General features: G+C 52.3%; 8 protein-coding genes and 3 long non-coding RNA genes across 23 annotated transcripts; 5 read left to right on the top strand and 6 right to left on the bottom strand.

Annotated features, from left to right (window-relative positions):
* Positions 1–2,411: 2,411 nt before the first annotated feature.
* Positions 2,412–5,288, top strand: LOC136374585 (uncharacterized). The gene is made up of 4 exons (XR_010745925.1): positions 2,412–2,497; positions 2,742–2,789; positions 4,301–4,348; positions 5,203–5,288. It is a non-coding gene; the product is annotated as an uncharacterized lncRNA (long non-coding RNA).
* A 1,202-nt stretch (positions 5,289–6,490) lies between these two features.
* Positions 6,491–9,599, top strand: LOC136374586 (uncharacterized). Its single transcript, XR_010745926.1, has 4 exons — positions 6,491–6,619; positions 6,965–7,080; positions 7,408–7,606; positions 9,466–9,599. It is a non-coding gene; the product is annotated as an uncharacterized lncRNA (long non-coding RNA).
* A 1,599-nt stretch (positions 9,600–11,198) lies between these two features.
* Positions 11,199–13,292, top strand: LOC136374648 (uncharacterized). Its single transcript, XR_010745942.1, has 3 exons — positions 11,199–11,463; positions 11,689–11,762; positions 12,856–13,292. It is a non-coding gene; the product is annotated as an uncharacterized lncRNA (long non-coding RNA).
* Positions 13,293–33,896: 20,604 nt separating this feature from the next.
* Positions 33,897–49,210, top strand: LOC136373659 (carbonic anhydrase 9-like). The gene is made up of 12 exons (XM_066338595.1): positions 33,897–34,106; positions 40,934–40,957; positions 42,096–42,266; positions 44,399–44,541; positions 45,192–45,284; positions 45,543–45,609; positions 45,843–46,000; positions 46,139–46,274; positions 48,395–48,418; positions 48,597–48,623; positions 48,723–48,816; positions 48,953–49,210. Exons 1-12 carry the CDS (start codon positions 33,968–33,970, stop codon positions 49,014–49,016), a joined length of 1,140 nt encoding a protein of 379 aa, XP_066194692.1. The 5' UTR covers positions 33,897–33,967; the 3' UTR covers positions 49,017–49,210.
* Positions 49,211–49,856: 646 nt separating this feature from the next.
* LOC136373552 (gamma-secretase subunit Aph-1b-like) lies at positions 49,857–54,500 on the bottom strand. Of its 2 annotated transcripts, XM_066338473.1 has the most exons (7): positions 54,307–54,500; positions 53,268–53,438; positions 52,124–52,197; positions 51,830–51,952; positions 51,344–51,471; positions 50,993–51,116; positions 50,583–50,759 (listed from the first exon to the last, which is right to left on the bottom strand). In XM_066338473.1, the coding sequence occupies exons 1-7, from the start codon at positions 54,417–54,419 to the stop codon at positions 50,722–50,724; spliced, it is 771 nt and encodes a 256-aa protein (XP_066194570.1). In that variant the 5' UTR covers positions 54,420–54,500; the 3' UTR covers positions 50,583–50,721. The 2 variants fall into 2 exon arrangements, with proteins under 2 accessions (XP_066194569.1, XP_066194570.1); XM_066338472.1 differs by lacking the exon at positions 50,993–51,116 and having other exon boundaries at positions 49,857–50,759.
* Positions 54,501–59,881: 5,381 nt separating this feature from the next.
* Positions 59,882–73,122, bottom strand: TPM2 (tropomyosin 2). Of its 9 annotated transcripts, none has more exons than XM_066339497.1 (9): positions 72,922–73,119; positions 71,953–72,078; positions 65,736–65,869; positions 64,622–64,739; positions 64,429–64,499; positions 63,608–63,683; positions 63,414–63,476; positions 63,028–63,097; positions 59,882–60,008 (listed from the first exon to the last, which is right to left on the bottom strand). In XM_066339497.1, exons 1-9 carry the CDS (start codon positions 73,033–73,035, stop codon positions 59,926–59,928), a joined length of 855 nt encoding a protein of 284 aa, XP_066195594.1. In that variant the 5' UTR covers positions 73,036–73,119; the 3' UTR covers positions 59,882–59,925. The 9 variants fall into 9 exon arrangements, with proteins under 9 accessions (XP_066195594.1, XP_066195592.1, XP_066195598.1 ...); XM_066339495.1 differs by lacking the exon at positions 63,608–63,683 and adding an exon at positions 64,128–64,203 and having other exon boundaries at positions 72,922–73,116; XM_066339499.1 differs by lacking the exon at positions 59,882–60,008 and adding an exon at positions 61,926–62,699 and having other exon boundaries at positions 72,922–73,122.
* A 3,269-nt stretch (positions 73,123–76,391) lies between these two features.
* On the bottom strand, positions 76,392–110,930 carry TLN1 (talin 1). 4 transcript variants are annotated; one of them, XM_066339493.1, is made up of 58 exons: positions 110,858–110,930; positions 105,160–105,326; positions 102,832–102,929; positions 102,466–102,595; positions 102,082–102,234; positions 101,654–101,796; positions 101,169–101,296; positions 100,605–100,665; positions 100,225–100,329; positions 99,745–99,900; positions 99,404–99,505; positions 99,127–99,203; positions 98,787–98,967; positions 98,006–98,119; positions 97,570–97,678; positions 97,183–97,391; positions 96,967–97,065; positions 96,727–96,777; positions 94,857–95,024; positions 94,292–94,586; positions 94,031–94,197; positions 93,542–93,670; positions 93,132–93,245; positions 92,819–92,932; positions 92,532–92,666; positions 92,260–92,388; positions 92,058–92,160; positions 91,777–91,985; positions 91,563–91,682; positions 91,202–91,399; positions 90,740–90,879; positions 90,557–90,650; positions 90,319–90,408; positions 90,026–90,148; positions 89,703–89,846; positions 89,211–89,372; positions 88,982–89,122; positions 88,566–88,747; positions 88,081–88,213; positions 87,860–87,961; positions 87,598–87,768; positions 87,289–87,438; positions 87,057–87,158; positions 86,834–86,953; positions 86,394–86,540; positions 85,486–85,652; positions 85,061–85,244; positions 84,688–84,813; positions 84,285–84,401; positions 84,020–84,205; positions 83,812–83,919; positions 80,750–80,855; positions 80,489–80,613; positions 80,065–80,190; positions 79,873–79,935; positions 79,015–79,197; positions 78,219–78,344; positions 76,392–77,612 (listed from the first exon to the last, which is right to left on the bottom strand). In XM_066339493.1, the coding sequence occupies exons 2-58, from the start codon at positions 105,287–105,289 to the stop codon at positions 77,481–77,483; spliced, it is 7,677 nt and encodes a 2,558-aa protein (XP_066195590.1). In that variant the 5' UTR covers positions 105,290–105,326; positions 110,858–110,930; the 3' UTR covers positions 76,392–77,480. The 4 variants fall into 4 exon arrangements, with proteins under 4 accessions (XP_066195590.1, XP_066195589.1, XP_066195588.1 ...); XM_066339492.1 differs by having other exon boundaries at positions 105,160–105,323; positions 110,858–110,926; XM_066339491.1 differs by lacking the exon at positions 110,858–110,930 and adding an exon at positions 105,401–105,547 and having other exon boundaries at positions 105,160–105,323.
* A 534-nt stretch (positions 110,931–111,464) lies between these two features.
* CREB3 (cAMP responsive element binding protein 3) lies at positions 111,465–118,512 on the top strand. Its single transcript, XM_066339858.1, has 11 exons — positions 111,465–111,573; positions 111,924–112,353; positions 113,043–113,180; positions 113,262–113,520; positions 113,740–113,852; positions 114,072–114,164; positions 114,687–114,793; positions 116,105–116,173; positions 116,341–116,425; positions 116,559–116,640; positions 117,073–118,512. The coding sequence occupies exons 3-11, from the start codon at positions 113,043–113,045 to the stop codon at positions 117,411–117,413; spliced, it is 1,287 nt and encodes a 428-aa protein (XP_066195955.1). The 5' UTR covers positions 111,465–111,573; positions 111,924–112,353; the 3' UTR covers positions 117,414–118,512.
* Positions 118,513–120,745: 2,233 nt separating this feature from the next.
* LOC136374283 (avidin-like) lies at positions 120,746–123,157 on the bottom strand. Its single transcript, XM_066339582.1, has 4 exons — positions 123,068–123,157; positions 122,325–122,535; positions 122,091–122,223; positions 120,746–120,818 (listed from the first exon to the last, which is right to left on the bottom strand). Exons 1-4 carry the CDS (start codon positions 123,137–123,139, stop codon positions 120,746–120,748), a joined length of 489 nt encoding a protein of 162 aa, XP_066195679.1. The 5' UTR covers positions 123,140–123,157.
* A 1,823-nt stretch (positions 123,158–124,980) lies between these two features.
* LOC136373682 (avidin-like) lies at positions 124,981–126,750 on the bottom strand. The gene is made up of 4 exons (XM_066338629.1): positions 126,599–126,750; positions 125,867–126,080; positions 125,321–125,441; positions 124,981–125,161 (listed from the first exon to the last, which is right to left on the bottom strand). The coding sequence occupies exons 1-4, from the start codon at positions 126,668–126,670 to the stop codon at positions 125,062–125,064; spliced, it is 507 nt and encodes a 168-aa protein (XP_066194726.1). The 5' UTR covers positions 126,671–126,750; the 3' UTR covers positions 124,981–125,061.
* A 3,683-nt stretch (positions 126,751–130,433) lies between these two features.
* Positions 130,434–132,679, bottom strand: LOC136374493 (avidin-like). The gene is made up of 5 exons (XM_066339877.1): positions 132,462–132,679; positions 131,485–131,601; positions 131,168–131,381; positions 130,696–130,816; positions 130,434–130,614 (listed from the first exon to the last, which is right to left on the bottom strand). The coding sequence occupies exons 1-5, from the start codon at positions 132,534–132,536 to the stop codon at positions 130,581–130,583; spliced, it is 561 nt and encodes a 186-aa protein (XP_066195974.1). The 5' UTR covers positions 132,537–132,679; the 3' UTR covers positions 130,434–130,580.
* Between the last annotated feature and the right edge of the window lie 1,390 nt (positions 132,680–134,069).

Here is a 134,069-nt window from a genome sequence, read left to right as displayed (position 1 = left end):
GAAACTGATGAATTTCATTTCTACTCTCCACTGTGTTTTTCAGCTACTACTCAGGACTGTCTTTCTTCATTACCATTTCTGCACTTTTACTGGAGCTATTTGCCTTGTCCGAACTCTTTAAAGTTCATAAACACCAGACGTAACCTGTTCTCAGGCTGGTTGTCCAGTCTGGGCAATGGCTTTAGGTGCTGAACAAAGGGTTTGGTCCAGATAACCTCCAGAGGACTCTGCCAACCTGATTTTGTGATTTTATGATTCACATGAAGCCATTCCATCAAGGGTGCACAAGACTCTTACTAGATCCTTTAGTAAATTAAACTTCTCTGATTTTTGCATCCTGTCACTGAATTACTTATAAGCTATCTGACTTTAAATAACCTCCTGAGTGCTGTAGATGAGCTCCCCATTTGCTGCCTGTGCCATTTTTTCTGCACTGTTAGACACCCATTGATGATAATTCTGTTGTAAGTCATTTAGGTTTATTTAATAACCTAATTATCACGCCTTCTCAGTGGCAGAAGTTAGCACCTGCCTTGTGTTCGTATACATTTACATTTTCTTCTTCCTTTTTTTGCCTCTTTCCTTGTAGTTCTACATGGTGAAACCTAACACCCTGAGATTCAGTATTTGTAAGGAGGTTTGTGTGTGAAGTGGGGTTTGAATGTTTAGCCCTAGTGGATTGCAAGCAAAGGTATAAAATCAACTAATTGTTTCTGTTCTTCCAGCTACTATCTCCAGGACAGGGACCCTGATGCCTCATCTGAAAGCCAAGGTATTGCACTTCAGGTCCACATCACAATTGATAAATGTTATCTGATAATTATTATTTGAGAAACTGGCTGAAAAAGGGCAGACAGAAATTGGTTTAAAATAAGAGCAGACAGCAGCTTGCAACAATTTCTCCTTTGTTTTTTACTGTGTTTGTGCTTGCTCCTGCCATTTATATGTTTAGCTTTTCATCTCTCCCCTTAAATCCATTCTCTCTTGTTTTTTGCCATCTGACTTCCAGCAGTGCTCCTTGGCTGTCAATCAAGCACTTCTTCCAGGGCTGATCCTTTGTTTTGGTCTGGTTTCAGGTCATACCAGGAGCAGATGACAAGTTCAACAGCACACGGAAACAGTCTGCTGGAGCTCAGTTCCGGGTATGGTATTGCTGCCCTGAGGTGCACCATGAGATGAAGGGAGTGATAATTTTATCACTGCAAATATCATGGTTAAAGCAAACATTATGTAGACAGGGGCTTTCCTGATTGCTGAGCAGGGCTGATTACAGTGGGACAGGCCTAGTTGTTGCCAGAACCCAGGAAGTTGCTGCGGGATGAGAAAACTGTTCTTGCTGCAGGATATTGAGCGTCTGGCAATGCTTTGGTTTGATGGACTGTTGATGTTCCTCTGTCCTTGCCAGCATTCTCTGATGGTGCTCATGGAGAGGATGTATTCTGCCAACCCACACTTTGTGCGCTGCATAAAGCCCAACAGCCAGAAGGAGCCAGGTGTGCTGGACAACGAGGTGGTCCTGCTGCAGGTGAGCAAAAACAGGGTCCTTTATCAGGGACTTCTGCCACATCTCAGTGGGAGGGCAGATTCCACTGAAAGGCTGTACAAGGTGACTTACTTGAGTCTCCCTTTGCAAGAGAAAGAGCACCCACCCTTTATATATGTGTAAAGATTCTCAGTACTTGGTTGTTTTTACGACACAGACTGCTAGGTCCAGATTTTGCAATCTTAAGATATCTCTCTTTTTTTTTTTTTCATGAATGCAATGAAATCTGTTTGTCAGGCGCTACGATTCATCTTTATGTGTCCCCCTGGATGAGACTGGTACAGACAGTACTCCAGAAAAATTGCTTCCCAGAGGAGACTGTTCTCAGCCCTCAGCCAGGGCAACTCTGAATAGAAACCAAGAGGGGATTGCTTTGATAGGATCTGAAATACACTGATATGACTGTATTTGGATATTCTGTCAGGTCTGAGGTCTAGATGCATTAAAGAATACTGAAAATGATTGGAAGCGTTCAGAAAGCTCAGCAGCCTCTTTAATGTATATAACAAAGAGTAGGATTAAGAGGAAGTTCATCCATGCCTCAGAGTACTTCTGTGTCGAGATTTGGAAATATGAAGCTAACCTCTAAGGGACAGAGGCAAAGCAGTACCCATGGCTGGAAGGTGAAGTTATTTCAGTCATTGGGTTTTATGGTTTCCGACTTCTAACTCAGTGGTTAATCATCAGAGTTACAGAATGAGGTAAATACAGTTCTTAACCAAGGAAACATTTCAGAAAAAACATTTTAATTTTGAACTGGAGAAGCTTAAGGCTGAATGAAGTAATTTCTGCCTGCAAAGGAGCAAACCAATGTCCTAATGACCTGTGTCTCTTTGTTTCTCTGATCCCCTTTGTGATGCTGCTTCAGCTCCGATACAATGGGCTGCTGGAGACTATCCGTATCCGAAGAGATGGTTTCTCCTGGAGACCCTCCTTTGAGGAATTTGCTGAAAGGTCCTTTAAAACTTCTGAATATTCCTTAGTAGATATTATCTGACCTGATAATGACCCTGATAACCAGATAAGAGCAAGGAGTAAAAGAGTCTCTTCAAAGTTCATGTGGTCTGAGATCATGGGGTTATTTGCTGTGGGAGGATGAATGGAAAATGTGTTGTTGTTTGGTGTCAGGGTGATGGGGATCAGCTCAGCCCATCAAGGATGTGGCTTTTATGTGTTTGTATTGGTTTGTTTTCCACAGATATGGAATTCTTCTTGTTAAACCTGATGTTCCCCTCATAAAAGAAAGGTAAGAACACTAACTTTGTTTGTCTGGTGTGTTCTTCAGAGGCTTTACTGAGTAGCACAGGAAACCAAATAAAAGGAATAGGCAAAAAAGGGTGGGATTTTGTGGTGATGGGGAACACAGATCCCAGACAAGGACATTTCATGCTTAAAGAGCATTTAAAGACCATGATGAATTAAATCTTTCTTGAATTGTTATGTAGCAACTAAATTCAATTATCATAAAACCTTATTGTGCTATAAAATGGAAACTGACCCATGTATTTAATTTAGGGAGTAACAATAGTGGTCAAGGGTGTCCACTGAACTCAGCATGGCAGGCAGTCATGTACTGCTGTCAGGTGCCTCTCTAGGCTTTTTCCTGATGGCCACATGGGAGAAGATAAAGACAATGCTGAGCAAGCACTGAATGTCTCCCAGGCTAGTGAAGATGTTTCTAAACCAAGGATTTGGTCTCTGTACAGGCAAAATATACCATCAGCACTTTTAGAACCTGACTATTACACACATAAACATCCTTCCAGCTCTGCAGAGGGACAGGGTTTTACTCTGCCAACGTTTTCCTTCCTACATCTAGGGCAGCAGTTCCCCACCTCCTCCTCTCCATTTTCCCAGCCTCTCCTTCCTGCCAGTGTCAACTGTGATTGATAGTGAGAATGAATCATGTAAAGAAGCCAACTGAGGGGGTTTTTTTTTAGTCATTTAAGAAAAGGATTTGAATGATTTCCTGGAACAATTCACTCCTGGCACTAGTTCCTCCTGCCTTCACAGTGCTTCCTTGAACTTCCTGATGCTTCCTGAATAGTAAGAATTTCAAATCCAAGTGAGGTCACAAGAGAGTGTCATAGGTGGAGGAGAGATCATTGTAAACAGGCAGTGTCATGTGTTTGGAGTGACAAAATTCGTGGGATGCATTTCATCCAATCAATAATTCAGTTCTGTGGACATGGATTATGGCACTGTGGAAGTTGGCCGAGATAGAAAGAAAAACACTTCTGCTTTCCTGTGTGAGATATTAGCAAGAAGTGCCACTATGATTTCACAGCCTGGATTAGCAGGAGAGGGAGGAAGCTGTCTGTGTGTTGCAGCTAGAGCTGCTTTCAGTTCCAAGCGTCAGGGAATCTTTCCGAGTGACCCAAATTTTATCGCTGGAGTCTGCAAAATGAAACTGGAATTGGAAAACAGACTTTCTCCCGGAAGTCTTGCTGTGCTGACCTTGCAACTTGTGTCCTCCAAAGGGCTTGGAAACAAAACGAGGAAAAGCACTTCTGAGAATAAAATAGGCTCTACAGAATTGCCTCCCAGGGAGTTGAAGTAAATCTGCCTATGGGAATCCCTTTGTGGATGTTCTTCCCAAGTGTGGTCCAAGCTGTATCTCAAGGTGCATTATGACTGACAGCCAGTTTACGACTATTGGGAATTGCTGAGGCACTTCATGCCCCTTTATGCAACTGAAAAAAATGGTGTTTGCTTTCCATGGAAAATTATTTATTTTACTTTTATTGTCTCTTTCAGTTGCTTGAAGATACTACAAAATACAGAGCTGAAAGGCTGGATCTGTGGGTAGGTGTGGATCACTGCTGTTTGGAATGTGAAGCCTAGGGTTTTACACATGTACGCTGTCACCTGGTTCTCTTCAGGGAGAATTCTGTGGTTGTAGGAATAGGCTCTTCAAAGAATGATGAATAAAAGTTTAGATAGTCTCGGGGAGGGTTTCCTCACCCAAGATTTAGATTGTTTACAGTCCTTAGCCCTCTAAAAGCCCGAGTTGTGTTGGTATAAAAAAGCGGAGTCTTTGAGGTTTGTTTCAGGTTTCTCGTGATGTTTATTATTTTATATCTCAGAATTTTCTCTGCTCCCATCCAAGGTCCAAACAGCAGCTGGGACATGAGGCGACTGCCTCCCGATGGGATGTTCCCTTACATTTATACAGATAACTAGTATTGGTTATTTACTGTTTTGTACCAATGCCCAGTGCCCACACTAAAAGTGTCATTTCTACTTTGCTCCAATCCACTCTAACTACTTTGTGCCATCACCACCCCAAAAGATGGAGGACAGGAAGAAGGAGAAGTACATGAGGTACCACCCAAATTCCACCCTTTGTCCCAATTTACCTCTATTCTATGAACCCTAAAACTACTGAATTTTGTATCTTCTACTGTGCTAAACTACTGTTTTCACATTGCAGTGGTTTGCAATTCCTTTCTCTGTGTCAGAGGCCTCTCCCATGGACTAGAATCAAACCCAGTGTTTTCCTGGGCTCTGTGCCAAGGTCTCCAAGCCCCCTGGACTGGCTCCACACCCCCTGTCCAGGGCTCAAATTCCCTTCCTTGGGACGCAGGTCATCGAGGGGGATGTCCTGGACTCCAACAAGATAGTGTCTCTCACTGCATCTTTCTCTTCCAACTTCACAGAAAATCACGACTTTTCTTTAAATATTGGCATCAGGAACAGCTGGCAAAGTGTGTGGAGCGACTGGAAAAAGCAGCAGTTATCATACAGAAAGGTGAGCACTGGGACAGGAGCTGATCTCAGACCAGGGGAAGGAAAACCTTTTCTGCAGTCCCTGCTCCACCTTTGCACCTTTGCAGAGGACAGAAGGGTAAGGCAGGTGCCGTTTCTGTGTCAAGGCTCTGTGAAGTCAAAGTGCTTGTTGCAATGCCCACATTCCCCGTGCTCATCCTGAATTAGGGAAAGCCCTCAGTGTCAGCCTTGGAAAGGGAAAATGTGTTCAAGCGAGCTGGGCTGAGCAGGGCACACACATGATTTGGCTGTGTCCTGAGGTCTGACTGACTGTCCCTCTGGAGTAAGAATTTTTTGTGAGTTGTGTTGAACTGGGGAGAGGAGAATGAGTGAAGCAGATCTCATTGCTGCTTTCAGAGACAGGCAAAATGGAGGTGAAATTTTGGTCTGATTTGGATTTTTCTTTTCTTTCCACGTAGCATCTGCTCCAGCAGCCTGTATTTTCAGAGTGGTTGTGGGCAGGTGGTACTTCCCCTTGCACAGGCTACATGAGAACTGTGCAGGCAGGAGGAGGAGACTGCTGTCACCCTGCTTAGCACCCCCTCTGTTGCACTTCTCTTCTGTATGGTTGTTGCAGTGCTGGAACATCTGAGCAAGTTCCAACTGTGCACCATACAGTGTGACAAACATCAGACTGTCACAAGCTGTGCACTGTTGTCATCCATGGGGAAGATGTGTAGGTAGTGGGAAATGAGAGGGCGCAGCTTTCATTTCATGTGTTTTAATTACTGGTAGAGTAGGTGGGATCACACAATGTCTGTAATGCTGCTAATGAGCCCTGTGATGGCTGCTTATGGGAAAGGCTTTCCCATGGGCTGGCATCAAGGAAATCCCGGTCTCCTTCACGGTGTCTAGAAGGACAGAGGACGGGGGGTTAACAGGCCCTTCTGTGAGGCTTTCATTTTTAGGTCTTCAGTGCCCTGGCATTAGAGATGAGAGCATAGATCTGGAGTTTGATTTCTATAAATCTATGATCTGGCAGTTTAGAGAGTAGAAGACAGTTCTCACTGGGTTTTGGCTACCTGCTCACAGTAGAGTTTCTGTTGCTCTTTCTTAATATGATTCAGATGTTGAGGGCTTTGCACTAGAAGAAGGACTGTCACCAGTGTTCTTCCCTGAAGAATTACAAAGGCATGAACAACATTATTTTCTAACCACAGTTTTTTTCTGTACAGTTTTTAGGGGATTCAGATGCAAGAGGAGTTTCCTAAAACAGTTGGCTGAGCTGAGAGCTCAAGCACAGCGGCTACAGAAGGAGGCAGAGGGAGGAAAGAATCCAGCAGCTGGCCCTGGCAGCAGAGCCCCGGAGTGAGTGCTACCACTTGCACTGACCCAGTGGTGTCCACTGGTGGGGTGATCACCTTGAAGGGCTGTAAGCTCCAGGTCATGATGGCCTGCCCTGAGACAGGAGCTCCACCAGTGTGGTGGGCAGGAAGCTGATGATGTTTCTGCTCTTTGGAAGTTTGGCTTTGTCTGTGGGGAGCAGAAGCAGCATGGTAAAGGTCATTTGCCTGGCTATACTGAAAGGAGGGCCAGGCTGTGGTTTTACCACATAACCTGTGCAGCAGAGCCTATCCAGTCCGAGGCCTGTAGAGGACAGATATCATGGATCTTTAATGCTAGATTTCACCTACGTATTTCTTCTTGTTGCAGAAAGAAATTCTCTTCCAGTCCCCATGCCACGAAAGAGGCACCCTCAGTCTCATCCTCACCCGTCTGATCAGAAACAACAGCCACCAGTGCCACGACCACGCAGCAAACTAACAGAGGTAGCAACACTGGCTCTGCTGGGGGTCCCTTAGCCAGATGTGCTGGTTCCCTGCTCCATCCACCTTCTGCATGCACATGTTCTCCTGCATGTGGTCACAAGAGAATATTGTCATCCTTGTTATGAGAAGTGTGAGTCCTGTCCTACTGTGGTTAGATAAAAAGCATAGTCAAGACCTCTGAGGAACTGAAAGCAAGCTTTTAGTAGTTGGTGATGATCTTCTCTTAAGGGACTTAGGAATGGGGTCACCTGCCAAAGTGATCTCTTCAAACGTCCCCTGCCTTTGACTTTGCTTTGGTGCTGACTTTCCCTCCCTCCTTCCTTTCAGTCCACTCCTTTTGATAACTTCTTGAACCCTTCTGTGCCTTGTCCTATTCTGGGAACTGAGGAACAGACTGGGGAAGAAGCAAAATGAGGAAACTCAAGAGAGGAGCAACTATTCGCTGGTTCAAAGAGACACAGGCCCCGAAGGTCATGCAGGATGATGGGGCCTTTCCAAGCTGGCTGCATGGGATGATCAGTCGAAGGTGAGTACTCTAGACACAGTGACCACAGGCAGAAGCCAGTGTGTCCTTAGGACTGTGTAGGTTGGATTGGCCAGACTTTGCTTAAGGAATGGGAGTAACCTGCATAACTTTTCCCTTTTAATCTCTGAAAGAAATTAGGGGAAAGCTTAGGAGACCCTGTGACAGACTGTAAGTGCTGAAACTTTATGTAGGTCCATGGAAAGACAATGGAAAGTCATAGTACATAAGTCCACTGTAGATCCCTAAATACAGATCCTAGTAGGAATGGAAGGCTTGTAAAGTAATCAGAGGGGAAATACACACATGCACTTTCCCTGTTCTGGACCATTTGCACAGACATGAAAGTGAACTTTTGGGTTGATTCATTATGACTATTTTTTGTATTTCAGTCTAGGTCAGGAGGAGACCCCAATTTAAGCAGGAGAACATAGAATTCAGCTTACTTTTATTTTTAAAAGTATTAAGAGGAGCTTTAGTGAGTACTAAATGGCAAAACTCTCCCGAAGCCCTCTGATACAGGAAAAGGAAGGGTTTTTGTTGATACCTCTGTCTGTCTAAGGAGGGTGCAGCATAGTTGGCATTTGCTTCTACTTAGTCAGAGACATCCACTAAGTCCTTCTTTCCCATTGAGTTGTTTCCAAGACTTTGTTTAAATGCTTGAAGTTTTTCTGCCAGGTCTTCACTCTCTTGGCTGAGTCAAGCAGTGGCATAAAGAGAGAAGTGCTGGTTATGCCGGTGTTCAGACAGGAGCAGGGTGGGCAGTATAGTCTCACCTGTGTGCAAATTGATCTGTGGTTCTCCACACTGTTAATTCTCAATATCCTGTAACTGGTGTGTCAATTCTATGTCAAGGTTGCTGCCATCTGAACACCCTCATCATCTTGCTCCAATTTCTAGCTTTTTTTCTGTTCAAACTGCAATCTTTCTTCAGTCTTATTAGGTCTGTGTTCTTGGATTTTTTTCAGGCTGTCAGTGTGAACATTTACTCAGAGACATTACAAAGCACATTAGCTTGGTAAAGGACACTACAGTAGCTCACAGCTCCCTGGTAGCTGCATTTCTTTTTAATTTTTAAGGTAGTTATTGAGGCCCTAACCTGTAATAATGCTTTTGTCCACAGATGAAAGGAGAGGAGTTAGTGTCTGGAAGACAAAATTGTCTAAATTCAAGTATAGACTAGCCATGAGCACTGCACAATGAAGGGCATGGGAGATCCTTCACGAAGACATTGGTGCTTAAGCAGAGACTTAAGTTTTAACAGAGCAGTGTAAGCTCAGCTTCATGAAATGGAGCAGCCAGAGCAACCCCAAATTGCCCTGGTGATTTGCAGTCACCTTTAGGCTCGAGCAAGGCACATGACAAGCACAAAGCAGGGCTTTGTCTGTTGGGCAGAGAAGGGGAAGACTTCCTTCCAGCAGGAAGTTTAGAAAGCCAGAATGTGTAATCCAAATTGGTATTTTTCCGAGGTGCTGGGCTTACCCAGTACCCCAGAGCATCCTGACTTCTTCATCTCTGGCCCATAGGAAGTGCACACATGCACAGATTCTCATCTCAGTGATGCTTTGTGACATGCTTGCTGCTGGAAGGCAGCTGTTGCTGTTGCAAAATCAGACTGCTGGAGCAGGTTTGGAGCAGGCCTACTTGGAAAAGCTTTGGCTGAGAGTATTGTGCTTCTTCAGCCTGTTAGCACATCCTGCACCAACAAGCCTGAATCAGGACACCTGTAGTCAGGAACACATGGGACAGATGCTGGGCTCCCTTGGCACTACTGGGGTTAGCACATGAGATAGGATGCAAATCCCTGCTGTGTGGCAAGGCAACTGCTGGCTCTTTGATGAAAAACTCTTTCCTGATTTCAGGGAAGCTGAAAACTTGCTGATTGACAAGCCTTTGGGTTGCTTCCTTGTTCGGATCAGCCAGAGCCGACCAGGCTACATCTTGACATACGGTAGGTAATGGGCAGAGGAGGCTCAGGGGAGACATTACTGGTCTCTACAACTCCTGGCAGGAGGTTGTAGCTAGGGTGAGGGTCAGCCTTTTCTTCCAGGCAACTGGCAACAGACAAGAAGACACAGCCTCAAGCTGTGACAGGGTAGGTTCAGGCTGAACATCAGGAGGAATTTCTTCACAGAAAGTGATGTCGAGCACAGAACAGGCTGCCAAGGCACTGGTGGAGGTCACCATCCCTGGAGGTATTTAAAAGATATGTAGATGTGGCACTTGAGGACATGGTTTAATGGTGGACTGGCAGTGCTGTGTTGAGGGTGAACTTGAGAATCTTAAAGGCTTTTCTGTCCTAAGTGATTCTGTGAAACTGAGCACTGTGTGAATTCTGTGATCCTGGAATTCCACAGTCGTAGAATGCTTGAATTGTGTGATTCTATAAAACTGCTTGACTGGAGGAGATTACCTGCTCCATAGAGAAGTCCAATGAGGATTATGTTCAGCCTGTCCTGTAGTGGGTGCCTCAGAGAGTTTGTAGTAGCAGATGGGATATTACAGAATCTGTCTCTTACTGAAAAATAGACCTGTCTGTGAGTGGGTTGCTGTGGCTCCAAGGGTAGACGTCCTGCTTAGGCTGTACTCTGTGACTTAGAGGGCAAACCAGGTTGGAAGGAGATTGCAGCACCTATGAGCACATGTTAGAGCACTGCACATCTCCTGCCTCTGTGTGGTACTTGTTAATGAGGATCTTGATCACAACTGTCCTCTGGAGGTCATGGGTGCATGTCACTGTTAGGGACACAAAAAAGCATAGCAGGCAGCAGAAAGGTCAGCAGGAAAGTTCTTTCTTTATTCTGCCTCATCTTATATACACTTTGATCAGAAGGCAGAAGATGGGCTACACAGGTTGCCACCTCTTCGACCTTGTTGGTAAACATCACCATCAATCATTTTTCTCCTCCCAGAGGAGAAATATGTAAACAAAATAGATAGTTCTAAAAATAAACATAGTTTCTTGAAGTTGCATGAGAATAAGTACAAACAATGACAAGCAGGCAAACTTGGGGTGATAGGTGCAGGAAAGCAGGAACCAGGTCCTGGCATGCTGAGGCCACATGCCATGACCATTTCTGTCCGTCCCTGTCCCCAGGGGTGAAGACCGCTGCAGACACTACATGGTCCAGGTGCAGCCCAACATGCGCTACGTCATCCTGGGGGAGGACCGAGCTCACACCTCGCTCACTGAGCTGGTGCGGTACCACCAGACCGTGGGCATCCAGCCTTTCATGGAGATACTGACTCTTCCCTGTGGCAGGTGAATGGCCATGGTCTTCAGTGGGAAAAAAAAGATGGGGCATGGACTGTGCCTTGAGTGGGTCAATAGAGACACAGCAGCAGCATTTCTTTTGTGTTCCTGTTCAGGAGCATTCCTTTCTGACCAAGCAGCTTGCCTGCTTCTGCATGCACTGGGAAATGCTGCTAGCTGGGGAGTCCTGGGATGGGGGAGAGGCACTGGTAGGTGGATGACACCCTGCTGCCCCCTGAATGTCAGCAGTGGACACAACTGGGTATTTCTCTTCGTGGTGCTGTTCAGTGTGTGTGAAGGGTCTGCAAACCACTGCTGAATCCACTCCTCCTTCTACAGAAAAATAGTGAGAGCTTGAATTATGAAAATCTGGAGAGCCTCACACTGAGTCCACCAGCGGACAAGGGGGAGACCCCTCCAGAGAAGCAGTCCTCCCACTCCGTGCCTTCCAGCAACAAACCTGCTCTGCAGTGGTTCAGGAGGACCACGAATTTCCAAAACCAGCAGACCCCAAAGAATAGAACAAAGCCTAGCTCTGAAGAGAGCACGCAACAAACTTCCTCGCCTCCGCTCTTCCATACGCCTGGCAATACAGGAAATCCAGAAGGTGAGCTGGGGAATAACCTCTACCAAGCCACAGCCCCTCTGGGAAACATGGAGTTACGCTGCCCAGAGGCAGGAGAGAGGAAAGTTCCACAGCTAGCACTTGGTTTCTTAGCTCCTGTGGTCATAGGTTTTATTTGGTAGTCTTGGGACCAAGACTGTATTCCTTGAATATTCCTTACCAGCCTGTGCTCCCCTGCCAATGCTGTTTCTCTGCTTCCCACCACAGTTCACTTCCACTCCCATGAGCACGTCTAAAGAGAGGAGCTCACTGCACTGAGGATGCACAGCCTGAGTGACGTGGTAAGAGGAGGTGGTGCACAGAAGGGTAAACAGCAATTGCAGTTTTCTGGGAAATGGAGGAGCAAAGGACCTCTTCCCTTTGTGTTCCATCTGTAGCATCTCTTGGCCACAAGCTACATAGAAATAGGGCGGGGAAGACAGAGCAACAGCCAGCTTCCATCCCAGGACTACATGGAGACCAGGGAAAATCAGCTAGAGTTTGGATTCCAGCAGCTGTGGTGCACTTGCAGTACTATGGCTGGTCTGCTAGAAGGAGCTCGCAGTTTGTTGGAGGTCTGGGCTGGTGGGACAAGGGCTATCAGAGTGCATACTACAGTAAGTCAGCTATAGTGGCTTCATGGGTGGAGAGGCAGTGGTGTTGGGGGGCCTGGTGGGTGGCGGAGGCAGGGAGAGAAGGCAAGGCACAAAACAGAGGAAAAGGCAGCAACTTTGTGCTGTACAGGAAATTTCAACAAAGTCTCAGCAGTGGAAACACAGCTAGTGACTGAGATGATGTTACAGTGGATGGGTGAGGGGAGTCTGGAGTGGACCAGAAGAGGGCTTTGGGCAGACCCTGTGTTATCTGAAGTATCTGGTGGATGTGCAGCCTCGCCTGTCCCACTCAGCTGCTGAAGGCAGGGTGGGAGCTGTAGTGGTGCTGTTGTATACACCTCTGAAGAATTTTGGTATGGGTCAGTTGAGCATGGGAGGGGATCAGAAGACCATGCTTTTGGCTGCTGATCCCTACTGCAGGGCTTCCAGCCGTGGACCAGGATTGCCCAAATTTCCTGTGTGGTTCTGTTTCCATGTTGGAATTCAGGTGGAGCAAAGCTTTTTAGCTGGGGCCTGTCTTGTCTTTCTCTTCATAGCTGAGAAAGACAGGATCTCTTCAGTAGCTGAAAAAATTCTTTCCCTGAAGTGTTTGGTTTAATTGCTTCATTCCTCTATGTCCCATTCATTGACAATACCCAGGAGATGCTCCCTGTGTTAGAGGTTAGCAGAAGAAGGACAAAACACAGGGATCTGCACAGATATCTGCAAGCTTGTTGTACTGGGACAGCTACATGGAACCCTTTATGTCCTCAGTGAGTTTTGTGTCTTGACTGTCTTGCAGGTCCAAGTGGCTCACACCTGTCCTCTTCCAGTGCTGTTGGGCCTTGCCTAACAGTGAGCACATCCAGGCAAACAGCTTTTTTTTTTTTTTTTTTTTTTTTTTTTTTTTTTTTTTTTTTTTTTTTTCCTCCCTGCGCCTGACTGGCCTTGTGCTTTTAGACAGGGCTGATGCAGAAGTTCACTTTCCTCAGCACAGAGCCATACTGTGACTGCAGTATCTGGACCAGTCTGATCTGGCAGAGGGGAGATGGTGGGAACAGTCATACTCTGCACAGACCCACAGTGCCTGACAGTCTGTGTCAGTACTTCAGTGTTCCTGGAGACTCCTCACCTAGCACTCTGAATAGTCACAAACTGAGTATCTCCCAACAATCTGTTCTGTCACAAATATCTAATTACCTACCTCTTTCTCTTTAAATATTTTCTATTTTGGTCCTATGTATCCTGCTTTTGGTCCTGCTGCTCTGGGAGGCAAGGGAATCTGTGGTTGGGCAATAAAAAGTAAAACTGAAGTGTCTTTTTTGTTGAGTGCAGGATCACTTGAACAGAAGCTGAGACAAGGTCAAGAAGATCTTTCTTGTAAAGGGGATTCACTGCCTTTGCATCAGTGTGCTGGCACACTGTTCCACAGTCCTTAACCAGACCTAAAGTCAGCCGAAACCCTCTCACTCATCCTGGCTGAAATCTCAACAAGTCCAGGCTGGACAACATGCTGCTTTACACTGAGGATGGGTAGAGGGCTTGGACATAAAGGACCATACTACTTGTACGGTTTTTCCTATCTTTTAAAATAAATCTCCTTCTTTGCCTGTAAGGAGAGGTGCAGTGTTTTCTTTGTTGCTGTTACCGACAGTCATTTCAGCCACAAAGGGCGAATGAAAGAGAGCAGCTAACACCTCTGAGGGTAGGCATGGGGATCACGTGAAGTGTCTCAGTGGAGGAGCTGAAGGCGCGTGGGGCACTAACTGCTACCTGTAACAGCCACTCCTCCTGTCCTTACTTGCACCTGGAGTACTTCTGGAGTGCTCCTTACTCCACCCTGTAACATCTCTCCTCCCAGCCAGCCTCATTTCCCTGTGGCTGTGTTTCCCTGGCTCTGCTCCAAAGGACAGCCAAACTGCCCACCCCACCTGCCCCCTCCCTGGAGGCACAAGCATGGCTGTGTCCAGGCTGGTGCCATTATCAGTGTTATATAGGGCATGAGTTGCAGTGTCTCAGCACTGCCATCAGTCATGGGGCTATTTCTCCTCCCTCCCTCTGCTCTGGCGCTGAGCTGTGCTGGATCACAAGGCAGTGCTGCTGGCTGCAAGACAGGGAAGCAGTGGCTGTTCCTGGCTCTCCCCAGCACTGCCCTGCAGCGTTAAACACACCTTTTCCCTTCTTCATATTGGGTTTTGGCAGCTGCTTTGAAGCTGTTCAGGAGAGAACCAGTCCAGGCAGTCAAAGGCTGCTGTTGGCAGATTCTTCCCTGGCTGAGCCCAGGGGCGTTTTTCTGGGTAGCCTTGGCCTCTTATCCAGTGTTCTCCTTAGTTTTCTCCACCACTGGGCTGCTGGGAAGCCTGCCTTCTGGGCAGCACATAGAACCAGTTGTGGTCAAATCTTTTCTAGGAACTCGTGCACAGAGCTGAGACATGTATGAGAAATGCATGTCAGTAATAAGTCCTTCGGTAACTCTTTCCTAGTTCTGTGCCAAGAACATGGTGCAAGCCTAGGGCTAAGATCCAGCTGCAGAAACACCTCCTGTAGCTTGGCAGGGACCATGCTGAACCAATGAGGGTGGTGAAGAGCTTTTCTGCAGCAGTGCCTCCACTAATTCCTGTGTGCTGCTTCAGGCACAGTTCACAAGTGACAGTGAGAGTAATGATATGAGGGTCAGCAAAATTCCCCTAGTAGGCCTGCATGGTACATCTGTCGAGTTTCTGCAAACTAGAGCAGATCAATCCAGATTTCTGTTGCAACGGGTGCAAGTTGAATCACAGTGTGTGCAGCCAGGAACAGACCCAGGCAGCACCACCTGTGTTGGCAGGTCAAGTTTCTCTCACATCTGTACTTCTGCTTTTTCATGTGACAAGACAGGAAGGAACCAAGGGAAGAGAGGGTGACAAGCTGTGGTCAGAGGATGTTATGAAACACCTAGAGCCATTGGCATAATTTCTTCAAGGCTCTGGTTTGCAGAGTCATTAGCAAACAGTCAGGTCCTGATTACATGCAAAGTCTAGCCAAGCTTCTGGAGAGCAGTGGCTGGTGATGGGCTGTCATGGGCACAAATGAAGTGTGCCAGCAGTGGGAAAAACTGAAGGAAGAGTTGGAAATACAATAGGCTGAAGGAAAAAAATGCAGATTTGATATCTCTACTGTGGTCTTTGCCTGCGTGCCCCCAGCTCATGGCCAAAGTCAACACTGTAACAAAGTCAACAAAGCTAAGAATTTATTTCATCTTCTAGCTGGAAGATGACCTGTCCTATAAAGACAGAGTTACAGTCGGATTGTTCAGCCTGGAAAAGAGGAGGATCTGGGGAGACTTTATAGCATCTTCCAATGAGAGAAAGAGGAGAGCCAGAGAGAAGACAATTTACAAGAGGCTGTAGTGGTAGGTCAAGAGGCAATGTCTTCAAACTGACAGAGGGTGGGTTTAGAGGAGATATCATTAAGAAATTCTTTGCCTGTGAGGGTGGCTGAGACACAGAAACAGGTTTCCAAAGAGGCTGTAGATGCACTGTGTCTGAAAGTGATAGGTCAGACTGGAATGGGCAACCTGGTCTAGTGGAGCATGCCTCAGTCTATGGCAGGGAGTTGGAACAAGATGGTCTTTAAGCTCCTTCCAACCCAGGCTTTTCTGTAGTCTATGATCCAATTATCCATTGAAGAGGAGCTTCATGGATAGATACCTGATCAGCCCTACCTCATTTCCTACAGCAGCACCTATTCATGGCACTTGGATAGTTATGTCTCAGGAAAAAGCAAAGAGTAAATCATGTAAGCACGAGGGGTGGGAAAGACCTTCAGAATATATCACACTATAGTTCAGTGGTGTATGATGAATGTATAGAATTTATGTATTTGCTCTCTCTATGAGAATTACGGGCTGAGTGAGCAGAGGCAGCATGCAGAAGATGGTCAGGCAGCCTGTGGATCCCCTGAGCACTGCATTTCATTCCCCCATGGACTTAAGTGAGCACTGAGAGGAAGGATAGGAACGACAACACAGGCATGGGTGGAGCTGGGAAGAACCAGCACATTGAAAAGTGGGAAGAGCACCAAGAAGAATTGAATCCACAGGAGTGAGAACTGGAAGTGCTCTCTGGGTTGGAAGGCTTGGGAGGAATTTTATTTTGTAACCTGGGCCTTAATAGTCAACCCCCTACCCTCCTTCTCTATAAACTGGTGCTTCATACCATCCTTTAGAGAGCTTCCATAACTTGCTTCCTTGTTCTCTGCAGGAGAGTTTTGTGTGCCCCTTTGTTACCTCCCTCTGTCCTTTGCATTTGAGTGATCTTGGCTAAAGATATTTTAGCCCAATCACCTCTGGACTAAGATCTATTCCAGGTTAGTCTTGTCCCGTCCAAACTAGAACTCTGTCTTGCTTTTGGCCCCTTGAGGTATCTGGCCAGCAACTCTCCATCAGGCTGGCCTGAAACAGAAATTTTCATGTCTCCTTCCATTCTCAACTTTCCTGTTCTCCATTTTCTCATAGTTCTGTTTTTTCGCCTCCTTTCCTTAGGCTGGCCATACTCTCTGATGTATGTTTGAGTTTTAGGTACACAAACTTGTAACCCAAGCACTGGTATAGCACTTAACCCCTCTTTCACAATACTGGCAGCCTTTGTGTGTGTTTGCTTTCTTCCTGAACAACTTTATAGAGTATGCTGACATGTGTCTTTCCCAAATGTGCCTTAAAGACTGATTTGACCATCAGCCAAAACAAGGGCTGCTCCACAATATCCTTAGCCTCACTCCAGCCTGTGTCAAGTGACCATGAAATGTTGTGATAGCATCTCTGAGATACAGTCTTTCCTATCTTCTAGTAAACTGTATCCATACTGAGTCCTCACATGATGTGACTTTGCTATGCAACATTTAGGACTGGGTATTTGATGAGGGCTTTGCTTATCAGCTTGCTCCTGTTGGTGCACCACAACAGCAGAGGGACCACTGCGAGATTCAGGAAACAAACCAGTGCCAGATTCTGGCTTGTGAAGGTGGCCAGTGGGGTGGTGGGAGTAGGTAGAAGAACAATGTGGGTATAAAGCCATAGTGTGTCCAGCAAAACGTTTCCAGCAATATTCCATTTAGTCTTATTCTGACCAAAGCATCATTTTGTCTAGCAGTCCCTGCTGGGTTGTTCATCCCTAAGAGAACCTGATTGCTTTTGATCCATTCTGCATTGTTTTGCATCCTAGAAATCACAGTTAATTAATTTGGTCCAACCTCCCTGTTCAATCAGTGGGATCCTAGAGCACTTTGCAGAGGATTGAGTCCAGATGGTTCTTGAATATCTCCAGTGAGGGAGACTCCTCACTGCATAGTGAAAGAATACTTAAATTTGCTTTTACCTACTATGTCATTACTTAATTCATATCCTTCTGTTCTTAAACTGTAAAACGAAACAAATCATCATTTCCAAGTCACTGCAAATGGTTTCTCAACACATCAGTTTGTCTCCCTTGGCTGTCTTCTTTGTCCTATGGATTTGATTTTCCCTTTTCCCTTTTCTGTTTCTTCTTAATTGCACTGTACCTCCTGTGAGAAGGAAGGGAGAAAACCTGTAACTGATCCCCAGGCTGATTTCTCAGTTGGGGATAACTTGTCTGAACTCCTTTGTGCAGTTAGAGCTTCTCCTTGTAAATTAGATCTACCTGCACTTTAATTTGTCATTTTATCTCCCAGCTTCATTCTGAGATCTTGCTCATTTGCACTACACTGCATTCTTCAACCTCACCATCAAACTCTTCCCCCTCACTGCTCACACACAGACCATTATGAATACATCAAAAATCACAAGCCTTAGCATAGATCCTGGTGGGACACACTGGTGTGTTCCATTTTAAATGCTGACCATTTTCCATTCTATTCTGCCTTGATATTAACCATGGGAACAATCATCTTGTGGAAAAGAGCAATTGAGGACATTTGGTGTGGGATCTTTCTGAAAATGTTTTGGCCATCCAGTAACATCCATGTGTACAGCCACATTAATTAAACTGGACTACTCATTCCATTAAAGTGTGAGACATGACTTTCTTCTGCTGCAGTGGGATCTTTCTTCCCCTTTAATCCCATTCCTCTATGTGCTCATGGATGCTATTCCATGACACTCTGTTGGAATTCCTCCAGAGCTCTTGGATAAGTGCCGTTTGTATAATTTACTGTTTGTTGCTATCAATTTGTTTTTAAACATACCCTGCTAACTGCTTTCACTTGAATCATCTATCCCTGCAAAAGGATATTGTTGGATAGGAATTTCCCTGAAATATTTGTTGGTGTGGATTACTCATTTGCTTTTCTGCTTGGCCTCTACCTTCTCTGAACACACCTCTGTTATACTATTTATGGCAAACTTCCAGGGTGAAAATGTTGGGTTTTGATTTTTTTTAATTTGGAGTAGTTGGGGGTTGTTGGTTTTTGAGTTTTTTTAAAGTTGTTCAGCTTATCACTTTAACAGACTCTGTTATGGTTTTCAATTTCATTTATTGTGGTTACTCTTCTTCAGAGAACTGCTGGGTGTGTTGAAATATCCTCAAAGGGGTGAGTTGTCTCTACCTATATGTCTCATTTACTTTAGCATGCTAATTTCATTCTTCAGAATTTGGAGTTTCTTGGAAACCCATTAGAAAATCCTAACAGCCACATTTTGCCTCTTGCAGCCAGCTTTAGGCGCCACTTCAGATTTAAGTAGCTTCTTCCTGAACTCTTTTAGAGCCACTTTGGAGGAGGCTGGAACATGGATGACATTTCACATGGGTACGTAGTGATAAGACTAAGGGAAATGGCCTTTTAGAGGAAAGAGCATACATTTAGATTGGGTATTAGGAAGAAATTCTTTACTGTGAGGGTGCGTGGAGGCACTGGCATATGTGGCCCAAAGAAGCTGTGAGTGTCCCATCTTTGGCAGTGTTGAAGGCCAGGCTGGATGGGAGTCTGAGCAGCCTGGGATAGTGGAAGGTGTCCCTGTCCATGGCAGAGGGTTGGAAATAAATTATCTCAGGGCCCCTTCCAACCCAAATGGTCCTGGTCGTTCTGTGATTTTATGAAGCCTGCAGAGCAGGTGCAGCATTAATGCCCATGCAGCATCATGGACCTGAGTCCAGCAGCAAAATTATGGCAAGTCTTTAGCCCCCCTTGTGATACATTCACACTTGCATGAGGTTTTGGCCATGTTTTTGCTCTCCTCATTTATTGGGAATGCTGCATGTTTACAGCAGAATCTCTGAAGGAAGCACAGAGCATCTGAGGCTCACAGCTGCTCCGCGACAGACAGGGCAGGCTAAAAGATTTTCAGTTTGTGTTCTTGTCTGTGCATTGAATTTGCTTACTGTGTCTGGCATCAGCTCTTTGTATCAAGATCCTGGCAGCCTGACAGCCAGGGAAACCCCCTGGCACCACAGATTTTGTTCCCAAAGCTGTGCTTGGCTTCCAGTCAAGCAAAAACATTTGGCAAATTAGGATGTCAGAAAATTAGTAAGAAAATCCACAGTGTCAGGAGACCTGCAAGAGTTTCAAAGTGTTTCTCCTGCTGCTTTTGTGCTTTAGAGGTGTCTGCCAGCAACTGAGCCCTGCTGTGGCTGGTCTGGCAGGCATCAGCTCAGTTGCTCAGTCCCTGCCAAGGCATTGTCTCACCAAATTGGGTGGGATGACAGCAACAGCCCAGCTGAGGGTCTGCTGAGCTGAGAGTGCACGAGCCTCACTGCACCGCATGCACTATGCTGGGAGAAGAGCAGGGGGACAGTGGGAGGTACTCCAGGGGCTCTGCAAGCCCAGGGACGAGGTGGCTTCCCTGGAGAAACTGAGGCCATGACATCAGGCAGATCCCAGCTGGGAATAAGCAGTTATCACCCCATCTAAGGCTGAAAGAGATAGCTTGTGTCTTTGTACGCCTACAAGTTTGCTGTTTATCCTGGATAAGATCGAGAGGGAATGGACTTCAATCCTCACAAGTTAGGTAATGGAAAATATTTGCCAGTGCAAGACACAGAAATGCTTCTGTAGAACAACCCTGGATTTGGCATGGTCACTGCTGATCCACAGCTCAGCAATCCTAGCACAAGCTATTTCCTCAGAGCTGGTTTAAGGTGCCCACTGTGCTCTCTAATGTCAGACCTGGGGCAGGGAGTTATTATCATGGGTGCTGCCCCAACTCCAAGCCAGCTCTGCACTGTACTGCTCATCAGCCAGGAGCTACCTCGTGTCTTCCACTGCAAGGTTAATTTACAAACGTCCTCAAACAGGGAGAGTTGGAGTTTCAGAGGGGACTTTGTATTGGAGTTAGAGCTGAAAAAACATAACTCTGTGCTGTAGCCAACAACATTCAACAACATTTGCATTTAGCTTCACCTGCAGTTCTCTTCAGACTTCATCCAAATTTAGGTTCATTTGTTCCATTTTCAGTATCTAAACGCAGGACCTCTATCCATAGTTCCACTTCACCTTAACTAAGTTTTTCATTGCTCTCTAACCTGTCTCAGAGAAAGAGGAAAGGAAGCGTCTCTGGAATCATCTGATTTCTTTGAGGAAGCGTCACAGGAGTGGGCAGAGGCATGTTTGCACTGGAGGTTCCAAGAAGAGGTGCCATTTTTCCTCAAGATCAGTGCAATCAGCCTGTCTAGTGCATGCATGCTCTAATTTAGTGTAACTCCTGTGCCCTGCTGCAAGCACAGGCCCTCCTCTGGTTCTGGGCAAAGGAAACCTGGCTGCTTTTCAGCCAGATGGATAATGGCTGGGACAGGGGACGGCATTACTAACACTGCATCAAAGGCTTAATAAATTCCAAAATCATGTGCTCCACGTGACAGCACTAATGCTTCCCTTCAGCAGCTCATTTGGGATTTGGTTAAAAACACATTTGCCTGACAAGTTCCCAGACCTCATTACTGCTCTTTTGATCCTGTTATCCCCTCGTGGTCTTGCTGCAGCAGAGTGAGAGGCTGGGTCTCCACAGGACTGGGCACTCCGTGGGCCCCACGGCTGTCCCTGGGCATCAGCCTTGCCATGGGCACCAGAGCAAGGAGAGCAAACAAAGAGTAGAGGGAAACATGGGATTCCAGGCTCTGTGGTGGCAGTTCCTTGGGTTTTTTGCTGGGCTTGCCATGTCCAGTTTTTTCTCTGACAGGTTTTTGTCATCTGTAGAAGATATAGTTTGAGAAAGAGGCTGCTTTGGAGTTTAATAATAAATGGCCCAGGTTTCCCTGCAGTATGTGCAGATGACTTTGCAGTTGTTCAGGTTTTGTAATAACACCTGGTGTTTTCTGCCTGTGCTGGCCAAACTTGGTGTCACGTGAAGCTTTTCAACTTCCTCTTCTCACATATATACTAAATATATGTGTATATTTTAAATACTCACACAATTCTCTGTTCTTTCAATGGTTTTGGTGATTAATATATTTGTTCAATGTTACCTTCCCATTGGTTCAGTTCACACTGGCTTGGTATGCTCTGTGCATGGTCAATTTGTACTCGAATGAGTCCTGCCATGCCTCTCTCAGCCAAAACCTGCCAGCTGATCCTCTTTTGCCTCCTTTAAGAAACTCTGTCCCTTCTGGTAGGGGCTGCTGCCAAAGGAGATGATTATCTAGGTGGACTTGTGTAGAAGATGAGAATCTACCATTTTCAGAGCTTTTCTTCAGTAGCTGGTTGTTTTTTTTTTTGTCTTTAATTTGTAGCATAAACTTAGACTTGGCAGAGCCCTGTCTATGTCATCCTCATAGGAGGTGAAACATGGAGCTTTTTGGATTGAAGAATGTCAGTCCAGATCAAACACAAAGGATCTTCATTGCTTTTGAGTCCTAATAATGTCCGTCAGCAGCAGGAGTGGATATAGCATGGAGAAGCACTTCTGCAGGAAAAGGTAGATAAATTGGGGCAGTAAGGCACAGCTCTGTGATTGCCCGACTTAATGACACTTAATTTGTTATTGCTGAGTGTTTTGCTGACTCTTTTTTCCCCTCTAAAAAAAATAGGATCTCATGTGTCAGACAAATAATATGCTGCAAGACTGTGGGATGAGGGAAATTATCTGCATCTGATGGAACTGAAACTGTACTCTGCATTCCTGTTGTAATTATACCTGTTAGAAAGTCTCTGTGTAAAATGAAGGTCCTAATTAAACTGCAACCAAGAAAGAACTTGTCAGTTCATGGTGTATCAAGTTCACAAGAGACCACAGAACCACCTGGCCAGAAGTCCCATGCAGCCCAGGAGAGGGCTCTCATGTAGTCCTCACATCATGCAGGGCCTCCAGCCAGGTGGACTGTTGGGGGTGTGTTGGCTTTGCTGCTAACACTTGGCTCATCCCACCTCATTTGATGTCTTCAGACTGTCCACTTGAGATTTTGGTTGTGTATCAGCCTCTGCAAAGTGCCCAGGCTGCCTCCCCACTGGGGACAGCCTTCTTTCTTGGTGCCTCTGGTCTGTCTGGCATCACTTGAGCAGCAGTGGAATTGGCTCTTCTTTCCTGTGCTGTTTAGAACATCTGCCCTCCTGCTGTTCCCTGGGAAGCCAGGAGAGGCTTCCTGCTGATACTGCTCTCTCCTGGGAGCACATTGCTACGAGGGTCTGCACAGACTTGTGGTCTGGCTGGTTTGGGCTTTTTCCACTTTCCTGGCAGGTCGGGGCAGATGGGACACTGGTGTCATGCAAAGCTTGGGGTTTTCTCATGCTAACCCTGAGGTCTTGCACTTCTGCCTGAGGAATCAGCAGTGGTCACACTACATGCTGTGGATTAGTACATACATGTACACTGCATCTTATGTTGCAGCATGCTCTGAGCCCAACCCATAGCGCATCCACAGGAATTCATACAATTGCAGGATAGATTAAATTGGAAAAGACATGATCCAGGTCATCTCTGCCACAGGGCTCCACTCTACCAGGTTGCCCAAAGCCTCAGCCCTCCTGGCCTTGAGCATTGCCAGGGTGGGACAGCCACAGCTTCTCTGGGCAGCCCATGCCAGGCCTCCCCACCCTCATTATTAGAAACTCTTCCTCATGTTTAATCTAAATGATTAAAATTGTGTTTAAACTGAAAAATGGTGTTTTTCAGTTTGCCATTGTCCTGTCCTATCACAACAGGCCCTGCTAAAGAGTTAGCCCCTATCAGCTCCAGCAGCCCCTTTAGCAGTGACAAATTATCCCAGGAGAGCCTGGTGCCTTCTGTTAACTTCTGAACCAAGGGTTGCCTGGTCTGAAGCACGTCGGCAGCAAAACTGATGCTAAAAAAGCCCTGAGATATTACAAAGGGTTTCGGGCAAAAAAGTACTGGGAGAATGTTGTGCAGAAAACTGTATGGGGTCAGGTCCCCAGCTGCTAGATAAACACCTTGGGAACACTCCTGCTGCATTTTGCTGCCTGCATCACCTTTCTCAGCATCATACATGTAAGGATCAAATGTGACTGAAGAAGAGATTGAGGAACAACTGGGTCAGAGACAGCTAGCTTGATAGCACTAATTTGGTGAGCTGTGAGGATGTAAAAGATTTGTTAGGGAATCATCTATTTCTGCAGGAGGAGAAAAGTTATACCTGGTCTGTAACACCACAGTCGGCTACAGGCAGATATCTCCAAACTGAGTTACTGAGCCTTGAGACACCCCAAAGCCCTCATGCTCTATGAGTGCTTCCTGTAGTTCAGGGACAGTGCTGCTGAATAACACCCCTTTGCCCTGTGCTGGTGGCCAGCCAAAAGGCACGGATTAGGGTAGTGAAGGAACTGGCACACATGATCCCAAGGTCCTGCAGGAAACAGGGAATAAAATGATTTTTGCCAGTGCACCTTCTTGAGGCAGTGCTCCCTTCATGCACCAGAGCTAAATGCAGAGTGTAAACCCAGGAAAACAGGAGAGGAGCACGTAGGAAGAGGGAGAACCAGCTTGGGAAAACCAGCAGTTAACTAAGAGATGCTGTGGTGAATTGAGACATCTTTCCCTCCTTTACACAGTGTCCTCCCAGGAGTCATCAGCACCCATCCCCCTTGCACAGCTGTGAGTAGGAGTGACATAAGGCTCACACATGTCTCTGCTGCCCCACACCCATGTCCTGGTCCAGCTGCTATCCAAATTCCAGGCTGACCCTCTCTCTTCTTTGAGGAAGGAGTCTCAGCAGTTGTGCAAGGGCCTCCCTAGCACCTGGCAGCAGCACATTTCTATAGGCTTTCCTCACACTCCTCACCGTCTCAGCTCAGACTGTGCTGCTGATCACGTCCACCCCAACACCCTGCTGGCAGAGCTATCTGTGGGTTTTATCGCCCAACAATGCGTGCAATGTTATTGTGCTAAAAAGAAAACAAAGCTTAATCCATTTTAAATTAAAACAGTGCCCCAGTGTCATGCATCTGATGCAGACATAGTCTGGCAGCACAGTCTTGCTGGCTCCCCAGAGGCTTCACCCGAGAGGTGCTGGGCTGTTCGCTCCTTTCCCAGCAGACATCAGTCACAGCTTTTCAGGCTGGGGGGGCTGGTTTTCCAGGCCCCTCTAGTCTGAAGACCCCATGCTGGCCCGTCTCCTAAATGCTGTGTCACTTAGAGGTGGAGCACTCCCATGTGCCAGAGGTTAACAGCAAACAGAAACGGGGAGAGAGAACGGGAAAGAAAGGTTGATAGAACAAGAGGAAATGGCTTCAAGTTGCACCAGGGAAGGTAAAAAAATGGATATTGAGAAAATTTCTTAATTGGAAGGTGATCAAGCATTAGACCTGACTGCCCAGGTTAGTGGTGGAATTATTGCCCCCTTGAAGTGCAAAAAACCATGTAGATGTTGGCACTTGGGGACATGGTTTAGTGGTGGATCTGTCATTGTTGGGTGAATGGCTGGACTCGATAGTCTTAGAGATCTTCTCCAGCCTAAATTATTTTATGATTCTGTTGTGGTATAAGGCTACAATACAGGCTTTGCCGGGTCTGGCTTAGCGTTTATGAAGTCTCAAATGCACCTAAAGAGAGGATGAGCATGGGTATGATGTTCACAAAGCAGGGGCAGGGTCCTTTCAACCCCAGAGACCATTTTTTTGCTCTACTGTTCTAAGAAATTAGTTTTCTGTGTCGGATGTCTGACATCTGTATTGTCAATCAGCAGCATTAGAGTCTGCTCAGGAAGCAAGGGTGGCCATGGGGGTGCTGCCCAGCCAGGAGTCTTTCCCAGTCCTTTTCCATGGTGATTTTGTCTCCAGCTGACCTGTGAATGGATGTTTGCCACAGATGTGTGCACAGCAGACCTGTGGTGCCCAGACTGGGTTGCATGGTAGAAAACAAGGCTTTGTGGCTGTGATAAGCAGGGCTCACCTCCACCTTTTCTTCATCCCTAGGCCAGGCAAGATGAATACAGTTTCATCCCATTGTGATGAAGGACATGCTGTGCCCCACTGTGCAGAGCTGTTTGGCTTGTTTGATATATAGGTCTTTTATGTTTGCACTATTGTGCAGCAGTCATGGGTGTGAGCTTTGCTCTGTAGCCATCACGTGGCAGTGAGCCCTGCCAGTGGGAGTTCTGGCTGCATGTTCCTTCTGAGATCCCTGCCTGAATCTCCTCTGCTGCTTGTCACTGCATGCAGCAGAGCCTGGTCCCCGTGTGCAGCTGTGCAAGATAAGGACTGGCACCTGCTGAGGACCTCTTAGATTTTCATAAGCCACGTGGCCATGGGTAAAACCCTTTTTGTTTGTGTGCTGCATCTCTCTGTATCTGACCAGTGCTCCTCTGTGAAAGATGCAGCCCCTGCCCCATGGCTGTGTGTATGCAGCTGGCACTGAGGCACAGAGAGGTGCTGGCAGGCTGCAGCATCCCCGGGCGGTGAGCTGTGCTGTGCTGTGCTGTGCTGGGCTGGGCTGTTCTGCCTAGGGGGAGTCTCCTCGGCATATGTTAGAGGCTCATGATTCCCATGTGCCATTCTGGGTCTCCTGTGTCACAACCCTGCAAGTGTCATTGTGAATTTGACTTCCTTTTCCTCATCCTGTTTTGCAGCTCATCTCTGACGAGGATGATTCTTAAAAACAAAGGTGGAAAGAGTGCATTGGCATCCCTTGGTCCTGGGGTATCCTGCTACGTGCTAAAGAGACATATAGTTCTCTGTGGGCTTCCACAAAGCACTGCCAGAGGTGCTCAGGGCATGTGAACTCCACAGCTCAGCTTCTGAGGGTATTTGACAGCAGAGCAGTTCTCTCCTTCTGCTAAACAACCTGCTGGGATGACTGTCAGGAGTTCTGCTGAAACTGACTCTAGGTGGGGGTAATCTCTAGTCGGAGGTTAATACCAGGACCCTCTGGCAAAATCCCAGATGCGCTCAAGGTGAGGATTTACTGTGAAGCCTGAGTGACATGGGTCCCCTCAAAGTCATGGCACATGAAAGCCAAGCATGAGGGCAGGGAGCAGAGTAGACTTAGGAAATAAAGGGCTTTTCCTTGGAAATCCACATGTTAGAAAACAATATTGAGTATGATGCAGAATGGTATGAATTCCTACCAGGATACTGTGCCAGAAGGAGCTAAGGCTTTTTCAGACAAGGATGAATTACAATGAATCACAAAATAATTTCAATTGGAAGGGACCTCAAAGATCATCTTGTTCCAATCCTCCTGCCCTGGGCAATGATACCTTCCAACCCGGATCTTGGATTAGTATGTGGGAACAGGGAAGATGTTCCTCTTCCATGAGCAGTTTTGGTGAGGCTGTGACTTATGCATAGTGTCCTGTTCTGGTGTCCACATGTTTGAAATAACATTGACAGAAAATTGGAGAACCACAGGAAAAAATTATGGACTCTCAGGCTGGAAAAGGGTCCTCTGGAGATTAATATAAGGGCATTGTTTTATTAATTTATCACAGTAGTTGTTGAGGGGTATTTCAAGTACAATATGGGAAAATTCACAGGGACTGTTCAGAACTCTGGACTGGCCACATAGCAGAATGAGAAGCAGCAGCATGGTGTTAGTCAAACTAATGAAAAACAAATACACAGTGTGTAATTTCAACATCCATTGGAGGAGAGTTCTAAGAAAAATCCTAAGTCCCCTGAAGGTTTATGAGCTCCGGCTATGTGTTTCCCAGAAGTGAACACTGGATCATGTGCAAACTGCCAGGCTAGGTGCCAGGGTGACTGGGTAAGGTGATGCCTGGCAGAATGGCCTGGTGACTCTTTTTGTGGCTCTAAGTCTCTAACCTACCACTGGGATCTTCCATCACAGGTTACTTTTATTTTATTTTAACTGCTTTAGGTCAGTAAGACATTGTAACAATAGTTCAGAGTTGTTATTTTTAAACTGCTCTTCCATGAATTCACCTTTGTATAATTATCTTGTCTTGTCTGGTCTTGTCATATGGCCCCAGCAGAAGCTTTACTACTCTAGTCCCTTTATGGAGAAGATCTTAAGGAAGAACACTACACCACACAGTCTTCCACAGTGCCAGTGGTCTGTCTGAATAATCCTAACCAGCATCAAGTATCTCCTAAGCAGCAAAAACAAGTTTGGTTTCTAGGGTATAGTGTTTGCAGTGCTGAGGAAATTTCACCAGAAAGCATTTCACAATTTTCTGTAAATTACAGGCAAGATCCTCAACTCCGCTAATTTCTTATTCATTGAGACATTGTTTCTCTTTCCCTAATGCCAGTTTTCAACGGGGGAGTAGCTTAGTAGCTTCCTGTGACTATAACACAACTCAAAGCTTGCTCTGACGCCGCTTGCACCAGACAGGGCTTGCTCAAGTCACACATCTAGGGAACTAGCCTGGTGGTCATTAACACTGTTTCTTAGGTGTGTGGACATTATTATATATATACAGGCTGGTTATAGAAAACAACCCTGTATCTGCTGATAAAAGTTTCATTACGGCAAGTGAAAGGTTGCAAATGTTTACAATCATGATATTTAATTTCAAGGACAGAAGTTACAGCAATAAATTACAGAAACTAGTTAATGAACTCACCTGGACTGAGAAGCACGAGGACTTGGCATGGAACAAGGACTGGCATGGAATTTTTTTGTTCTCAGGGTACAAAAAGCATTTGAAATTTGTGTCCTCAATAATGGCTAAATATTTCAGGAAGTGACTCTGGCCAGTGGTTGTATATCTATGGTGAATTATTATGAGGATGACCAAATAATCTGAGCAATAATAAAAGTGGTCAATTAACAAAGAATGCAGTGACCCGAAGGTCAAGTTGTGCATGGAAGACCTGAGAATTGTTCCTAGCTGAGAACCTTCAGAGGAAACTCCAAAGCTCCAGAAAAGGGTATTTAGTAGTCTTTAATGGAGAAGAGCAGAGAGGAAGGGAACCTGTGTCAAGATTAAAAATACTGTCTTAGGTGTGACTCATCAACCAGACAAGTGTCAACCTCCATATTGTGAGACAGAGGAAAAGAAAAAGAGGACAAGCAGGTGTAAGGACAAGCCACTCCATCCAGAATAAAGTCTAGAGATTAAGGCGTTCAAAGGGCTTGGAAATTGCACCCTGAGACATGAAAGAAGCAATAGTTGACCTACAGGTCTGGTGTCTAGCCAGAGGCAGTGTCACAGCAGAGACTAAAAAATGTACCTCACTTTCAGTGGAGAAAGGGATCTGGATGTCTTTGGAAGAAGAAAAGTAATGGCATAAGCAGGAAGAAGGATAAAAGAGGAATGCAAATTTGTTACAATGATTTTTAGCTTACTAATCAAGATTCTCTCTGGACAAAGGAAATGTTCTGGGTTCCTTTATGAGGATTTCAGCACATTTTTAATGTAGTTTCAAATGTGAGTATTAATTAGAGTCAAGATGATAAGGAATGCAAAGGTACTATTCTAAAAGGGAAAGTAGTGTTTCATCTTTACAAAAGAGGCCTTGCATGGTAAAGAAGATGTTACTGAAAAGCACAGAGGTGGATTTTAGGACCCACACTGATAATACTCTCATTAAGGACCTTTGCAAGGCAGAAGAATGTGCCAATGAAACAAACTGGGAAACACCACTGTGCAGCCGAAAATCAAGTGGTTGCCGAAAATCAAGCAGAGGTGTGAAGACTGCCTGTCATGGAACCTTTGTTCCTGATCCCTGATGAGCTGGTAATTAGAATTCCTAGTATAAACTCCTGCAGGAAAACAACAACAACAACAAACACAAAAAACAAAAACCAAAACAGAAGAGCATGCAAACCACCTAATGTGTGCTTACTGTGAGTGGTTTCACATGTGGCAGGACAAGGGTTTTCCATGCAGTTTAAATATATAATTTAGCATGTCTACATTCAGAAAAGATTACTTAACCTTGAAGAGGTGCAGAGATCCTGAGTAGAAGGGGCATTTAGTCTCTGAGAAGCTGAAGTCTTTCAGACTTCATTCTAAACTTTCAAAACACAGTTTGAGAAGGGATAGAGTTGCTGCCTATAAATGTATCAGGAATAAATGCTGTCGTATGGGCAACCTTCATATAAATACACTTTAAAGGAAAATTCAAAGAAAATTTATAAACTCTGAGGTTTTATAGTAACACCAAGAAAACACAGGGCAAGAGGATGACAACTGCTTTCCACATGTGGCTTCATCATTTTGTGAGAGAGGCCACAAAGCTGCTTTTTAAAAAGAGGGATCAAACTCAACGTCCTGGCAAGGATTGTCAGTCCTAATTTGGACATAGATATAGGTAAACTCTTGTTCTGCCTGCTGCAATTAAAAAGATTGATGTATTCACTGCCAAAGTGAGATCATGGCGCACCTCAGGGTTCTTGGAAGTTCTTGCCAGTTCCACATCTCCACACTTTTGTCCTGCTGGAACAACAGTATCCCTGGTGCTTGCCAGCAGCTGCTGGGGAGATTGCTTTCCTACTCTGGACATACTGACATAAGGATCCAGAGGTCCTTATGTAAATTTTTTCAGAAGTCAGACTTTTTCAATTTAAAGAAATTTTCACATTTTGAGACTCAGATCTGGTTGCAAGCTTCTTAAAATAAAAATCCACTTCCCATTATTCAAGTTCTTTTTAACAAATAGGCAACAATGAGCATGTAAATAATATACCTTATAATTGTGTATAGAAACACTAAAATGTGTATTTTAAACCCACCCCAACTACAGCTGCTAGAATTCACAGTTTTAAAGCAGTTCACATATGTCAGGTTGGCCCAAGTCTGGAGGCTCCCAGGCCGGTTTGTTCCCCTGGCTACCTGCTTCCTATAGTCTGGCCAAGTAGGAGAGCAGACCAGGATCTAGACTGGTCTAGTACCCCACAGTACATGTGCTGGGGTTACTCTGAAACTTAGGATTATTACCATAGACATCCAAGGGAAAGCAACTAGCTAATTAACACTCTTGCCTCAAAATATCCCTTGTCATGCTACCCCCAGGCACTGGAAGTGGGTTATTTGCTGGAGACAAGTACTGTGTTGGTGTAGAGCCTGGGCAGCTGATGTCACCAGTGCAATGAATGTACAGATGTGGAGATGAAAGTAAAGATACCTGTGAGAAGAAACTTCCTGCAGCTTTTGCAATTGCAAAGCAGATGAACATCACTATGAAGGAAAGACTGTTATTTAGTCAATTCTACCCAAATCTCAGTAATAAAATAAAAGCTGCAGATGCCAGTACCTGGGATTCACTTCAGTGAGCAGCATATATCAGCCTAATTTTGTTTGGAAATCATCCAGGGAACTTAACTCTAAATTGTCAACAGGCATGACAGCAGCACTGAAAAAATAGTGTCTTCTGTTTTTTACATCAAAAGTTACAGACAAAAAGCCCTCAATAAGCTCAGGAATTCACTAGTATATCCCGTGGGAAAGGATTACTGGTACAATTTTGAATCAGGCCCAGAGTGCCAAAATTATTCTAGACATCCAAGTCTTTCCTTAACATGAGTTAATTTTCCTGGGAATGACATCCTTTTCCTGAGAATAAACCCTTTTACAAGCATTTAGAGGTCGTCCCTCCCTACAGCACTGGAGCTGAAACAAGACCAGCCAGTGTTTCCAGAAGTACACCCACTCTATCTCAGCCTGGTGCATCTTGTGCTGCACAGGATTGGAGAAGCTCCCTGGTACGCCGGTGCTTTGTGCCTCGGGCTGGATCCATGCTGAGCTGAGCACAAGTTTGGTGCTGCATATTTCCAGATAGCTCACAGCAAAGAAGGCCACATGTTGGGCTGTTTGCAGAGGGCTGAACCCCACTGATCAGATCTCCACTGACATAATTCTGACAGGAAATCCCAGATTTTGGTGAGGATATAGCACTGAATTTTGTACAGAACAACAAATTCCTGTGTTCTTCCTTGTGTGGCCTGCAAGCCTCATGGAATGTGGCTGTGATCTACAAACTCCAGCACTCCCAGGAGGCACTATCCAGACCAAGTGCCCTGATGATGGAATCACCTTTCATTCTAAGTGTCCACAGCTGCCAAGTGTCATCTCTACAAAAGAGCTGACAAAGTGTAAGAGATCACAGGTGGAAAGAAGACACGCGCAGTTACAGCAGCCGTGATATGATATCCTCATCCTCAAAGAGCAGTAGAGAGGGAGGACAATGAAACCTAAGAAAGTCAGAGCAGCAAAGAGAATGCAGGGTAACCTCCCTCGAGAAGCAAGCAGAATTGATAGACTCAGGTGTGAGGTGGGAAACTTCATGGGGCTTGTCCTGAAAAAAGTGTAGACTGAGTCTGTCATTCCTCCGCTGTATAAAACTGCCTTCTTCATGTCCCTTCAGGATAAAGACCATTTAGATAAACCACAGGATTATAAGCAAGAGAGAGCATTGGAAATACAGTTTATGGCTTGTTTTCCCCCCTCACAGCCCTGTTTCCTTGAGCCTTCACAAATGGATGTCCTCTTATCTGGTAGTTCAGTTTATCTGGTGTTGGAAGGAACAAGGTGGTTTGGGATAGTTGCATTGATCCTACCAACAGGTCACCCCTGGAGGCACAGTTCTCTGTTAAGGCCAGGAGAGAGGGACCATCTCTGACACAGCCCACAGCAAAAGCCCATGGTGCCAAGTACACAGTGGCCAGCAGCTTGTGTCCGCAGCTGCCAACTTTCTGGCACATGTTCCCTCTGCACAGCACAAAATCCAGCCCAGCCCGATCTTCTGTACAGCTTGATGGATCTTGAGCCTTCTTGCAGCAATGGCAAGCCTGTGGATATGGATGTATTCACACGGCTATGCTAAGCACATTCATAAAGGAAGGTGTTGCGTTGACCAACGATTTGGGCTTGGAAAGAGCTGGGCAAACTGGTTCAGCAGAGGTGTGGACACTATGCGGCATGGTGCAGGGCTGGGACTCTGGCAATGCCGCAGAGCAAGGCACAATATCCCACTAACTTGCCTAGTACCTTTTTATGTGTCCACAAATTACATGTTGAGGGAAAGGATTTTCCCATTCCCCTCTGCACCACATGAAAAAAATAATTTGCCATTGGACTCAAACTTCCTGCTCAATGATTTTCATTGATTGTGCTCTAAATCTGCTATCCCAAAAAGGTGCTTGTTCCCTGCTCTCTGGTGAGATACAAGCCAGGACGCTATGGGCACACAGTTCACTCCACCAGGCTGGGCAGCCATGTCTGCTTTGCTCCTTCTTTACATGAAAATCACTCTTGCCCCCAAACAGCCCTGGGGCCCCGTGCATGCTGTTTCTGTTCCTGACCCTTTTGTGATGGGAGAAATAAAACCATGGGCAAAAAATGAGAGGAGGTTTCACCCAAGAGTTATTCAATGGCAGGATGAGGTGGATTTTTTGTTTTGGTTTGGATTTTCTTTCTTTCTTGATAATTCCTGATGCTTACTTCAATTTTTTCTTGGCAAGCAGTGACCTGACTTCACCGCTTTCTGGGGTCTTCTCTAATGTGTTTCATTAGCTGATTAAAGCCCACCCTCATGCATCCTTGATTACACCAAATGTGCAGCACTTTGCATCTACCAACACGGACCTCAGTCTGTTGTCCATGTGCCCAGTCACTTTTGGTGCAGGACCTTGTTTAAAGCTATTTGGTACCCAGGTACACTGTATATATACACTGAGCAGCACCCATATGCTTCCTGCCACCTCTGTAGGGCAGGAGAAAGACTTCTGCCCAGAGTGGAGTTGTGCCGTCCTCCAGCCTCCACAGAAACGTTTCTCTGAACTGCAAGAAGAGGGGACATCCACCACTGAGGAGAGGGGACATCCATGGGGATGTCTGCACCCCAGTACAGCAGGGTCCTTCACTCATTGCTAAGGAGAGTGGACACCCACCACAGAGAGGCCCTTTGCCCAGAGGTCCCAACGCCCTTACAGGGGAAAGCCACTATCAAAGAGTTCTTCATCCAGCTCTGAGGAGAGAGGACATCCATGATGGAGAAGTCCCTGACTGCCCACTGAAGAGAGGTGCCAGTCATGGGCTGAGGGGTGCCAGCTTCATTGCTGAGGAGAGCAGACAACCACTGAGGAGACTGGAAACCCATGGCTGACTGATGCCAAACTCATCACTGAGGGGAGGAGATATCCATTGCTGAGTGATCCCAGCCACAACATCGACTACTCAGAGTCCCTTCACTCATCACTGAGGAGAGCGGCCACCCACTGGCTCGGAGAACTTTCACCCACTGCTGGGGTGAAGGGCCTCCACCTTACAGGAGGGGTCCTGTAACTATCACTGAGGAGAGGGAGCACCCATAGCTGAAGGGACTGAGAAGCCGGCTGGGCTCCCCAGCCCTTGGCTCCACCGCATGTCCCAGCGCGGGACTGAGGTGGGGTAGGGGCACCCCCGGGGGGACTCCCGGGTTCGAGTCCCGCGTGGGGCGGCTCACCTGGCTGGACCGTGCGGCTGCAGACTTTGGCTCCAGCCCCTATAAAAGGTAACGGAGGCGTGAGTCAGAGCCGCCGCCTCCTCCCCGCCCGCTCTCACTTACGTGCGGCCGAGCGGGCGGGCGGGCAGGCACGGAGCCGCCGTCCCGCACCCGCGCACTTGCTGGAGATGAACCGCGCCGCGCTGCGGGTCTCGCTCCTACTCCCGCTCCTCCTCCTGCTCCTGCCCGCCCTGGGCCGTGCCGACTCCTACAGCGAAAGCGACCAGGAACGCGGCGGCGAGGAGTCCCCGCATTCCCCGGGGAAAGGTGAGCAGGGGTCTCTGGGCGCGCGGGGTTCCACGAGTCGTGGGGCACCCCTCTGCTGCCTTTGGTGTCCCCGTGCACCAGGAGCCTCGTAGCTTAGTTTGGGATCGCCAGTACCTAAGCACCCTGATGCGTGCAGCACCCCAATTTGAGTTTGGGGTGTCTCATAGAAGGGGCGTCCGATGTACAGAGTTCCTTCTCTTGCTGGACTAGGGGTCCTTGATGAGTGGAGCGCCCCAGTGCAAGGGGTGCTGGATTTGGGATGTCTGATGCTTTGTGGAGAGGCGTTCCCAATGTCAGGGAGTTCTCTCCTCGCTTAGTTTGGGGGTGAAGGGTTGCTGTACCTCCTGGTGCACCCGTGTTAGGCTCCAGGTGCGCCCAGGGATAAGGTGCCCCTGAGCAAATGTGTGTGTGTGTGTGTGTCCCCGCTCCCCCCCCCCCCCCCGCCCCAGCATCGCCCAGCTGCGGGCGCTGCACCCCCCAGCATGTCCCTGCCTTTGTCCCTGCTCCCGCCAACTCCCATGCGGCTCGACTGGCCCGACCCCTGCCCAGGGGCTGGGGCCTCGCTTTGTCCGCAGCCCTTTTCCCTCATTAAGTCCCTCTTGCATCAGACTGAGGGACTCAGAGCTTCCAGAGTTGGGGGTACAAGGGTTGTGCGCCAAGCTGTCACTGCATGCTCCAGGGGAGCGCCCGGAGGTTCTGAACTTGTACCCCGACGGGGTGAACGGTCTCCGGTCCAATTTATCCTACAGAATGTCGGCTGGGCTGCCCTGCATCCACCTCCTTCCCCCACGGTCCGCCAAGAGCAGCGACTGGCCTCGCTGCAGAGTTGGAGGGGGGCTGCCTCACGGCTGACGACGTGACAGAACGCAGGGCTGCAGGGTTGTGTGCCCCTCCTCCTTCCCGTGAGATGTCTTGCTGGTGGTGATGTGGGGGCTTTCAGAGTTACAGGTTCAGGGGAAAAGTCCTGGGTCTTTGGTCTTGGTCCCTTTTCTGATTGGAGGCTATGGCACGGCCAGAGCTCTGCAGGGATTTTGGGGAGTGCTGTGGATTTGCTCTTCTGGGGCTGAGTTCTGCACTGGGACATTGCTGTCCCTGGTCATGCTCCTTGTCCCCACTTTGCCCATAGGTTTGTTTCCCGGCTTCAGCCTCATAGCGTGTCCTTGGTTTTGCTTTTGGTAAGGAGTTGTCCTGACCTGTGCCAGGACAGCTTCCATGTGGTAGGACCAGGAATTGTTTCATGCCCGGAGCTGCATTTGTTACTGCAATGAATCACTTTTACCAGAGCTGCTCTTGTCGGGCTGAGCACTGGACAGAGATGGGGATGCAGACGATTCTTGCCACAGAGATTAAGTAATCCAGGCCACAGGGTGGGAGGGTGTCGGGTGTTCAGCATACTGGTGTGCTGCGCTGGCCAAGGGGCTGGACACCACATGAGGTTTGGGATGGGGCTGTGGGAGGACTGGGATGGAGAAGGGGAAAGGAGGTGGCCAGGAGGTCAGTAGGAAACAGGCAAGTTACCCCATGCTATACCAGTGTTAGAGGCTGAAGGTCTGGATGGAATCCTGTGAGAAGCAGGTAATGGCTGGAACCCTCCAAGGCTCATGCCGGGTGCCAGGAGCTGCGTGTCTCAGCACCTCTGCTGGGTGGTGAGCTGGTTCCCTCTTCCTCGAGGCTTGTGCATGAGGTAGGGGTGGTGGCTCCCCAGCCCATGGCACTCAGCATGTGCTCAGGCATTTGCCATGAGATTGTTCCCTGAGAAGACTCTGGTGTGCCTAGAGACCTGAGTCCCACACTAAATGGGTCTTTGGGAAACAGAATCTCCCTTTCATCATTTCTTCTTCCTCCTATTCAGAGGTGTTTTGCTTTCAGTGCCCTCCTCTTGTTCATTCCCCGGTGTCCTTTTCCTTCAGGTGAACATATTTTTCTTGCTTAATACTCCTTATTAATCTCTCTCCCCAGCTCCAAGCACTGATCTGTCCTCTAGGATTTCCCCATTTTTATCCCTTTTGTTGGGATGGCCCTTTCTCTGGCAGCACTCTGATTGTTTCCTGTTTCCCACAGCACTTGCTGGGGCAGCTGGGTTCAGAAGGAGCAGGAACATGCCCTGGAGTAAAGCCTGCCCTATGCCTTCCTCCACCCAAACCCTTGCCCCTCTCAGAGGTAGTAGGCACAGTCTTGAGCTCCACAGCCCAAGCAGTCCTCCCCCAGGAGAACAAAGAACAATACTGTAGCTACCAGTGGCAGATTAAAGGCTGATCCCAAAGCCTTGCAGTGGGTCAGAGTTTATAAACACAAAGGGGCTTTAATGCAGCCAGGCTTGGGAGTGATCAGTGCTTCCATGCGCAGCACATGGGGTGGTGTCCTGGGCTGAAAGCACATAGGTGCTGCTGCACTTGTGTGTGCATGGAGGAGGTGGGGCTGGGTTGGCACAGCCCTCCCATAGAGACACTTCCTGTGAGCTGTGGCAGAAGGATGCTCTGGTTATGTGCCCCTCTGCCTAGACCCCATGCCTCTAATGGTTTTGCCACAGACTGGAGAGCTGGCTTTGGGCAGCATGAGCATAGTGACACAGTCCAGTACCACAGTCAGGTTATTGCTTTCAAGGGACATGGTGTTTGGATGTGGTTTGTAGGCTGGGACCTGGCTGCTGTGGCTGGTCCCCACTTTGGAACCTGCACTCTATGCATCTCTGCATGTCCTGGTACCCCTGGCCTACTGACCATCAGGAGTAACACCCCACTTACCTTCTCTTCTGGACCATGAGCTCCACTGATCCCTTCATAGCCTGGGACTGATCCACAGGCAGGGCACAGCACGGTGGTCCTGATTCAGCATCCGTGAACTGAACTCATTCCATGAGACTTTGAGCCAGATGTGGCTCAGCATTGGGTCCCAGTGGGAAGAGGAGGCTCTGGCAAGACACCAGCAGTCCCTGTGGCTGAGCACAAGGCACGACCATGTGTCCAGCTGATGAGAGAGCAGGATGGAAGAGCTAGAAGTAAGCCCGCTGTCCTGCCTGTCACACACAAGCATCAAGATTCAAGGCAAGGAGATAGCAAATGCGGCTGTGCTGCTGTCAGGCAGCATCCACCCTGTGAACAGCACATGGGTTTCAGTGTTGTCAGGTGCCCTGCAGCAGCCCCAGACTGCACAGACCCTAAAATATAAAAAAGTCAGAATAGGAGGTGCAGATCCATAGGGCAAATCCCCTGGTGTCCTTCCTTATTGTTTGGCTCTGCTGAGGGTTGCCTCCTGGTCTGTGCAAATGATCCTGAGCCCGTTCCTGTGTGCCCTTGGTGAGGTCTACTGGGTGCAGCTTGCTGCATCAGTGCCTTTCCCTTGTGGGATTCACAGCAGCCAGTGGTTGAGCTGGCTCTTCACGCTGCCAAAAGCTGCTCCTACCCTTCCTCCCGGGCTGCAGGACATGCCGAGCAGCACGCTGGTAATGGCAGCGTCTGCCTGAACTCGGCAGGAAAGTGTTGTTGGATGGTGTTGGATGTCAAGGAGGGAAGGGAGCTGGCACTTGCAGCAAAGCCTGTATCCCAGAATGGGAGGGCTGAGTGGGAGCAAGGAACAGCAGGAGAAAGCACAAAGGGAGGGTGTGAAGGGGGGGGAAAGTCGTGGGAAACTTGGCTGGATCGCGGTCTGTTGGGGAAAGGCGGGTAGCAGGCGGTCCTTAGGTGGACTGAGGGGCTCTGTGCGGCTGAGAAAGGAGGCCTGCAAGGGCAGGCAGCCCCTGTCAACACCCTACTGTATTCTCATGCTGGAATCCCTGCAAGGGGTTCTTCTTCCATGTTATCTCCCGGTATGCGCATCCCATCAGGCTATTTCCCCCCACGTTTTCGGGAGCCCTTTGCAGTCTCTGCCGGAGCAGTAGGTGGTCAGAGGAAAGGCAGGGCATGCAAAGAGCTTCAGCACCCGCTGCCGAGATGCAGCCACGTCTTTTGTGGTGAGTGGCAGCAGTTCAGCAGAAAAGAGACCTGGCATCACTCAGCTCTTCTAAGGAGAAAACGTGCTCCGGCGGGAAGTGTGGGAGGAAGACTGAATTACGCAAATCAACACTTGGGCAGGGCAGCGGGTTAATGTTCACGGTAAAGGGATGCGACATTGCAAATGCCCCCAAGTGGAAGGGATCGGAGTAGTCAGTGCAGGGCTCCTCCGAGCCGTGCTGATGCAGGGGCTGCTGCTGAGATCCTGACCCGGTGCCCCAGCTGGACTTGCCTTGGCACTCTCCTGCAGCGCTCGGTGCGTGTGCCAAGGAGACCAAAGCCTGAACAGCTGTGCCTGAGAGATGCCTGCCCGAGGGGGTAGCCTGGCTGTGCCATCACTGCTCACAGATCCACGGGATGGGAAAGCACACTCAAGGGGGCTTCCAGTGGATGGTTAAGAGCTCATGGATCCTTTAGGGTTTGATGCCAAGACATCCCTGGGGATGTCTGTTGTGTTGGGGTGGATTGGCAGCTACAGCCTTCGGGGTGTCCAAAGCTGTGGAGCTGAGCTGGCAGGAAGCTGTGAGGAGGGTCCAGAGACCCCTTGGCAGTGGGAATAGGAGTGTGCTGGGAGATGTTGGAACCTGAGGTAATTGGCACATTGCTGACACAGCAGGGCAGGTGTCAGCATGGGGCTATTGCTCAATCTGTGATACGATGTTTGAGCTGTTTTCTGTCCAGGCAGAGTCCCTGGAGGTGAGCAAAATGTGGGGTGTCAGGGCGGGCTGTGCCAGTTGAGGCATGTGCAGTGAACCAAGGTACCATATGCCCAGCCCTGGGGTGCTATGTCTTACCTGCGCCAGGACTACCCCAGTGTGAGTGTTTCTTTGTGCAGATAGCGCCAGGAGGGGTAGGAGAGTGGAAGCAGTGTGGGAGAAGATACACGGTGTTTCCAGAGCAGGGTCCATGTTCTCTGGCTTTTGTGCAGTGTCTGGATAGCAGGTATCTTTTGTGTGAGCAAGGTGGGCAGGATAAATGAGCCTCAGCTTGCTGTAGCACAGCTGGGTGCATCCCTGGGCAGTGCTATGCAAGCAGACATGGAGAGGGCACTGCAGTCAGTCCTCTGGCACACGTATCCTGGTGTGTGCAGCTGAGGCTTACCCAGTCCTCTGCTTGCTGCTCCTTCCTCCTATGCCTTTGGGGATACCTAAGAGATCGCTGAGCATTGCTCCTAAGTGTGAGAAATGTGGCAGAGGTGAGTCACCAGTCATACAGGAGGGAGCACTAAGGTCTGTTCCCATCTCTACAACACACTCTAGTGCCCCTAAACACCTTCCAGCCCCTCCCAGCTCTGGCTGTGGTCATCCACTCTACTGAGCAGCAGATGCACCAAGACCCACAGCAGTGCCCATGCCTGGATGCTCACTGAGTGGAGGGCAGGATCCTGCTGGGTTTAGGGCCTTGCATAGGACAGCTGGGCCTGGGAAAGTTTGCCTCTTCCTTTCTCACTCCTGAGCTGAAATCCACTCCTATTAATAGCAAGTGCATGTCACTAGCTCCTGCTGAGACCTTCCTGCATCCTGGTGTGGCTGGCAGACAAATGGCCCCACCAAGGAGCAGAGATGATATTTAGGCTCAACTGTACCTCTTAAATGCTCCTCCATGTCATTGCTGCTGTATGAATGCCCCTCTTTGCCCCAAACCTGCCCCATCCTGCACTCTCCGCTCCCGTGCTCGCGGGCTGGGAAGTGCCAGCAATCTGTCTGCAGTTACAATGTTGCTGGTAAGGACAAATCAGAGGAGGAGAGCATGAATTACCTGTTGTGCCGGTGAGAGGAGGCACATAATCCTTTTGGGCCGTGTTTCCCTGCTTGGGCCAAATTTGAGCTCCACTCTCTTTGCCTGGAGCTGGTTGTTTAGAAGGGCTAGTGATAGCCAAGGTGTTTGGTCAGGGTCATCTGAGAAGAGCTTCTAGTGTACTTCTAAAGCCATCTCCAGTGATGTGCCAGGAATCCAGGCATTGCTGGCAGCCCTGGAGGAGAGTGACAGTTCAAGGGCCAGCCTTTTGAGTAGTGGGTACACTCAGGACCTTCTTAGGAGGACCCTGTCCCCTCTAGATCTGCACAGTGGGCACACCACCAGCTATGGGAAGCTTAGGCCACATCTTGCCCTGGTGTGGTCACAGTGTGATGCCTGGGTGACACTAGAAATTCAGAAGTCCTGACATGGGATCCCCCATTCTCCCTTCTGCTTTTCATAAGGAAAATGTTTTGCATGGTAGGACCTTATGAAGCTCTGTGTGGGAATTTGGGTGGTCGTATGAATTAGAACTGGGGACAGGAGCTGGTCATTTGGCCTGGCATATTTTCCTCTGAAAGTCCATCCCCACCACAGGGGTGCTCATTGATGTAAAGAGAAGGTTTTGATGCTCATTTTCTTCCTCTGCTGTCAGTCCCACGGTGCTTCTGTGGTGAGAAGAAGGTGTCTGCATGGTGCAGTGCATCTGCTGACCAAACCCCATGCGGAGTGTGGGACCTGCACTGGTGAAATGCCTTGTCTTGGGGCAGGAGGAGGTTTCGGCTGCTCTGGAGCAGCTGCTGGTACAGTTGCCCCGTAATGGAAGCCATATCTCTGATTTTTCCTTTTGAAGGATGACGACAAAATGTCACCCCTGGGGGTTTCCCTCTGACTGACAGCTGCAGGGGCCTGGCTGTGCTCTGAGGAGGCAGTATCCTCTGGGGACCTTTTGCTGGGACAGAGGGAGAAGTGGGAATGCAAAGGCAGGGAGGGGGGTGGAAGGCAGTGGAAGCCCAGAGACCTGCTGCCTGGCATAGGTGTGTTTGCTGACGACCTTTCCCTTCCATTCATGTGGTTCTTTCTTTTCTTTTTTTTTTCAAGGCCAGAGCCACTGGAGCTATGAAGGTAAATACCCCGCAGTTACTTCTGCTTTTTTCCTACTACCCAGCAGATCCTGGAACTGAGCCAGCTGTGGTTAATTATTACAAGGCTTCTGTGCACACTCCACAACTCACCCTTCGCTCCTGCCTGACCCTGACACAGTGCCTGTACTCAAGCATGGATGGGTTGAAGAACCAGGGGTTGATCTGATTTCACCAGGAAGCAGCAGATCCAGTGAGGGCTTTCCCAGCCCTTTGGGTGGGGGGGGGATGCCCCTTAGGGAAGGGCTCCTCCCTGAATGAGAGCTCTCCTGACCCTGTGCCAAGCGTGGGGAAAGGCCTCTCTCTCCAGGCTGGACTTGCAGCCCGTGCTAGGACTTTGAACAGCCCAGGGATTAGATTGCCTTCACCTCTGCCCTCTGTCACCCTCCCTCTCCATCCTACCTGGCCCTACCTTCCCATCAAGGCCTGGGGGGCTTCTCCACAGCACCCATGATGGGCATCATCACAGTGCTATGACAGATACACCCTTCACAACTTACTGCACTATCACACTAGGGTTTGGCTCAGCTGCTAATTCCCAGCTCCATATTTACAGAGGTCCTGGAATGGGCTGGCCTGGGGACAAGCCTAGGTTTGCACTGGCCCATGACATGCTAGAAGCAGCCCTCTGCAGTGCAAAGGGAGGTTTCTGTGGTACTGGGGAGAGGTGGCCATTTCAGCAGCCAACCCAGCCATGTCAGCTGGCACTTTACAACAGAGCCCAGGAGCACTGTGGTACCTTGCTCAAGCAGTGCTGGGAGTGATACCTGCCAGAGGCCAGGCTGTGCAAGGCAGCAAGTGTGTGATGGGCTGCAGGGCAGCAGCACCTCGGCTTGCCAAGTCCACTTGTAAATGATCTTCTTGCACTCTTCCTAAACACCCCAAAAATAGACTTTCCTGGCAGCTCAACATGCCCTGAGACCTTTCCTGATACAGCTGCATTCAGTCACATGTTGGCATAAAGCTGCTCCCAAGCTAACTTTATGGAAGCTAAACTTATGTGCATGGCTACTTCCCTGGCCACTGCCAGTCCTCTTCCCCAACACCCCCAAACCTTCTTTCTGGAGGTGTCCTCAACCTGGTGATCTCACTGACAGTCCCTCCCTTCCTTCTCGCGCTAGACCTGAAGCACTGGAGTATGGACTACTCGGACTGTGGCGGCAACGAGCAGTCACCTATCAATGTTGACAGTGCTCAGGCCATCTTCAGCCCTGACCTGCGGCCGATCCAGCTCTCTGGCTACAGCCTGCCTGCCAACGAGCAACTCAAGCTGAAGAACAATGGGCACACAGGTGAAGGCAGAGGCAACTGCAGGGGCTGGAGCATAAGGAGATGACACTAAGTCTCTCCCAGCAGAACTGGGCTTCTCTGATGCCCTTCCCCTGGGCTCTGGGAAGGAGATTGTCTTGCAGGTTGCACCCTCGTGCCCTCTAGGCCAAAAGAGAAGCAACAGGCTGTAGAAATTTTATGGGTTCATTCGTTTTCCTGGATGAGGTGAAGCCCCAAGTTGTCCACAGACTTTGGGAGATGGCTCCAGAAATTTAACTCCACATTTTCTTTAAAAACGTGTCCCTGATATTTCTGATGCAGCTTTTCAGGCACTGGTTCTTGCCCTGCACTTCACTTTCAAAGGACTAATCAGCCTCTGGATGTGACTCAGACTTTAGGCTACCTACATATGTCTTTTAGGGCACAACATTGACCACCTTATTTGTCTGTACTTAAAGATTCTATCTCAAGATCTTAAGAAATTTTTATAGGTCCTTTTTTTTCCTTCTTCAATACTAGAATGGTTTTTGTAAAGTTCTGGACACAATTTATTTATGTTATTTTAATATCAGCCTTGGTATTCCAGATATGGAGGAAAATCACATCTTTCCACAGCTGAGGATGGTTAGACCTGGCTGCTACTAGCTTTTTCTTGCAGGACGCAGAATGTTTTGTGCACGCTGGTGTTTGCCAGTCCCTGAATTAAGAAAAGGTTATGGAGAAAGGGACTTAAGAACTTGCTGACGGTGTGATAAGGCACCTCCTTGCCCTGGTAGCCAGCGAGATGGAGCTGACCTGTGTATACAGCAAACTTGACAGGTCAGGCCTGCTGTGTACAGCCAGATCAGCTGCGTGCTGCATGCACAGAGCTCTATACTGTGGCCTCCTGCCCTAATGTGCCTGCAGAGTTAAACTAGTTGAGCTCAGTAGTTGCTATTTTAGACACCCTGGCATTTGGTGTTTAGAAAAGCAGTGAGAGCATTTTCATTGGGGAGGGGGAAGTAATTTCTCACACGCTTTTAAAATGCCTCTTTTTATTGTGGCAACCACCACTCTGCTTTATGAAAAGCCATAAATAAATAAAAAGTTGCAAGCCCAGTAAGATATTTGTACAGTTACTCATTTTAGTAACAAAGTATACATGCTATATAAGCTTTTTCGAGGGCCTGAAAATGACTCAGGTAGTTAGGAGAAGGAAAACAATGGTTTACTTATACAAAAGAATTGTAAAAGCAGATACATTCATAGGGAGGGAACAGTTTCTTACTTCCTGTATTTGAATTTTCTATCTCTGAACCCGAAGGCAAGGAACTCAAGATGGCCAATGACTCATCACAGCCATATAACATGGTTAGTTCCAAATCTGTGCCCCACCAGTGATGTTAAAAAGGGCCACCCCATCAGAAAATGAAAAAGGAAAAGACATTAAAAATTAGGAAAGGGTGCTTAAAAGGATAGGAGAGCCTTTCTCAGAGTCCAGGGATGCTCCTTATATTTTTACCACATGCCCAGGTAACTCAGTTTTAGATTTGTCACATTGTTACATAACGCAAATAATAGCTGGATAAACCACTTTATAGTAAAGAAAAACAAGGTATGAATTTATGGTATCCAAAGAGGCAAAAACTTTAGCTGCAAATGCTTTAAAAAATTTTAATGCTTCTGTGCCACTAGCTTCAGTGCTGCCATACACTTGTAGGCTGTTTCCTCTGAAAGGTCCCAGCTTGCCAAGAGTTGCTGCTCTCTGTCCAGCTACCATGCTCATAGATATTCACCACTCTACCAGTATCTTTCTCTACAAATTTTGTCCATGGTTTCTTTATATTATTCTCACTTACTGAATAAATTGTTGGATAACATTTGGCTTGGAGCTGGCCCCAGCAGTCTTTGCAGAGGGGCTCTTCACTTTCCAGCATTTTCATAGCAGCTATTTTTGAAGCTGACGTATTTACTGCAGTATCCTACAACCTTAAGTCAGAAGTTGAACCCTGACACATTGGCAGGCTTGCCCACAACCTCATGACAGATGGAGAGAAAGGTTTTCTGTTATGATCAGTTTCTAGAAGCCCAGGAAGACTTTCCCTTGAGACACCTCCTTTGCATACCTGTAGAATGGACAGGTTGCATTATCAACCTCTTCCTTCTGCCTCTGCAGTTGTCCTTGACCTGCCCGAGACCCTGGCCCTCACTGGTGGCTATACCCAGCAGTACCGAGCTGTGCAGCTGCACCTGCACTGGGGCTCCTCGTTGGGACCCGGCTCGGAGCACACCGTCAATGGGCGACGCTTTGCTGCTGAGGTAAGGAGCCCTCAGGGTCCTGGATGCATCTTCTCCCTCATGGTGCTGGGCAGGGAAGGCACTGGAATGCTGTCATGCTCCTCACCCATCGCTCTGGTTGTCACTGGATGTGGGTTGTAACTCCTGACCAGGATCCTGGGCAGCTCTGCAGCAGTGGAGTTCAGTGTAGTTGGCCACACTTTGGTGCTCAGCCACACTCATGCTGAAGCCTGGTCCTAGGCTGATGGAGCAGGAGCTGTGGCAGTCCCCAGGCTTTGGAAGCCAGCTCCCCTGGAGGCTGTGAGCCTGCTTTGGGAGCTACAGGGACTGTTTACTCTGTACACACTGTCCTCTTGCTCTGCCAGCTCCCATCTGGTCTTATCCCTCCTTTTCTTGCTGCTGTCTTCAAACTGAGCCTGGCTCTGCAGTATTAGCCTCTGTTATGCAGGACAGAGTCCTGGTTTGCTGTTTCTGACCTGAGAAGTTCCTGCAGGCAGCCCTTCATGCTGGCTGTTTTGCAGCAGCAGATTTTCTTGGTCCCACCAGCATTTTCCCTGCCCTGCAGTTGCTGCTCATCTCACAGCCCTTGTGTCAGCAGGCTGTATCTCTGTGGGAGTGAGCATCTCCCAGTGGTGTTCATCCAGCATTGGGATTGCATTTTTCCCTTCCAGATCCATGTGGTCCACTACAATACCAAGTATGACAGCTTTAAAGAGGCAATGGTTCACCCAGATGGCCTGGCTGTACTGGGAGCCTTTCTGGAGGTGAGATCCATGGATCAGCAGGGGGAGGATGAGACTGGAGTGGGCAGACTTGGTCACAGTTTTGGAGACTGGCAGAGGTGCAAATGCATTTTAGAAGAAAGGGAGAGAAAGGGCAGATCAGGTCTGATAAGAATGAAGGGGTCACTGGGATGGGGTGCCTCTCTCAAGGAGCAATACCTCTCTTCTGGCACCTTCATCACTGTCTTGTCTCCCTTTGGCTCCTCATCCTGCTGTTACCATGTGGTCTCTGTGTTGCAGGTTGGGCATGGGGAGAACCAATACTACCGTGAAATACTTAAGCATCTGCCTGAAATCCAAGAAGTAGGTAAGGCCCTGTCCCATCTCATGCTTTGTCTCAGGGGCTGCAGCCCAGCAGGGGAACCAGCTGCTCAGCAGCAGGCAGCCCACCTGCTTTCCCCTGCCACCACAGGGCAAACCACCTGCGCTTTCTCTAGTGGCTGCAGAGGCACATGCAGCACCAGACTGCATACGATCTTCATGCTATTGTCCTCCAAGGGGGTTGTACTAGCTTCACTCCCATTATGTTTCTTCTCCCAGGACAAGAAACCTTGGTGTCTGGATTTAATATTGCAGGTCTGCTGCCTGCCAACCTGAAACTCTACTTCCACTATAATGGCTCTCTGACCACTCCTCCCTGCTACCAGACAGTTAAATGGACTGTCTTCAACCAGACCGTGCTGCTCTCTCGTCACCAGGTCTGTCAGGGCTCTGCACTAGGTCTTTCCCAGCCTCTCCCCGTAAGCTGGTGCAGACACCCTGTGCCAGTGCACTGCAGCTCATCTGCTCCCAAAGGCAGGATGGATGCTACTGTCTTTACACTGTTCTCCTTTCAGATGTCAATGCTGGTTTTGACCCTGAGAACCCCTGAGAACAAGCTTTTGCAGAACAACTACCGGCCAGTGCAGAACCTGCATGGGCGACAGGTGCTGGCGAGTTTCCAGACCACCCCTTCAGTCAAGCATTCTCCTGGTAAGGAGTGTGTGAGTGTGCTCAGGCTGCTCTCAGCAGCAGGGATGCAGTGATGGGACCAGCAGCAGGAGTCGGTGCTTTGTGTATCTTACAGAAACAGAGCATCTTCATGGGTTAGACCTGCCTGGCAACTGACACGTGGCAGCACTAGTCTTAGGATTCTGCTCTCTCCCATTTCTGCACTTCTTTCACTTCTTTTCTTGGTTTCTAGAAATTTATTTTATCCTTAATCTTGCAGAGATAGCATAACTAGGGGATGCATGGTCAAGAGCAAACAGGCGGATCCTAGCACTCTAGCTAGTACTTCAATCCCACGTGCAATAGATAAAATTCAGTAGGATCTGCCAGAGGTACAAGCTTGCAGTGAACACCCCTCCTCCAAACCCTGCAGGACAGGCAGTGCTGGGGACCCCTCCTGAAGTTTGCACTCTGCCAGTGGGGCCTCACAGCCATTCCAGCCAGGCACACAGTCCCCTGCCTGAGGGGCCTCTGAATGCTCACCCTCTATTTCCCCTTGAAGGCCTTTCTTGCATTGGTGATTTCCAGGCATGAGCAGAAATCACTATTAATCCTCAGGTGGGACTACTGCTCTGCATCACTGAATTTTTGCTCATTGCTGCTCCCTGAGATCACTGGGGGTTTTCTGTTCAACATCCTGTTCCTTTTCTGTTCTGATAGCATTTCCTATGCCTTTTTTGAAGGTGACTAATAGGAACAGCACAGGGTTGGTACCAGGCCTCTGGGCAATGCCTCGATAACCACACAATGTGGTGCAAGGCACTTCCCTCACCATTCCACCTGCAGCCTGCTTGCTAATGGCTCTAGGCTTTTAATTACTGTGGTCTTCAGCCTGGCTAGCAGTTTCCCATGTGGCACTGCATCAAATGCTTCACTGAAGCTGGGAGAGATAAAATCTACTGCATTTTCTTTGTCTAGAATATCACTTATCAAAGAAGGATATCAGGTTAGGCTGGCATGCTCTATCTTTGGTAAACCTCTTAGATACTTTATCATATTTTCCATTTACCTCCAAGCCTTTCTTTTACTACTGTCTTGCAGAAGCTGTTCCAAACCTTCCCAGTGCTGGGGCAAGTGGGGAGTTGCCCAGCTCTACCTTTTTTTTTTTTTTTTTTTTTTTTCCCGTCATTATTTGCTATTTCCATACAAAAATCCCCACAGCAGCAAAGCCACGAAGGTCTTGTTCCAGAAATGCCAGGAGAATTTCCCAGTACTCTTCAATGAGGTTACTGTCCCCGGCCTTGTGTGCACAGGATTGTAGGGGGGTTCTCCCCATGTCAGTGCTGACTGCCTGCTTTAGCCCTGGGACTGCTGAGCACTGAGATGGAGTGCTCTGGGGTCACATCTTGCTCTGCTTGCAGCTGCACCTTCTGTGCCCATGCTTGTAGATCTTTTTGCCAGTCACTTCCAGTTCGGGATAACCACTTCTGTCCCCAGCTGCTGAGTGGAGGTGGCAGCTTTCCCGCAGCAGCGATGTAGCAGGATAGAGCCCACAGATAGTGCCACTCTGTGCACCATACCCGACCCAAGTACAGATGATAATGTAGCTCTTTATAAGCCCTGCTTTTATGCTGGGCAAACATTTGTCCAGCACAGCTCCCTCCCAGCACATAAGGTTGCCAAGCCACCCCATGTCAAGTGCCCTACCTGCAATGCATGGCTGCCTCCTCCCTCGGAGCTGCTGACCATCTCCCTGTATGCAACTGTCCCCACAGCTGCTGCCTGATGGGTTCATCCCAGGTGCCTCAGATGCAGCCATGGGGTGCTGCAGTGCTCAGCACCCAGCCTGCTTCCTCGGCTGCAGCAACAACAGTGGATGAGTTTCTGGCTGGGCTTAGTGAGGCTCAGGTGCGGGCTGGGCTTCAGGGATCCTTTTTTCTCCCCTTTTCTCACGCATCTGGCAGGGTCTCAGGGCTGGGCTTCCTGCAGCAAGATGCTGTGAGCTGCTGAGGATATGGCAGACAGCTCTCCTCTGTTCATGGGTGATGGGGAGTCTTGTGTACAGCCCTACTTTACAAGTGGGGCCCAAAGGCCTGCAGGCTTGAGACTTACCTCCCCAAATATCTCAAAGGCAACCCCGACTGTGTTGTCTCTCTTTACAGATCATGATGATTCAGCAACAGCAGGTAGGTGAGGGGCTGGTATAAAGCAGGGAGGGTGCTCAGGGGGTGTACGTGCCTGGGAATTGGGGTCCTGTGCAAGCCATGTGCTGAGCTGGGGGTGGGCAGCCACAGTGGACTTGTAGGGCTGCTCTAGCATCCGCACTGCTGGTTCTCATCCTCCGGTCTTTTGTCTCCTTTTCAGAAGGACACTCCAGCTCATTTCACGCAGGTAAATGTGCTCAGCCAAGGCTGGTCCTTTGTGTCCCCTCTGCCTACTCCTTGCCTCCTCTTACTCAGCCAGAGTAACACACCTATCCTTGGCTTGCAGGAGATGTGCTGGCCGTGCTCTTCGGGGTGCTCTTTGCTGTCACAGCACTAGCCTTCCTGCTGTACATCTATAAGCACCGCAGCCAGAACACACGGTGAGGAACAGGGAGACACAGGACACAGTGCCTGGGGGCAGGATGGGTGCAGGGCACAAGAACGGGGCTTAATGCTGGTTTCAGGCAACAGGACACCCTGCCTGTCTAACAGTCCCCCCCTCTCTTTCCCCACCAGGCTGGACTCGCCAACCAAATCCAAGGTCATCTACACAGCAGCCAGCACTGAGAACACTGCGTAAAGTCCACACCTCTGTGGCAGGCTCAGCCTGCCACCCCACCTCTCCTCACCACCACCTCAAGTCAAAGACCAGTGCTCCAGCACACCTTGGCCGCATGGGCTGCCCACATGGACTGTTTGTCTGGGGGGCAGCATTTGACCCCAATAGATATTTTTGTTATAAAAAAGGGTAAAAACTATTAAAAAAAAGGAAAATCCTCCCATGGTACCAGCTGTCTCCGCTGCCTTTGCAGGAAGCCATGGGGCAGGAAAGAGCACCCCGGTGCAACTGGTATCACAGTGGAGAGGGGTGGGCAGGGACCCCTTCCCAATCAGCAAAGCCAGCATCAGTCTCTGTGCACCAGGCAGAGCTCCAGAGTAAGCAGCACAAGGCTTCTTCTACAGCCTAGCCCTGCCCTCCATCACTCTGGGACTTCTTCCTCCTCTTATTTGTGCAAAGCATTGGAAAAACATAGCTGTGGCTTGGTAAGGCTGAAGAAAGGCAGAGCTCAAGGTGGCAGAGCCACCGCTTGCTTGCTGGCCAGCCCCCACCCAGCTCACCTCTGGCTTTATCACAGCTGTATTAGCCAGAGAAATCCTAGATCTGTGGCTACCTCCCACCTTTCATGGTGGCTCCTGTGGAGCTGGAGCTGATCTCCAGCCCTCAGCAGCCTCCACCCCAAAAGCTGTAAAATTAGAGCTCAGCCACTGTTAGGGTGGACGGAGCAGGAGCAAGGCCTGCAGCCAAATGGGGTTCACAACCGCCAGACCATCCTACTCCAGTCACACCAGCACAAGCCATTGTTACCACTGATTGTACCCTCCCCACAACAGCAGCGCTGCTGGCCACACACAACCCCACTTGTCTGTGGTACTTAGTTTTATTGGTACAAAAGCCCACTGTGGATAAAACCGCCTTTTCAGCCCGATGGCAGTTTCTCCCTCCCAGCCCTGTGGCACAGAACCAGGGCTGGTACCCGCCTGAAAATCCCCAAGAACAGGAGAGGGCAATGATCCATTGGAATGGTCCCTTGAACCCCCTCCCAAATCTGTGCCGGCAACAGCTGTGGCATTGCACCTCCTCCAAAACCCTCCATACCCACTGGGTCCTTTGGATACTGTGTTTTTCCCTCTCCTCCTCCCATCCTGCATGCTGTCAGTATCCATGGGTGCCCCAGCACCATCCTGCTGCACTAGGATGCCAGCTCAGCCCTGCCAGGGCTGTGGCTCCTGGGGCAGCAGGACTGGGCAAAGAGGTGGAGAAAGGAGCACTACAGCAGTCAGCCACGACCCAGGGCACCGGCAGCACTTTGCAAAGCCCCTTCCTCCACCCTGCAGCGAGGAGGCAATGTGTACTCCCTGCCCTGGCATGGGGGGCAGCACATCTGTGGCAGCGGGGGGAGAAGCGATGGGTTTCTTTGGGCTCAAGCCTCCGGCAGTCACAGGCAGGCTAACTGGGGCTGAGCTCACAGCAGGGCCAGCAAAGTCAGGTCCCCCAAAACTGAGGTGTTTTATGGGGACTCCTCAAGGGGTGTTGGAGTGAGCCAGTCTCAGCCACACCGGTTGGCTGGCTGCCACAGCTGGACCCCAGTGCCTGCCCCACCAGGGCTGGCTGGGGTCCCACAGTCCAGGAGAAAAGATATTGCAAAGAAGGTGATGGCCAATCCTGCCGCCAGGAGAGGAGGGGAGGGGAGGGGTGGCTGGGGACTGGAACATCCTGGAGGGCCTCAGGATCCTGGTTGGGCGCTGGCTTCACTCCGTAAACCTGCAGGAACCAACAAGAGAAACAGTGAGTTTTCATCAAAGTCTACCCCACTTATCCCAGGAGAGATAACACCATGACCACAGCCTCAAAAACCACCTGCTCCTGTGGTCTGGGAGACAAGGGGATGATGCCCTTTTTTGAGCCATTGGGGCAAGCTCTCATCATCTCAGCACCAGTCCTGGTATCCCCTGAGACCCAAAGACCCCCTGCCCCCTTTCTGGAGCAGCACTTACAGAGCAGGAAGCGCCGCAGGTTCTGCGCAGATCCCCCCGAGAGTAGGTAAGCCCAGGCAGCAGCAGCAGCCATCAGCAGGTAGGAGGGCACCAGGCTGCCCACGTACAGGGGGTTGCAAAATGACTGCGGAGAGAGGCATGAGAAGGGTGAGCAGGCAGGAGAGCACAGGGACAGGATATGTGGCAGTGTCATCACCTCAGCGAATGGAGTGAGACAGGCGGCATCAAACTCAGGATTTGGTTTGTGAAGGGCCAGCTCCTTTGGTAGTGCCAAAGACAATTTCCTCTCAGCACAGGGACCAGTACTCTGAATATAGGTCCCAGCACAGAGCCCTGCTCCCAGTTACTCACCAATCCTGAAACAGTGAGATGCATGATAACGACTGCTGCAATCTCCCACCAGCGCCGGTGCTCGCAGCCATGAAAGAAGAGGATTCCCCAGAAGGTGTGAAGGAAAATCAGCACCATGGTCATAAAAGCTGCAGGGAGAAGCAGAGACATCACCAGGGAATCACCCACCTGACCTGGCCTGCAGGCTTGGGGAAGGGATGGAGATGAGTCAGTAAAGGGAGGGTAAAAAAACGGCGTGGCTGGACTGGGAGTTCTTGGGTCTGACTCTGAGTGTGGGAGACATGGAAAGAAGAGCAGGGAGGGTCGCAGGGAACAGCAAGAAAAGGGTTTGTCGCAGAGATATGTGACAGGGGCCTATAAGGGGCTCAGGTGGGTGACACCTGATATGCAGCAGGGACAAGACAATGAAAGTGGGAAAACTCCAGTGCCTCATCCGCTGCCTCTGTGCTGGGACAGAGATGTGAGCAAAGGGTGACAGTTACCCACCTGAGGTCAGGAAATACAGCTGTGAATCCCCATGGATGCCCACAGTGCCAGGCCCTAACGCGTCTGCCAGGAGATTGATCATGGAGAAGGCGCCGCTCATGAGACCAAAGCCCACACCAGCCACTGCCAGGACAGGGATACTGTTAAGTTCTGAACCTTCCAAGGGTCAACCCATGCACCTCTGAGTGAGCTTTGGCAGGAGAAATCTCACTTTGTTCCCAGTACCATGCTCAGCCCTGCCCAGCCTCGCCCCCTGCGCTGCGGTCAGGGTGCTCTGCTCTGCACAGCACTCACCATATGCCATTTGCTGAATGGAAATGGGGGAGCAACCATCCTCGCTGAGAGCTACGAGCCCCTCGATGGCCTTCCTGTGGGGTGAGAGCACACTGGCGCCCAGCACAGCCAAGCCACCTCCCGAGGCACAGCGCAGTATTCACTCTGCAACATGCCACCTTTCCTGGCAACCTCCCCCTCCCAGAGCAACACCCACCACAGAGACTGTCCGTGTGACTGTACCACCAGACAAACCAGGCATGTGAAAATCACGTGAGACCACATAGAAAGATTTTCCACAGAGGAATGTGAGTGCCAGCCAGCCCGGCAGAGCAGGGCCGGTGTGAGCGGGACGTTGGATGTAAGGCAAGCAGCACCCCCGCATGGAAAGCAGCCCCACTGCAGGCGTGGGAGGCTGTGCCTGATCTCTGCACTTAAAGATGTTGAGTAACAATGGAGGAGGTGCAGGAAGAGTTCGAAGAGTTAGAAAAATTCTATGGGGAGAGAAACTGGGAGAGGAGAAGCTTCATAATTTGTGCAAACTAGAGGTGTGACAGGTGAGGAGGATGCCAGGCAGCCCCTCAGCCCGGGGAGGACAGCAGTGCTTGGGACCGGAGATCCGCAAGGCAAAGGAAACGCAGTGGTTTTATGTCAGAGGCTGCTCCGTGGAGCTCTGCTACCCTCTGCCTGCCTGCCTCTGGCAGTGCCGACACAGCTCCCCCAAGCATTCTCCCAGCTTCCATCCAGGAAGAACAGGGAATGTAAAGGACACCTCCACGCGCCTACCTGCCCAGCCTCAGCACAGTGTCCGTCCATCCACAGGACAGAGTGCTCCCCTGGCAGAAAAACCCTTGCACTCCAAGACAATGGTATTAGGAAGGCTGGGAGCTGCCCAGGCTGCTCTGAGACTGTGACCCTGGCTGGTTAGGGTACCAGATCCTCCAGATCTTAGGGCTGCTCTGCCCCAGCACCTGAGTCCCACTAAGGTCAACAAACCAAAACAGGTGCTACCCATCTGCTCACGGTGAGCACTGAGGCAGCTTCCTGCCACACTTCACACTCCCCCCACTCCAGCAGCTCACAGGCGAAATCTGGCACCACCACACCCTGAAGACACCCTGAAGACTGTTCAGCAGCACTGGCACAGTGCCGGAGATGCTGTTACCTGAGGAGCTTGTAGTAAAGGAAGCGGAAGGCCTCCTGCAGCAGCACAGAGAACATCACCCCAAAAATCAGGAGCCCCTTCTGCAGCCGCTCATCCTGGGGGTCGCTGGCTTTCACTGCGATAAACCAGATGAGGGAGGAGAGCAGCAGTGACACCAGCCAGAAAAAAGCCCTGCAAGAGACAGAGCTTGTTGGCATCAGTGCTGTGCCAGAGCCCCTGCCATGCTGGGACCAGGGCTGGGCTGGAGGTGTCTGTATGTGTCTCACTCCTCTGCTGTGCCTGCACTCCTGCCCAGCTGGTCACCAGAACTGGCTGGCTCCTGTGGTCCTGTTGTGCCCACAGCAGTACCAGCACCTGTGCCACGCCCATATCCATGCCAGTATCAGTTCCAGTACCACATCCTTCTGGTCCCACAGTGGTTTCCCAGCTGCACACATGCACCAGTACCATTACTAACCCTCTGCTGGTACTGTATGAGTTCTCATCTATGATGTGCTGTGACAGTAAGAGAAACAATACTGGTGCTCCTGTCATTCAAGCAACAGTACCACCATGAGCACTGATGACTCCACTGAGCCCACAACAGCACCAGCATGAGTACTGGGGACTCCAGTAAGCCCACCGTAGCACCAGCATGAGTACTGGTGTGCCTGTTGCAGCCACTGGTGCCTCAGTGATGGTGCCTCAGCCACTGATGGTGCCTCAGTCACTACCAGTCACATGCCTCTCACAGCCCTGATGCCACCACCACCCTGTCACACCCATACTGGTACCAGCACTCCTGTCACGCCCATACTGTACCAGCACCGTCAACGGTACCAGCACCCCTGTCCCGACTACAGCGATCGTGTTGAGGCACGGGGACCAGCACCCCATCACATCCCAACTGGTACCAGCACCAGCAAGCAGAATTAGTGCCCCCATCACGATCGTTCTGGTAGCAGCACCGGCGGTGGTCGCAGCGACCCGCCACGCCCACACCGCTCCCGGAGCCGATCCCAGCCCCACACCACGGCAGCGCCGGGTACCGCCGACTGACCCGGCGATGAGGATGATGATGCGGAGCGGGTCGCGGGCGATGGTGAAGATGAAGAGGCCGAAGGCAGGCCCGAAGGCGATGAAGGTGCACCCGAAGAAGACGGCGAGCGTCATTTCGGCGGGAGCGGGGACACGGGGGTCGGACCCGGAGCTCGGACCGGACGGGCCCCGCGGCCCCTTCCCCCTCCGCCGCCCTTCCGGGGCCAATGACGTCACACGTGCGCGCGCCGCCGCCGGCGGAAGCAGCGTCCCGGGGCGGGCCCGCGGGGCGGGACCAGACCCGTCAGTCACGGGAGGTGTTGGATGTCGGGAAAGGCCCGGGCGGAGCGTGTGGAGGCCTGGAACAGGATCTTTAGGGGAAGGGTTGCGTCACCAGCCTGGCAGAGCTCAGTTAGCTTTAGGTGAACGCTCTATGGCACGGTGTGACCCGTGGGGGTCCTGCGCAGGAACAGGAGCTTGACCCCACATGATCCATGTGGATCCCTCCCAGCTTGGCATGCCCCGTGATCCTGTGGGGACGCAGCCTGTGCCCAGGAGAGCTTGGCGTCGTCCGCACGGCCACCCCGTGAGTGGGACCATGCACGGCCCCTCAGGAGCAGGGGCTGGGCGAGGTGTCCCACCCTCAGTGGTTCTGCGTTTCCTCCACTTGGCACCTCCAATCCAGCCCCATTTGAACGAGACTGGCGCAGAAGGGCCCTTGCGGGCACTTCGCACTTACAGGCACCTGCACCCCAACACACACCCCTTCCGCCTCCTGAAGACTTTGGACAGGAGCATTGGATATAGATATCTGCTGAACGGGCAGAAGTACCACGCCCACGCCAGTCTTTGCACATGCAGCAAGGTCAGAGAAGGCTTTTGAGGGGTCTGGGTTTCATTAAGTCATGGAAAACAGGCCCTGTTTCTAAAAGGCCCAATTCACAGCAGAGCACTCCAGTGTGGGGTACAGAGGGCTCTCCTGAACCAGGGAAGTCCCAGAGGAGCAGTGAGATGTGGGTCCCAGCATATCCACACCAGCTCATGGGCTTGCCCTTACAGCCAGCAAGTTGGTAGCTGGCAGCAGGAATCAGAGGATCTTTTCCAGTTGTTCCAGGGACACACTGATATTTGACTTGCTCACCAGGGTTTACAAGGCCAAGTAATGCCCTAGCACTTGGGGGGAAAGGGGGGAATAGTTTTGTTGCTGCCTAAGATTTCATAACTTTGTAGAACAGCCCAGAGTCAACCCACCTGACCCAGAGAAAGTCATATCGCACTCTGTAAGCCAGGGACATCCACTTACAATCCATGTGTTACTTTAGTTAACAGCTCTGGGGGTTCTGCCTGCTTGGCCAAGAGAGCCTCTGGGAGCTTGCTCCTGGGTGAGGATCCATGAGGGGTGGAGATGAAGGCTGGGACTTGCCAGCTGGGAGATGTGGCTCTGGTGGCTGTGACGTCAGGAAGGATGGGTCACATCAGGAGGTGTCACCAGGAACATCGCCAGGCTGCCCCAGCCCCACCACATGTGGATCCTGGTGACCAGTGAGTGTGCATCCAAAGGAATGCTGGGCTGGATAGGGATGGAGGTAATGCCAGGGGGTTTCTTGCAGGGGAAAATGGGCAACTGAATAACAGAATCAATATGATTTCATCAGAAGCTGATTTATTGTTACATTAAGCTCCAATTATATGGTCTAGCACTACTGTCCACGCATACAGGTGTCTCTCCATTGGCTAAGCCACTTGTTCATGAGGCAGGCACACATTCTTCAGGACATGTAATTGGTTAAGAATCCATCATCACATTGTGTGCTCTCTGTCTGGGTTTTCATCCTTTGTAGACAGTTTTTTAGGCTCCTCATTATTATTTTTAGTCCCATTGTTGTCTCAGTAGCCTTGATGAATTGCTGAGAGCTACAAGACTGCAGGTGGCTTGTTATCTACAAACATTTTGGCTGGTACACAAAATAGCCTAAGTTATTCAGATATATTACTGCAGTTTCTAGTGAGAAGAAACACTAGTGCCTCAGGCAGAACAGGGCACAGAACTGTACTTGGGGCTGAAGGAAGAGGAGCTTAGACCTCTCAGTGGTGGCAGGTGCCCAGAGAGGCTTTGAGGGGACATCCTGGATATCCCCAGTGCCTTGTTCCCTCCCACCCAGACCCACCCTTTCCATCCACCAGGCCTTGACTCCAAGACTTGTGTTCTTCCAGGCTCTGTTGACTTTCCAGGCCAGGCTGCAGCATCATGATCAGGTCAACAATGACACAGCCAAACAGATGGAAGTGTGTGAAGAATATCTGCATCATGAGATGACTTGGTTGCTGCAGGTGATAGAGGGGAAGAGGGGCACCGTGGAATCCCCACTCTTTTCTGCAGTGTGGCAGCAGTGGCTGTTTTGAGCTGCTGTAGCAGCTCTGGTCCGTGTGGGCTGCTGGCTGGACAGGCGAAGGAAGCATGCTTCTGCCAGCTGCAGGGAGCAGGAGGGCTCCATCAGCAAGGAGGAGAGCAATGGCCAGAAGAAGTTCAAAGGTGCCCACAATGGTCTCAGATCTTTGTGATCACCCCATCCATCACCAATGAAAACATTCAAACTAAGGCCGGATGGCCTTAGTAACAAGATCTAGTTGAGAGTGCCCCTCCTCATCATGGCAATGATCTTTAGGGATCCCTTCTGCCCCCAGCTATTCTGTGATTCTCAAGTAAGACTGCCCAACACTTGAAGCATGGACCAGCACGATAGAATCAAGATTGGTGATTTTATCATCTCCTAAGGCAATACTATGAAGTTCACCAAAATGATGATCCTAGCCCAATCTCCAAAAGCTATAAACATCAACATAGAGAAGACATCCTGCAAGAAAGGCACCACATAACAGAACCCTGATAACTAGTGCTTTTTATTTTCTTTTGCTCTGGAAGGCAGTAATCAACCTTGTGACCAGCAGCCACTAAACCAATGCAGTGAATTGTCCACAAGGGTCCCTTTCTGCCTCTTACCCTGTTATAACCTGTCTTGCAGCAGTGACACTCCAGTGCTGGTCTCAGATCCCCTGAGCAAATGGAGCAGGGCCCACATGTCCTCCTGTACTGCACACTCCACTCTCACAGGCGGCACAGCCCCAAGCACTGCTTATGGGCATGCTCATACAAAATCGAGATGACGCCACATGGTCCTGGCTATCCATGTTTCTGTCTAGCTGCCTTGTCCTGTGCTGGCGTTGACAAGTCAGTAATATTGATTTGAGGGCTGGGAGATTTGGGTGGCACTTGGCTTTAGGGGACCTGAGCTGTTTTGAAATCCCTCAGAGCCTTGCAAAACCCTCACAACTTGGCAACATAGTTTTTCTGGCCCTCACCCCAATGTCTTAAGCCGTAGATGCAGGGAGAAACTGACGGGTGGCAGTAGTTGTGCCTGGCTCTGCACAGCTTGACATGTCTCATCAAAATATCTCAAATGCTCTTTGTGTGGTCCTCTCACTCCAGCATGTAGTTCAAGGGCATTGAACAGGAAGGATTCAGAGTTGAAATGAGGCACCAGAGAGATGAGAAAACTGGAGCAGAGAGCAGAGGTGAGAGGCTTGTGAAAGTTAATCTGCTGGTATATCAATGGGGTGGCAACCAACAGCAGGGCTGAAAGCTCTCTGGAGAGATCTTCCAGGCCAAAATAAACAAATCCAAAGGTTGAAATTCCATGGGAGAGGTGGAGAGAGAGGAAGGGAGGAGGGCATAGGCACTTCAGTCCCCAGTGTGGGTCTGTGACACCTGTGGGGAGACATGCTCCCATGCCAGCAGTTCCATAGTGCCCCATGCTCCAAGAAGTTTCCCTGGCCTACCTATTTCTCTCTGGAGCCACGGGGAAAGGAGATGGGTGGGTTAATGGAGGAAATTCAAAGCTTTGCTGAACCATGACATAGCTCATGTCTTTGTCAGACTGAGCATCCTCTGGGAACAGCAGTCAGGATCTCACTGCCAAATCACAGGCATTTCAAAGGAGTAAAAAGTCTCTTGCAGTGAGGTGTAAACAGTTAAGTCAAGTGGACTGGTCCAAACCAGGAGGCAGCAGCAGCTAATGGGGAAAAAACAGTGGGTGTGAAAGGGCTCTTTGTCCCAGCAGGAAGGCAAAGAGCGCCCAGAGGCTGGGCACTGGGACGCACCCTGACCGGGGCACAGGGCAGGCTTGTTTGCAGTGCAGGGTGCAGGCTTCCAGAGAAGAGGTGCTTTTTACATGCCGGTTCTTTCCAAAGGCAGATAATCCGCTGCCTGGAAGGTGTTTTGACTAAACAACAGGATGGGTCAGGTGATGCACTGCAGAAGAGGAAGGCGGGCCCAAGGAGGAGCTCCAGCCCTGTGCAGGGACAGCTCAGCAGTCCAAGACACCATGTACTGTCCTCCCCTCCAGCTCCTCCAGGCCAAGGGTGGGAGGCTGCAGCTCACAGCAGACTGCAACCTTGGAAGAATGAACTGAAGATGAACTGAACCCCATGCATGGGGAGCTTTTTTCCCTGCTGTAGAAGGTCTTAGAACCACAAAACAGAATTGCACAGAGAGGGCAGGGGGCCAACAGCACCTGGGCAGGAAAGAGATGCAGTTTCAACACCCTCCTTTCCTGACCTGAGGAGTGCAGCAAATAAAGGAAAGCAGATAACAAAAGCTATCCCTGTCAGTCTCTTGCTGGGTCTGGCTTGACAAGGGGTCAGCATGAATTGTGTTTCCTGGCAGTATGTGGATGTGCTTTAAGAGGGATATCCGCTGGGTAGCGTGGGACAACAGGGCTCAGTCCACATCATGGAGGAGCCTGAAGCGAAGGGCAGGACTAGATAATGGCTTTGGGCATCCCCAGGAAATCCAGCCCATTTTGGTAACAGCAATGAGAGACATCCGGCTGCTCTTAAATTCGTGTTGGAAAAAATACAGCAAGCCAGAAGAAACTTCCTGAACACTTTGTCTGCTGCATTAATATTTGCTAGCTTCTACAGCTGTCCCTCAGGCAGGCATTCAGTCTGGCAATAGAAATTGCAACAGTACAAATGGTGAGCAGCTAATCCCATACCTGGAGAAGACCCTGACAACGAATAATGTGTGGCATGCATGATCATGTGCTTGTGTGTTTCCTCATGGAGGAACCCTCCATGGAGACGTCAAAGACCTTGTACTGTCAAGCCAGTAGTCTGCAGACTATGGAAGGGGACACACCAGTGGCATGGTTGATCACTGTATACTTGAAGAGGATGCTGAACTTGAGACCTGGAGGCTTCCTCTGTGTTCCAAGGAAGTGATGGAGATGAGGGAACAAAATCCAAACCATGTGGTTATTGTTCCAAGCCTGCCAGAGCCACAGAGGTCCTGCAGACCTTCCATGCCTGAGCTCCTTGCCCAGTGCCTGTACCCACCCAAAGAACCAAACACAGCCATCTGTTTTTTCAAATTGCTTTAATATTTGAACATAAAGACAGGACAGAGCCAGTTAGGCTGTGCACAAACAAGATCCCCTTGAGCAACAGTGCAAGGCTTCTGAGCTTCCCTTCTCAATGGAGGTGTGGATTTGGCCAAGATGCAGTTCAGCTGACAACATCCTGAGCATGCCAGTGGGGTGCATGTGTTGGGTAGGGAAAAGGAATAGGGGCTTGCGAAGACAGCTCAGAGGTTGTTCAGCTCCAGTAAGGTCTGGTCCAGGACCTGGTGTATCCCCACGTTCTCCTCTTTGGCACTGGCCAGGCTCTCTGTGAATACAAGGGACACCCAGCCACGCACACAGACACCCAAATGTACCCAGGTGCAGCAGGACCACACACACCACACCATGCACAGACACACAAACACACATACACACACACACAGATGGACATTTCAGTACAGCAATGGCCTCCAGTCAAATGGGGCATCCCCTGTAGAGCACAGTCCACACAAGTAGCCCCATTTCTGGCAGGGATAAGTCCAGCCACTGTGGGATCTGCCAGGGAAGCCAGGCCAGTCAAGCTGGTCCCTGGTAAAAGCAGTTACCACTCTTCAGCATTTTCATCTTCCCAGGGTGCCCCATTGCCTGTGGCTGAGCACTGTGCAGCAGTGCTGCTGGCGAGTGCCATTATTTGGCCAGACACTGGGGCATCACCACTGGCCAGCTGTGGGCACGTGCACAAACCCTTGGCCAGCAGAAGCAGAGAACCAATGCCTGCTGCATGACCCAGCAGAGTTCCATGAAGAAAAGGAGTGAGAAAACAGCCCATAAACAGCCCAGGAGAGTGGGCAGAGGACAACAGAGAGATAAGGAGCAGAGCTAAAAGGCTACAATGATAAGCTCTGCCAGGCAGCCTGCTGCCAAGGCAGTCTCCCTCCAGTGTTCACTTCTAAATGGCATCCTGCTTCACCCAGAGATGGGGATGGAACAAGACTGCTGTCTACCCAGCCCCATCTCCCAGTGTGCCCTGCTAGCCTCTTCCCTGTTCCAAGTTTGGGGCAACAGGTGCTGCTGGATCCCCAGCTCCTTTCCCAGCCTTCCCATTACTCTCCAAGGACCTCTTTCTAAGGGGATCCTCCCTGCAGTTTGGGGTGACCAGGGTGAAGAAGAGGCTGCCCAGTGACTTCTGGGACAATAGCAGCAATACAAACCACTGCATCTCTCCCCAGCAGAGCCAGGATGATGCCAGAGGACAGCTATTACTATGTGGGCATCCCAGGACATCACAAAACTCTTCATAGCTCTCCCACAAAAAAACTGATCAACTCCGAAGGGGCTCCCTGTCCTTCTTAAGCAGGGTAGTTACCCCTGTGAAGATAAGGCAAGGCTTCACACCCTGCCTCACCCCAGTGGGGAGGGGCTCCCAGCCCAGAGCCAGCCTGGTCAAAATGGGGCAGGGAGGCTGGGCCTGGGTCCAGGAGCTCTGGGCAGCTCAGTTGTTAAGTTCAGTAAGGATGACCCGCAGCTCGTTAGTGAGAACACGGTTTTTTTCGGCCTCCTGCTGAGAGCGCTCTAGAGAAAATGGAGACATCAACGCAGCACAGGAAAGAGAGAGAAAAAATGAGTTAGTGAAAAGAGACAGCATTTCTGAAAGCCTTTGCTGGAAACACCACAAGCTACCCAGCTAATGGTGGGATACAGCTGGACTGGCAGGAGACAGCCAGTCTTGGTGCAGGAACAAGGCTGTATGTCCATCAGTTTGGAAACTGGGTTCTGAGACATGGTAGGGTGGTGAGAAAGGAGATGGATCAGGACCAGTTTAGGGATCACAAGAGATTACTGCTGAAGGGCAGGTAGCGCCAACCTCTTCACCAAGGGAAGGTGATGCAGGAGCTATGACAGGGCTGAGATTGCTGTTTGTAGGCAATGTCTGGGAGTGGAGACAGGAAATGGACAGGACCAAGTCTAACCCTGACATTTCACACCAGAAGACTCATGGAGAAGATGGCATGAGATGAGGAAAGCTGTGTACAAGAGTCAGAGGGTGGTTGGGGTCAGCACAATGGCCCTGTCCTGCTCAGTCTGGCAGCATGGAAGCCTCTTGGGTCTCAGCCATGGTCAGCCCGAGGGCCCTGTGGCTGTGAGCTGCCTGCAACCACCTCCTATCACACTGCTGACAGTACCCACATGAGACAGGCAGGAGATGAGGGATAGAGTGGCATGAAGAAAACAAAGGAGAAACCAATGTTAAATTTTTATTGATATCAACTCATTAACCCAGAGGGACAGAACACAAAAGAAAAGTCATGAGATGCAAACTGAAGAGCAATGTGCAAAGGACAGAAGGGTGAGGGAGAAGTGGGGGTTGCCTGCCTGCCAGGGAACAAGGTATCTGCACAGTTGGATCCAACCCTCTATCCCCCAGGCCTGAGCTTTGGCAGTGGAGGTGCCGCTTCCCCAGTGCAGGTCATCCCCATCCTGGGGCCAGCAAGCAGCACCGGGGGACTTTGCTGGAAGTATATGGGGGGGGGAATGGCCCCCAGCCCCGGAGCTGCAGGGTCCCCAGTGCTTCTGCTGCTGGGGAGCCAAGGAGGGAGGTGCTGGAACAAAGGGCTTCTGGGCACAGTCCTCATCCCCAGGGCAATGCTGTGGCATGGGCCTACAACTACACTGTCCAGTCAGTATGTGGGGCTGCTCTCCTGCCCTGAACAAACAGCTCTAAGCACCTACATCTTGTCTCCCCAAAGAGGGGTACAGCGGGAACACCCCGAGTCAGCTCCTGTCCCAAAGGAGCTGATGGACAAGCACAGGCTAGGTAGGACGGAGGAGGACAGAGAGGGTAGGGAGAGAGGGGGGATGGTCAGGCAGGCAAACAGCCGAGCTGAGGAGAGACAGGCAGGGAGCGGGTGCAGTGCTGGTGCCCAGCATGAGGCTTAGAGGGAGGTGATGTCATTAAGTGCATTGTCCAGCTCCTCGCTGATGGCTTTGTACTTCATCTTCTGCGCATACACTTCATCTGCAGTGGGGGCAGGCAGGGAACAGATGGTGGAAGAGTGGAGGATACAAGTGGAGAGAAAGAGAGGCTGTGAACAGCAGGCTGAGGGCAGCAGGGGTGTGTGGGCACAGGCAGCATGGATGTGACCCTATTCCCCACCCAAGGGCAGGGCCCAGACCCCAGGAGCTCTATGCTCCCATAGCAGATGCCACAGCATTTCCACTCTCTGCCCCCAGAACTCCTACCCATCCCCTCCCTCTGGCTAAGCACTGTGCAGCCCCACCAGGGGCATGGTGTGTCCAGTGCCACCCCAGGAAAGAGGAACACAGGGCTAGTGGGGACATTTTACCTTCTAGGTCATCAATGGTTTTCTCCAGCTTCGCCACAGACCTCTCTGCAAACTCCGCCCGGGTCTCAGCCTGTGAGAAGCACAGTGGGGAAAGGGTGAGCTGCAGGATACTGCACTCCAAATCTGCCTCATTTGCAGATTGGTACCCTTCTCCAGAAGCCCTCTTGTGGGAAAGGCAAGGGACTTGAAGTGACTAGGGCTCCATGGAGCCTCACACCCTAAATCAGAACAGACTAATGAAGATTATACCAGACTCAGGTACCTGCTATGATGCAGGGCTGCAATTTAGGAAACTGTGAGAGGACATAGGCATAATGGGGTCAAAACTCATTCAGGATGGCAAGCTCCTGCCTGCACTGATTCAGTGGCAGCCCTACACCTCTTACCTCCTTCAGCTTTTCCCCTAGAAGCTTGATTTCCTCCTCGTATTTATCCTCCTTGGTGGAATACTGCGTAGACAGAGACAGGCACCTGTGAGTCCCAAGGCATGCCTCCAGCTGTCCTTCACCCCAGCAGGAGACCACAGCATTCCCAGACCCCACGCACTCCTCCCAACCCCAGCAGCCTCACTAGGTCCTACCTTGTCAGCCTGGGCCTCCAGGGACTTCAAGTTGTTGGTGACAATTTTCAGCTCCTCCTCTAGGTCACCACATTTACTACATCCCAAGCAGGGCCGGCAGGAGGGGGGGAGTGGGGCCAGAGGGCAGGAGAAAGGCAGGAGTAGAAAGAACAGGCACGGGGAAGCAGGAAAGAAAGAGAGAAAACAAGTTGAGAGAGGAGAAAATTCAGTGCAGGTGGACCAGGAGCAGAGCCACTGTGAGCAGGAGCTGCCAGGACGCATCTGTTCATCCATTCCTTGTGCTTCCTTGCACAGATACCTCGTGCATCACCACCAGCCAAGCTCTCGCTGGTCCCACCAAGGGGAAGCAGGGATGGAGGGATGGAGGAGCATGCCCGGCCTGCACCTACTGGAGGGAGGCGAGGGGACGCCAGTGGTGGAGGCAGTGGTGCAGAAAGGAGAGAGGTGGCTTGCATGGTTTGAGAGACAGCAACAGAGAGAGGGGGCTGCTGCACATCGCCCCGCACCCCTGCCCCAGTACCTCTTCCTCTGAGGCAATGAGGGATTTGAGAGACTGGTCCATGGTCCGCAGCTCTTCTTCCAACTGTCTCACTCGGCTGGGGTGGAAGAGGGGCACCCCGGGAGGGGGACAGCAGAGAACAGGGTCAAGGATGTGATGCTGGTGGGTTGGCACACCCCTACACCCAGCCTACAATCCCAAAGACCACCCCAATGACAGACCCTGCTGTTTCCAGGGACATCCCCATCCCCATGTCTGCCAGAGATTTGGGACAAGGGCTGTGTGGGACCCCTGCACGCTGCCCACCAAAAGCCCCACTCACCTCTCCGCCACCTCTGCCCTCTCCTCTGAGCGCTCCAGCTCTCCCTCAAGGACAACCAGCTTGCGGGCAACCTGTTCCATGGCAGCAAGTGGCCCATGTTAGCCCTCTGCTTGCCCAAGCTGGGAGCACAGGGCTATGAGGACATGGCTCTGGGTGCTGCCAGGGTGTCAGGACTTGGGAATGGAGTACACACCTCCTCATATTTGCGGTCAGCCTCCTCTGCTATGTGCTTTGCCTCCTTCAGCTGCATTTCCTGAAGTTCCATCTTCTCTTCATCTTTCATGGCCCTGTTTTCGATGACCTTCATGCCTCTGAGGAAAGGTCATGCCAGGAGATGTTACTGCTGTGGGTCAAGGTATCATCTGCACATCCTGCCTGCCCATCTGCATATCCTGTACCCTAACCATGCTACCCCCAAGATTCAGAGACATGGGACATTGCTCGGGGAGGATGGCACATAGTAAGATCACACGACCAGTATCCCAAAAATTCTCCTGTGCAGAATTACAGTGGAGCTGGCCCCAGGGCTATGTTCCAGAGTGAGATATGGCTGTGGTGCTCCTCAAGCAGGCAGGTCATAACTCATGGTTAGGGGGGAAAGGTGTGCAGCCCAGAATGAGCCAGCTACAGCCTCCACAAAAACAGCCTGACAGGCTGGCAGCCCTTAGGAAGTACTGGAAAACATCCTGTGGCAAAGCCTTTTTCATTCGGGGTGATGCTTACCAAACCCCCACAGAAGGGATTCCTGCAGACTCTTCTCTCACTCAGATGCTGTTGCTCAAACTGATCTTTGCCAATGGAGGAAAGAGCTCATATAACTGCCAGGAGCGCTGTGGCATGTTTGGGCACTCCCATACAACCTGACTACTCGTGCCTACACAGCTCCAGTCTGGCAAACCTGCTTGCCATAAAGATGGGGCAATGTACACCCTGCAGAACTCTTTTTGAATGAGGCTGTCTTGTCCTCAAACCTGAGGACAGATCAGCTACCAGCACAGAGGTTCCTTCTTGGGCTGTTATTGTGTCTTTGAGCATAGAAAGCTGCTGATATCTTCCTCTGGCTTTGGTTACAGTCTAGTGCTTTTATAAATACCAGATAAAATTTTGCAGGATTTTATGTAGCTCTGGATAAGGGTGTCTGTATCTGGGGGACTTCTTTGCATTGTGACTTTATCCCTTTGAAGTCTGCAGGAAAACCCACAGAAACCCCAACAAGGTCATCCCAGAGGGACCCCACTGCAAACCAAGGAGACTGTCTGCAGTCAGTGGTGACCTGATACTACTCTCATTATCCTTTTACATCCCACCTTTCGCTCTCATCAGCTGCCTTCTCAGCTTCCTCCAGCTTCTGCAGGGCAGTGGCCAGACGCTCCTGGGCACGATCCAGCTCCTCCTCTACCAGCTGGATACGGCGGTTGAGGGAAGCCACTTCAGCTTCAGCCTGGGGGAACAGAAACCCCTCAGTCACCCCATGTCAAATACATATATTGAAAAAGCATTTTTAATTATTACTGCTGTTTACCATCCAGAATGCCCCTTGGCACTGAGCAACAAGCCCGAATTCACTGGAATGGCGTGTCTGACCATGCATTCCCTTGCCTCTCTATAGGGCTATCTCCATCCCTAGTGGCCGTTTGATGCTGGTGTCTCCTAACCTTGCAGTGCCAGCTTGGCATGTGCAGCCCCACCGTGTCCTCACACCTCCAGCTCCCACCCTGGAGGGGGATAGGCACGTTCACTGGGGCAGGGTGGCCACAGCAGCCGTGCTGTCACGGAGATGGTATTTGGGGTTTGCAGAGCAGTGAGTAAAGGGGGAGGAATGCCCTGTGTGGCTTCACTCCCAAAAAGGAGATCAGAGCTGCTTGTGGATTTCCTGTTTACAGAGGCGGTGGAGTGAGCTGGGAGCTTCTCCTGCAGGAACCTCCAGGGCCCTGTGCAACAGGGCAGCCTGAAGCCAAGCATGGAGCCCCCCCAGCTGATGTATGGCACAGTGCTGGGGGCAGTGAAGCGAGTCGCCCTCAGCAGGCTGGCGCCTGGCCAAGATGAGGCTGGCAGGACCAGAGCCCTCCCTTTCCCAGGCTCCCCACGCACAGAGCTGGGAGCTGGGGCTGGCCAGGAGCAGTGGCCCTGGCCCTCTGCCAGCCTGTTGATGCCTGGCCTTGCACTCTTTCCATTTGGTAAAGGCCTCCTGCTCCATCGCCACAGTCAGGAAATGCTGCCTCAGCAGCTCTCAGCCCCGCTTCCCACTAGGGGGGTGTGAAGAAGACAAACCCCCGAATATCAAGGGATGGATGGCAGTAAGACCTCACTACTCACCTCATGGAGTGGTGTAGCTCCATGCACCAACCCAGGAGACAGTGCCTCCTGCTTATTCACAGGCTGCAGCAGGACTGGCTGGCTGCAGTGCCTGGACACATCCAGCCTCATGCTCCAGCACTGGGAGTGCCCAGGGAATACTAGCCATGCACAGGGACTATGGGAGCAGCAAGGGGCTATCACCCTGCATGGCCCCACTGAGCACCCGCAATCCCCTGTGGGGAGTTGGCAGGGTGGGGATAGGCGCAGCCAGCACTTCTTTGAGACGGCTGCCAGCCCCACAGCCGCCTCCACCCCATGATCACCCTTTCTACAGACACTCTGAGACCTTGTCCCTTGCCAAACCGCCCAATAGGGAACTGGTGGTGGTGCCCACAGGGCAATGTTCTGCCTGCAGCATCAGCCTCACTGCGTCGGTACATTTTTTTTTCCCAGGGAATCACCCACAAAGTGGGTCAGAGCTGCCCGGATGGACTCTTGGGAACATGAGCTCTCCCGGCAGCTCCCAGTGACCGGGGAACCCGATCTGAGGCTGCAGGAAGGGGCCATTTCCTCCACACACAGCCTGAGTGACAACAACCCGGGTACCGCACCCAGCTCTGCCGCTCCTGATATGGTGAGAATGATGAATGAGTGGGCATAGGAAACAGAAAGAAAGGAAGAAAACAGAAAGCTCCAACAACTACAAAGACAAACCAGGAAAAAGCTGCAGCTTGGCCATGCCATTCTGCTGCCAAAATGGAAATTTTGGCCTGAGGCAGTGTGAAGGGGCGGCTTGTCCCCACGAAGGGACAGGCTGGAGCTAAAGCTCTGGGACCTGAACGGCAGAGTCTGCTGGAAGCCAGACAAGGGCCTGGGCGTGGGATTCTGAGCTGTGCACGCCGGCCTCCGAAGGAAGGGATTCTTTCCCAGGAGACACCCGATCCCAAGGCAAGGCTGCCCGCTCCCAGCGCCCCGCCAGCCGGGAAGCCCTGGGAAGCCCCGCTGCGCGCAGCATCTTCTCTCTTCAGACCGACGGAGGGAGGCGGCTGGCGGAGGCTGCCCGCAGGCAGGGACTGCCCCGAGCTTCCTGCCCCGGGGCTCTCGCCAACTGGGTGGCAGCTCCCCGCGGCTCCCCGGGAACCTCCCAGGGCTCCTGCGCCCCGGGGGCAGCCAGCCCAGCTGCCGGGGGGCATGGGGCCGGCGCCGGCTCGCCGGAAGGGATACCGGCAGCGGGGCCGGAGCCTGGGGGTCATCCCGAGGAGCTGCTGGGGTGCCCCCCGCCCTCCTCTTCCCATCCTAGCGGCCCTTACCCGCTCTCGGGCCTGCCGCTCGGCATCGGCCTCCCGCTGCAGGTGCTCGGCGCGCTCCTCCGCCTCGTCGGCCACCTGCTGCAGGCTCTGGATCTTCTTCTTGACGGCCTCGATGGAGCTGGCGCTGGCCATGGCGGGGGCTGACGGCGGGGAGGCCACACCGCCGAGCCCTTTGTGGGATCCGCCCGGCTCGGGCAGGAAGCGCTCAGGCAGCGGCCGCTCCCGCCGCCCGCCCTGCCTCCATCCCTTCCTGCTCCTCCTCCTCCTCCTCCTCCTCCTGCTGCTCCTGCTATTGCTGCCTCCGACCGACCTGCTCTGCCGCTCCCCTGGGCTAGGCGTGCGGTGCTTACCGCACGGCAGGACAGAGTTCCCACGCCGGGAGGGATGCACAGTGCCCCTCATTCAAATAGGATAGAGAGTGCCCCCAGGCAGGGTGCATAGTCTACCCCAGGCTTTGGTCATTGTCTCTACATCCCCACCAAGGCAAGATGCACAGTTGCTTCTGGGCAAGGCACACTGTCCCTCCATCTCCGCTCAGCGCACATGGTCCCAGGCAGATGCATGGTCCCCACTGAAAGGGTACATGGTACCCCAGAGAGGGCACGCAGTGGCCCCAATGTAGGGCACACACGCCTCTATATGCCCAGGATGCATGCTGCCCCCCAGGAGGGGTGCACAGTCCCACTGGAATCCTCCAGAGCAATGGAGAGAACTTCAGGAAAATAGACGCTTTTCCAGCAGTCCACAGAGTCTGTGAATGCTGGAGCCTGTCCTGTGTGAGCCCCCATGGTCACAGGAGCAATGTACCTATGCCTACTCCCCAAGTGGTGCCCTCCCTAGCCATTCCTGCAGAGCTAAGGAGGGCTGTGGTCTTTTACCTTATGGTAAGTCAGTAAGAGGCATGAGCAGAGTCTGCTCCTGGGCATCCTCCTGGGGTACCTGGGCTGCAGCCAGGTGCCCAGCATGCATCACATTCAGTCCCTTGGTATCTACTCCCCAATGTGATGACCTGTCCTGCAGCCCCACAGCAACTCATGGGGCCTGTGGAGAACCTGACACCTCCTGTCTTGGGGACAGTGCCCTATGGGGGAGGTCAAACCTTCAGGTTCTGGCTCTCCATCCTGGCTGGAGCACATGTCTTGATCCATCAGAAGTGGGAGCTGGTGGCACTCAATCCTCCCTTAAGATGTACTGACAGCTCCCTGGCTGCACTTCACACCTGTCTTCAGGAATGCCAGTTCCCAGGCTGACCTCACCAGCTGGCGCCAGTTCCAGGGCCAGGGGTCCTGGGGCTGACTCAGCCACACTGCTGTCTGCACTCTGCAGATCCATGTCCCCTTGCCAAGAGGCAGTACTGTGGGTCCCCTGGGAGCACACAGTCTTGGGCTTGGCCTTGGGCCAGGTGGTACTGCCCCTTCCCAGTCCGAGGCCTGGATGTCAGTAATGCACAAGCCAGGACATGGGGGCCCAGAACAGACAAGGGTTCCTTCCAGCAGTGAGGCAGGGATGAGCCAGCTGCAGGAGGAAGGGGACAGGGTGCGGGGCAGTCACCCTGATCCCGCAGTAGCCGGGCTAGGTGCCTCCTGCTGTGGCCCCACCCCGAGATACAGTCACTTCCCAGCAGAGTCCAGTTCCCTCCCACTAGCTAAGGGAATCTCCAAATAAGAGCAAAGTCTTGGCTGGGGAAAGCAGCTGGGGCGGGAACACGGGTGAAGCTTTTGAGATCATGGCCTGGAAACAGAAGAGTTTCCCTAAGGCCCCTTTGGGCTGGATGGGGACAGGCCAATGCTGGGGATGCAGGGCAATGGAGTGGGCTGTTCTGGCCTAAACCTGTCATCCGAGTTGCACTGTTTCCTGCATCCCTTGCCCATCCTGACCTGGGCACCATGGGCTGTCCCTCCTGGGGACCAGAGGTTCTAGGACCATGATGGGCTTGCAGAGCTGCTGGGAAGCTCTGTGAGTTGCTGGTCAAGAGTCAGGCATTCCCTGACACCTCTCCAGGTGCCTGGGGCAAAGTGTTTGCACTCTTTAGTACAGTCCCCATGGCCTTTTTGCTCTACCATCCAGTGCCAGCAGCAGGGCAGGGCCATTCTGAGGTTGGTGTTTATTCTTTTAAGGCATTAACATTATTCCCAAGAGCAGGAGGCTGCCTGGATTGCTGGTATGAGCCTGAGCCATCTGAGGAATTAGGACACTCTGTATTCACAGGCACCCACTGTCCTGGCTGCCAGGGAGGACACGGGGGTGCCTGGGGTGGTTGTGCTCTGGGGGTCCGCCCAACACTTCCTCTGGTGGAAGCAGGAGCAGTGCTGCACCTCACACCAGGGAGAAGGTGACACCAGCCCTGGCACTTGGAGCTGTCAGCACATTCAGATCCCTGGCGTGGAGAGGTGACTCCCAGAGCCCCACACATGGTGCAGCTTGTCCAGGTTTTGGCATGGACCTGGGAGAGCTGTGCTGGTGATGGAGCCCTAGCCCTGCTGCAGCCAACCTCCAGCCTGACACTGCTCTTTCACCATGGCTCCTGCTCCGTCCCTTCCCTGGTAGCTCCTATCCACTGTATCTTCCGGTATGGGACTCTCCATGAGGGAAACCCACAGATTTGCCAAACTGCTGTGGACCAAGAGCAGGGAAACACTCTCCCTTCCCAGCCCACTTCCAGCAGCAAAGCACTCCATGCCGCAGAGTTGGCAACTGCCCAGTACCACTGTTTGCCCCTTCCTCTGAGCCCTGCATTGGGAACAGCACATTCACTCTCAACCACACCGTTTGCCCCATCCCATACCAGCACAGAACCAATTAGATCAATGTGAATCCCATTGCACACAGTGGCCACTTTGTGTAGCGTGACATGCCTGCCCCATGCTGGGTTGAATGTGCCCTTCCAGAGGAATCTCAATGTTTTAAGGGAGAGTCATCTGTAGGATCAGCAAAGAGGTCTGAGGAGACCCCTGACTGCTGCCCAGGGACTCTGGGCTGCCACAGGTCTGGTGTTGCCATTGCTCGTCCTTGTCTGCTCACCCTGTCCTTGGTGGTAGCCTCAGAGATTTGATGCATCTCCCCCATTTAGCTCCCTTAAACCAGCTGGGATTGAATTTTTTGTTCTCAATCCTGAAAAGCCTGGCCATGCCCTGCTGGCTGTGGTCCAGATGGCTCTCCTTTAGCTTCTCCTCCAGTTTCCAGGGTTGGTTTTCATCAAAGAGAGGCTGGCTATCAAAAGGAGGATTTATTTATAGGGTGTCAAATACCCTGTGTGGCACCACAGGTCGTTATACCCCATTCCCAAGTGGCCCCATGGCCGCACACAGCTGTTCCACCCTTCATCCTGGCCAGGCACAAGCCAATTTCAACACCTTCCTAACATCTCCCCAGAGGGATCTATTTCCCAGGAGAAACATCAGTCATGGCACTAAATAAAACTCTTCCTGGCCTTGCCCTTCTCAGGGTATGAAGTAGCACACTAGACCCCAACTCCACCCAAATCCCCTTCCACACACCCCTAGCATTCATTCTTCCTTGCAGCCAGCACTCAGCAGCTAATCACAGCAATAGATTTTTCTGTTTCTCTACTGTGCCACAGTTTAGCAGGCACCACAGTTTTTCCTACAAGAATTGAGGAGGTGCATGCCTGGGGACTTGTGACACAACTTGGGGCACTTGTCCCCATTAGCTTTGGGGAGCCAGGCTGTAGGCTACCCACAAAGCTCAAGACAGGACCAGCAACCAAATGCCCCCATAGCTGGCCTGGCCCCCGCACCCCACAGGACCCATCAGCCCAGTTCAATATCAACATTGAAGGAATGGGATTCTGACAGTCTTCCCTCAGATGCTTTCCATATAAGGGCCCCCTCTTCCTTTAACCCCGCCCGAGGTCCAGAGCCTGTGCAGGGGAGGAGCTGCTGGCATGCCTACTTACATCTGTAGCTTTCTTCTCTGCCTGCTCCAGCTTCTCCTGGGCCTCCTTGACGGACTCGGAGTACTTCTCCACCTCATCCTCAGTGCCCTTCAGCTTCTTCTGCAGGCCCTGCTGTTCCTCCTCCAGCTAGGGAAAGGACAGAGTGTGGGAGTCAGGGGAGATAGTGGTGTCTGCAAGGCTGGAAGGGGACCTGTCCTCCCATTCTTCTCCTGGGGACACCCAGCCTGTGAGGGACACAGCCGGAAAACATGGATGTGTCCTCTGACAACTGTGGGTCTGCGGGTCCTTGGGGGGCTCTTTGTGTGGAGCAGCCCTAGGGACCCCCATCATTCCTGAGCCTGGTGGAGGTAAGGGGGTGGCGGCCTCCCTCCCTGTACTTGTGGATACAGCTCTGGGGACTCTAGTGTGTGTTCCCATCTCTTTGTGGTTGCAGTGGGAATACTCAGTCCCCAGGATTCTCCCTGGCACCGGGACAGGGAGGTGGAACAGTAGTGTCCCACTGAGGTAAGACATGTTTGGGGAGACCAGCGTAAGGGATCGAGGAAAAGAGACTGAAGTATTGGTTCCTGGGGGCAGATCCACATGGGGTGATGTCACTGAGGACACAGTGAGTTAAGGTCTCAAGGGCTTTCAGTTCCAAAAGCTGGCATCCACAAGCACCTTACCCAGTGGGGCAAGGTCCTTGGGCCAGGACATGCTTAGGATAGGGGACTCCAAGCTGGACAACCAGTGTAGGGAGATCAGTATGGGGATTGCATGATCCTAGAGGGTGCAGTGTCCCCAGGATGAATGATCAGTGGGATGGAATCTCCAGGACGGGGCACTCAGCAGGACGGGGTTTCCAGAACTGGACAACCCCAGGGTGGAAGGTCCCCAGGCTGGACTCTCAGTAGAACAGGGTCCTGGAGCTGGACACCCCTAGAGTGGAGGGTACCCAGGTAATGCCGGGGAAGCCCGTGGGACACCCACCTGCTTGCAGCGGTCCTCCGCCTGCTTCTTGTCAGCCTCCGCTTGCTCGGCGCGGTCGATGGCATTCTCCTTGTCCAGTTTCAGCATCTGCATCTTCTTCTTGATGGCCTCCATGGTGGCGGGGTGTCGGCGGCGGGGCGCGGGGCAGCAGAGGGACGCGGAGCACCGGGAGCGGAGGGAGCACCGGCACTGAGTTCCCCGCCCCGCCGAGCTGCCTAAAAGCTGGGGAGGGGCCGTGCCGGGCGGGGGCTGCTCCGGTACCTCCCCCGCCGCCCGCCAGCACCTTTTAGGGACTGGCTCGCCACTGGCCCTCTCACCGAGCTGGACGGGGGGGCGGCCCCCTCGGCAGGCATCGCCGCAGCCCTTGCCCCGGGCACCCACTGGGGCACACCCCGGGTCACTGCGCTAGGGACAAATCCGGTGGTACAAATCCGGGCAAGAGACATCCTGGCATACTGTGCTATTGGTACCCGGGTGGCACTGGGCAATGGACACTCCGGGGCGACGCTCTGATGTTGATGTTGTCCCTGTGACACTGGATGAGGGACACTCCGTAGCACTGCGCTAGGAGTACCCCAAGGGCATCAGGCAAGGGACATCCTGGGGCACTGAGTACGAGTATCCCAGTGGCACTGGCTCTAGCTAGAGCTGTCCCCATGCTAGTGCCCTAGGTACAGCACATGCCCTCTCACAGCACCCTGGGGCCTGAAGGACCCTGCTTGCTGACACTGGCCTGGGGACGCCTCAAGGGCTGGCATGGCACTTGGGACACACCAATGGGCTGGCACTGAACTGTAGGGGACACACACACAGGCTGTGATTGCACTGAAGGACATGTTTGGCTGGCATTGCCCACAGGGGCAAAATCCCCCAGAGGAGAAGTGAGCCGAGCCCCTGGCTTTCCCATCCAGCTTCTAGTGGGGCAGGAGGGCCACAGCTCTAAGCAGACTTCTTGATACCCACCTTCCGTCTTGCAGCTTGGTGCCACTGTCCCAGACACCTACAAGGACACCTGGCACATACACAGCCCACAGAGTCGCATTTTAGAGTGACACAGGACATATAGGCAGCTCACTGCCCCTCTTCATCTTTCTGCTCTAAATAAACTGTATTCCACAGGCAAAAAAAGAATGCAAACCCTTCAAATCCCAGCTCCTCCAAAAATAACCTCTACTTTAATAACGATCGTAAATGCTTCTGGCACATTCCCAACTGCAGGGTGGGCTGTGGGCCGGAGGGGGCTGGAGGGAGATGGTGGAGGGGCCCATGGGAGCTGTGTGGCACGTGTGGAAGGCTGAGATGGGCTGGGGACAGGAGGGGTGCAGAGGCTCTCCCAGCCCATTGCCCCTGGGCTGCAGCCATCCATTGCTTGACGCAGCTTCTTGGCACCAGTGCTCCAAGAAGAGAGGAACAAAAAGTTTTTGACAGCTGGAGAAAGTGCCTTTTAGGAACCCTCAGGCCCAGATGGCAGAAGGCATAGCAGGGGTGTGAGCAGTCAAGGACCAGCAGGCTGCTGGCTCCATGGGGAAAGCAGAAGAGCCACTGCTGGACTTTGGAGAGAAGCTATTAGTACTGATGAATTAGGCACATATTTGGACAAGTCTGTAACTGCCAGTGTGTGGCTTATGAGGGGAGGGGAAAGATTCATCTCCCATCATTCCTGGGAGAGAATAATTGTTTTTCTGCGAGGTGTTTCAGCCTGGAACAACTTCATGGGTTTGAGCAACTTCATGTGCTTAATGCGTGGGGCAAAGATGATGATGGGCATGGTGTAAGCAGCAAGGAAATTGCCCTGGAGCCAAGCCAGCCCTCAGACATGCCCCTGAAGGATGTTGTTCTCCCTCTCTGCCCCTTCCCCTTTGCTCAAGGCATCATAGCCACGTCTGATGGACACTGCTGGAATCACCCAGGAGCCAAGGTTTATGGCTCTGCCCTTAAGCCCGTCCTCTGTGGTAACCTGTGGGACAGGGGGTGCAAAGCAATGTGGATGCCCATCCCTCCCATTGCTGCCCTGAGCCCTAGGGCTTGTCCTAGGCAAAGGTCTCCAAGGATGACAATCCCCTCTATATTTCATGCTAGGGTCAGACCATACTTCCAAGGAAAGGTATATCCTGACAACTAATGGGACCTTTCCAGCTGCAATCCATGCTGCAGCTTATCACCCCATCCGCTCCCCAAGAAGTTGGGACGTGATTTGCCCACTAACCTCCAACTTTGCTGAATTTGGATCCCTGCAGAGGCCTGGCACCTTATGACTGTGTCATCCCAGCTCCAAACCTCTGTATGTATATTTCCTGAACCTGCCTGCCAAAATAACCCTTTCATCAGTGTGGGAGATTGAGGGGCGGTAGTAAATCACACCCCCATGTCCCGCCCCTGGTGTTTATGCCACCATCTCTTGCTTGTACCCAAGCTCTAGGACACAGCAGTGGATATGCTTACAGCCCTGTGCAGGGGCTGTTGGAGATCCCTTGCTCCCAGGATGCCAAGATGAGGCCAGAGCTGCTGTCATGCTGTGCCTGCTCGCTGTCCTTGCTGGACACTCTGAAGGGCCCCATGTCCAAGCTGGTACCTGGGTGAGAGCCTGGCGCCAGGTCAGGCCAGTGCAGATTGTCAGGGGACAGCTGGGAGGACTGGGATGCCTGCGAGAGCCACAAATCCACCCTGGAGCCTGGCCAGAGCTAAGTGTCTTAGGAGAAACAGCCCCTCCACACCCCCAGGGACGTGACCACAAGGGGACAGGGTTGCTGTCCAGGATACTGCAGGATGCTGCCCTTGCCGCTGATGATGTTTGTAGCTCACACTACCAGGAACAGCCCCAGAGGCAAAGGACACATGCCAATTTGACTGTGCCCCTGTTGCACCCCACATCACCCCCGCCTGCCCTGCCACTGCTTAGGCCCCCCAAATCCCTGCTGAGTGACAGGGTGGGAACAGGTGGGGACACGCTGGGGCAGCTGTTGCCTGCACAGGTTGGCTCGGGGGGGCTATTTCGGGGCGTGAGATCAACACTGGCAGTCAGGGAGGCTCCAGCCACATTCCCAGACCCACACACCAGACTGTTGCTTCCCCACTGATGGGCCACCAGTGACTGTGGGGTGGGAGGTCTCCTACCTGCAACCCTATTGCACCCTACCCAGGAGTATGTTTGGCTGGTAGCAGAAATGGGGTCAGGAGCTGAGTTCTACACACAAAAATAACCCCCATGCCTTCCCTGAAGCCCAAATCTCCCAGAAACAAAATCCCCAAGATCCCCTCCTGAAGTGGCGGCCCCCCGGCAGCACCTGCGAGGCCAGCACATGGCTGGCAGCAGGGGTCGGGCCTGCCGGGTGCCTGGGGCTGGACGTGCCTCAAATATTTTCCATGCTGTATAAGCACCCGTGGTACACTCCCTCCTCCCTTTGCTGGGAGGGAAGGCGCCCAGGCCCCCCTGCCCTCCCTGTCTCCTGGAGAGGCCCGTTGATACCCAGTTGGCAAGAAAGCAAGAAAACCAGATTTTATTGATGAATGTGTCTGAGGAGGCACTGGAATCCCCCACACGACCCTGGAGGCTTGGGGGGGAAGTTGATTTCTTTCACTCTTTAATATGGGATGCTTAAAGTATCAAAATGGTGAGAGAAGCCTCAGTGAGTGCAAAGGGAAAGGGATGGGGGTCCCGGGGCCGAGGAGGGGTGGGATGCTGGACTACGGGACCCCGGCAAGAGCTGGATGTTAGTGGGCAGGGAATAAGCTGGCAGGGAAATAAATGAACTTTGAAAGCTGCAGGCTGAATACTAGAGAAATGGAAAAGTTACAAAAATACTGCAGATCTTAGAGAACAATGCAGGCACTTGGGAAGAAGGAGGAAAGCAGAGCTGGCTGGGGCCGCTGTTGGGGGGGCGCCCTGCAGGAAGGCAAAAAAACAGCTCTAGGGGTGAACTCATTACATCATCCCCCATCCTGAGTGGAGGCACTGTGGCTTCCAGCCCTGCTGCTCCCCAAAGGGGCCTGGGCTGAAGATACTCATGGGGTGGACTCAGGACCTTCCAGGGTAGCTGTAGAGGAAGATTCAGCCAGCAATAAGGCATTGGAAGTGAAAGGCAGCTCCACGCAAGAGCTCAGCGAGGGGTGGCTGCTCCCTGCCCGCCATTGCACAGGAAAGGGCAAGCCACCCCTGCCTGTCCCCATCCCACGTGGAGAGAGAAAAAGGACATGAGAGGGAAGGAAGAAGGCACAAGTAAATATCCCCTTGCAGTGGAGAGCTCTGTGGGCCCGCACCCCGGGGCTGGCGGGTGAGCCCTGAGCCAGTGCAGCCCCGGCTCCCACCCCAACCGAGTCCCTCCGAGCGCTCTGATTGTGCCTTGGGTGTGCATGGGAAGGTGGGCTGGGCAGCAAAGCGGAGTTGCTGGTGCAGCACCGGCTTGGAGGGGCAGCTGAGTTAGTCCCGTTGCTCTGGGTGCGGGCAGAGCTCTGGTCTAGCCCAGACAGCCCTTCGCTTGTGGCGAGTCATCTTAAATAGGAGCAGGCAGGTGGGCAGGTGGGCAGGCAGCAGTCTGTGTGGTGAGCAGAGGGCATGGGGCTCAGTTCTGCTCCTCGTCCCGCAGCTCCGAGGGCAGGAACTTGTACTGCTGCTGCCGGATCATCGCCAGCTTCTTCCGTGCCTCCTCCAGCTCCCGCTCCTTGCGCAGCATCTCCTCCTGGGCGGCAATAATCTGCCAGGAGAGAGCCCCATGGTCACAACTGCCTTCTACAGGGATGGCCAGAGCCTCCGCCACATCAATGTCAATTGCAGAGCTATTGGGTTCTCTAGCCACTGCTTCCCTCCCTCCACAGCCACTGCCTCACTGGGCATGATGGCTGTTTGTCCCTGGAGTGGGAGCCTGGTACTCTGGACATAAAGCAGAACAGCACAGCTTCCGGGCTCAGCTCCATGTGCTGTGTAGAGCATCATAGCTGCAGGGAGCCAACACTGGCACTCTAGCACCCCACACTAGGTAGATCTCACCCTGTACCCACTGCCCTGCTTTTCCCATGTGTCACAGATGCTGGGATACTGTGGGCTCTGCACCAAGGAGAAGCCAGAGCTTTACATTCTTGGGAGCATGCACCATCACCCACTGCTTTTAGTGGGATAAGGTGAGGCCTCATTGTTTAACTGGTGCTTAGTGGGATGGGTGAACTCAAAGCATTTTTGTGAGGCTTTCTCAAGACACAGCCTGTGCTGGTGGGTGGTAGGATATGCTTCTGAGACTGACACACACAGGTTGTGGTGGCACCTAGAGCTGTTGCTGCCCTGCTGGAGCAGCCTCACTCCTCACCTGTGCAATTCCTCCGACCATCTTCTCCTTTACCACTACCGTTTCATTATGGTCCTGGAAGGCAGCTGCCTTCTGCGCTGCCTTCACCAGATTGTCTGATGCCCTCTTCACGGCATTTCCAGCGGCCTGCAGCAGGGAGGAGGAGAGCATCAATGTGAGTCACAGCCCCATGGTATGACTGCTGCCCAGGGGTCTGAAGGAACTCTTGTCCCAGACTGGGCAGCAGGCAGGACCAGCAGCCAGGAGTTCTGGGAGCTGCAGACAGGGATTCCTTTACATGGCTCGCTGCCTTCTCACCCGCTCATGACCATTTCAGGCGCTTCTGCTCCCAGCCAGGCTCTGGCTTGTCTCTCAGCAGCAGGATAGGGACTGGAAGGCAGCCCTGCAGCCTCTCCCCAGCCTTTGGCCCCAGTGCTGAGACCCCATGTTAATCCCCCAACACATGGGCATTAACCTCCTGTGTGCCATGGCCTCTGAGGATTAACAGTGCTACAAAACATGCACCCCACACATTAACCTCTTGAATGCCAGTGAGGAAGTGCATCCATTTCACGTATTCCTGTGCTAGGTCGCTGTTCTTGAATGCTGTCAGGCTGAGCAGCACAGCATCACTCACATGCCTGGCACACAGGCAGCACTGAAATACAGGCAACCTGGAGCCTATGTTCCAATGAACTTTCCACTAATGGCATACAGGCATGGAGCATGAGCCATGGACAGCATCCATGTGCCCTCACCCCACTCCCAGCCACCACCCTTCAAACAACAGGGGCTAAAGAGGCAGCCTAGGACTCACCTGGAGCCGCTTCATGGCCTCTGAGTCATGGTCAGCCTTCACCTTGCAGGCCACCAGGAGCTGGGCTGTGGAAGCAGCCACTTGCTTGGCAGAGGAGATGAGCTTCTCCTCACTGGCATGGCCCTGCACCGCGGCGTTGGCAGCTTCACACAGGTTGTTGGTGGCAGCAGCCACCATGCGTGCCTGTGGCAAGAGGGATGCCTTAAGTTTTAGCTTTCATGTTTTTCAGATTCTGTGCTACCTAGGGGTGTAGTTCTAAGCCTCATATTTAGTGCTAATTCACAGGGTAGGTAGACAAAAGAAATCGTTTTCCTGCTGAAGCCCAAGGATGATTTTCAGGTCCAAAAACATAAACAATGGTGGACTGAAGGGAGGAACAAGAAGGATGGGACCTCACAAGCTGAAGCTGTAACTGGACAATTAAGTCCCAATATGTAAATGGACCAAAACTCATAAAAGTGTGAGACCTTGTGACCTGGGGTCCATTTTTGTGACCACTCTAAGTCTACCATGGGTGTAGCCCTGGTCAGGCTCTTGTGCTGCCCAAGGTGTACCCTTAAAGGCCTTTCAATAAATATCTACTTTATTCTCAAGCTCTGTCCAGTCTGTTTCAGGTCAGCCTTCCCAAGGCATCAAGAGAGGCTGTCAGGTGAGGTACAGAAGCCCTGATAGGCTTCAAGGATGTTGTGGGGCATGGGATGGAAAGAACCAAGCCTCCACAGCATGTGGGAGAGGAAGGAAGAAACATGGCTGCTTCTTCCACTGAAAACAAGCAAAAGGGCAGAGCATCCTCATGTGTGCAGCAGGAGACAAGAGAAAGTTTCCCCCTCTACCCCTCTGCATGACCTTGATACTCACAGCTGAAATGAGACCCTGGGACCACTGTCCATCATCCACTGCATTGGCTGGGATGGCGCCAACCTATGAAAAAGGAGGGGAGGAGTAAGGGTCACCATCCTGCACAACTATGGTCACATGAGGATTACAAGCAGCCCCAGAAGAAGGGAGAGCCCTTTTTTACATTTTCTTCTTCTCCTCTTATGATCTTACTTTTCCTTGGGCCACTAATTCCCGCTGGGCTGCTGAGGCTGCCTTCACCAGGGCACTCGTGGCTGCAGCAATGGATTTGGCAGCTTCCAGGATCTGCTCCTCAAAGTTCAGGCTCTCATCTGCTTGCTGTGGGAAAAAGCAGAGTGTGAGTCTCAGACAGGAATGCTGTGACAGATGGAGCAGAACAGGAGGATGGCTGTGGGGGGCTGAAGGGAAACATACAAAGCTGGATTAAGGGCTGTGGGGTGCAGCAGGGCATGGGCTATGCGAGGGAAGCCCAGCTGGGAATGTGGGAGGTAGCAGAAGTACAGGAAAAGGGACTAGCTGTCAGGTGGGGCTTCAAAACTGACTAAAGCACAGGCAGGAGAGCCGCAGCCCACCCCAAGCTGAGCATGGAAGGTCAGACAAGGCTCGGCACTGCTACCTTGGGCTTGGCTCTTGGTTTCAGCTGCTCCAGCTTCTTGGCTGCAGCCTCAATGGCAGCTGCTGCCCCCAGCAGCTCATTCTCAGCGATGACAGTGGGGTCTTCTGGGTCAACCCACTCCGTCCCTAGGAACACCGGGAAGCCAGGCAGGTTACACCTGCAGGCAGCCTCATTTCTGAGTTTCCCTGCCTCCTCCAGCAGCTGCTGGGCCCTCCACTGTAATCCCAGCCCTTGGTCCTGCCCCTCTGAGCAGGACCTTACCTTTCATGGCCTCAGCTGCCTGGATGAGTTCGGTGACAGAGCTGGCTACACGCTTGGAGTAGCCTGCCAGCTGCTGCTTCAGCTCGTGGGTTGGCTTCTGCAGGATCTAGGGGGAAGGAGCAGACGTAAGCACCTGGAAAAGGGGGACTTCACAGGACTGTTTGGGGTGCGCTCCCCAAGGAAGCAGGGTGGGATCCCCCAGCTCCCTCCCACATGTGTACACATCAGGCACTGTCTGGGATGCTTTCTCAGGTGACTCTGCATAGTCTCTTTGTGCCCTAGGACAGAATGATGTTTGCAAGACAGAGGAGCTTCCCCAGGGCCCTCCTGCATCCACAGCTTCTGGGACATCTTACAAACACAAGACCCTCAGCACAAGCCTTTCTGCATTCAGGAGCTACCCACGCCAAGATTTCTCCCCTGCAAATCATTTCAAGCTCCAGAAGCATATCCCTATCTTTGTTCCCATTTTGGAGGTTTGTCTGCAAACACAAGCTGGGCAGAGAGGCATAGCCTGGAGTGACATCCCAGCCGAGAAGGGCTGGCCCCATCAGGATGAGGTGGCAGGCAGCCTCCTAAGGCTCCTCCCCTGGGCTGGAGGGATACATGCACACACCACAGCACACGTGTGCACACACGCAGGGTCTGTATGCACAAATGGAGCTCACTGCTGGCCCGACTTGCACCACACAGGTAGCAGCTGCCCATCAGCTAGAGCAGGGGTGAGTACACAAACAGAAACACATGGACCCCAGGGTCCCTGTGGACACACGCAAGTGCCACCCCAGCACTGGGCTGGGCACACAGACACATCATGAGCAAGGCTCATGCTGAGGTTAGAGACCAGCAGGCATCCCTTGTTGCCTTACTCACCGGCTGAGAGAGGAGGGAGAAGAGAGAAAAGAAAGCAGTGAATGCGACAGCCAAGAGGAGGGGAGATAATGGAGGGTAGGGGAAGGTGGGTGCTTTTTGGTGAGGGGTGAAGGGCAGCCAAGAGGAGAAGTGGGAACAAAGGATCAGAGATCCTGGGTGGGGAGCTGTGCTGCCATCATTAGTTCTTATTCCAGCCTTGCAGGGCCGGACAAGACAGGGCACCTGGATGAGGCTCCCACAAATAGAGAAGCCACCTACACTCAGAGTAGCCACAGATCCACTCTCTTTCTCACACCCTTTACACCTTATTTCTCCCCACCCTGAATTGCTTCACTGCAGTTTTGACCCACAGAATCTCTCCGCTTTTGGAGGGAGACCTATTGTTACCAAATACCAAGTCCTCATGGAAGTTCAAATTCCTATCCCTCCCCAGTGAAATATGCAGGCTTTTCCACTCCTCTGCCGGGAGCCATGTTTTCCAGCCTGAGACAAATAACCCTTATTCTTGAACCCTAACCATACTTGTTCATGCTCTGCAGAAGGCACTGTTTCCCTTGGGACGCAGTGTACAGCAATGACCTTGCTGCTGCTGGGGAATGAGGCAGCACCCCATCTGCCATCTCCCCTCCCATTCCCCTAGATCCTTCCTGCTTGTGGTTTCCCAGGAATCTTCCGTCCTCTGATAAACAGGACCCGTGAGCTTCACTCCTGTCTTCGCAGACCATAATGTGCTGTGGGGACTGAGGTGAGTCATGGCTTTTTCCTGGCCTTGTGTTGGGCTATCCCAGCAGAGTCATCAGCAGTGTGAGGCTCAGAGTACACAAGCTGATGGCACACAGTGATGGCTGGTTTGCCCTCATGAGCACATCTGTCTAAGTGCCTTATTATTAAGCCTGCTGTCTGCTCTGACATGTTGAAAACTGCTAAATTATCTCTGGAGCTGAAGGCACCCCAGAGGCTAACAAGCTTACTAAGAGGCACCTCCAGTGAACATTTTAAGGGATGTTCCAATGCATGATAGTCAAAACATTGCACAGCAGAAGGATGGTGACACCCAAAATACAGGGGAATGGCGTGTTCCTGCAAGTAGACTGACCTCGGGCACTGCCACACTAAGTCATTAGCCTAATCATCTGTTAACAACAGGTCAGCCAGAGAATTTCTACTCAGCACTCCAGCCTTGGCTGCCATGATTCATGTGTGCCTGAAGCATCTTCCAGGCAGATATTTGATCTGGATGCAGAGGATGGAAAACTCACTGCTCCCCTTGGAACTGTATCCCAGTGGTTACCTCCCTTGAATAAAACCACCCTTTGACTTGTCCTCTACTCAGCTTCAATTTCTAGCCATCAATTCCTGCCCACCTCCCACTGCTGCGGCCAGTGCTGGCTGCCCTCTGCCTAAGGGGACTTCCCCTGCAGGAAACCACAGCCTGGGCTCCACCACTTTGTAGCAGGTATCCCAGACAGCAGACTCTCACTAACCAGCTTAATGCAACCTTGACACAGAGCTGAATCATGGTTAGTCTTTGTCCTGACCCCAGTTTGAGAGAACTCACAGCACCATGGGTTGAGTGTACATATCTCCACAGTGCCCCTGACTCTACTTCTGTGGTCTTGCCAAGAATGCAAACTATTGGAAGAACTTCACTAGATCTTTTCTATGATGCTAAAGGCTTAATTTACTTCTCATAAACTAATGTTGCAGTCCTCCTTGGGAGGACTCATTCAGAGGGAGACTGGATCAAAAGGCTGCAGTGGGTGCTTGCAGTCATTATCTTTGCTATGGCATGTACTGTCCATCTCCCGCACATGATGCTGTGGGCATGATATGCCTTTTTTTTCCCCACTGCCTGAGGTCTACTATTCCTATCACTTTTACTGGAAGCTGTATCTTTACAAGATTATGCTACCATATTATTGATTTCTAGCCTCCATCTGTTTGCAGCCAGTTCATCTCCACCTCCTGTTAGCAAAATGCCTTTCTTAGATCCCGTTGAGCTCTATGACATCTGCTTCCAGGGCAGGGGAACGAACACACCCTCTGCCAGCACAGGCAGTGAAGGGGGCTGTGCAAAGGCCTCAGTGGGAACAGGTGAAGAACCCAGAGGACCTTGGGTATTTGGGGAACATCCTGGCAATCCATAGTCAGCCTCTGCCCACCCTGGGAACCGGGGTGGGAACACTCACCACCAACACATGCTCCAGCAGCTCCAGGTAGCCATCAGCACACTCCTTGCCGAAGCGCAGCGCCCGCTGCCGCACATCCCCGCTCACCTCTGGATGGTAGGCTGCTTCCTGCAACCCGATAACAGGGAAACCCCAATTCACATCCAGCACCATCCCTGCCTCCACCCACAAATCCCTGCTAGAGATCCACAGCTACCGCCTGCCCCACCTTGCAGGAGCGCAGCATGTCTGCGATGGCCCGTCGGCTCAGGTTGGCTGTGGCGATGACATCCTCCTGCCGGCATGAGTTGCCAGCAGCCACCGCTTTGGCTGTGGCCATCGTGATGCCTTTGGTCATGCGGATGAAGTCTTCCGGAGTGGAGACCTTGGCAGGAGGCACCGGGGAGGAGAAGACCTGTGAGGCGAGAGGTGGTGGTTAGGCACAGGGTGGCAGGTGAGTAGCATGGCAGCTGCAGCACCGTAGCCTTACTCACCACCAGCTCCTGGCGAATGTGTTCGATCGTGGCCTCCAATGCTCGTGTCCCCTTTGTGGCCTCGTCCTCAACAGCCTTCACTGTCTTCAGCAAGGAGGTGACGTTTGTCACCATCACCTGTGGAAGGAGAAGGAGAGCAAGGTGAATCCCCACACAAGCTCTGGCCTGTTGACAGTACCTGTCCTTCTCCCATTGATTGGTCTAAAACTGCCTCAACCCCGTAACTCCACTCACACTGCCTCAACTGCCCTTCTGCATGCTGTGTTCCACCTTTTATGTGTCTCTTCCTTGTCCTGACTGCACCCCAGTTGTGCTCCTGTGCCCACACAGGCAGAAAAAAATCCCTCCTCTTTCTCCAGCTGCACTGCCTCCTCCCCTTCTTCCCATCAGAACCAGCACAGACCTTGGCAGAGTTCTTCAGCTGGTAGACAGCAGGGTCATCTCCAGCTTTGCCAGCAGCTGCTTTGGTGGCACCGATCAGGTCTCCAAGTGCCTTGGCCACATCCTTCACAGCATTGATCAGGACCACCTGGGGAGAACAAGACCAGGGGAATGGCTGAGAATGGCTTAGGCCGGGGTTGGTGTGGCCCAGCAGTAAGAGATTTGGGCACCACAGGGCACACATGGAGTTCAGCTCAGTGAGCACCAGCCAAAGCCCAGCCCCCTCTCTCCCCAACTCTTGGGATCCAGCCTGAGCACCACATGACATCTGCATCCCTCAACCCCTCCAAGTAAGCTACCCACAGCCTCCACTCAGCCCACACACCCAATCACACCTGGGTTTCTGGGTCTTCAGATCCCAGGCTGGCAGCACCCAGCTTCACCACCTCTGCCAGGCGGGTGATGGTGGACACAGAGGACTGGGCAGCCTGGGCTAGCTTCTCCTGGCTGGCTGTGGCATTCTGCACCAACACCTTGGTGTCCTCCACCAGTGCCTTGGCTGTCTTCAAAATGCCCTCCCTGGAGAGAAAAAGTGCATCAGGAAGGGCATGGCCCTCTACTGCACACATGGTCCTTGGGGTACAGACAGACTGTGGTTCCTGGTTTTTCCATGTACAAGCTAGAGTTACAGAAAACTGAGCCAGCACGACCTGAGCTTGCAGCTCTCCTTGGGGCTGATCCACAGCTCAGAAAGACCACGGGACACAGCTTGACACCCCTGTCTCTAGCTGAGCAGAGGCTGGGCATGGTGCCTGGGTACCTGTGGTCAGCAAAGGTCTCAGAGTTCTCCCGGTTGAGGGTTCCTGCTGTAGCAAACATGATGGTGGTATCGAGGTCAGCAATGATGCCGGAGACAGCACTGGCTGCTGTGATGCAGGCTTGTGTCCCGCGGTTCCCAGCCTGAAGAGCTGCCAGCACGTGAGACACCTGTGGGGTATGAGTTAAGTGACTGGGGGAGCAGAGCAGGTGCAGGGAACCCTTACTGCACACACCTCCAACACCTCCACGGGTGGAGCTGCTTCATACCAAGAGGAACTGAGAATATTTTGGTCTGCATACCCCTTCTTAGCTTTCAGTTATTTATTTTTACTTTGCACCTATCATGTTTGGTGGCCAAAGAGATGCTGAACTCTGCTAGTTTTCAAATTAGTAAGATTTGCAGATACCAGGCACAACTGTCAAGTGTTTACTTTTGTGTTTTTGCTTACAAGAACTGCTGTTCTACCGTTACCAATTAGACTGTTTAAGCCACATTTTCATCTGTTCTTCAGAAGTGTGCTCTTTAGATTGGCTTCATGGACAGGATGCCAGCAAAAGGTGAAGGAGAGCATGAGCTGCAAGCATTGCTGCAGATGCTTGCTCAACTCTGCAACAAATGATCTGGAGAGCCCTGGCCTGTCACCAGTGTGTAGGTCAGTTTTCCCAGGCAGACGGCAGCACCTGAACATCACACTCACCCACACAAGCACCAACTGCTCTTAAGAGTGTCTGGAGAAGGGAATCTATCCTTCACCCCATCAGCTGGGCAGGGAGAGTGTGGCCAAGAAACGCAACAGGATCCAACCGGACCAGGAAAGAACGTGACATGGTAGCTCCAAGGGCACACAGCTGAATCCAGCATCCCTCCCACCTCACCGTGCTGTCAAACCTCTCTCTCAGACCACCTACCTTCTCAGAAACCTTGCGTGCACTCTCTATCAGCTCCTTCTTGGTGTACGCATCGCTGGGGCTGCACTGCAGGGCCCCAGCCTTGGTGACCAGGGCAGCACAGCCATGACCCAGCTCCTGCACCCGGCGCTTGATGTGGGAGCCGATCTGCAGAGGAATGTGTGTGTCACAGAGTCAGCAGGGAACTAAGCCCTGCATCTGTGATACCCACTGGAAAACACCCACCACCCAGCTCCTCTTTCCCAATCCTCCTACTCAGGAGAAGGAAAAAGGAAACACAGCTTTGCTCCTTGTTTATATGTCACGTTTCAGGGGAGGTGTGAAAGCAGCCTGCCCCCAGCTCCAATGGGAGGTTCAAGTGTCCCTGTCCTCTGTTCTTACACCCCAACAGCCCTTGCTCTGCCTCGCAGCACACTCCAGCACTTCCCCCAGGCTCGCACCTCCTCATTCTCAGCAGTGAGGGCAGCTGGCTTGGCCTCTTGTGCCAGCTGCCCATAGTCATGGGTGAGTTGGTTGGCCAGTATGCCCAGCTCATCTGGGTTGGTGGTGGATTTGGTGACCTGTTGATGGAAGAAGAGCAGGAATTGGATAGGGCAAAGAAGGCAGCAGCCTGACTGAGTGGCAGGCAGTGCATTCTACAATGACAGGCTTGCTTGCACCCACCATTTCCTGCACAGTCACTGCAATAGCCTTGGCTGTCTTCACCATCGTGGTCTGGTAATCCACAAAGGTACCTTCTGGCTCACCCATGGGCCCCTCGTCCAGCTGCAAGAGACCACCAGGAGATTCTGGCTCCAGCTCTGACCCACAAGGTCTTTAGCTTGTAGGGTTTGACTCTGACTCCTCCTCTCCCCCACACCCAGCCCTGTGCAGATCCTCTCCTTGCTCCCCTCACCTGGTTGATTGCTTGGGTGATGGAGTCCACCATGCCCCCAACAACACCTGCAGCACTGGCTGCCTCATTCAGGGTGGTGGTCAGGTCCTCCACTGCTTCCTTCATCATCTGCACAGCCTCTTCCAGAGCCTCCTGAGTGTGAGCAGCTTGCTGCAAGAAGAAGCCAGAGTGAGTGAAGGCAGGCTGCAACTCCCCTCCCAACAGGATGCTGCACACTGACCCTGGGTTTTCCATGTCTGGCACATGTGTGTACACCATGCAGCACCCACAAAGGAGGGCACGCCATTGACATGTGCCCTCCCTTCTCACCTTGGGGTTCCCACCAGCCTCCTTGGCTGTGTATAGCATCTGCAAGGCAGATTCAGCCAGTGTTTTGGTCTGGTCCAGGAGGTTCATCTGCTGCTGGTGGTTGGGTGTTTTGGAGGCAGCACCAACAGCTGCCATAATGAGTGGCTCAAAATACTGAGCCATCTGGGACACCTAGGGAAGAGCAGTGTCAGCACCAGCAGTTTCCAGCCCCAGCTGCATTGTACCTCTCCTCCCCAGGCACCTAGTGCCACACCCCTATTACCTTGTGCCCCAGCTGTGAGGCCTCGGCCCGTGCTGCAGCAGCCACAGGTTCGATCAGGTTGCTGATCTCCTGGACAGCTGTGATCATCTGATTGTGCAATGCCTGTGCAAAGAGAGGGTGTTGCATGAGGCTACGGCAGGGCTGGGTCCCTTCATGCCACTGAGAGCCCAGGGAAGGCTGCCCAGTCCCTTAGGCTTGCCCACAGCACGTCCCTGACCCACCTCCTGGGAGATATCTTGCCGGGGGGCCAGTTGCTGGCTGATAGCAGCGAGGGATGCCTGGTCCACCTCCCGCAGGCATCTGTTCAGGACCTCAATGGCCTCATCACATTCCCGCTGTCCTGGAGCTTTGTCCCTGAGTGACAGATGAATCAGCCAAGCACTGGCAGCTGCTATACCACCTCTTCACCTCCAGCCATGGCTAGTGCTGGTAAGAGGCAAGGCCCCTCTCCTGGGCTTTGGAGCAACCCAGTGTGATAGAGCCTGGGCACATCAATGTGTGTTCCCATCAACCCATGTGAGAACTGGAGGAGCAGCTTCCAGGAAGGACAAAAAGGGATAGCATCTTCCATACTGTCCCTTGCCTGCCTGCACCAGCTGCACCCAAGGAGATGATGAGCCAAAACATCTCCACGGATGCTTGCTCAGAGCAGGGGTATGTGCCAGCAGGGCCAGAGCCACAGCCACAGCAGAAGGACTCTGCTCACCTCATGTTGGTGATCAGCTTCTTGATGGAGTCTGAGACTGTGCGCGAGTGGCCAGCGAGCACTGACCACTGCGGTGGATCCTTGGGGTTGACAGCCAGAGAGCGAGCAGTCTGGATGAGGCCAGCAGAGCTCTCCAGCATGGTCTTGGCTGAAATGACAATGGGCTCCATGGCTCTGCGCCCCTGCACAGGGAGACAACAGGCTGGTGAGGTAAGAGAGTGTGCATGGCAAACTGCTCTCTCTCCTATGACCCTTACCCTGGAGCAGCCGTTTAAAGCCCAAGGCCTACTGCCATCTCCCTATCACATCCCCTCAGTGCAGGCCCCCCACGCTTGGGGAAGGCACAGCTTCTCTCCACCCCAGAGCAGAGCCCGTCACAGCCAAGCTCCATCCTCCCTGTCCCAGCAGCATCCCACCTCTGGGCTGATCTGAGCAGGAACGGTGGCGAACTCTGGGTTGGAGGCGAAGGCTGTCAGGTTATCCACAGCCTCTATGAGAGGGGCAGTGGCAGCACGGCACCGCTCCCGGTTCTCTTCGTTGAACTCGCCATCCAGAGCCTGGCATGGAGAGACCAGAGCAGTTACCCAACCACCACTGTACCCCAAAACCCATCACCACCACACTGCCTCAGAAAGGACTCTGCACCTTGATGGTCTTCACCAGGTTGGCTGTGCTGTTGGCCACCTCCTTGGCCGATTGGACAAACTGGCGCTTGGCCACAGGATTGGCCGTGCGTGAGGATGCCAGACGGCACGTGTTGCACAGGGCTGAGGTGTGTTTTGCTACGATGGTGGCTGCTGACAGCACCTGCAGGGGAAAGCAGAGTAAGGCAGGATCCAACATGACTGGCTATTCCTACAGCTCTCTCTTCTCACCCACCCTATGCAGGGCAACAGTGACCACAGGGATCCCTTTTGGGACCCAAGAAGGATCACCAAGATCCTGTATGCCCACAGAGCCCCCTATCTGCACTGTCACCATTGCACCAAACTACCAGCTGGTTCTCAGTGCAGCTGATGGGGCCTGATAAGACTAGCCATCATCTTGGCCAACTCCTGGGATGCAGTACTGTCAACTAGCCTCCTACTCCTTTCGATGCAAGCAAATGCCTGTAATGGAGCCCCACCACACACTCACCTGAGACTGAGTACAGGCAGGGTCCACTAGGTTCTGGCAGGCCATCTGGATGGCTTGGTTAGCTCTAGCAAACTGAGTGGGGTCCACCAGGCCTTGCTGTCCGGCCTGGCTGTTGGGGTCTGAGACCCCTACAAGGTAGGCAGCCTAGAAGCATGGGAGACGTGGTGAGAGAGAGCGTGCACACTGCAGGGAGGCTCAAAGAGGACATGGGCTGCCGAGGAGTCTGGCAGCATTTCCCACTGATGTGGAAGGGTAGAGGTGGGGTGCATGCAACAACTATGCCCCTGGGGTAAGGCTCAGGGCTGCGACTGAGTGTGTCTCACCTGGGCAGCTGCCTCTGTCAGCCCACAGAGAGCTTTGGAAGCGGCACGGATGGAGTCGCCAAACTCGGGCAGTTTGCTGTTCTTGGCATTCTGGGAGATGCCAGCCATGGACTCTCCCAGCACCTGCAGGACACACCACACACTGGTTATGGAGACCACCCCTGACTCCTGTAGTGCTCCCAGGATCAGAACTCACTGTGCTTCATCAGTAGGGGAAGAACCACCTTTCCCTTTGTTCTCATATCCTTTCCAAGCCCTTCCTGTTCCCCCTAAAACCTCTATTCAGGGCTTACCTTGGAGTTCTCCATGACACTGTCAAGGCAGCTGAAGTAGGACATGTCATTGACATTCTGGGTGGGGTTCTCCAACAGTTCCTTCACCGTCTGCAGGGACAAAGGTGTCACATCCAGAGGAACTGCAATTCCACTTGCACCTCCTCTTCATTCTCTCTGTTCCTTGCAGCAGGGTGCAGCTCCCTCCACACTCAGCATTTTAACCCCTCCAGTGCTTTGTCAATATGTGGCTTCTTACCTCCAGCTCCCGCAGAGCATTATCACATTCCTTCTGGCCTGGGGCCTGCTGAGTGCACATCGTGATCAGCTGGTTAATGCTGTCAGTAACAGCCCTGCCAGGGACATGGGAGAAAGGTCCACAGATCACTGCCTGCCTCACCACCCAGCCCCACTGCTGCTCTCAAGGAGCAGTTCCTCTCACCGTGCTGCTGCGGCCAGCTGATTCTTGAGGTTGGGGGCAGCAGGGTCAGCAGAGAGAGCCTTTGCAGCCAGCAGCAGCTTGCTGGAGGACATGGAAATGCTCTTCAAGTTCGACACCACCTGTGCCTGGTCCTCCTTATTCTGCAAGGAGCAAAGATGAGTTTTCTGCAGCACCTTTTTAAAGTCCACACCCATCCTGGGTCTTCTCTGGGGATTTCCAAGTTCCCTTCATCCAACTTGTCCACCAACAGCAAGGATACGTGAATTCTTGCTTAACTAACCCAAGTCACCTTCTCCCTGTTGCTGTGATCTTGCACAGCTCCAGTCCCCATCTCCCTGGTTGCACTAACTACAGCCACCCCAACCACCACTGCCTGGCCACTCTGCCTTTGGTCAGGCACCTTCTGAGATAACCCACATCTCTTCCTGCATTCAGGATGCCCAAACAGGCATGTCCTCTCACCGGGGACTGGCTGGCCATTTCCACTCCTGCCTGCAGGAATTCATTGAAGTCATGTCCAAATTTGCCAGAGGACTTGGCCAGATCTTGAGGGGTGCCACGCGATGCCTGCACCAGCTCATTGGCAGACTGATTGAGTCCTGCTGCTGCCTGGTTCAGCTGGCTCTGCGCCTCCTGGAAGCTCTTAGTGCTGGGAGGGAACTGGAAGGAAGGAGAGAGGTTAGGAGAGGCAGAGAGATGAGTGCAGATAGCGGATGAAAGTCTGGCACATGCCTGGGGATATGCTAGAGGAACCCAATGCAGTTGCACCAGCCTGCATTGCCAGAAGACTTCCCCCTTCCCCTCCTGTCCCAGCTGAGCTCACCGAATCTGAGAGCAGCCTCTTGCTGGCCTCTCCCACCATGCGAATGGCAGCGTCCACATCCCGCTGCCCTGGCAGGCAGTTAACGCAGCGATTCAGGGCCTGCGACACTGCCTTGGCCACCTGCAGGGAAGCAATGAGTGGTCACCACCTCCCAGCCAGCCTCACACCCTTCCCATAGCCTGACGGAGCACACTGGGGTACCCACTGTCCCCACCTGGGCCAGGCGCTGCTGGCTCTCTGGGTCACCAGGCTTGGCCACTGCTTTCCGGGCCTCCTCGATGAGGTTGTTGGCTTTGTCCATGACATCACTGGCACAGTCCAGCATGGCACTCTGTGCCTGTGGGTCGGATGTGTTGGCTGCCACCCCACGGGCAGCCTGGCTGAGCGAGCGCAGGGCCTGGGCCACCTCCCGGGCAGCAATTCCTGGGGGGATGGAGAGGTCAGTACCTGTCAGCTCAGTGCCCCCTCCCCCAGCTTTGTTGTGGAGGCCAGTACCTGTGTAGTTCTCATTGCCCTGGGCCACCTCCCCCAGGAGGTGAGCGATGGCAGAGCTGACAGCTTTGGTGCTGTTCCCCAGGTCTTGGGCACACTTCTCCATCTGCAGGGGGACCGAGTTGGGACATGTTGGTGAGCTGCACCTTTTGGTAAGTCCATTGCCCCAGAGTCCACCCTGAGCTACCCTTCCCTGCACCCTCACCGTCTCTCCTGGCAAAGGCTTGAGCTTGCCATCACGGGCAGCTGCTTTGGCTTCCTGCAAATCCCTCTCCAGGCTCTGCACCAGACCCAGTGCAGAGTCTATCTCCAGGGGTCCGCATGCCTCCTGAGCCTGTGAAGGGGCAGAAGGGAAGGCGAGCAGGTGACCACTAAGCCCAGCTGGCTGCAGCAGAAGCTGCCATCAGGCTGTCTCCACCATTTCCCACTGCTCTGCACAGCTGGTGCCTCACTGCGGGATGGGACTCAGCCTCTCACCTTCTGGGCAGCTGTGCGGAGTTCAGCCAGAGCTGCAGCCAAGTTCTTGGCACACTGGCTGAGCTGCATAGCAGAGGCTTGGTCCGCTATGGTGGGGACAGTGGCCTTGGCTGCAGCTACCATCTTCCCACCAGGCTGTTGGGCCAGAAAAAAAGCAGTGAGAAGGGGACAAACACACAGCATCTCAGCTGCCTGTGAGCAGATCTCCAAGTGTCTTAAAAGGCTCAGGCACAGTAGGACAGTGTAATGCCAGAGCAAGCATGGGAGGCTCTGGGCAGCATGGGTACCTGCAGGAAGTTCTGGCTGGCAGCAATGAGAGCCAGCTGAGCGCTGGGGCTGTCTGGCTGGGACTGGCTTCCTCGCACACCTTGCACCAGCATCGGGATCTGCTCTGCCACCACCTGCCAGAGAAAAGGGTCACTGGAGAGGATCAGTTAGAAGGACACAGTGATTCAAAGATCATCTCCTACAGGACCTAAGTGAGGACCCCGGGATCCAGTCTGACCACTGTGCGGGTGCAGGAAGCACCAGTATGGCCGAGGGGAGATAAGACAAGGAGAGGGAGCAGAGGAGATGCCAGGATCAAGCCCAGGCCCTTACCTTGCAGCTCTGCACCAGCTGCTGCTGTGCAGCAGGGTTCTTGTTGGAGGAGGAGGCGTGCTGAGCAGCAGCAATGGTCTGTGTGGCCGAGGCGGCGGCTTGCTTGGCTGCATGCTGGCATAGGGAAGCGTAGGTTAACACTGGCAGTTTGTACTGAGCCCCCCACCACGACCAGGGCCCAGATCCCCCAGACAACTTCTGCTGTGCCTACTCCTGCAGTACCCAAGCATACCCAGCACCCCAAAGCAACACAGTACACACAAGGCAAGAGAGATCTCTCTGTGATGCAGCATGGACATAGTACTTGAAAAGGACTTTACCCTTCTGGAAAGGGGAGTTACAGACCTGGTCAGGTCTTGCTTACTGACTGTGCTTGCTAGCCCTCTGCAGATCCTTGCTCAGCATCTCACCTCCAACTTGTGCACAAGCTTCTTCTTGATGGCATTCTGGGCTGCAGCATTGGTTGCCATGCGGAGCCCTTCTGCTGCCTCACGCAGCCGTTGCTGCTGCTCTTCGCTGTCTGGGTGGGCTGCAGCTCCCTGGAGAAAACAGAAAATCCATCACACCTCTTAGGGACCATGGAGTCACTTTTCCTTCTGAAGCAGTACCTCTGCTCTGGCCCCAACAAGGCATCCCTGTTTATGGTACTCAGGAGATGTTCAAAGCCTCTCTGGAAGAGTTCAACAACAGGAGAGGTAACAGCTCCTCTGCAACCACCCAAAGCTTCCTGAAGCTCCTCCACAGGAGGAGCCTAACAGACAGGTCCCTGGTTCAGGGCAAGACTTTGCTCTGGTAACTGCTGCTCAACCAGGGGCTGCTCATCCCCTACCCAGCACTGAGCCAATAGCATTGGACAGGGCTGGGAACTAAGCAGCATCCATCCCTCCCTACACACTGACCTTTGCAGCCTCCACCATCTTGGCAGTGGCATCAGCTAGGATCTTGGCTGCACTCAGAAGCTTGCGTGAATTCTCCAGGTCTGTCTCTCCCTCAGCATCAGCTTTGATGGCATTGACAAGGTCAGAGGTGGCCTGGGCCAGAATACGAGCCTGACGCACCATTTCCCCTGGAACAGAATGGAAGTGGGCCTGTTAGCAAGTGCCAAGGGCTCTTTGATAGCTCCCTACCCACTGTGCTCTGCCCGGGTGTCTCACTCTCACCTGCATCACCCATGGAGCTGAATATATTCTCAGTGACATTGAGGATAGTGTCAGTGGCCTGGTCGTAGCGCCCGATGGGCTGCCCACCCAAGGCATGCTGCTTGATGTGCTGCAGCAGGTCATTCAGGGCCTGGGTGACAGCCGTGGCTGCCACCCCTACCTGCTTCAGGAGCTGGTCATCACTAGTGGCTGCCTTAGAGGCCTCCACACACCCCTCAGCCGATTTGGCCACCAACTTGCCAGCCTCGATCAGCTGTTCCTGGCAGACTGGGGAGCTGATTGTAGGAGCCACAACCTGGAAGAGTGGAGAAAGACTGGGCAACAAGAATGGTATGCTCTGTGGAGGAGATATCTCAAACTTCAGCTCCTCCAAAGAGGATCCTCATTGCCCAGGCACAGTGGCCAGGACTCAAACAAGAGGCAGCCCACACTTCCTGTGCCAGATTCCCAATGTCCTGCCTTAGGACATGTGGTCCTGGCACACCTAGGACTGTGCTGCAAAGCTGCCCCCCAATCAGGTGAAGCTCACAGCCATACTGAGGCAAGGGTTAACCTTGCTGCTTACCTTGGTGCAGGCCACCAGCTGGGAGGTGGAGAGGGCACACTGGGTGGCCGCTGCGATCACCTGTGTCTGCAGCGTGGCGTCCTCTGTTTTCTGAGCCACGTTCTTGGCTTTGAGCACCAGCGCAGCGGCAGCGTTGGCCACTGCCTTTGCCAGCTGCATAAGCATGTCCTGGGAAGGGACAGAAAGAGTCAATGAGACAGCAGGAGGAGCAGCCACAGCCATCTGCAGGGCTCTTGTGAAATATTCAGATGGGAAATGTGAGCCCTGGGGGGGCCTTTCATCCATTCTGTTCCAGCACCAGCAGCACTGGATACCTGGAAAGGCCGGCAATACCTCGACCCCATCTCCACTGTGTGCTACAGCTGGTGGTGAGGCTTGTAGCCTGGCCTTGAGCTGCAGCCTGCACTGCCACAAACACCACCCGCAGGAGCTTGGGCAATGCCCAGCATCACTGCAAAACCCACTCCCCAAGCAACCACCAGTCCCTGACTGTACCACAGCAAGAACTTGCTGCAAGGCACTGCTGGTACTGTCTGAATTTGATTGGGTTTGCAAACATCTAAACACAGCAAAAAGATGACAAACTCTTACGGCCAAACAGCAGGCACAAGCCAGCCATGGCACACCCACACCATGGGCAGCTGCTAGCAAGAGGCAAGTGGGAGATGATCCCATGCTGGTCACCTGTATTGCAGATATGACAGCTATTTTTAATTTCAATTCTATCTTGTTGACTGACAAAGTAGAATACATCTCTGCTGTTATTCCCGAAGCTCAAAGAGTGGTGTAACAACATAACCAGCCTCCTCTCCTGGGTGGCAGGTACACAACAGGCTGGGACCAGCAGCACATGGTGAACAGCTTTCCTGCAGGGCATCAGACATGACAGCACACTGCAGCCTTCAGGATTAGCCCCTGTGGCACACTGCCAGTGAAAACTGGCAGCACTAGCACTAAATAGCAAAAATCCTGGTAGGCAGGACAGGGCTCTCTGCCTGCTGCAGCTGCCAACCTCCTGCTGTGTGTGTGCTCATAGCAAGTGGCCCTGAACCCCACAACAGGTAAGCTTCCAGCCACCAAGCCAGAAGAGTCACAGCATCCCCTTGCCTTGCCTCCTGCAAGCCAAAACTACTCCCACTGCAATCCACCACCTTCTGCGACAGGAGGAAAAACTGGAGAGTGCATGCATCCAGTTCAAGAGTCCCCAGAGCCACCGCATCTGCGCCCATGGAAGGAAGTACATACACTCGGGTCTGAAAACTGTGAGGCGGAACATCCTGCTCCTTTACTGCAAATTGTCTTCCAGTCCTAAATCTGATCTTTGGGGATATTCTGTCCTGGCACTGTGCATGGCTAAACATGGCTTCCTGCACAGCTCCTAGCTTTTCTGCTCCCCTTGGATATCTTTCAAGGCCTCTCTACTCAGTTGAAGTTGTGTGGCTGCCATAAACAGAAACATCTTTCTGGAGTATTTTCATCTATAATGTCTAGATTGTCCCCCCAGCACAAGTGTGCTTCCTCCTTTTTGCTGGAAAGAGCAATCATGGGAAATCAAGCCAGTTGGCAGTCAGCTGATCTAAAAAAACTGCCACACAGGGCTCCACCCATACTGGGTCTGAGTGGGGCAGGGAGGAAGCTTCCACAGGCAGGGAGCAGCAGGCAGGAGCTGAGGCAGCTGCAAGGGGTGATCTCCAGCCAAGCACTTGCTCCAGCAGCAACCCGAGTGCATGAACTTCTGAGATCCAACCACCAGAAAAGCAGAATTTTGCAAGAGCCCTTCTCCAAAGATTTCAGATGATAGTTCCCAGAGGAGCCCCCTTCACACTGGAGACGGCAGGGACCACCAAGCCAAGCCTACAGGCCTGTTTACCGTCTTTGGTTCAGAGGCAGGCAGGATCCAAGCACACCGGTTTTCTGGGATCTACACAGAATCCACAAGGTAAGAGGTGTTATATCACTCTAGAGACAGAGATGGGCAATGGCCTGTCACCTCCCTCACGAAGTCACCGGGCACTGACGAATGCTCAGCCTGGACCCCTCCTGTGAGTCCTGTGCAAAGGCCGATGGTTTAAGGGAGTGGGTGTCCCTGGTTGCTGCTGGGTGCACTCACCTGGAACCGAGGGTCAGTGTCACTCTCCCCTATCTGCTGCAGCAGCTCTCCGCTGGTTTGCCCCACCAGGCCAGCAGCCTGCAGGAGATTCTGGCGAGGCTGCAAGGAACAAGGCAAAATCAACAGCAGGCTCATGAGCAAGCCTTAAAACTTCACTCAGTGGTCTCCCTTGGCTTCCCACTTCATCTTGGTCCCACAGCCCCTCCAGCTCCCTACCTCAGCGCTGGCAGGCTGTGCTGTTTTCAGCAGGTCTGAGACAGCACTCGCCAGGTTCTTGGCTGCCTGCAGAAGCTGCCGCCCATTCCCTCCCTCGTCCTCCATCAGTGCAGCCAACAGCTTCACACCCTTAGACATCTCCGTCAGGTTGGAAGATATGGTGGTGACAGCACAGCCCACGGCAGTGTAGTCCGTGTCTGCTGGATCCCCTGCACAGGGAAGAGAGGAGTCAGGATGAGATGTGTTCCAAATGATGCTCCAAGAGCATCTCCATGCCTGTCACTGATGTGGTCTTCCTTTCAGGGAGCAGGAGTCTTTCAGCTCAGACAAGAGATATCAAGCATTTTCCTGAACTGGGGCATCCCTCTACTCCAACTCTCCATATACCTGCAGTGAGGTTGACGACTGAGGCTGTGCCAGCAGTTATGGCATCCACTTGGGAGTGGATCTCATGTTTTGACTCATCCATCTTGTTTTTGCGCCAAGCTTTTGATGCCTGAATGGGGAGAACAGGATCAGGAGATGGTGGCAGAAGTGGTGGGTAGCTGCAAACATGCACACACAGAGAAGAGCAAGGAAGAAGATACAAGAAAAAGACAAGAGAGACCTGTAACCACTCAAATTCTTTACTCTACCCTGACCAAATGACATGACCAAGTGTCCCCTTGACATCTGCCTACAGAGTGGCGTATAACCCCATCTCTTTTCAGGCAGCAGATCTTCCCAGCAGCAGCTAACAGTTTTCCTGCAAATGTGGCCAGCCTCACCCAGCCAGCTTCCAGCAAGGTCCACCCCCAGCACCCCACCTTCACCCAGTACTCACAGCATCCTGCCCAAGCGGTGGCAAGGTCTCAAAGTCATCCAGCGTGGCCTGGGCTGCATGCACAGCCTGCATGCTGGAGTTGATAGTGCCGGTCAGGGCTTGCTGGGCTGAGGTCTGCAATATAAAAACAGACTGAGTGAGATATGCCAAAGGCTTGGAATCTAGGATTACATATTTGGCTCGAATGTTCCCTTGCAACATGCTGCTGATGGCACCGCTCTAGGCAGGTCTCCTAGCAAAAATGGATTCTCCCCTCTGCACCTCCCACTGGAAAATGCCTCATCCCACCATGGTTACAATCAAGTCTCACAGTTAAGCAGCTCTTGGGGAGTGGGGAGAAAATGCTGTGAGATCCCACAAGGAGTTCACAGCAAGTCTCCATACCAGGCTGCATGGGGCAAAAGAAATCAACCTCCTCATGGCCTTTTTCAAGTGCTCCCCCCATCTTCTGTGCTCCAACTACACAAGAAATGGGGGCGCTAAAACATGGCATTGGGTTGTACTGCAAATCACACACCTAGTGGGGCTGTCCAGTCACAAACTGAATGAGAAACTGTAGTCATTAGTCAGATGAAAACACTATGCTGTAGCTCAAGTTTGCAGAGAAGGTGCAGGAGGACACCAGCTCAGCCAGGCCAGTAAGCACACAAGGCCAGTGGTACAGAGCCCCTTCTCTTCACAGCAAGACAATACTTGGTCATGGAACCAAAGAGATTGGTCTACACTAGTCTGACAATCACCTCTCAGTTTGCACCCTATGGTGAGCACAAGGAGAGCTTACCAGGGGGGGCATGTGCCCTCGGTGCATCTGGCCACTGGTGATTTGCAGCTGAGGCTGTGGCATTGTGCCCACCTGGAAGTTTTCTGGCCCTCCAGCCCCTGTCCGCATGATGGCTGGCAGGGCCACTGAGCCCAGCTCTGCCTTGCCTACACGGTTAAACTGCTGCTGCACGACTGTCGACCTGAAAAGGGTAGAAATACCAGGTAAAGGGATACTACAGCACTGGCACCAGGCTCTGTGGGAGTGGCAGCTCTTCCTCCTTGCTGTGCTGCAAGCCTCACTGGAGCACACTCTCCATTCAACTTCTGTTTGGCAGCTGCCTTGCTCCTGGAAGACTTACTTCTTTGGAGACACAGAGTCTTCCAGCATAGTAGACTCCTCATCACCCTCTGGTCCAAAGTGGTCTTTGCTCTTTTTCTGCAAAGAGAAAGAGAAAACGATACCCCCAAGCCCTCTCTTCCTCCTGCAGACTATACCAGGGTCACAGGGTCCCCCTGCCCTTCCTCCAGCTTTCTCAGTAGTACCATCTGCCAATAGCTGTTTGGAGGCAGCTGGAAGGCACATTCTGTACACCTCTCTAAAGAGTGGCTATCGTGCCCTTCTCAGCACAGCCTCACCTTTTTGAGGATGATATCGATGTAGCCAGCAATCAGCTGGGCGATCTGTTCCCCTTCTGTTGTCTGCACTGAGTAGTAACCATCCTGGTAATCTCCAAAATCCTGCAACAGCAGGGCACAGGGTAGCACTGGAGCAGGACATTGGCAGCCATCCTGAGCCCCTGTGGTATGCACTAAGCACTCAGGCGCCAGCCTCCAAAGCAAGCGCTAGGAGAGGCACCAGAGGAGGGTGAGGCTGTGCCACCATGGAGCAACAGCCAGGAGAGGGGCTGGAGTGAGAGCAGCCCCCCTGCATGGGCACTAGTGGGGAGCAGGCACAGGGCACCAGTGCTGGTCCCTACCAGGGTGAAGCTCTTGGGTGAGGCTGCCCAACGCTTGATGTTGGTCAGGCTCCACTCCTGAATCACTTCCTTGGTCTTCTCATCAACGCGCATTACACTCTCCTTGGTGATCCCCAGCAGCCGTGGCACCAGCTTGTTCTTCCCCTTCATCTTTTCCTGTGGGCCAAAACAGAAGGGCTGTGGGCTATCTCCAGGATGGAGCCAATCAAGGCAGAGATATCTGAGGTCTGCCATAGCTACCAAAACATCCCCAAGGCCACACTTTCTAGTGGTGGCAATTATCACATGTAGCTTGACAGTGAGAAAAAGCATGAATCAAGGAGTAGGAAGGCAGTGCACCAGGAAATGCAACAGGGGTGATGCAGAAAAAAACTGGAGCAACATAGGTTGAGGGGAAGCAGCTGGAGACACAATAGATGGACCCTGAAGAAGCGGAATTTTGGTGAGTCTGAAGTGGGACCAGGAGAGCAGCTGCTCTACCTTGACCAAGAAGAAGGAGACCCCGTAAGTCTTGAGGGAACGGGCAAGTTTCACATAGCGAACTTTGGCTTCGATCTCACTCATGGCATCACAGCTCTTGTGGGCCTGCAACAGCAAAGACAGAATATTGCACCAGCTCCATAGTCCTGCCTTGACAACACTGCAGCCTTTCCAGGCTCTACCCATCCATCAGCATCCTCTGCCCCAGCTCTGTTCTCTGAAACCTCATGAGCTGCCTTGTCTGCACACCTACAGCTCCTGCTCCTGTTTCTCACCCACTACCAGACTGCTGTGTGCTGCCTCCTCAGACAGCAGCACCTCAACCTTTACTAAGGTGCTCCTGAGTAAGGAGAAGATCTCAGCCTCCCCACTACACATACCAAGAAGATCTTGCGTTCTCCTTTCTGCTTGATGTACTCCTTGGGCAGGAAATCCTTGAGCCTGCCAAGAGACAGCCAAGTGAGCTGTTAGCAGCAGAGCCCAAAGAGAGTGTCTGTTCTTGACTATGAACAAGTCCAACCCAAAGCCTCAGACAAGCCCCTGCCAGGGCACAAGATGGAAGTTTCTGGAAGCAGTAAGAATGTGGGAGAGATTGCTGCAGGCATGAAAGCTGTCCTTGGAGTTGCCCTAGCTAAGAGTGGGGTAAAGGTGCTGAGAATGCAACCCTTTGTGCAGCATCAAGGCAGGCCAGAGGGTGTGCTGGGGCTACCCCCACAGCACTGACTGCATGTCGCTAAAGGGCTGCCAGAGGGAGCAGGATGGGGGACTGCCACCCCTCACAACTGGTGTGGATCCCTACATTTCTGCACTGTGCTGTGGGGAGCACGGGGGTTGCACCAGAGGCACCCAAACCCCCAGAGACCCACAAGGCAGTGTGGCGCTGGGTGCTGCAAAGCTGCTCCAGCTGCCTCAAGACAAGCCCAGGGGCTCCCCAGGACACTCACTCCAGAAAGCCTGGCTTGTGCTTCTGCTCGTTGTATGGCCCAAACTGGATCTGGCACTGGTAGCCAGCAAACTCACAGGCTTTGTCAAAAGAGACAGGGTGGGAACCGTTCAGGATGTCGTCACGAGCCTGTATGGGAATAGAAGACACCATTGTGGGCCGGGCAGCCACGCAGCCCTGTCACTGCTCTGCTCTGTATCAAGCACGACATGTTTTACAGACTTAAACAAAGTGGCCCTGAGAAACAGAAGTATGTAGGACCAGGCTGTTCCCTACAGGCATCAAGCCTGAGAGAGGAACAGCAGCAGGATTTCAGGATGGCTCCTATCAGGACAGGGCTGAAATTGCCAGTGGTGGCTCCTACCCAGGACATAACAGGGTATCCCAAAGTACCCCCCCATCATGGCTCCTGACAAAACCTTCAGCCACCAGCCTTGTCAGGACCTGGCAGGAGGCAGTGGAACCAGGTGCTCTGGGAAGCTGTACCTGCACGTAGAGCAGGTTGAGCTGCACAGGATCTCTCGAGTCCACGTTCTGATCAGAGTAGAAGAACTTGCGCCGCAGCAGCAGCGTTTCGTTGTCATCGATGCCTTGTTCACGCAGTGTCCGGCCGTGATCCAGCCAGTTCACTGCAGACAATGCTGGGTGTGAGCAGGGACAGGCACCAAAGCACGGCTGGTCCTGGCCCCAGGGCTGCTTATGCTGAGCAAGAAATGGATGTCTGCCTGATGCATCTGAGCTCTCAGCCTTCTGCCCTGGGTGCCCAGGCAGGAGATATTCTAGGGAGTGTGGGCACGTGTTCCCTCATCCACACGTTCCTCTCCACACCCTCTTCCCCTCACAGGGGTCCCTGCTTCCCTCCCCAAGGCCATCAGCACAGGCTGACCCCATTCCCAGCACATCCAGGTACCTACACTCATCATCTGTGTGCAACTTCTGCTTGAGCTTCTCCATCTTCTTCTCATCTCGCAGCAGGGTCTTGTCCTTCTTGAGGGTGCCAGTAACCTCTTCCTTCTTCTCTTCCATGATCTCCCGTACAAGTGAGTACTCATCATAGTTGGTGATGCCTGCAGGAGAGCAGAGAATCAAACTCAGCAGGACTGCTCTGCAAAAAAACAGAGCATGAAGCAACACAGGGTTGCAGAGCAGTGTCCTCTTCCCAGTGTCACACACTGCTCAAACACCCCTGCTGCCAGGCCATCTGCCACAGTGCTGCTGCTGCTCCCCTAGAAGCCTGCCAGATTCTTCCATTCTCTCCCCACCTCCCTTCTTCCTCCCTGTTGCTGCCCTCTCCTCACCAATACGGGCACATATTGTCATGAGCATGTCCGTGACAGTTTTGGAGTCATCCACCATCACCGTTTTCACTGTCCCGTCCAGCATGCGTATCTTCAGGGGCCGCTGCTTCTTCTTGTACTCCATGGTATCCTGCAGGCACAGCGGAGCACAGCTACCAGCAGTGGCACCAGTGCAGGACACCCACCTCCCACCATCAAGCCAACAGCTCCCCCCTGCTCAGTGCACAGTTGTGGAGGTCACAGGGCGTGCTGCAGGGCACAATGCAAAGCAGCACGGCAGGCACCCACACCACCTCCATGCTGTGAGCAAGATATCCAACCACAGAGCAAAGGAAGCAGCTGGAAGGATGGGGGATGGATACTTACCCCATTACGAAGCATGTAGTAGTCCAGAGCCTTCCCAGCCTCCAGCCAGATCCCTTTCTTTGGGTCTTCATCCGAAAGGAAGAGCCCAAAATCATTGGCTGAAAAACAGGCAAAGTCTCTGACAGGGCAATCCTGAGCAGCACAGAGCCCCCACGATGCCACTCTGTGCCCAGGGATATGCACTGGTGCAGCCAAGTGTGAAGCACAGCAGCCCTGTGAATGCTGGAGACTAAACCTAATGAGTGGGCAACAAAGCTGGCACGCAAGCTCTGAGGTTTTACCACAGTTATCTATGGAAAAAATCATCTGCAGCATGCCTACGCATCATTGAACTTGGAACTGACAGACATAACAGAAAGAAGAGCTTGCAGTTGTGGCTGACAGCTCTCTGAAATCTTCAGTGCAATGTGTAGTAGTAGTGAAAATAAGGTAGTAAAATGCTGGGGATCACCAGGAAGAATGCTGGGAACTGGTTATAAAATCTAGGCAATCCACACTTTGAGTACTCTCTGGTGGTAGGATCTGCATCTCCTCAGGAAACAGCACAGTTTGAAAAGATACAGAGACAACCTGAATGATTGAACCTTGGTGTGAGGAACTAGAGGAGCTCAGACTCCTCTTTTTTGCAGAAGAAGCAGCTGAAGGAGAATGGGCTCAAGGCTTACAAGGCCTCAGAGGTGGTGAGTAAATATTATTCACCAAATGCTGCTCCCTCAGGGTGGGGTACCTGGTGAAAGGGCTGCTGCTGGACCCTGAGCAGTGGGTCCCCAGCTCAGACCCACAGGGACAGGCCCGTTTTTGTGTAGCAAGAAGCCAGAACCACGCCTGGCTCTGCCCTGGAAAGGTCCTTCTCCACCTCTGCAACAATCCTGCGCCGCAGGCTGTCTTGGTTGGCTATGTTTATAACTCGTCATCTTGTTGGCAGCTCTGTTTGGGGAGGGACAAATTCCTGAGCCGCCCTGCGCTTGCCTGGCTAGCATTGCTGTTAGGATCCTACTAAACAGGGAGCAGAAAATCATGAAAGCTTGCCATTTTATTTTTGAAGTTAAAAAAAAAAAAAACAAAAAAACCAAACTGTTTTCAAAGCAAATTCCAAGAGGATAAATCCAAAGCACTGGAAACTGAACAGCTTGCCCCAGATCCATGGGTTGGGCGGGGAGAGGCACTTCCTGAGACAGAGCAAGAGCAGAGCTGGAAACTTACACCGAAGCTCCCTCAGCCCAAATGCAATAAAAAAAACCCAAGGCAGCTCAAAAAAGGAGCCCAAGCGCCTGTGCGTAAGGAGAGCAAAGAGAAGCAAATCTGCAAGGAACACACAGGAAAAGAAAGGCTGTGAGCAACTGAAAATGAACGCAGGAATAAGAAGTTCCCTTTAAGACCTTCCCCTTGCTGCTTTTTTTATAAACAGGCTGGCTCACATCCAGGAGCAGGAAATGCAATGCTTCTTCCAACACCACTACAGCCCTGCATATCCAAAGACATCCAGCCCCTTGCTGAAGCTGAAAGCCATGGTCTGCTGGACTGCTGACCAGCTGGGCATGGTGCGAGAAGGCATTTCCTTTCAACCTCAAGGAATGTACTGCTCCCAGATGTTGCTGCACTCCCCCTCCTCTTCCCACGACTCTTGACCTCCACTTTGCTGTCTCTCCTCTGTGGCACAGACGTTTTCAGGGGTTGCAGGGACTCAAGAGAGCCCCAGAGACAGCATCCCAGAGCTCCAACCCCCGCTCCATCCATGATGGGGAGAGGCCACATCCGCATGGGTGTGAGTCACATCATAAGCTCATGAGCCATAGACTAAATTGTGAGCCTAGCGGCCGCAAAAAAAAACACTGGAGTTGAGACAGCCTAGAAAGGTAATGGAGTGCCAGCACGGGTCTGGCAGAGGGAGACAGACCCAGTGGAGATTATATATATCCCGAGAAAGGAAAAATTAACTCAAAACGGTTTATTAATGTTTGCTATGACCCCTGCAACTGTTTAAACCCACGTAGCCCTAGCTAGTGGTGATGAATGCAAGTAGGACAGAAGAGCTGAGACAGAAAGGGCAGTGGACTCAAATTGCTTAAAGAGTTATTTCACTTCCAAATGTGATTTCCTAACTTCTAAACACAAAAACCTTCTTCAGGGGTGTTGAGGAGGGAGTCTGAGAAGCTCAGACCCTCATGTCAACTGGGCAAGAAGACTCGGACCCCGGTTCCCCTGCCCCACCACTTCTCTGGCAAAGTGCCAGAGAGGCACAGATAGAAAAGAAAAGGGAGACAAGTGAAACGTTAGGAACTAAGCCAAGACAGCCCTGGCATGGCAGCTATCCCACCATGGACTTACACTGTCCTGTCTGTGCCTCAGGCACCCGTTCACGGATCATCCGGCAGGCGTCATACACCATGGTGGAGGGCTCAAACTGCATCGTCTTCACCACATTGCCGATGCTGATCTTCAGTGAGAGGGCAACCATGGTGGCGGCTGGGCTGTCCCCTCTCCTGTGTCACCTGCTGGAGGAGACAGATGGGTGAGCTCTGACTGCTGACCCCAGCAATGTGCTTGCTCTCTCCTCCTTCAGCAGCACCTGAAAGTCAGAACTCGGCTTCTAGTGGCAAGCAAGGGCTGCAGCCTATGACGGCAAGCCTGTGAGAGGTCCCAGTTTCCAGAGCCTGGGACCTGAGACCAGCACTGGGACCCCTACCGTTTTGCCCTAAGGTCCTAAAGAAAATTTTACTTGCCTGTGGGAGTGACAGCAGCTGGTACTCAACACATACCACCAGGGAGAGGAAGTGAGCATGAGGGAGCACACTAGATAAGCTGTGAGAGCATGATGGAAGGGGTTATAATTAAACCTGCCATGACACAGAAGCCACAAGAGGAAAACCAAGCTTTGACCCAGAGCTAGCAGGGCCCTGCCCCAGCTATCAGGACCCCTCATGTTGCCAGCAGACAGTGTTAAGGCTATTTCCTCTTGTCCTCTCACTGCAGGCTTGGAAGGAGAGACTGGGCCTCATCTCACTACAACCTCCTTTCAGGTAGTTCCAGAATTCAGGCTTAAAGGAGTGCATAGAGCAGCTTCAGAGCAAGTGCCCCTAAACAGAACTCCAAAACACCAGCTTTAATAACACCTAATCAGAACTGCAATATCTGTATTGCAGAGTAAAAGCTGAAAGAAGCAACAGAGGTAAAAGGAGGTCATACCTAAGTGCCCCACTTGCCCAATACAGTTTATAAGAGCCCTTCCCTTTGGGCCTACCCACTGTGAAACAGCTTTTAGTGCTTTCCCAGGTTGCCAAACACCTCAGAGTCCCTGCCAAGCCCTTTGCCTTTGCCCCTGCCCATGCCCATTCCCGGTCCCTGTCCAGCCCCAACCCGATGCTCTCCAGCAGTGACATGCCTTTTCCCCTCCCTGAGACCCTGCTCATACAGAGGGAGTCCTTGGTTGTGCTGACCCAGGATGCCATGTCCTTAAACTCCAGTGATGGGAGGATGCAAGAGCACTGGTGGGATGCACATCTGCTTATTCTCTTTTAGACTGATTTGCTCCTACCATACTTCCTATTATGGTTGTCAGGGAAAGCTGATCTTGCATCCTCAGCCTGGCCTGGGAAGGTTCCTCGGCAAAATGTGCTGGCAGCCTTCCTTGTAGTGCAGCAGCACTTGGCAAGTCTGTGCATCCCTGCCCGGCACTGTCAGCTCTGGTCCCCTTGGGAAGGGGTACACCAGTGCAGGCTGCTCCCAAACACAGACGTGAACAGCCTAGGAGCAGGATCCATGTCCAGTTTCGGCCAAGAGCAAGTGAGAGGGCAGGGGCCCTGCTCCTGCAGAGCTATAAAGCCATGCTGGTGGTGTGGGGTGGGAGGCAGGGACCAAGGAGCGTGCCGCCTCCGCCAGCATATGGAGTGGTTCCAGCTCTGCATTCCTGAGCTGTTCTGCAATGTTTCTGCGGAGGCCCGTGGCCCCTACTGTCTCTGCTGCTGAGGAATGAAATGCACTTCAGCTCCGGAGTGAGGGAACCCATCAGAAGCAGGGAAGGTGGTGGCAGAGGCACCCGCCTGTGCCATTGCCATCTATCCAGAAGTGCTAGCAAGGCTGTGGAGCTGAACAAACGAGGAACACCTTGTCATGGAAAGGGTTTTCCAAGCATTTCATATGCAGGGCGGGCTGCTGTGGTCACCAGGCCAACTTCTCTACATCTAAAAATATTATCAACTTGAGCATAAAGCTGCTTTCCATCCCTCTGCAGGAAAAGGAGAACATGCCACTGACAAGACAAGGTCAGAGACCATGGAGGATGGAGTGGAGGATGTCAGACACTAGAGAGGAACTGAGAGGAGCCAGAATATCTACCACTATTTCTGCATCCTCTTCTTGCCCTCACAAAGCTACCCCAAACCAGGCACTGCACCAGAGGCACCCCTTAGCACACCCTTCACAGATGTCATTGTGCCTACCAAGACCCCCACAGGAAGATGACTACTCAAGCCTTCCCACTCCCACTTAAAAAAAAGACAGAGTTCAGCAGGGAAGATGCTGATAACATCAAGGAAGACCTCAGAGAAAAGGGACACGGTTCACTTAAATTTCCATATTTTCTGGAAAAATCCAGGCTCTACAGCTGAACTTTGCTGACAGCAGTGTCTAGAGCAGAAATATTCTCTGCTGCTAAAGAAGACCTCCTCAAACCGGGATGAGGTTTGTCAGCAAAACGTGGTAACTAATCACACAAGGTTTGCAAATCTGCCACCTGGTGTGAGGCCATCAATGGAGGGCTCAGCCCATACAGACCTCTCCCCTCTGGGAACCATGTGGAAAGAGAAAGGCTGGACTAGATGTAACAAATGAGACAGCGTGGGAGCTTGGCAGCACAAACCAGAAAAAAAAGGACACTGAAACCCAAGCTGTCCCCCTAGAAAGAAAAAAAACCAAAAATCCCAAACAAACCAAGTCTCAATGAGCACACACCAAATTTTTTGCTGGATCACCTCCAGAGAAAGCAAACTCATTCTCAGTCAAACCTATTCTCAACCACATTGTCAGTATGCAAAGTCAGATAAAGCACCGGAGCAGCCGGATTAACACACTTCTGCATTTTACAGCAAGCTGTGCACAACCCTTTTTGAACCACGGGCAAACTACTAATCTGATCCCAAGCTGATGAGGGAGAGGGGATAACCTTGATGGGGTCCCACCATTTCCCACAGGAGCTGTTGCGGCTTCCTCCATCTCGCCCCACACAAGATGAGCAAAGCAAGGTGAGCAAAACCAAGATGGTGGTGGAGGTCTCCAGGCTCTGCCTGAGGGCAGGGTCAGTGCAGGCAGGGCTGCAGGCAGACAGCACTGTGTGGCCCAAGGAACCACCGTGCCATGCCAGGGACCGCTGACAGTGAGTTTTCAGTTATGTGATGGAATTTTTATATGTTTGTTGGATGAGTTCACTGCTGCAGTAACAACTACAGGGGTGGGTTTGTGTCTTAAAAGACAAAAACATCAACCAAAATTCAACTGCAGACAGCTGAACACATGCAATAAATTTCCAGAACAAGCTGCAAATCTTCAGATGCAACAGTTCTGCCATTTTATTATGCTCTCTCTTAAGAGATACTCTGAAAGGTTTGGTAATGGAGTTTGGTTTTTTCCTTCTGGTTTTCTTTTTTTGGCAATACCAAATTTTACCTGGGAAAGGCCCCACTGCAGACCATCCCTGGACTGGGGAGCTGGCTGCAGGAAGCTTTATCAGCTGCAAACCATCCCAGTGCTGGGGTTTTCCACAGGCACAAGCCCAGTCAGTATACCCACTGGCACAGTTAGGAATATCCCAAAACGCAATACCTGCAGCAGTGGCCTGGCTGGCATGTCAGCATTTGTATTCCAGCATCATCAACGGGGTCAAAAATTAAGCTGGTAAGAAGCCACACTAGGCTGTGGCTGGCTTCTCCTGTGATCCCCAGTACAGGACCAGTATACACAGCCACAGGAGGCACTGAGGTAGACAAGGCTCAGCCCTGCACCAATGGGAAGACTGAGCCAGCAGCCCCAGCTGGTTTAGTGTCACACACTACTGAGACCATTCAGCCCAGTTCCTCTTTCCCAGCTGCATGCCCACATCAGACAGGGGGACATTTTCTTCCAGCTGAAGCCAAGCTTGTTCCTGGCGAGCATGAGTGGCTGTCAAGGCAAGACACAGCACCCCTGTGACGACTCTGCTGTTATCCATGGCTAGGACAGGAGCATCCTCTCACTCCTGCAGGGAGAGCAGTCCCGCTCTGCATGGGAAATGCATGCGCAGGGGCCAGGCAGCTCGGCTGGAGGATCACAGCCGCAGCCTGCCTGCCTGCTCACACACACTGAGCTGAAGCAGCTCTGGCTATTAACTGCCCACATTTTGCACATATCTCACATCCTGTCTGCCCCTGCTGGGCATCCCCTGACCTCCAAAGACATGGAGCACAAATCATAGCACCTCCAGGCTGCTCATGACAAAGGCAAGCATGAGGGCTAGTGGGACTCCAGCTGCAGCCTTTCTTGCATCCTTAGCAAACTGGTCCTCTAGCACAGGACCCCAAAAACAGCGGTTGAGGTGCAGTGGATGCTGTCACGACCTTTGGAAAACACTGGGTGCCTGATTCAGGCATCCACACTTCCCACAAGAAATTTGCCCAGCACTGTGCTGCTGGACAGGTAGAAAGGTGAAAGAACGAAGAGTGTGGCTGCATTTCGGGGTCATTTCACCCAACAGACAGCAAAGCTCAGTTCTGAAAAGAAGAGCACCACACCTCTTCCATTTTCCTCAATCTTCCCACTCCCCCTTCCCTAAATCTACTGGGATTAATCACTTCGGGAGGCACCAGATTCCTCCCACTGCCATTCAGCAGGCAAACTGAGTGCTTGGCTGGTACTCCCCATGCACCAAGTGCGAAGATTCACTTAGCACTTGTGGGATTTCACCCCACAGTGTGAAGAGAGGCAGGTGGTCTGGACCCTTTACTGGGCAACTCACAGGTTTTGGCAAAACTAAAGATCCCAAAAAATGTGCCCTCCCCTTCTCAGCAGCGAGGCCCGGGGACAGAGAAGGGAGTAAACAATTATCGCTACCAAATATGGGTCTAACAGGCAGCAATGAAGCCACGGTAGAAGCATGTAGACATCCTGCCGGCAGATTCAAAGGGATGGGGAGCTTGCAGGGGCTCGGGCAGGATCCGGCAGGAAACAGGCAGAAGATGGGGCAGCGTTTTCCCGTTTGGTTAGTTGCTTCGGCTGGGACACGGTGGGGACCCAGGTCTTCCCCGACTGGAGCCAGTCTCACCCCGCCTTGAAACCCGGGGGCTATGGCTGTCTGTTCTGGTGGGAACTGCTGCGGTGACCTCCCTGGCTTCAGTGTGGTTATAGCAAGCGTTGTGCCCTCGTGTCCCCACCCAAAACCATACAACAGGACACAGACGCCCTTGCCATTCGTTTTTCCCCACGTCCCCGCAGGGTGGGCTAGGTGTTGGGGGAAAAGCTGCACCTGGCCCGCCGCAAAGGTTGCTCCAAGGATGGTTGGCCACGGCCAGTCTTCTCCAGTACAGTCCCCAGGGACCCTCGAAGCGGGGATGCTTGCCCGGGCTTGGTCAGAGCGGACTCCAGGCCCGGGCCTGGCAGGGCGAGGGCAGGGCCGGGGATAACGTGGCCAGGGATAACGTGGCCGCGCCAGCCCGTGCTGCCCCGGAACCTCTGGTGGGCGTCGGTGCTCGGGTGGCGCCGGCCCCAGCGGCGATCTGGGCATACCCCAAAGCCTGAGTGAACCTCGGAAGCCCTCGGGTAACTGCAGCCCCGCGGACAAGCCCCGGTTGGAGCAGGGAAGTCCCAGTAACCGGTAAACTGCTTCCTCCCTGCCTCCCCGCCATTTACCGGGCGGGGTGCACGGTCCCCGGGACATCCGTTTCCGGCAGCCCCCCGAGAGCCAGGGCGCTGCCGGACCGCAGGATCCCACTCCGCAGACCCCCCTCCCTGGGTACCGGGACACCGTGTGTCCTCCATCCTCCGTCCCCCATCCCCGTACCTTTGCGCGGGCAGGAGCAGCGCGGCGGCCCCGCGACGCTGAGGGAGCTGAGCGGGCGGCACCGCCCGCTTCCCGCCTCCCCCCCCGCCGCGCATGCGCCAGGACACGGGGCGCCGCCGGGTGACACGGCATGGTAGCGCACGGTGCTGAGGGCTGCGCTCCGCTCGGACACCGTGACACGGGCATTCCGCTCCCACGGACAACGCTACTCCGTAACCGCGCGGCCCGGCCTGACGCCCCGGGCCTGGGCGCGGTTCCGCGCCCGCGCAGCAGGGCCGTGCTCCGCCCGCTGCTCTCACTGCACTTCCAGCCGCCCGCCCGCCGCGGGACACCCCTCAGAGCCCTGCATGACACCGGGCCCACCGCCGCCCCCTCAACCCGTCTCTCCCATCCCCTCCTCTCCCCTCCTTTCCGCACCCGCCCCGCGCTCCCGCCGCCCGCGCGCGCTCCCGCCGCCCACGCGGCCCCCCTCCCGTCCCCCGAAACCAATGAGCGACCGGGGCGTCAGCGTGGGCGGGACCGCGCGGGGCCCGCCGGGAGACGGTGACGTCACCGCGGTGCGTTGGGAGCGGCGGGGCTGAGGTGAGGGGCGGGGGCCGCGGGTGCGCGACCGGGGTTGGAGCGTCCGGGGTTCGCTGCTCTGAGGGTCCGGGGATCGGAGGATCCGGTGTCCGGCCCGTGGCTGGGGCTGACAGGGTCTGGTTGGTTTTCCTCGGGTGGGTGTCCCGGCCCCTGCGCTCCGGCCACCCTTCTGCCGCACCTGCTCCTCCTGTTCCCGTCCTGGCCGTGCTGCCTGCCCGGCCCACGCTTCCTGGGGGGAAACTCCTCCGAATTTGTGGAAGCCATGGGCCTTGGCATTGGCTGGATTTGCCCAGCTCCTCTTCCTCCTGCTGCTCCACTTTCTGCTGACAGCCCTCCTCCCAGTCAGCTGGCACAGCAGGCCTGGCTGGGGACTGCCCTGGTTTTGGGTGGGGTTTCAGGTGGTTTTGGTGATAGTCTATTTTTTCTCTCTCTTTTTTTTTTTTTTTTTTTTTTTTTTTTTTTCCCATGCTGTGATATTTGACAGCTAAATGTGAAAGCTTAGCGTTGCTGATGGAGAGCTGCGATGGATGCCTGCGCTTTGACAGCCTGAGCAGTGCCTTGGCTCAGGCGTCGCCCACGAGCCGGCCAGGCTGATCCCAGTGAGAGCCATGCGAGGCCACATCCCCTCGGGGACCGAGGCTCCTGGGCCATGTCTTGTCAGGACATAACAGCAGCAGCCCGAGCTGGGACCAGACAAAGCTAAAGCCGCCACGGCCACACAGGTGCACGAGCACCAGGGCAGTGTTTGGCTGCAGGTCCCTCACTGCTCTTCTAAGTACCTGTGACTGTCTCCAGCCACCGAGCTCTGCCACTCGTGCTGCCACGCCCTGGCCTCCCTGGCAGCAGGGACAGCTCTCCAGGTTACTCCTCAGGGCTGAGAAACGCTTTAACCAGTGTCTGATCTCTACGGTGAGGTAAGGAGCATTTTACTTTCAGCCTAAAGGTATATTGTGTGCTTGGGACATTTTTATATATACATCTATTTATTGGTTAAAATATCCACTTATTTATTACAAGTGTGTTAAACAGTACAGTGTTTGACAGCTGTCTGAATTACAAAGTCATCATTTATGTCTTTGTCAGATCACTCATTAATTACCCTTAAGTGATGGCTTAATTACCATTTAATTTCTGTTCAGTCATTGATTACTTAGAATTTGATCATTATTTAATCATTAACAGAATCCCTTTAGTTAAAACCTCGGCAATGACTGTTCTTAATTCTCCTGGGACAGGAAGCTCTCCCTGCTGGCTGCACACCAGGGGGTATGGCACCTTCAGGCTTCTGTGGAACAGCAGAATCTTGCATGTTCTCCACTGCATTAAGTCTGGGATTATTTCATTTTTCCTCTCCTTCCTGCTGCTTTTACACTCTGGGTAGAGTATGGCTCCTGTGGCTGGGTCTCAATAACCTTGTGGGGAAAATACTGTGTTGTTGTCACCAGTGGGACTATAATAACCTAGCTGGACAAGTACTTGTGAACTGGCCATCCCTGCAGTTGACATTGCATGGGGATGCTTTGATTGTAGGGTCTGAGGGACACCTTAAAGCAGGGCTGGTGTCTCCTGTTGTGCTTGTGTTCACTTTGAGTGTCTTGCTCAGATGTCGTGCCCAGAGGAGGTGGATGCCCTGGCAGATGTGGATCTGCTTGACTTTCTCCTGAGGGATGGTGCTCCCTGCCCTGAAATCCCAGGGGAGCAGAATGGTCTGCTGGAAGACTGGGGCCTGCCAATGCCTGAGGTGAGTTCTTTGTGAGGAATTGCTGCTGAGGTGAGGTTTAGGAGGTTTGTCTCCTGCTGAGCAAAAGCTGTTCCTCTGCAGCTCCTGGACAAGGAGATGGATGACTTCATTGCCTCACTGCTGAGCCCTTTAGAAGATGAACCAGACAGGCTCAGTTATTTGCCTGCCAACAATGACAGCAGCATTTCTGGAGATCAGCATCTGTCTCATTCCCTTGGTAGCAATTTTACCAGCCAAGATGTTGTGCAAGTAGATCATAACTACTCCCTTCAGCAGGACTGGCCTGCACTGGAAAGTGTGAGGTCTGACATTGCAGAAGGAGATGTTACCATTGAGCTAGGTGAGTGATGTGCATGGACTCTTTCTGCCCTGGCTACAGGCAGAAGAGAGAAAAGGAGTCCCATGTTGGTTTGTTTTGGTGGGTGTCAGGCAATAATGGAGGGAGCCAAGAGTAGGAGCCTTCTGCTGCTGTAAAATTGCTGTTTCATGCTGCTCAAAGCTGGCTGGTCAGGTGGTGCCTCACTGAGGCCCAGCATTTGACTCATCTTTCCTTCCCTAGGGGCATGGGTGGATTTGGAAGGCACAAGCAAGGCACTGGAACAAAGCACCAGTTCCCTCATTGCTGTTGCTGTGGAAGATGAACCCCAGCTAGTGCCTGGAGCCGTTGTACAGGTACTGACTCCCATGCCTGTGGACCGCAGTCTTTGCTTCTGCTCACGTCTCTCCTTCTCTTCTGACTTGGCTTGTATGAGGGATACCTCTGAGGGAAAACATGACACTGCTTTGGGAGAGCTGATTCCAGTCCTTTGTGTTTGCCACACATTCTCTGTGGCCTGGGGTGGACTCCCTGTATTTTGCATTCTCAGTAGGCTTACTTTTGCTGTTTTCTAGTCTGACTTTCCAGAGCTGGTTCTGACAGAGGAGGAGAAGCAGCTCCTGGAGAAAGAAGGTGTTACGTTACCAACCTGTCTGCCACTGACCAAAGTGAGTCCTCAGTAGAACCAAACAGACCACTCAAATGTGTCAGGTGTAGGGGTGTGAAACTACAGGACAGTGTAGGGGTTTGAAACTACAGGACAGTGCCTTGATGAGAATATTGTTGTCTAAGAGCTATGTTCAGGGCAGTGTTCATCTGGGTTTGGTTTTTCCTCCTTTTGAGTCCAGGGTTTTGTACATGTACACAACAACTGCCGGCTGCTGTCAGTCTTCCTGCTCATGGTTTGCAGGAGGCAGTTACACCACGAGTGCCTCCAGCTATTTTTCTTGCTTGCCTAGTGGCTTTGTGAGCTGTGTGCTTTTCATCTCCCTTAGGTATGCCTTACTTTTGCTATGTCATGGAAGCTGCTGGCTGCATCAGCAGGCCAGGGTTTGCCTTGCAGTTTATTCATGGGTGTGGGAAGGACAGAGGACGCAAGCACTCAGGCTGGGCACTGAGATGTATGTGTGGTCTAAGAGGGTGATATTGCCAGCACCCTGGGATTGCTGTTAATGAGATGATCCTTGCAGGCCGAAGAGCAAGTTCTGAGGAAAGTGCGTCGTAAGATTCGGAACAAGCAGGCAGCTCAGGATAGCCGTCGCCGGAGGAAGATCTATGTGGATGGCCTGGAAAACAGGTATGGTCACACAGCAGCCAACTCTGAGGGGACCCATATGTTCTTTAAGGGATCCTCGGCAGAATCATGATGGCACTAAATTGTAGTTTCAATCATAATTTCATTTTCCTGTTGTGTTACAATTAGTAACAGGTAGCAGAGGATTTGTGACTAGAATGGTGCAGTTTTTCTGCAAGCAGAATCAATGTAGTACAGTCCATAAGCAGTGTAATATAGGATCTATCAACTTAACTTAGAATTTCTAATCACTTGCATTCTAATACATCTTAACTTAAAATTTCTAGTCAGGTGCTCTGCAGATTGGATCAAATTTTAATAGATGGTTCTGTGTATTAATATAATCATCATAACATAGATTCAAGAATGATACAAAGGATACAAGTCTGTCCGTCAGTCATGGGAGGAAGTGGGCAATGGTAGATGTGTCCCTAAGTAGTGGCATCCTGAACTGTGCAGCAGAAATTCTACTTCCAAGGTGCCCCTTAGGACTTTCTTATTGGCTGATTTTGTGGACAGTGCACTCTGTGCTGTTGTGCTTCCCTGCTCTGTGATAGGGCTGTCAGCAAGACAGAGCTGGCTGTGTGCCTGCGACTTTCAAGGCCGGTAAGGGAAAGGCCTGCTGCCCAGAGACTTTCAGGCTGGAATGGAGGAGAAGAAAAAATCTGTTTGTTTTGGTACTTGGTGTGCAGGACCTTCAGGGCCTGGTAACGAGGGGAGGGAAATGGGTATGTGATCTGGTGGGGTAATAGAATGGCAGATCCCCTGCTGCATGGGCTTAGCTGTGCTGACCACATTGCTAGGTCCAGGAACATGGGGTGCCTGTCACAAGCTGCGGTGTTGTTTGGCTGCTGGGCTCGTGCCACACTGCGCAGAAAGTGAGACTGGTCCTGTGTGGCAACAGCTCTCTGCAAAGGGTTCATAACTCCAGGATAAAGCCTGCCTGGTGCTCTTGTGCTTGAAGATGTCCCAGAGCTTGCTCTGTTCAAGCCAGATAACCAATCTGCCAGGTCGAATGTGTTTTCCAGGCCAAGCTAGTTAGTAACATAGCCTGATATCACAGATCTGAAGGGCTAGGAGTGAGCATCCATTAGGGTTAGTCAACTGCTTCTCTGCAGGACTGGCAGGGCTTCATTTCTCCCCATATCTGGGATGAGATGATGCTCTCTGGGCTTTGCTGCAAGTGGTACCAAGTGGACCCCAGGCCCATTTTGTCTGCCTCAGCCACCCAGAGGTGGTGACTAATGTGAAGTCTCCACTGTTGACCAACAAAATCTCTGTTTTTATCCCGCACTTCTTGTCCTTCCTGGGAAGGGTGGCAGCCTGCACAGCTGAAAACCATGAACTGGAGAAGAAGGTGCAGCAGTTGCAGAAGCAGAACATGTGAGTTTGTCTTGTTGGGTTTGCCAGGAGATACGATGGGGAAGGCTGTTCCTCTTCTCAGGACTGTGGCCTGTCCCTGGCTGCAGAGGGTGGAGGGAAGTGTGGTAGCTGCATTTCCTCACAGCTCACAGCTGCTGTGGTAACCGGCATTTCCTGCTCTCCTGCAGGTCACTGCTCAGGCAGTTGCAGAAACTGCAGGCCTTGGTGAGACAGTCCGCACCCAAAACTACCAGAAGAAAAACCTGCACCATGGTAACTGGCTTTAGCCCCAGTGTCTGTGAAGGAATCTCTGCTGTCCTCACAAGTTTGGGAGAGGCATTTATTGCATCTAGTGATGCCCTTCCACCTCCTTTACTGAGATCTGTGCTGATCTTTCTGTTTCCAGATCGTGGTTCTGTCTTTCTGCCTTGTTCTGGCCCCCAGCATCCGCTCACCTGGGAGCGCAGAGCCACAGCGGGAGCTCAAGGGTGAGTGCCCAGGCTGGGGCTAAGGTGTGGCTCCAGGTGAATTGCTGCCCTTCAGAGCACAGCACCTTCCCCAGAGACAGCCTCAACTCTGGGGCGCTTACAACTCAGCATCCCCTTGCCTGGGGTGACCACAAGGTTTGGCTTGCTGTCATGCCTCAGCTTGGACTCTCCCTCAGCCCTGTTGCAGAGGCCTGCCTAGAAGCAGGGCCCTGTGCCAGGGGTGGTGCAAGGACAGGAGAGTTCCGGTCCTTCTTGGAGCACAAACTGTGCTTGTGCCTGGCAGCTGTGCAGCATCCTCTCCCCACCTCCCCTGGGAAGAGGAAGTCCTGGTTAAACAGTTTGTCCTCTCTCCTGGGCTCTGTTGTGGCTCCATGCTCAGCACAGAACGGTGGAAGGCTGGAAATAACAGAGTTGGCTCTACCTCTCTTACAGTGCTGTCGCGACAGATCCGTGAGTTTCCAAATCAGAGAGCACCTGATGTGCAGCATGACACTGAGCTGGAGGGCTTCAGTCCAGAGCCTGGAGACTCCTTGCTGTCGGGAAACCTCAGTCAATCATGGGAAGAGGGACAGAGTCCACTTAACTCTGGTCCCAAGTCTTTCAACAGCAATTCATCCTCTGACCCTCCGGCAGCAGCAGGCTCTGAGCCGGGCCTGCCCCAGAGTAACCCTTTGCCGGCAGCAGTGCTGGTGCCATGGAAATCCAAGGGTCAGGAGTGGGTGGAACACCCTGACAGAGTCCTCATCCAGCAGCATCATGCCAACGAGATGTGACCAATGCTGCGTCCTGCTCCTTGGGATGATACTTGGCATCCCATGGAGCAGGGATAGAACTGCACTAACAGATTATCTATCCAAGCAAGTTTTTTCTGAATACTCTCCCGACTGCCAGCAACTCAAAGGGTTTATCAAGAAGGAATCATTCTGACATTTTGTATCAGGCTGCATCTGAGATGGGACAGGAAATTCTGAGAACTTCACTATGGCTGCTGATGTGGCTTGCAGCTCAGAGTGCACCTGGTGGCTTGTGGGGATGGGCTGTAGCAAGGGAGGGTGGAGGCAGTTGGCCTGAGATGCCAGTACTTGGTCTCACTGGATGCAGTTGGTGGTAAAGGCCACTGCCCTGCCTCTTCTCACTGCCCAGCTGGAGATGAACAAGTATTTCATAGTCTGTGTTGTTGCCCCCAACATGTGTCCCATGTCACTGCCCCTTAATCCTGCAGTCCTGCCTGATTTCTGGGTGTGAGGGAGCAAGTTGACCTTGCTCTCACAGGAGTAGTCCTGCCTGCTGCTGCAGCAGATCCAGCATGTCGCCCGTTCCTGCTAGCTTTTGAGACATGGCCACAGCACCCAGCCTGGCTAGAGAAGGTAATGTGGAGTCCTTCCTGAGCCGTGTGTGCTGTTTGCCTACTGTAGGGGCTGAGCCTTTCATCTGCAGGTTTCTGGGCTTCAGGGAGCAGGCATGCCTTGAGCCAGACTGCTGAGGCAACACGTTCAGAGAGCAAACAGAGCTGCTTGCTCTCCTGAAGGCTTTCCTGGCCACAGGGCAGTTTCAAAGCCATGTCCTTGTGTGCCCAAGCCTCGCTGTGCTGGCTGGTGATGCAGTCAGTGGTTCTGGGCTGAACAGAAACACTTTGAGCTGGTGAGCAGTGTCTTTGCCAGAGTGCAGCTTAGGGATACCTGTAGCGATCTCCTTGTCCTACTGCAGGAGAATCCATAAAGTCATATAGAATGGTTTGGGTTGGAAGGGGCCTCTGAAGGTCATCTAGTTCAGTTCCCCCTGCAATGAGCAGGGATAGCTTCAATTTGGATCAGAATAATAATTAATAGCTTCCTCATTAATAGAGTCTAAATAAATATTAATGATGTGTGACTGTGTCCTCTCTGGTTGCTTTGGCAAGGTGCTGGGCTTCTGGGTGAAAGCTGGGGGCTGCACCTGGGGCTAGGAGCCTTGTGGGGGAAACCCAGGGGAGGCTCTGGGCAATCCCTCTCAGATCGATGCAGGGGAAGTCCAGGTGGCTGTGCAGCAGTGCTTGTTGAGGCACAGTAGGTTTGGAGGGCTGCTGCTCTGCCGTCACCCTGCTTCAAGGGTGTGAAAGCACTCTTGGAGAGAAGTGTGTGTGGTGAGCACCCACCACCCACAAGTCCCCAGCGCTGCTGCGGAAGCGAGCAGCTTTCCCCAGAGGAAGCGTGAGGAGCCGGTGTCAGCCCCCGCCGCTGCTTTCGTAATGGGGAGCTGCACAATCACAGGAAGTGGAGCAGGGCCAGGGTGCTGCAACAGCCACCGGGTGGGCCTTGCTTGCTGTGAGGTTGCTAAATTCAGGCTTGTCTGTGGGTCTTGTTGGGGTCACTGGGTCCGCAGGAGGCACTGGCAGACCCTGAGCTCAGGCTTCAGGGCGCAGTTTGGGATTTGGGGTCATGGCAGCAAAGTAATGAGTGCAGGAAGCCCCACACTTGCATCCCACCCAGGGAGCAAAAAACAAGTTATGAGACAATGTTATGTCAGGAGGGGAGACAGCCAAGGAGAGCCTCACCCAGGGCCTCTGCCTCAGGACAGGTAACAACATTCTCCCAACAGAGCTGGGTACACCTCTACCCTGGCCAGGACTAACAGCCCTTGAGCATCACCACGGAAACGTTGGAACTCTTACCCCAAGAGGTCTGCACGGCATCAGGAAGATCTAGCACCCCATCTACACTTTAGTGTTTTGTGTTTTGAGGCCAAGGTACATAATGTCCTGTTCCCACTCTACTTTGTTTTTTTGCAGTTCAGGGTTGGCATGTGTAATGGCCTGTTCCCCCTTTAGTTTCATTTTTTGCAGTTCAAGGCCAGAGTTTAATGCCGTGTTCACCCTTTAGTTTCATTTTTCTGCAGTTCAAGAGTGTGTAGTGTCACAGCTGTTACATGGTGTCCCTGACCCAGCACTAATCAATATCGAATGAGCCATGTGAAGTAATGCAATGGTGGTGTTGCCAGCAAAGTTGGGAGCAGCCACGTGAGCTGGTGTTTGCCTGGGTGTGATGGGGTCAGTATTGCTATTTGTAGCAGTCTGGCTTGCTTGGCCAGATGTCAGGAAGGGAGATAACTCTGGGAGAGCAGGCTGGGAGCCAGGAGCTGGGAGTTTTGAGGAGGGTTGCTCCGTGGTCTCAGCTCATAATGACCCAGGTCTGCTATTTTTCATTGCTTTTTGTGTTCTCATGCCAGTCTCACAGCAGGCAGCTCTGAGCTGCAGAGAGGAATGAAGCTCAGTCTTAGACCTCACGCCTTGCATTGAGCAGCAATGATAAAAACTGCTCATAATAAACTTTTTGTTTGAGGACTTTATTGTATCAAGCGGAGGAGTAGGAGCCACCTGATATTCCTGCCACCCTCCTTGTCCTCTTTGCGGCAGTCCCTGTTCTTTTTCCTAGAATGCTGCAGGGATCAGAGCATCATCTGCATGTGCACTGGTGCTGCTTGCATGCACACACAGCCCCACATTTTGCCTCAGATCAGTGGTAAGGTCCCAGCTTGCATCCCCACATTGTTCCACTGTTATGCCCAAGGTCAACCTGCATCTCCCTTATGTCCCAGCAAGAGCCTGTGTCAGCATTGTGGGGACTACATTGTCATTGTGGGCACTACATTGTGGGCAAATGGAAACATGAGCTTTTCAGGGTAAAATAGCCTGGAAAGTCTTTGCTAAGTCCCAGATGGGTGTTGCTAGATGGAAACAGAACCTTTTATGCTTGGTGACTCCTTGAGTATCAGAGTATCTTCTCCTTTTCATGATAGTGATGTATTGAAAATTGTGAAAGCATAAAATGAAATTTGCTTTTTATTGCCAGGGAAGTCCTGGGCTGTGTAACTAATGCAAAACACTTCCTGATCAAGGCTCTAAAGGAATCAAGTTTGCCTTTTTTTTTAAATGGAAAATTCAGTCCAAAAAATAGCAGAAACAAGATATATCCATCTCTCCAAGGGAAATCTAAATCCTGTGTCATCATCCATCCTATTTTTATCCACTAGCACCAGCTGCTGGGTGTTGGTGGAAACAGAAAAAGTAACAGAAATCTGAAAAATCATCTGGAAATAAAGTAATGGAGCCGCTGCCTCCTTCCAGCTTTCACAGCTGGGCACCTCGGCCCTGGGCCTGCTGAACCCCCAAGGGTTGTGTTAGGACCACTTTGGCGAAGTGTCTAAGGCAGAAGGCAGAGAGGTCACTCTGTGACGCCTAAAAAATCCAGCCAGTGCCAGATGTGCCCTGTCGCAATTCTCTTTCCCTGGCCATGTCTGGACCTCAGGGTCTTGGCTGGGGACACACCCCCATGCATTACTTGGGGGACACAGCCCAGGCGAAGGGGGTCTTGGGGTGGGGTATTAGGGAGTTTTCCCCAGGGCTGGAACGGGAGAGCCCCTGGCAGCCGGCCACCGCTGCGCATCCGCCGGGGCTGGGAACCGGAGGCTGACGGCTCTGCAAGACTCATTTGCAGCCGCCCCGTGCACCCGAGAGCTTCCTCAGCTCGGCTCACACGGGGGAGGCTCTGCAGTACCGGGCACGGCAGCGCGCTAGTGCTGTGCCTTGTCCTTCTGCCTGGCTACAGCCCGATTTGTCCCCCATCTCTAGGGACATCTAGGAGTGACCGCGAGGGGCATGTCACTCAGAGCATAGCATCAGTTTTGCAGGCACAGTACTGCTGCACACTGCCAGAGACGGGAGCTGGAACAGTCCCCATCCCCAGGGATCCTGCTGCCCTCAGCGTTGTCTTTTTCAGTGCCCGTGCAACCTGAAACCTCCCTGTGCGAGAGTGGCTGCTGGGTGGCACAAACCCCACAGGTTTGAGGCAGACACAGCCAAGCCCTGCATCCTCACAGAAACCCTTTATTTTACATCTGGTGAACTTGCCTAAGAAAGTGTGAATCTCTGGGCTGAGAGCTGCTCAAGTGCAGCATGTTGGTGAAGGCAAAGTCTGCATAGGGACTCCCTGCCGTCCTGAGCTTGCTGGATTTCCCACTTGCTGTTATTTTATCCGTGTGAAGATGGTGGTGCCGATCCTGCAGAAAACACCGAATCAGATGGGGTCGTGTATGTTGTGGACGGTAGAAGGGAAACCCAAGGGGAGCACTGTGTGGCTGACTGGGGGACTACAGGTTCCAACAGCCTATAGCAGAGGCTGTGCTGGGTTCTGGCATCTTTTCCTCCTCTGTCCCTGCTGTGGAGAGTGGAAAGAAGATCCCAGGGAGGACCCTCTGTGGCCAGACCCCTTCCTGGGATCCCCTGCCCCGAGGCACATCTGGCATGCAGGCATGGACCATGTTACAGGGGTGCTCCTTAGCCCTTGCATATCACTGGTAACAAACCTGTTTCACCCTCACGGTCTTCCCATGCTTCACCCATGGGATTTCTCCCTCCTTCAGCCTCAATTGCAGAAGACCCTGTGGCAGAGCAGTGGCTGGGAGCCAGCACTCACCGGGTGGCTTTCCAGTCCTCTGCAGGACTGTTGGCTGCCTCTCGCAGGAGCCACAGGGCATGCAGGGTCTCCTCCCCGTTCGTGTCCACATAGCACTGGCCCAGGAAGACGGTTGTCCGGGCAGTCTCTGAGTCTGAATGGGTTTAAGGTGATGTGAGTCAGGCAGTGAGGCACAAGATCACCCTGTGTCCTGCTGCCATCCCCACCGCAGGATGGTGGCCCCCTGCTGCCTACCTCTGAGCTGCCAGTTCACAGTGAAGGAGAAGATGGACTGTGGAACCAGCGCTGTATCTTGCTGGGACCCCTCCAGTGGTGAGGTGAGGAGTTCTGAGTAGCCAGCGGCAGGTCCCGGCAAGTAAAAACCAGAGAACCTGTTGTCTTTGTCCAGGGTGGACACAACCATCCGGCAGCTGGTGTCACTCCGCCACGACCCAGAGAGAAGACACTGCAAGGCCAGTGTTATGGGTTGGAAGGACCAGGCAGGAATGGGGGAATCCTACACCTACCCCTTCACCCTGGCTATGCCCAGAGATGTCTGCAGCAGTGGGTGGTGTGCCATGGACCTGGTGTGCCACCAACATCACCCATCTCATTGTGAGCATCATGCCTGAGCTCTGATTGCATTCAGCTCAGTCACTGTCCTAGATGGTTTCATCCACCCAAGGGGGAGTGAGTCCCCCCATGCTGAAGCAATAGGTCTGCTGCTTTCCCTACACCCTAGGGGGGAAACAGGAGCTGTCTGGGGTATGGCTCTGTTTGCCTTCATCTGAATGATTTCCTGCAGCAAGAAGCATCCTTGCAGGAGCAGTCCCTTCCTTTCAACCTCATGACAACTTCCCTCAGTGCTGCACAGTGCTGTTCCCATCAGTTCCAGCAGCCCAGCCCTGGCTCCCTCTTGACCTATGATGCCCCAGCAGCAAACTTTGGAGCATAGCAGGATTTAAGCACCACATCCCCACTGTCATCTGTCCCCATACCTTCCTCTCCACATGGGCAACGCACACTGCCAGGGCAAGGGCGAGGACCAGGGCAAAAGCACTTCTTCCCATGGCTCCAAGGCTGCCAAGAGCTCCTCCCAGCCCTGCAGCCCAGCACCCTTTATAGGGCTGTAACTGGAGCCACATCAGCACCAGGATGGCAGCTGCGAGATGAACGGCTTTGATGTCAGGGTGCCCGGGACAGGCGAGGGAGGTGAGGAGATCTGCATGACCTGGTCAGGGCTGAAGAAATGCAAGAATAAGCACGGCTGTGCAGAGGAGTGGAGGCACAAATTTTTTAAAAGGTCCTGTAGTGGCATGGAAAGCACCAATACCATCTTTGAGAATCTGCCTCCCATGCACAAAGGCTGGATATTACCACCTATTTCAACATTTACCCCCTCCCTGCTTTGCTGGTGCCACTGGCTGATCAGGATGCTGCAGCACTGCCTGGAAGGGAAAGCTTACTCATTTTAGAAGCAGTAACATTTCTCCAGCCTCTTCTGGATGTCAGCTGCTGATTTTGATGCTTTTGCTTTTACTTTTATGAGAGTTAGAGGAAGAAGTAACGTCAGCAGCACTACTGACATCCCATCAAGTGAGTTTGCTAAATACACAGAGCATGATAACCAGCATTGTATTCACAATTCTTCCTTGTATTTGCCTCTCTAAAGGACCTTTATGCAGCGTGCACTGTCCCTGTCTTCCTGAGCCATGCCTTTGCTGTGATGCCTGTAGCAGGTATATGGCTGTGGCAGCTGAAAATTCAGGTGGGATTCACTTAAATCAATACCTGCTGTTCCCAAGACAGCAGTGTTTGGGGCAGGGCATGGCAGCAGAGCTGCAGTGTGCAGACTGGGGTCAGGGGAGTGCCCCTTTGGGATGGCATCTCTCAGTGCCCCCTGCTAGCCCTGGCATATCCTGGCACCTTGTGCTCAGCACATCTCTTGCTTTTCTAGGTAGCCTCAAAAGCTAGGCCAAGTGGAAAACCCCAGTCTCCCAACACATCCCTCCTCCCTTTTGTCCTTTCCAGTCCCAAGCTCATGGCCTATCACAGAGATTGAGAGAAATACCCCCTGGGACTCAGAGAACTTGCCCCCAAGAAAACAGCCTTTTTCTCTTGTCCTGGATGCCACCCTCTGTTATTTTAGCACTCTCCTGCCTTTCTGTGCAGTTTGGCAGGGAGCAGACTTGTTAGAGATCCCAGGGTGGTGGCAGGTATCCCTCCACTTCATGACACTATGCTGCATCTTTTTTAGAGCTGGGCCAGGTGTGATGGACTCTGTGGCAGCAGTACTGTCATCCCTGGGACTGGGATATTTTTGTAGCTCTTATACAAGTGGCTTCCTCTTCACCCATGGGCCTGCCAAACACTTTCTGTCAAAAGAACTGACTTTTTGGCAGGTGTCCACAGAGGCAACTAGAGAGGCACTGCCAAAATGCAGTGATAGAGAAGGGAAAAATTCCTGAGTGCAACCCAGGTGGATGGGAAGGGACAGGGGCTTTAACTTGCGCACATTTTACTTGAGGTGCCATACAGGACAAAGAAAGGGCTTAATCAATATCTCAAATCTACTGATAATGCTCCCTTCATTGCCAAACAGAGCACAGAGTCCCATTACTGGAAGGAGTCTGGTGGGAATGGATATGAAGGCACTGCAAGGAAGTGAGCTGAATTCAGGATGCTGCTGCTAGCTCTGCCACCATCAGGCAGGTAGGGAATGATTACACACAGTGGAAGTCTGGGTTTAGATGTGATGGGAAATGAGCCCAGGGAGGCGGATGGGTGGGATCAGGGAGAGATGCAGATGTCCCTGTGGAAGGGCGATGGTGAGACCTCACCTCAGCAGGGGTATCTTTGGGGAGAGAAGGTGTAGCAAGGATAAACTTTAAGAAAAGCCAACAACAGCTGATGATTTTTAAATTTTATTTTCAATTGGGAGGCAGGCTTTTCTTTCCTTGTTGTTGATTTAGGGTGCAGCCAGACCATCCCGTCATGGGGCTGGAGAAGACACAGCCTCACAGGGAGGGGACAAGTTCGGCAGGATCTTTCCTTCTGTGGTGCGTTTGCGTGTGAAGACATTTCTGCCCACCCTGTGAGAAGTTGAGAGTTCCTGTGGGATGACTCACAAATAGTGCCCGATCAGAGCTGCCAGTGCTCACAGCAGGGATGGTGTGTCCCTAAATGTCCCCCAAGTTTCCTCAAGTGAGGACTCCTCTGTGAGATTAGTGCCCCCCATATCCCCCCACTACCTCGTGGCTTTCCAGTCCTCTTCCAGGGACCCAACAGCTTCACGCAGCAGCCATGTGGTGCTCAGCATCTCCTTTCCACCTGCATCCACAAAGCATTGCCCCACGAAGGCAGTGGTGGCATCTGGGAGGAAGCACTTATTGGGAGATCTGTGGGGAAAATGGCTGCTTCCCCTGCCCCACTGTTCTCCCAGACACAGCTGTGTTCCTGCTCCAATGGCCACACAAGCCCCAAAACAGTGTTGAGGGGTCCTGCCCATCCCTGTGGCTCCCTTAGACAAGGCAGTATTTGTAGCACCACATCCCACTTGTGCTCATGGGGTCTGGATCCACCATGGTTGCCCCAAAGATGCTGGGTGACGAAGGGCTCCCGTGTTCAAGCCCAACATTGCCCCTTAGCCCCATGCTGTGCAGGTGTTATTGCTTAGTTGCACCACCTGAATTACTGGCACCACCTGGCTGAATTCCTGGCAAAAGAAAATTCTTGCTGGCTGCGTGTGTGGCTTCCATTGACACTGATGTGCCATCCACAGGTGTCCCAGAACTTACTGGAGAATTTGTCCCAGTGCACAGTGAAGGCAAAGGTGGGCCAGCCCTCTTCTCCAAGCTGCTGCTGGGCACCTCTCAGGGGAGAGATTTGGGCACAGCCCCCGGCAAGGGTGACTCGTGTGAGGTATTGTCCCTGGAAGTCCCCATTGTCCCTCAACACAGAAATCTCCATCAGTGAGTCCTGGTCATTCCTCCACACTCCGCTTAGCTGACACTGAAGGAATACAGCCACATAGTCTCTGTCCCTGCATGCGGAGGGACCCCATCCCTGTTCCTGCCCCACATCAGGGTAGCCATAAGCCCTGCTGTGAGTGCAGCTGCAGGGCATTGGCTATCCCCAGTCCCAGTTTGGGGAAGTGCTGCCCCAGGGTGCTGTTGAGAGAATGGTGGAGCAAGGCCAGAATGTCCCAGCCCTGCAGCATGCACAGTACACCCAGACACAGACCCAGGCGTCCCAGGGGGGCCACATGCATGGTGCTTCATGCAGGGACAAACCCCAAGGGATGGAATGCCCTGTGCATGGTTCCCTCATGGGAACAAATCTTTCCTGATGTGGTACCAGGTGGCTGAGGGTGATCCAAGGGTACCTTGCCCTCTGCCTGGACTCGGTTCTTGCAAAGCTCTCCTCCTGCTTGTCTAAGCGTAAAATGGCATTTAAGGGACAACTCCTGGCTCCCACACTGCATCCCAGTGCCACATCCGCCCTGCTGCCATCATCACCCATCCCCGTACCTTCCTGCCTGCAGGAGCAACACTCTCTGCCAGGGCCACTGCGAGGACCAGGATGAAAGCGCCGCCCCTCATCGCTGCGGGGCTGTGAAATACCCGGCCCAGCTCCCTCTCTGCCCTGCATCCCAAACTCCTTTATAGGGCTGTAACAGGAGCCACGACGTGACTGTCCTGATGTCAGCGTGCCCAGGCAGGTGAGGTGAACAGGTCTGCCTGACCTGGGCAGCGCTAGAGGAACGCGGGGATCAGCACGGCTGTGCAGGGAGCTGGGGATGCAGAGATGATTTACACATCCACTGTCCAAGAGGCTCTGCCAACCCCGTTCCGTGCTCAGCGCCGGAGCTCTGGAGGCGGGCACGGCTTAACACTGTCCCTCTGCCACTGACCCAGTGCTGCCACCTAAACACAGGCTGCAGCAAGCGCAAGCTGTGCTCTGCTGCGCTGTCTGGAGACGCGTATGCAGGCAGCGGCTTAGCACTGTCACTGTCCCCTCCTGCATTGCAAGTGTCTGCTGCTCTTTCTGTTTTTCATCCTGCCTGTGCTGGGCAGCCCCAGTACAGAGCAAGGACGGACAAGTGCCCTGCAGCCCACCCACTAGCTTTCCAGACCTCCTCAGGCACGTCAGTCTCAACTTGCATGATCCATATGGTCCTCAGTGTTTCCTTTCTGCCCTCATCTATGAAGCTTTGGCCCATGGAGGCAGTGACGGAGTCTGCAGCCTGTGAAGGCATGGGATGAGACACTGCTGGGATGGGGCTGTCCCTCCTTGGCACCCACTTTGTCAGTGGGAAAGGCTGCTTGTGAATGTGATGTTTCTCTCCCCAGCCTCCTGTCCTGCTGGGACCTTGAACAGGCATGAGATATGCAGGGCATGGTGGGATGGGCCCAGCTGAGCTGAACATAAGAGGAAGGGCTGCTATACTCTAGGCACATCTCAGTGGAGACTAGAGGAGCTCTGAGAATACAAGACGGAGGCTGGGAAAGGAGAAGCACCTGAAAAGCTCTAGTTGACAGCTGAACATGAGCTGGCTCTTCTGGTTCATCAAGTTCACCACCTGCAGTGGCGACACCTAGACCTCGTTCACGGTGTGTGGTAGTAGCCAGTGAAGTTGCCTATTCTGCTCACAGACAAGATGATTATATTGGATCCAAGGTCAGTGACCCAGTGCCTGGCCAGGGTGTGGTGCAGTGCAGTGGAGGGGACTCAGCACTGGTGCCCCAGCACAGCCTGGCTGGGGAAGGAGTGAGTAATCCTCTACACCATGTAGGGCAAACTGGACAAGCTGCAGGTCCCTCATCCACACAAGGGGTTGTACTGACAAATTTGATAAGCTCAGCTGTAGTGGGAGGGGGGGAGGCAGAACACAGCTGGGTGTGCCCTGCTTCCAAGTCAGCCCTACAAACGGTTCAGAACATAACTAAGGAAATCCTCCATCCTCTCAGGATGGTAAGGTAAGGCTACAGCTGGAATACATGTGAAACAATGTGAAAAATACATGTGACCCCTAGAGGGTCATGAAAAGAGGCAGAAGAGCAGAGCACAATGTGTGGTCTTGACCAGGGGACCAAGCAGAAATGATGGAGGAGATGGGAGCTATCTTCACTCATCTTCACTGTATCTTCACTCCTCAGGGAAGTTATGGCTTGAAAATCAAATTTACTGTTTTGTCATCTCTGCAGAGTAGATGGGTACTGGGTTTTGGTACATGCAAACCCACCAACCATGTGTTCCCTTCTGTGACCTAGGAATTCCCTGCCTCCATCTGCTTAGATGAGTCAACAGCTGCACTGAGAGAGATGTTGGGCACCAACCATCAAAATGGTTCAGTGTTGAGACATTGGTAAACGGTCAACAGGAGCAGTTCCCGCAGAAACGGTTGTGTAGGACAGTTTTCCATATGTGGTTAAGACATGTAAGAGCTGGAGGACCCCTGCAGTTGAAACTCCTTCTCCATTCTAACAGTGACTATCTGTTTGAAGGGATTTGATCCTTACACAAGCACCACCCCATGCCAAGATCCTAATAAATTTATTTTTCGAGTTTTTTTTAATTGGTATACTATGTGTGCAAACAGCTGGGCCACACAGACATGTCCATGTGATTTCAGACGCCTCCTGCCTCCACCAGCTCCCCCTGCCCTGTCTGCACAGTGTGTGAATGACCCTGATCAAGGCTTGTCATGCAGCAGAAACAGTGGGTTTTTCTGCAAAGGAGCTGAAGAGGAAACCCTGCTCACCTTTGCCTTTGCTGATAAGGTCATGCTAGAAGGAAACAAATGGCGCTGAGTTTGCAGACCAACACAATGAGCAGGTTTACAGCTGAATAAAACCCACAGCTGAGGGATGCTGAATGTCCATGGAGAAATAACCCCATCTTTAACCACTCCTAGATGCCCACAGGCACCCTGGCACACCATGTCCTATCACCTTTCCCCCCAAATCTGAGGTGTGACAGAGATGCATGGCAGCCTAGCTGGGTGCTCTCATGTAGGGACTGGCCTTGGAAATAACTCTGCCAGCTCGTGCCAGTCATGTTTCTCACCACTACTGTGACTACCTGCTGGGGTTTGCAAGATGCTCCAACTGTGGTCAGCACTGCTGCCTTGCTGAAGAAGCATCCTGGGAATGCTACACAGCCTTGAGAGAGCCCTGCCCTGAGGAAATGTTGGCATGAAGGTAATAATGAGGTTAGGAGGATGCATGCATTGAGGCTGAAAGCTTAGTGGGGTGCCTCACTGCTGAGCTGGTCATGCCTCAGGTGAGAGCAGAGTCCTGTGGTCCCTCTGTCTCTCGCTTTCCCAGTTCTCAGCCTCCTCTAAAAGCACATAAAAGGCTGTGCATATACATAAATATGTGCATAGCAGAGGGCTGGTGTAAAGGCATTCTGGTCAGAAATGCTGTAAAGGGAACTGAAAAAGCTGGAGAAATGCCAGAGAGGCACTGAGAAGGGACCAGCAACATTGCTCTAGAAGCAGAAGATTAACCCCAGGGAGAAAGATGTGAGATGCAAACCACATGCAAGTTTGCAACAAGGCAGGCAAAAACAGAGCAGGCAAATTTGCTAAAGCCACATCTGCTGTTAGCAAAGCTCTCCCAACCACAGCATTTGTGGCAGAAAAGCCTGGGGAGCAGGGGGATGGCAGCTCCAGCAGCTCAGTCCTGCTTTTAAGTTCACCATATCCCGGGCAGTATGCCAGCTCAGAGCAAGCAGCGCTGTCCCAGGTTATTTTGAGAATCAAAGACACAAGGACTAAGTTTCAGATTCAAACCCAGAGCTGATTTCCAGGAAATCATTTGCTTTGGCTTAGAGGGGTGTGTAAGGCAGCATAGTCACTGCCTGCTTTGGTCAGTCACATAGTCCACCGGGCAGAGATGTGAGAGGGATTTGCTGGTCATTAGCTTTCCAGTAAATCACATGTTTCCTAGGAAGGGTTTTGGGCTTGGTGTACTGCAACTACTGGCCCTGTTTGGCTGGTACAGAGCAACCTTGGCACTTTACAGGAGTGTGGATGCAGCCAAGGTCCATCACCTGCCTTTTTAAGGGCCATATCAGAGCCAGGGGCCTCTAGGATTCCAGCCAGGTTTTCAGGATGCAGAAGAGCTCCCCAGATTACCTTCCCATCACATTCATCAGGCTTTCAGTAGGAAAAAGTGAGTGCTGGCCAGAGTTAATGTCAGAGGGTTACTCTGGGGATGCACCATCCTGTTTGGGTCGGAAAATGGACTTTCTTGGGCCCAGTCTCTTCTCAGAATAAAGGAATGACAGTTTCATCCCACACCCACTCTCTTCTGTGTTTTAGCACAGCTTTTCCAGGACATATCCAGAGACTGCACAAGGTTGTGTTTAAATATCTTCAATTTTATTTGGTGTTTTTTGATACATCTTCCTCCAGAGCTGGAAACATCATGCATGCTGGTGACAGTGAACCTGCTCAGGGGCCTCCTGTCTCCCATGTGGGGCAGAATAAGATACTTCTCCCTCCTTTCAGCCTATTCGAGTGAAGATGTTGCGGCCAGTCCTGTGTGCAAGCAGTATCCCATTGCTGCCCAGCCAGCAGCTAGGTAAGGATCCCAGATGAACTGGGAGCACCTTGCCTCACCTGGTGGCTTTCCAGTCTTCTGGCTCCGAGTCAACCTTCTCTCGCAGCAACCAGGAGGTGTGCAGGACCTCCTTCCCATCATCCCCTTTGAAGCACTCACCCACGAAGACAGCTGTGGAGTCTAAAGCAGTGGTGGAAGTTAGCATACCAAGAAAACCCCAGCTGATTTTGGAGATTCACAGCCATCAGAGGGCAAAATGCTCATGGAGCCTGAGTAGATTCCAGTATTTATAGTGAAATGCTGTGTGGCAGAAATGTTGTCAAAGCAACTCTTTGTGCTGCCTCACCCACATCTTGTTTTGGGAGGTGTACTGATGTCTGCAGACAGCACCCAGAGTGGGGAGAGATCAGGGAAGGAAAGACAGGAGACAGAAGAGAGAACAGAGGGATCAGGATGGGCACTGGGACCTGCCTGTGCTCCCCTCTCCATCCCACCACTACATCCAACAACAGCCATCATGCAACTACAGACCTGAGAACTTCTTCCAGTTGACAGTGAAGCCAAAGGTGCACTGTCCATCCTCATCCAGGTGCTGGGAGCCAATCAGTGGGGATGGCTGGATGGGTTTCTTGGCACTTGACACGGCGGTGTGGTACTCACCAGAGAAGGTTCCGTCATTGTCAACATTGAACACTTGCATCTTGGAGCCCAGATCATTCTCCCACCAGCCGGTCAGGTTGCACGGCTGCGGATACGCAGATGTGTCCCTGAGGGCTGCCTGTACACAGCCCTTACAGGCTGAGGCCCCTGCCCATAACCCCTGACACCCATGGGGTGGTGGCACTCACCTTGGTATCCCTTGTGCCTTTCGCCAGGCGGCTCAGAGACCACCTGCTTTTGGTTGTCTTTTCCTCTTTCTCACCGGCCTTTTTCTCTCCAGGGTGCTCAGCTTCTTGGCAGCGGAGCTTGAAAAGGAGCAAAAACACAGGTCAGGCTGTGGACAGTGACACTGAAGAGTGTGGAGTCCTGAGAGTGATTGAGCATTCATTTTTGAAAGACATGATTCATAAAGTTGCTGCTATCTCAGCTACATCAAGAGGGCCAAAAGCTGGGGTAAGCCAAGCAAAGGGGAGAGTTGAAGAGGAAAAATGAAAGGTGGGAGCCCTGGACAGGTAGGAACATGGGCAGGACCCCTGCTGTACCCCTGGCAGGTAAGCTGTGTGAACCCAGGGCACATCTGCCTGTGTTTGTGGGTACCTGTGCTGTGCTCAGCACACATGTAGCACAACAGGGAAACTGGGATGGGCATAGCCTTCAGGTCCACAGTAGGCTCCACAGGGAGCCCTGCACATCCCACCTGCAGTTCTAAGCACTGCCTGTTCTCTCCCACACCGTCCGAGACAGGGGCAAGCCACCCACTGGGGCAGGGCTCTCAGTCTTTCCCTGCCCCAATTTCCTTCCAAGACCCTGGGAGGCAAGTGGGGGATTTCCACATGCATAGCCCCTGCACCGGAGAAGGAATCTCCATGCACATCCCTCCCGGGCACACGGGCAACCCTGGAGCATCACTTCTTTCACCTCCTTCCGCAAGGGGTGCCATCTGAATACCCGCTGGAACAGAGGATCCTCTTGTTGCGGAGCATTCCCCCCGCAGATGGGTCTTTCACGCGTGCCCCACCCCTATCAATCTCCCATATCATATTTCACCCTCCGGCGAGTCTGCCACTCGTGTCCCTCCCCGAACACCGGGATCCCCAGGCGTGCTCCCACGCAGACTTCCCCGGAGCCGAATTTCCCAGGGGTATCTCCCAGCACGAGCTCCCACCTGGAAGCCTGCGGCGGCCGCGGGCACGGACACCCCTACAGTCAAGGCGAGAACGGAGAGGACACGGCGGCTCATCGGGACGCAGCTCGGAGAGCAGCTCAGGATGCAGCGGTGGCAGCAAATCACGCCGTGACAGTGACTCACAGACTTTTATTCTTCGGCTCCGCCACTGTTTCCGGGAAAAGCTCGGGCGGTATCTGAGGGAAGGACTGGTACTGGGACAAGAAAGCAAAAGGAGAGAGGGTTGGGGACTGGTGTGGCAGCAGGGAGAGGGGTAAGAACAGATATGCGGAGAGGGCTGGGGATGAAGACAGGACGAGGCTGGACGTTGTGGTGGGATGGGAAAGGGAATTGGGGTAGGGACAGGGGCAAGGATGAGGGATGGGGAATATGCTCATGGATGGGGACGAGAACAGGGACAGGGATGGGGATGGAAGCAAGGGTAGGAGGGATGGAGGCAGGGATGAGGGATTGGAGGCAGGGATAGGGGTAGGCATGGGGACTGGGGCAGGGATAGACAGAGATGGGGATGGGCAAAATAGGGATGCAGAAGGGGTTGTGCGGGGCTGCCCACTGACATCATCCAGCCTGGGGGGTCTTTAGCCCCATGTCAACTGGTTGAGGGCTGGGTCTAAGTTTCCATCCTGCCCTGCAGAAGCTCCTGTGTCCCAAAGCACCCTCTGGTCACTGCAGGGGATGGAGAGAAGGAGAGAGAGTCATGAGGGCTGGGCAAGGTATGTGTGTAGGGATAGCAGGTGATCTGCAGTGGGTCCAGGGAATTGGAAGATGAAGGAAGCAAACCCACCTCAACAGCAATAGGAAAACCTCTAAGCAGGGCATTGCAGGCTGGAGCCCAGGTTGCATGTGCCAGGCAAGAGGAAAAAGGCAAATGAAAGGTAAATGAAAGGGCAGGATCACGTCAAGGTCAGGGACAGGATGTGGGATGGTTAGGAGAGCTGATGGACAGATTGTGATGTGGTGGTGGTGCCCCCAGTGCTGATTTCTTTTAAACTCTACAGTTTTACTTTCAGTTTCCTTATTAAGCAAGCACAGTGTTTGCATCATTCTCTGTTCTACAGTCTGCCTCCTTTGAAGCCAGGGAATTCGCAATTGTGGGGGTAATGAAACGACAAAAATTAAGTCTTATGTCCTGGACCAACATGGTTCTCAGTGGCCTTGTGCCTCACTGTGCAGGGCTCCCAACCTCACCCTCCACTTCCACTGGGGTCCCAAGGCTTTAGCCTGGCAGACCACTCAGAGAAGTCTTTGGGTGCTTATGCTGCTGGTGGCAGCCACAGTGGGCGTTTTGGGAGGCGAAACAGGAGAAAGAGCCCAGCATGATCAGGGCAATGCCAAGGATTGGTTGGGGGGTGAACTGAGGGTTCTGTGCAGAGGATGAGGCATGAGGATGCAAGGGTGAGGATGAGGATGCAGGGTGACTTTTGACCAAAAGCTGGACCATCAGGGACATCAACCAGTTGTGCTCAGTCAGTACAAGCATACCCTGGAGGGTCTCAGTTCTGTGCACTCTGGGTGCAGCCCCACAGCCCACCAGAGAATGAAGAAACAGAGTAAAGGCAGAGGAAGCCTGGGGAAGGACAGGCATGT

Source organism: Sylvia atricapilla, chromosome Z, assembly GCF_009819655.1.
Source record: "Sylvia atricapilla isolate bSylAtr1 chromosome Z, bSylAtr1.pri, whole genome shotgun sequence".
Lineage (NCBI taxonomy): Eukaryota > Metazoa > Chordata > Aves > Passeriformes > Sylviidae > Sylvia > Sylvia atricapilla.
Note: the sequence above shows the minus strand (reverse complement) of the source record. Positions and strands in the feature narration are given on the sequence as shown.

Coding starts and splice junctions, on each gene's coding strand:
- LOC136374283 (XM_066339582.1), bottom strand. CDS start 123,139: ATGGGAAGAAGTGCTTTTGCCCTGGTCCTCGCCCTTGCCCTGGCAGTG. Junction 122,536..123,067: donor TTGCCCATGTGGAGAGGAAG/GTATGGGGACAG, acceptor CTGGCCTTGCAG/TGTCTTCTCTCTGGGTCGTG. Junction 120,819..122,090: donor GAGGACTGGAAAGCCACCCG/GTGAGTGCTGGC, acceptor CTTCTGCCTTAG/ACACTTCGCCAAAGTGGTCC.
- LOC136373552 (XM_066338472.1), bottom strand. CDS start 54,419: ATGACGCTCGCCGTCTTCTTCGGGTGCACCTTCATCGCCTTCGGGCCT. Junction 53,439..54,306: donor ATCATCATCCTCATCGCCGG/GTCAGTCGGCGG, acceptor TGTCTCTTGCAG/GGCTTTTTTCTGGCTGGTGT. Junction 51,472..51,829: donor GCTGTATTTCCTGACCTCAG/GTGGGTAACTGT, acceptor TTCTCCCTGCAG/CTTTTATGACCATGGTGCTG.
- LOC136374493 (XM_066339877.1), bottom strand. CDS start 132,536: ATGAGCCGCCGTGTCCTCTCCGTTCTCGCCTTGACTGTAGGGGTGTCC. Junction 131,382..131,484: donor AAGGCACAAGGGATACCAAG/GTGAGTGCCACC, acceptor GCGTATCCGCAG/CCGTGCAACCTGACCGGCTG. Junction 130,817..131,167: donor CAACTGGAAGAAGTTCTCAG/GTCTGTAGTTGC, acceptor CCACTGCTTTAG/ACTCCACAGCTGTCTTCGTG.
- CREB3 (XM_066339858.1), top strand. CDS start 113,043: ATGTCGTGCCCAGAGGAGGTGGATGCCCTGGCAGATGTGGATCTGCTT. Junction 113,181..113,261: donor GGGGCCTGCCAATGCCTGAG/GTGAGTTCTTTG, acceptor GTTCCTCTGCAG/CTCCTGGACAAGGAGATGGA. Junction 113,521..113,739: donor AGATGTTACCATTGAGCTAG/GTGAGTGATGTG, acceptor TTCCTTCCCTAG/GGGCATGGGTGGATTTGGAA.
- LOC136373682 (XM_066338629.1), bottom strand. CDS start 126,670: ATGAGGGGCGGCGCTTTCATCCTGGTCCTCGCAGTGGCCCTGGCAGAG. Junction 126,081..126,598: donor TTGCTCCTGCAGGCAGGAAG/GTACGGGGATGG, acceptor GTATTCCTTCAG/TGTCAGCTAAGCGGAGTGTG. Junction 125,442..125,866: donor GCACTGGGACAAATTCTCCA/GTAAGTTCTGGG, acceptor GCTTCCTCCCAG/ATGCCACCACTGCCTTCGTG.
- LOC136373659 (XM_066338595.1), top strand. CDS start 33,968: ATGAACCGCGCCGCGCTGCGGGTCTCGCTCCTACTCCCGCTCCTCCTC. Junction 40,958..42,095: donor GAGCCACTGGAGCTATGAAG/GTAAATACCCCG, acceptor TTCTCGCGCTAG/ACCTGAAGCACTGGAGTATG. Junction 48,624..48,722: donor CTCCAGCTCATTTCACGCAG/GTAAATGTGCTC, acceptor CTTGGCTTGCAG/GAGATGTGCTGGCCGTGCTC.
- TLN1 (XM_066339493.1), bottom strand. CDS start 105,289: ATGGTTGCCCTCTCACTGAAGATCAGCATCGGCAATGTGGTGAAGACG. Junction 90,651..90,739: donor CAGCTGGCCGCAGCAGCACG/GTGAGAGGAACT, acceptor TGTCCCTGGCAG/GGCTGTTACTGACAGCATTA. Junction 85,653..86,393: donor CACGCAAGGTTTCTGAGAAG/GTAGGTGGTCTG, acceptor CATACCCCACAG/GTGTCTCACGTGCTGGCAGC.
- TPM2 (XM_066339499.1), bottom strand. CDS start 73,035: ATGGAGGCCATCAAGAAGAAGATGCAGATGCTGAAACTGGACAAGGAG. Junction 72,079..72,921: donor CGGAGGACCGCTGCAAGCAG/GTGGGTGTCCCA, acceptor TCCTTTCCCTAG/CTGGAGGAGGAACAGCAGGG. Junction 63,684..64,428: donor AGGGCAGAGGTGGCGGAGAG/GTGAGTGGGGCT, acceptor CTTGGGATGTAG/TAAATGTGGTGACCTAGAGG.